A 142,343-nucleotide genomic window follows, 5' to 3' on the forward strand; every position below is an offset into this window, starting at 1 on the left:
GAGAGACTCTGGTACTATGAACCATCTTCTATGTACTTCAGGAAGTACATAGATTTAAGACCAGAAGTGGGGTGTCTGGATGCTAATTTCAGCTTGGTTTATTTCCTGCCTCTTTGAGGTCATGTAGTTATAAGTATCCTCTTCCAGTGCCTTAGTGTTTTTTTTTCCAGTCTTCACAAAAGCCAGTGCAATCTTCTTGCCAATATCTGTCACTTAGCTGTGATGACAGTGTCATGATGAACATATAACCTGTTCTCTAAGACAGTATCTGGCCTATGAAATCTATATCTTTAGTTACATTTATAGTTGTTCTTACCAAGTACTAAACAAGGAATAACTTAGGTGGGTGCTGGAGAGAAAGCTCAACCTTTAAGAGCATAGGCTGCTCTTCTAGAGGACCTCAGATCAATTCTCAGCACCAACATGTCTACAAAAACCTTGTAACTCCAGTCCTAGGGGATCTGTTGCCCTCTTCTGGCCTCCAGGAGCACTGCACATATGTATATGCAGGCAAAATGCCCATTCACATCATCATCACCTTCATCCTCCCCCCTTCTCCTCCCCCTCCTCCCCTTTCTCCTCCCCCTTTCTCTTCCTTTTCTTCTTCTTCTTCTTCTTCTTCTTCTTCTTCTTCTTCTTCTTCTTCTTCTTCTTCTTCTTTTCTTCTTCTTCTTCCTCCTCCTCCTCCCCTTCTTCTTCTTCTTCCTCCTCCTCCTCCTCCCCTTCTTCTTCTTCTTCTTCTTCTTCTTCTTCTTCTTCTTCTTCTTCTTCTTCTTCTTCTTCTTCTTCTTCTTCTTCTTCTTCTTCTTCTTTTCTTCTTCCTCCTCCTCCTCCTCCTCCTCCTCCTCCTCCTCCTCTTCTTCTTCTTCTTCTTCTTCTTCTTCTTCTTCTTCTTCAAAGAAGAAGAAATAATTTATCCAAGGGTGGTGGTATATGCTTTAATCCCAGCACTTGGGAGATAGAGACAGGCAAATCTCTGAGTTCAAGGCCGGTCTGATCTATAGAACAAATTCTAGGACAACCAGCACTGCATAAAAAAAAAAAATCCTATCTTAAAAAACCAAAGAATTTCAGGAGGGAGGATTCATGTGGCTCTCCATTTGAGAGGTTGATGTCCGTTATGGCAGTGAACCATGTTGATGGGTGGCTTCCAGGCAGTAGTACAGGCCAGTCTGCTAACATCTTACAACTATCAATAAGCAGAAAGACTGAGCCTGGGGGCCTAGGGAAATGGCTCAGTAGTTACGAGCACTGGCTGCTCTTTCAGAGGACCCAGGTTCAATTCTCAGCACCCATATGGCAGCTTGCAACTTTCTGTAACTCCATTCTAGGGGATCTCACATACACACACATACACACACAGACACACAAACACACACACACACACACACACACACACATGCTCTTAAAGGTTGAGCTTTCTCTCCAGGCAAAAGCCAATGCATATATATATACACATATATATATATATACACACATACACACACACATACATACATACATACATACAACTGGGGCTGAAGGTAGGGCTGGTAGGTAGGAAGGCCTGCCTCCCGGTGATCTGCTTCCTTCCTGGTAGGTCCTATGTCCTAAAGATTCCACAGCTGCCCCCATCTTCCAGTTGTCAAGCACATACACCTGTGGGGTACACATTACAGCGGGTGCACACTGGTGAATGAGCAAGCAGGTGACCCACTACTGTAGCCATGAGGAGTGGGACTGGGTCCTGAGTACTCCAGGTTCCATGTTCTTACATTCTAAGAGATTCTAAAGGTTGGACTGAGGCCCCGGTGTAGGAGCACAGGGGCGACAGCTTAGTTCATAAAGTGCCTTCCCCATGAGCATGAAGACCAATCTCAAGACCCTGAGCTATATAAAGAAACTGGACATGTCGTACATGTTTGTAGTCCCAGTTCTGAGCAGGTGGATCCCTGGGATTCACTGGCCAAGAAAAGACTGACTCTGTCTCAAAAACAAAAGGTGAGAGGCTGGGGAGAGAGCTCAGTCAGCAAACAGGAGGACCTGAGTGTAAATGAAACAGAACAAACAAACAAAACTAAGGATGGATGGCATGCCTTGTAATACCAGGGCTGCAGTGATGGAGACTCTTAGAGGGCTTGCCAACCAGCTTAACCTGACTGGTGAGCCCCAGGTCCCATTGGAAAATGCTGTCTCAAAAGACAAGCTCAAGGGTTGGAGAGATGGCTTAGCAGTTAAGAGCGCTGACTGCTCTCCTGAGTTCAATTCCCAGCAACCACATGGTGGCTCACAACCATCTGTATTGGTATCCGATGCCCTCTTCTGGTTTGTCTGAAGACAGCTGCAGTGTATAATAAATAAATTTAAATAACCAACTAACCAACCAACCAAACAAAAACCAAGGTAGAATTATTCTTGTGGATGAGACCCAGGGTTGACCTTCAGCATCCACCCTCATGCACATCTGTATACACACAAACACACACGAGCACATATGCACACATGCACGCATAAAAGAGGGATGTGGCATGGGATGGCTTCCAAGCCTGACGACCTGGGTTGTTCCCTATGACCTACAACAAAGAAGGAGAGCCAGCTCCTCCAAGTAGTCTCCTGAGCGCCACATGCTCACCGTGGTGCATACCTCTCCCAGACACATAAACAAATGTAATTAGAAGAAAAAGAAAGAAGAAGCAGTATAGGTGCTTGAGAGACAGAGGCTGGCAGATCTCTGTCAGCCTGGTCTACATAGCTTCAGGCTAGCCCCAGCTGCATAGTGGGACCCTGTCTCAACAAAACACAAAACACAAGAAACAAGAAACAGAAAACAATACTTGAGGGAGCTTGGGAGAATGGGAACTGTGTTGGTTTGGTTGCGAATGGTCCCCTGATGGTTCATATGTTTGAATGCTTGGTCTCCAGTGGTAAAACTGTTTGAGAAGGATTAGGAGGCGTGGCCTTGTTGGAGAAGGTGTGTCAGTGGGGGTGGGCTTTGAGGTTTTAAAAGCCTAGTGCCATGCCCAGGGAGCTCTCTTTGTCTGCCTTTCAGCTATGGCTGCTGCAACATCCCGGTCCGCCTGAGGTTATGGTGGTCATGGGTGCCAAGCCTATACAAATCCAAATTAACACTTTCAATTAGAAGCTATTTTGATCATGGCATTTTCATCATAGCAATAGAAAAAGCAAGAAAGGAAAGGTCTAAGTTATTGGCTGAAAGAGGTACTCCCAAGGGTTTTCTGGTCCCATAGCCCTCATCCACAGAGCCTTTCAGAGCTGTGAGTCCCATGGCTCTGTTCCTGTAGAAGGATCTCATTGGGACTGGCCCTGTGAGTGCTTCCCACAGACTTCCTGCAGAGCCTGGCTGAGCCAGCTACTGTGGGAGCTGGCTGGTCTTTGGGGGTTCTTGGAGTGCCTCCTTGGAGGAACAAGGGGCTCTCAGCAGGAAGCTGGAAGGGATGCTGCGTTTAGGGAGAGCGAGGGTGGAGCCCAGATTATTGACCTGTATGGAGGTGCAAATGAGGGATGCTCAAGAGAGAACCACAGAGAATGGCTTCTGCAGAGACCAGGATCTCCTAAGAGATTTCATTGTCTGCCAGAGACAGGGAGGGCAGCCCTGTTTCCTCCATTCCCTCCGCTCCTTCTCCTTTTCCTCTTCCTCCTCCTCTCCTTCCTCCTCTTCCTCCTCCTCTATCTCTTAGACCCTGAAAGCTACTAGCAAGTGGGGTGGAGGTGTTCCTATGAGAGACTGACAAAGCTTTTTATGTCCACATCCCTAGAGACCAGTGCCCCCCCTCCCCACCCAACTCCATACTTTAATAGGGGCAGGAGAGGATTCATCTCTGAAGGAAGATGAAAGCTGTCACTTGCTATCTTTGACTGATGTTTGGACTCCCTGGGGAACAGTGGATTTTAGGTCCAACTTCCCCTGCCCAGCACATGGATTGGGAGTGAGTGTGGACCAGCTAAAACAAAAGGGTTGTACTGGGTCACATCCCAGGCTGTGGGGGTGGGGGTGGGGCTGGTGTCACAGAGCCTCAGGCTTTGTCAAATGAGGCCGATGGATCTTCACATTTCCTACCTGTGGCCCCTAAAAGCGGGACCTCCTTATCCTCAAGCTGAAGAATATTTACTTTTTTTTTTTTTTTAAACTTCCTATCTGTCTGGAAATGACAGAGATCAGCGGCAACAGAAAGAGGACTCCTTGTTCCAGTGCAGAACACCCACACCCTTCGAACTCTTCACCCAGCCTTGGCCTGACTTCACCCGGGAGTGGGAGAGGGAGGGGACAGGGAGGCTGGGCCCTGGCCGGAGGACAAGAAGCTCCTCTGCCTGGGAACAAAAGCTTTTTTTTTTTTTTTTCTTTCTGGAAAGCTTGGTGCAAGTTGGGGGAGATGGGGGAGGGAAGGCAGGAGGGAACGTGGGGACAGTTCTAATGAAAATGTCCCCAGGGTGATAGAGCTGTGATCTGAGAGTCCTTTAAAAGTCTGGTTAGCTATTGAAAAACACTTGGCTGGCCCCTAGTCTTCCACTCTCCCTGTCCTTGCATCAAGCTGGGGACTGACTCTATCCTTAAAGAGGTAGGCTTTACAGCCTGGAATGTGGTCAGCTGGTTGACTGCCGCCCGCTGTGCCAGAAGCCCTTTGTTTGACTCCCAGGATTATTATGTAAACTGGATGTAATGGTACATGCTAATCCCAACATCCAGGAGGTGGTGGAGGCGACCGAGCATTCGAGGTCATCCTTGGCTACGTAGTGAATTCCAGGTTAGCCTGAGTTACATGAGCCCCTGTCTCTCAAAGACAACCAAACCAACCAAGTAAGCAAACAAAGAAGAGACCGGGCTGGGGAGAGAACTCAATGTTGTCTTGCACAGCACCTGAACCCAGTGGGAAAAACCAAAGCTGGGTGTGTGCTCAGGGATGCAGAGCGAGAGACCGGGGATCCCTAGGGTCCACTTGTCAGTCAGCTCCAGGTCCCAGTGGAAGACTTTGTCTCAAAAAACAAGGTAGATGGCTCCTGAGGAGAGATATGGTAGGTTGTCCTCTGGTCTATGCATTTGAGTACACACACAGACACACAGACATTCTCTCTGTCTGTCTGTCTCAGATACTTTTATGCGCATGATTGTTTTGCCTGGGTGTGTATCTGAGGAGCTCCTAGGACCCCTGCCTCCCAGTGCAGACAGCAGGGACTCTGAATCTCCCCCTTGTTTCAGCAGAGTATCAGTTAATCATATGGACAAGGACAGAAAGACATACATACAGGAGCTAAGCACACTCACTCTGCATAGCCTGGCAGAGAGGGCTCCTACCACCCCTCGGACCTGCCTCCTGAAGGTTTTAGGTACTTAAAATCTTTGCCATCAGAGCACTTTTTTTTTTTTTTTTTTAGTTTTCTTGGGTCCTAGCATGAAGAAGAGTTCCCCACCCCCAAGCCCCAGGAAATGGACTTCAGGTTAGCTTCTGCAAACAGCTTAACAACTACTTAATTGTGAACAAGTGGCTGTCAGTTGACTTGGCCTGAGGAGCCCAGGAGAGGAGCAGCTTGGCTTTTCCAGGGCCCTTATTTGTCTTCTGGAGCATGGTAGTCTGAGGAACATCTCAGGAGTAGAGAAGTTATGTGGAACCAGCAAGGCATTAGCCTGGAAGCTGGTGCTTCTCCCAAAGTCATATCCACATATGACTAACCCAGCAGCTAACCCATAGTCCCAAGAGGCAGGTCCTTTGAAAAGTGATTAGGGCATTGGGGTTCTGACCCAAGGAATGGCTTTAGGCCCTTAAGCCCGAGGCTTGTTGGCCTCGTCTGCATTTGAAGACCTACAGAAGGTACCATATGTGAGAAATGAAACCTTGGCATACAAAAGTCTGCTGATGCCTTGATTCTGGACTTTTCAGCCTTTAGAACGGTGAGCAATAGTTTTTGTTGTTTATTTCTTTCTTTTTTTTTTTTTTTTTTTTTGGTTTTTCAAGACAGGGTTTTTCTGTGTAGCCCTGGCTGTCCTAGAACTCACTTTGTAGACCAGGCTGGCCTCAAACTCAGAAATCCGCCTGCCTCTGCCTCTCAAGTGCTGGGATTAAAGGCATGCGCCACCACTGCCCGACTCGATTTTTTGTTTTTAAGTTAATTAATCGAGACAGGGTTTCTCTGTGTAGCCCTGGTTGTCCTGGAACTTGCTCTGTAGACAAGGCTGGCCTTGAACTTAGAGATCTGCCTGCCTCTGCCTCCTGTGTGCTGGGACTAGAGACATGTGCCATCACTTCCCCAGCAAATCTTGTTGTTTATAAGCAGCTGCCTGGTCTAAGGTATTTTGCTATGGAAGCCTAAAGACACTAAGATGCATGGTTCTAAACATTTTGGGTTAGACAATTCTTTATTGAAGGGGCTGTGCCATATGTTGTAGGATGTCGTGTGTCTCCCTGGCTTCCATTCGTAAAAGCCCAGTAGGTGCTCCTTCCCATGAACTCAAAATTTTCTCTAGACACTGCCACATCCCCCCTTTAGTAATCTGTTTGGGGACCATGGCAATGAATACTGCCTGTTCAGTGATCAAATAGCTGTGGATGGAGATCCAGAGAGCAGCTGGGTCACACATTCCCAAGTGAAGTTGAATTCCATGCAGGAGAAAGGTTCAGTCTAGCAAGCCCTGTGTCAGTGTTTGCTCTTTTAGTTGTAACAAATGGTACCCAGGAATGCTGGGGCAAACCTGAGATCTCAGCATTTGGGAACTCAAGGCCAGTTTCAGCCATGATGGGAACAAAGCCAGCTTACACTACCTAAGGCCTTATCTTAAACAAAAAGAGGAAGAAAAGAAACTTCACCTCGAAATGGCTTTAAAGTGTGTGTGTGTGTGTGTGTGTGTGTGTGTGTGTGTGTGTGTGTGTGGTCAGATGACAGGGGGGTTGGACATAGCTCTGGTTGAGGCTGAAATTGATCCAATGACTCAAAAGTCACCTCCAGAACTTGTTTTTATCTGTGGACTCTGGTCCTCTCCATCTGTCTCCTTGAATAGATGGATGATTGTGAGTGATCCAGGCCTAACTGTCCCCACTGGAAACTTGAATGGGGTAGCAGTGGCGCATACCTTTAGTCCCAGTGCTTGGAGGTAGCGGCTAGCCTGGTCTACAGAGTGAGTTCTAGGACAGCCTAGATATCATCAAGGATATTCCAAGAGGAAAATCAAGTACAACACCTAGAAGACGGTGAAGGATTTGAGATGATGGAGATAAGAGGCAGCAGCTGCTGTCTTCGTAACAAAGTTTCCTCTGAAATGGGTCGAGGTGAGAGCTGACAATGTAAGACCTCACTGCGTAGCTGTGTAAGGCATGTGCAAGAAGCAGACCAAAATTGCCCTCAGATGTTGCACAAATTCTCTCTTAGGTGTCTCTGGGATAAATTAGCAATAAAGGGCCTTTATCCAGATGTGTCTCCACAGCAGACTCTACCAGCAACTTCTCTTCCTTTTCCATAGGTGCATTTAAAAATTTTTAGAAACAAATCTGTATGGGTGTTTAGTTTTGTCTGTTTGTAGGTCTGTACATCACACACATCACTGGTTTCTGCAGAGGCCAAAAGAAGAGCAGATCACTGGGGACTACAGTTACAGATGGTTGCAATCTGCCTTGTGGTTGCTGGGAATTGAACCCAGGTTCCCTGGAAGAGCAGCCAGTGCTCTTAACCGATGAGTCATCTCTCCAGCCCCGGCAGGGACATATTTAGAATGGGATCAGTAGTTGTCCATCTCTGCCAGAGATGTGACCCTGGAACTGCATTACACGATATGAGCTGAAGAGATGGGAATTCCTGCGTCTTAAGTCAGTGGTTCGTCTAATCCAGACTGCTTTTCCTCTCCTTGAGTCAGAGCAAGCATTTGCCTGAGATCCAGCTTTGAGCATGCAAGGGAAATATATCCTAGAAAATGCAAAAACAAAACAAAACAAAACCTGGTTCTCTGAATGACCACATGGAACAGAGGCTCCTGCCAACTTGGAATGAGTTTCCCAAGTGAGAAAGGCTTCTCGAAACCACTAAATGGCTGTGCTTCACCCATTCTAAAAACCCGACTTTCTCCCCTTACGCCATTGTCATTGAAGGTACAGTGCCACTGGACAGGCAGTGGTCATCAACCAGAGGCCACTCTTAAGGTATGCCAAGTCCCAGGAGAATTTTTTTTTTTAAATGAGAGACTTGGTGAAAAGAAAATCTCCTGCTTACATAAATAAATTAATTTAGAACCAACATATGAATGCACAAATCCTTGTGAGGAACAGCACTGTAAATCAATGAAGATTTAGAATACTAGGTAGAGAAGAACTGTACATATATTTAGTCCAGTGGTCAGGCACTCTTTTTCTTCTTCTTCTTCTTCTTCTTCTTCTTCTTCTTCTTCTTCTTCTTCTTCTTCTTCTTCTTCTTCTTCTTCTTCTTCTTCTTTTTCTGTTTCAACCCAGAAACCATCTCTTGATCACTTCATAACTCCCATGGGATAATACAATAGCAACACATGCCCTCATTAGCGTAACACTACTGCGTGTGATATTCTTCCTGGAGCACCACGCCAATGTCCTATTTCTGCCCTTCCGCAACTGTGTTTCCTAATATTATTTGTTGGTTACCGAGGCTACGTGTACATCCTGGTAACTGCATTTCCCATGAAAGTGGTGTTTTGCCTTCTTTTCATACAGAGCCTATGTGTTCCTCATCTCAGAGACTTTGTTTGGCCAAAGGTAGTGCTGACAGAGAGACATTTAAACAAGGAGCCATGGTGCCAAAGCCCTTTGGCTTTGAACTAAGCCGTTTTCTAGTTTCTTTCCCTGGTTGCAGAGGGAGTTGTTGACTTGTTTTCCAGACAGTTCAGTCGAGGTCTGGTTCATGTTCATTGCTAAAGAACCCTGTGTTCTAGTCAGTTCAGACACATGTCCTTCATCTGGGGCCACAGATATTCTGTGAGACGTCCTTGCCAGTCACACACTTTATTGGCTATGTCCTGAGCATTCCCGGGGCTGGAATCTGTGGTTTGCAAGTGGAAGCTCACTCATGAGTCAAGTGGGATGTAAAGAAGATGAGAGGGGGCTGGAGTGGAGGGGTGTGGCTGAGAGTGTGTGAGCCCATGTGGCCAGCGTGGGCACTCATGGGAGATTATACTGCTTTTCCCCACCCAGCCAGGAAAACCACAGAGTCAGCAGAGAACATGGGACTTGGGGAGCAAAGGGCTTCCAGATGGCGAGGGACAAAGTATATACAGAAAACCCAAAAGAAGCCTGGGCTGGATAGCTCAGCTGGAAGAGTTGTGCACATGACGTTCTTGAGACCCTGGGTTTATCCCACAGTACAAAAACAAAGCAAAAACTATTTATTATGGTCCAGCCCTTGGGAGGTAGAGGCAGGGGAATGAAGCATTAAGGGCCACCCTCAGGTGCTTAATGGTACGTAGGACCTTTGCAATACCAATAGCAAAGGGACATAGTTCTGCATTAGAAGTGACAAATGATGGGGCCAGATGTTGTGTCATCAAAATCTTGTTCTCAAAATCAGTACTCAGAGGAAAGAAAGGCACCAATCCATCTACTACTGTTAATTGTTACTCACGTTAGAGAATGATCTAGTTTAAGGCTACCTTGGCTACTAGGTTTGGGAGCCAATTATGCCATGAAATATATTATATATATATAATACACACACACACACACACACACACACATATATATGTATATGTATATTGGTTTTTCGAGACAGGATTTCTCTGTATCGTCCTGGCTGTCCTCACTCTGTAGACCAGGCTGGCCTCGAACTCAGAGATCCGCCTGCCTCTGCCTCCAAAGTGCTGGGATTAAAGGTGTGCGCCACCACACCCGGCACCATGAAATATTTTTAATGCTGGTGTCATAAAGACTTACTACCATAGACTGAGCTCTTTGGTTACGATAGTTAGCTTTCATGCCGGTAGTGAATGGGCTTTGGGCACAGAGTGGAGCTCTCTCTGTATAGGCCTGAGCGGGTTTGGTACCTTTCACTTCCTGAACATGTTGGATCCTTCTGGTAAGGCCAAAAAGGTACCAGAACAACATTTGAAGAATGTCTGAAGGTTGAGGGGAGGACCCTTACTCTATGAGTGGAATATTTTATAAAAAATATGTTATGTCATCTAAGTTCCTAGTAGGAGGTATGATATCATTAGAGGACCCACAGCAATGATTCCAAGATGAAAAATGGTGTGGAAGAGTTGGGCTGTGTGGTGCTGAACCAAAACTGGGTTCTTTGCAAAAGCAGCAGGCACTCTTAACTGCTGAGCCATCTCTCTTGGCCCTACTGTTTTATTTAATGAATTTATTATCTGTGCGTGCGCGTGCACACGTCTCTGTGTGTGTGTGTGTGTGTGTTTGCTCACATGTATGCTCGTACCACTGTGCATATGTGGATGTCAGAGGAAAACTTTGAGGAGGTGGATCTTGCCTTCACTCTCACGGAAGCAAGACCTCTTTTGTTTTTGGCTTCTGAACCTGTGATGAACACTTTTTTTTTTTTTTTTGCCTCTGCCTCCTGAGTGTTGGGATTAAACGTGTGTGTCCTGACATCTGGCTTTGTTTGTTTATTCCGTGTGTATAAGAACTAAAACTGTACCCACCACACCTTTCCTCTTTCCTGTTAGGTGTCTTGCCAGTGGTGGAAAACTATCCCCGAAGGAATCCAGGCGGAGGTGGCAGGGCCGGCCTCCTACCGATGTGGGAAGAATGGCGGGCCACACCCTGAGTTCTCTCTGTCACCCTGGCTTTCTTGGTCTGTCACACACTGACATCTACTTTCGGGGCAAACCACATTTTTATCTTTGTCTTTTGTGTTTTCTGGATATAAATAGTCTTTTCTGTGTTGGCTTCTTTTCTGGGGGTAGGGGTGGGTATTTCTATGGGGAAAATTCTCATAACACAAGAATACAAGGCAGCATTGAGCTTGGAGCACAGCCATTGCTAGCTCTCGTCGGAGAGCATCTCAGAGTTCCCATGAGGTGGCACTCTCCCACACTAACGTCTATTAGAAAACATCTTTTGTTTTAGATTTCCACCACTATGTTAGAGTTTCATGTTAGCCTTGAAGTCAGTCCCTCTGTAGCTGAGGATAATTTTTAACTTCTGATCCCCTGGTCTCCACCTCCCAAGTGTTGGGATTATAGGAGTGAACATTATAGAAGAGCATCCAGTGCTATGCGGGTGCTGGAGATCAAACCAAGAGCTTAATGCATGTAAGGCAAGAACTCTACCAGAGTTTCATGAAGCCCAGCTCCTAAGAGGAGCCTTTAAAGAGCGGGGTGGTGTACTTCATGTAGGTTGTTGTAGTTAGACAATGTCTCATGTAGCCAAGGTTGGCCTTGAACTTCTTATCCTCCCGATTTCTGGATTGTCATCTCTTATTTTTGGTTTTTCGAGATAGGGTTTCTCTGTATAGCCTTGCTGGCTGTCTTGGAACTCACTTTGTAGACCAAGCTGGCCTCGAACTCAGAAATCTGCCTGCCTCTGCCTCCCAAGTGCTGGGATTAAAGGCGTGCACCACCACAAACTTTATTTTTATTTTCTGTGTATAGGTGTTCTGCTTGTATATATGCCTGTGCACCTTGTACATGCAGTGTGCCCTTGAAGACCAGAAGAGGTCATTGGATCCCCTTGGAAGTTATAGAAAGTTGTGAGCCACCAGATGTGCACTGGGAACTTGAATCAAGTTCTCTGGAAGAGCAACCAGAAACAGGGAGAGAGACTGGAAGAGGAAGGGGGGGGGCGTGGATGGAGTGGGAGAGGGACAGGGAGTGGGAGGGGGGCAGGGGAGGAAGAAGGAGAGGGAGAGGGAGGGAGAAGGGGGAGAGGGGATGGGGGAAAGGAGGAGGTAATTATGTAAGATTTGGAGCAATTAAAATCACAGGCAATTTTTCTTTGGGTTGTTTGTTTGTTTCTTTGTTTGTTTGTTTTTTGGGACAGGGTCTCACTATGTATCCCTGGCTGGCCTGGAACTCAAAGAGTTTGAGTGTTGGGTGGAAAGGCCTGTGTCATTAAATCCAGCCAGTTAAGAAAGTAAATACTTGCTAGGAGTAGTGTTTCATTCCTTTTATCCCAGCACTCAGGAAGCAGAGGCAGGAGAATCTCTGTGAGTTTGAGGCCAGCCTAGTCTACATAGAGAGCTCTAGGACAGCTAGGGCTACACAGAGAAATCACGTCTTAAAAAACAAAACAAAACAAACAATATATTTTTTAAAAAGATAATAAATAAATAGTTACAAGCACAAGCTCCTCTCCCAGAGGACCTGGGTGTGGTCCCAGGACCCACACGGCCACTCACCACCACCTGAAACTCCAGATCCAGGGGGTCCTATGCCTTCTTCTGACCTCCCAGGGGAACACACCACATATGCGCACACACACACACACACAGTACATAGATAGACGTGTAGGCAAGATATCCCATACATGTAAAATAAAAATACAAATTAAAGTAAATAAATAAATTTACAAGCAGTCTCCTTCTGAGTGGAATAATCCAGGACAGCCCACCCACCCACTAGCTGGTTGCCCAGCCCCCAGCTACTTGAAGGACCCCTTAGTTAAAAGGGAGGAATCTCTCAGGAATGATCCCCACAGCAGCAACTAGAGACGTCTAGCCTCGGGGTTTCTGAATGGAGAGAAAATAGGTTTTTGTTCTGTGTTAGAACAAAACAGACAATGAACCAGATATACCTCCATACAGGCTTCTGAGATAATTTTGTTGTTGTTATTTCACCTGAAAGAGAAGACGCGCTGGACAAATGATGGCATACACTGTATAGATTAAAGCAGTTAAGGGTGTGTCGGCATCAAAGGGCAATGGCATCTGCTCAGGTCCACTTAAAAAACATTTTTTTAAAAAAATTTCATTTATTTGTGTTGGGGGCGGGGTGGATAAGAACATGCCATAGCCATAGTGTGGAGGTCAGGACAAGTTTGAGGAGTTGATCTGCTTTCTCCAGTCTCAGGTTGGTTGGTTGGTTTGTTTTATGAAATGATGCTAAGCACTCGGTTCTCACGTTGGCAGTCTGTAGACTTGCTTTGCAAACCTCCCCGTCAGGGTTTCTAGGGAAACACGTGGATACAATACGGGCATTTCTTACTCCTTTGGCCCAGGCAGTCTTTTGGTTCCCCTGGGAATGCTGATGTGCACTCTTGGGTCACCACCTTGTGGTTGGTGACACAGCAGACCTCCCTCCAGCCTTCTCTGCTGTTCTGAGTCAGAAAGGAGCAGAAGACCTTCCTTAGCTACAGAGAGGCAGTCGTCACGCTGCTCCAAAGCAGACAAAGAAAGGCGAGAAGAGGACCCTTTAAACTGGACTGTGTAACACAGAGGTGTGGGCTGTGAGCACCCAGCAGCAATTGTAGAGAAAGATTGTGGCATCGGCGCGGGCTGGGCGGCGCCATCCTCTCAGACACTGGCAGTGGCACTTTCCTACAAGAGCCTTTTAAGAGCTGCTAATTATTTAGATTCCAATAGGCACTGGGTCTTAAAAGTGATTTTGAACTGATTACAGCTTTTTGAACTGATTGCATCTGTAAGCTAGAAAGGCAGGAATCTATAAAGGAAAAAAAAATCCTTTGATCAAACACAAAGGAATTATCCTAAATAAAAATACCGTCATTTCACATATACACAGTTGTTCCACACATGTAAACAAGTAATTTCTATACATATCAAAGATGTAAGCAGTTATATTCATTATTCACTCCCCCCTTGGAACCACACCCTGGATTTTGTTGTGTGTGCTAGGTAAGTGCTCCCCACCATTCCACACCAAATTTCAAGTTGACTGAATAGAGGGGCCACAGTTGTTCATCCTCATAATTCCTTACAGTGTGCAGAATGCTATCAATTCAGTAAGAGAGTATTTACTGAATTGGATTGATGCATTCGCAGTATTAATAACCGGAGCAAATAATTGTCATTTACTGTGATAATGAAGTGTAGATTGAATGCCCGGGAAGGGAAAGACAAAAGACCATTTGAATAGCTTCAGGGCTGGGGAGACATACACCTATTTTTTTCCAGAGACCCAAGAGAAATATGCAAATGTTCTTGAGAGGAGAGCCAACCACTCTACATTCCACATTGCTCTGTGGGAGTTGCTAGGCAACCACTTGGTAATTCCCCGTGTAATAGAGATGAGCCTGTCATGTGCTTTCCTGGCTGTATCTGACATGAGGGGACAACAGGTAAAGGACAGCTAAGAACACCTGCACCCAATGACACAGTCACTCCTGCTGGAGAAGATCCTCATGCCCTGTCACAAGTTGCTGCAGGGAGAATCTCATTAAACTCTTAGTGCATGACATTGCAGTGAGTTTTCCTGGATTCACCCCGTGGGCAGATCCTGCGGGTGATCCTGTTATCCCTGACCACAAAGCCTGAGACCAAAAGCATTGCAATTCTGCATGTGCGTGGCTGTCACTTCAATGAGGGCTCCAGATCCTGTCCCCTGGCTCCGGCTGGGATGAGGCTTCACTAGATAAAAGCAGCTTTTTAAATCTTAAAAGGAACACTGGAAACCACAAAGAGACCCAAGTTCCGGGTGAGCAGACTACACTTTTTACACACCCGTAGAAAAGACCTCTTAATAATTCCTTTGTTTGAGTAGGATTGCCAGGAAGTGCGACTCCAAAGACAGATGCCTTGTAAAGAATCCACTCCACCATGGGTCTTGACACCATCAACTGCCTTCGAAATGGGTTGAAAGCAAGATAAAGCATTGGAGGATGAATGCTTTATCATGTCTCAAAGCTTCTTTGATGTTAAGGAAGGAATAGTGAATTTGAATTTAAATTAAGAGGAGCGGCTTATTCATTCAAATTTTCAAAAGGTTGGCCCCTCCCACATTAAAAAGAAAAAGGTCTTCCAGCCTATCACATTTGAGTCTTTGGAGCTATTTGGTATATGGGTGCTGGGAATTGAACAGGGGTCCTCTGGAAGAGCAGCCGGTGTTTTAAACCTCTGAACCATCTCACCAGCTCTTTAAGGACATTCTTGCATAAATGATCAGGATGGTAAACAAAGAGCCTACAAATGACTCTGGTGAGAATAGCGGGACTGGGGGTTCCCTTCATTCATTCACTCCTCTCTTTCTCTCTCTCTCTCTCTCTCTCTCTCTCTCTCTCTCTCTGCAGGGTCTCACATAGCTCAGGTTGGCCCTGAATGTTCTAGGTACTAGAAGCTGAGTATTTGAGTGTGAAAGGTATGTAAAGTACCATCAAGGAGGAAGGAGGCAAGCTAGCTGTTTGGAGGAGTTCCCTGTATCTGTGTCCTCAAAGCTGTGCCTGAAGGTTAACCCCCTGACTGTATCTAAACGCAGCCCTTTTCTCAATCCTGCTCGTCCAGATTCCCACCTATGAACGCCAGTCAAGGAAAACTTGGCTGGTGTGGGGAGAGAGGCCATGAATCTTCTGCTTCCGACCCGCTCATGTCTCTGTCTGTGTGAGACCAGGGTCTCTCTTGCCTGTCCAGGCTGGAGAGCTGCCTGTTCTCTCAGTATGACTCTGGCACTCCAGTGCGCATGTGTATCCAGCACACCATCAAATACTCTTTGAAAGCTCTGTGAACTGGCCAGCGTTGGTAATGCTAGGTATTGATTCAAACTAGAGAGTATTTCAGATGGTCACGGGAAGTTCAGAAAACTTAAGTCTCTGGCTCTCAAATGCTGGTCCAAGAACTGACCCAGTCCTTATGTTTTTACAGGTCCTTGGTAAAACTGGAGAAATGAGAATGTGAAAAGTTTTGTATGACTCTGGTTTTTTGAGACAGGGTTTCTCTGCATAGCTCTGGATGTCCTGGAACTAGCTTAGTAGACCAGGCTGTCCTCGGATTCAAATCCCCCAGCCTCTGCCTCCCTAGTGCTGAGATCAAAGGTGTGTGCCACCATGACCAGCTTGAAATTATCCAATTTTTAAACTGTGAAAATATATCTCATCCTACGTAAATGGGAGGCCAAGATAAAATGATACTGAGAGAAGCTGGGCTTTCAAACTGGATATTTTGGAGGCTTCCCTTCATTCCCATTAAAACAGCTTCAGTTTAAGATTCAGGTTTATGGGCTGGAGACATGGCTCTGCAGTTAAGAGCACTGACTGCTCTTCCAGAGGTCCTGAGTTCAATTCCCAGCACCCACATGGTGGCTCACAACCATCTGGGATCGGATGCCCTCTTCTGGTGTGTTTGAAGAGAGCATAGATACATTAAATAAATAAATACATACATAAATAAAATCTTTAAAAAAAAGATTCAAGTTTGTGCCAGGTAGTGGTGGCGCACACCTTTAATCCCAGCACTCAGAGGCAGAGGCAGGGGGGACTTGAGTTCCAGGCCAGCCTGGTCTACAGAGCTAGTTCCAAGACAGCCAGGGCTAATCCCTGTTTGGAAAAACAGAAACTAAACAAATATTCAAGTTTATTTATCAATTTCCTTCCTGTCTGTCTTTTCTTTCTTTCTTTCTTTCTTTCTTTCTTTCTTTCTTTCTTTCTTTCTTTCTTTCTTTCTCTCTTTTCTTTCTTCTTTCTTTTTCTCTTTCTCTCTCTTTCCCTCCCTCCCTCCCTTCTTTCTTTCTTTCCTTCCTTCCTTTCTGTCTTAGCAGTGAGATCTAACCAAGGTCTGTTGCATGCTAGGTAAGCTCTCTACCACCAAGTCCTTTCCCAGACCCCACCTCTGTGGTAGCTTTGAACTCCTTTGCTCAAATTATCCTGGGTCTCAGTCTTTCAAGTAGCTAGTATTACAGGAATGCACCACCAAGCCTGGACAAAGTTATTGTTATTTATAAGTATTTGAAGGTATACCACTTCTAGTAGCTCATGTCTGTAATTCCAGCATTCAGGAGGCAGAGGCAGGACAATCACTAAAAGTTTGAGATGAGGTCACCTAATGTTACAGAGTGAGTAATAGGCTAGCCAGGACTACATAGAGAGACTCTACCTATAAATAGAAAAAGGGAAAACTAATTAAAAAATAAATGCACATATATACTACATACATACATGACTAACTCTTCATGTTACCTTACATGGGACTAAGAAGTCAAATGCTGCTGTGGATAGGTGATAGTTTATTGAAGTAGACTGGAAGGAGTTGCTGTTTGATTCAGCTTGGCTTACAAGGAGAATCTCTTCCCTAATCTCAATGCAGCATCTAAGGTGGCATGTCTCCCCCTGCTGGAAATGATGTTGGCAAAATAGGTCTTGAGTCTCCCGCAGTTCTGGGGAAGACTCAAATCGGTAAGACCCGAAAGCCAGAAGAATCCTGTTTCAAACTCTGTTCTTCACCACAGGGCCCTTAGCTCAAACAGGAATCCTTGAACGATGACTACAGGCCTCAGGCCACAGTAATCTATCCATACAGGTGCCAATTTACAACCCTGGAATATCAGTTTTAAAAAGGAAGAAAAAAAAAATGATTTGGCTACCTAACAATTATCTACTTTCATTGACCTCTTCATATAGAATTATAGAGTAAAATCATCATAAATTTGTCTATCCATAAACACTACTGATATATGTAAAATTCAAAGTAGTTGATACAGAATGGCTATCCCCTCCTATGCAAGGGAAATCTGATTTATTTTCCTTTTTGCAGTTCAAGACAAGCCATTCTTCATGGTTCTGCTTATTTCATTTGTTCTTTTCAGCCTATATTATCTCATCTCTGTGACTGTAAATCCAACTTTTATCTGTGCTTAAAATTTTACCTGGTTTCCTTCTTCTTCTTCCAACAATGACTAGAGCTGAATAATTTTTTTTTCTCCTTTGCTTTTATTGATCTGTTCACTTTTCTGGCACTTACATTCTCTCCTGTTGGTCATCAGACCATTCATTTCATGTGTTTGATTTTTAAGGTGTTTGAGAGCAAGGCTCATTTTAGTTCGGAGCAGCCAGTCTCCCTGTTAAGAGTTCAGGTTTAGCCGTGTGAAGGGCATAAACCTTACTTCCCTCATTTATAAACGAAAGGAAACAGCACCTATGTCCTACAATTGTTGAGATGTCCTGAGGAAAACGCATCTAAAACTACAGGCTCCTAACCACTTAATAATGGTTAGCCACTGCTTTCCTTCCCTCCATCTCCCAAACAGCAGCCTTACAATGTGTAGGCATTCATCTACTACTTGTTGGGAGGGCTTATGCTAACAAGTACATTCATTCTCACTAATGCATTAGGATTATCTGTGTTTGGATGAATAATGTGATTAGCTATGACCTTTAAGCTGCTCGGATTACCAATGCAGGGCCATTTTGCCATCTACATCGGCAAGGTGCAACGAAACTTTCTGCCGTGAGATCATCTTCGCGGTCCAATCAAGTAGTCATTAGCTGTAGGTGGCCACTGAGTTCTTGTAATGCTGCCAATACGTCTGGAAAACGTAACACCCCCATTTTACTGAATTTTAACAGCTTTTCTTGGAGTACGGGGTTGGAGAGACTTGGGCAGCTCCAGAAACAGCTCCCAAACTGTCAGCAACCTAATCTCGCTCGGTTTTCGTTGTGAAACACTTCCCTTAGAGATTACGCTCATCTTGCCATTCCCTTTCCCTTCAGCGTGCTCGAGGGGCAATTCTCCAGGGCTGGGCATGGGACATCGTCTATAAAACCTGACATTGCCCGCTGCAGGGGGCAAAGCCAACCAAACATCAAAATGCACGAAATCATCTCATTAAAATATTCAATTGCTTCTAGTCCTGGTGCACGGTCTGGGGAATCGACAGGAAATCAAACCAGGCGACAAGCGTAGCAAAAAACTGTGAGTGAGCCGCCGGGACACCGCGCCCGGCTGCCAGTCCGCGCGAGTCCTCCCATGCCGGACGCCGCAGCCGGGCGGGTCCAGGTCCGGTCCCCACCCCTAACGGCGTCAAGGGGACACACCCCGAGAGCGGCTTCCCCTCAGTGAGTCCCAACTCCTGCCGTGTGGCTACAAGCCACTACCCACGCCTCTGAAACCCAATCGTGAGACCTTGCCCTCCACACAATAACGCGAAAAACCGGACAAGATGGCGGCGAAGCCTTACGTGCCAACCATCGAGAGGAGCATCGCTGTGGGGAGAGCGTCGCCCTCTCCTCGGTGCTCCGCGGCCTTCCCGCTAGAGCGGCGAGGTGAGGCGGGCCTCCAAGTGCCCTTCTAGGAGCACAGCGTGCAGTCTCCATGGTGCTGGGGCGGCCGAGCCGGGCCACGTGACTGGCGAAAGCTGTCGTGGAGGCGGAGGGAGGAGAAATGGGCGGGAGGCCTCGGGGATAGCTCGAGACCCGGCGAATACCAGGTTGTCATGGAGTCGTGGGGACCGGCTCGCGCATGCGCCTGCTAACCCGCCGGGCTGGTCATGGAGCGGCGACCCTGGCCCTTAGGTGAGAAAGGCAGGGCTCGCTAGGCTCCGGGCACAGGGAGAGTCTGGGATGGGGGTGAGACTGAGAGGTTGGGACTGGGAGCACCAAGAAAAGCAGGTGGGAGCAGGTGGAAGGAGGAAGGAGAGCGAAGTGGGCCCAAGGGAAGAATCAGGACTTTGGGGGGTACGGGGGCGCCAAAAATTGGGAGCAGAGGGACGCGCCATTCCTGGTTTCCTTTTAGTTGGTTTGCTATGAGGGTCGGGCCTGGTGTGGGGAAGGGAATCTGGAGTGAGGCACAGACGGTGTGTAGGGACCGGGTTTGTGTGAGGGGCAAGTGCTATGAGTCCCTTCGAGCATGTGTGCCTTGGCCTGGCCCTGGATACCATTGCTCCCGCCGGAGGAGAACCTGAAGGCCTTAGGCGTCTATGAATGGGCTGGTCGGTGGGCACGAGGGTTGTTTACCGAGTGAGTGTCCCGGTCCTTCGTTTAGGAGCCAGACACAGGTGCACCGTCTATTGCAGAGGCCTGCGGTCGCCTACTTTTACTGGTCATTTCTCCTGGCTGGTTGGCTAGCCAGGCGCGGTGCCAACGATGGGGACGCGAGGAAGAAGGTGGCTTGTGCCAAGTAAGAAGTCAATGGTTAGTGGGTGGGCAGGACAGTTTTGATCTGGACCCAGGGCCACAGAGCCAAGCTCTCTGTTTATTGCCCAAGTTCTGGCAGTAGGCATTACCTGGGCATTTGCCCTGGTGACTGGTGGTATGCCAGTCACAGCATAGTCCTGGGGTCTGCCCAGTTCTGCCCTGCTGAGTTGAGTTGGCAGGCTCGTTGATGTCTGGAGGGTGCCCATGCTGCCTGTCGCAGATGTCCTGTGGGCTGGTGCGAATGGATAGGTGGGCACTGTTACTGCGAGCCCCCTTTTTGAAGTGATCTGAGAACGTTTTCTACTAATCACATGGCCCCCTTGAAAGGCGAAGAAGGAGAGAGCCGTGGGAAACTGTATGGAATAGGGCAGGGTCCGAGACATGACTTTTTTCAGCCAGTTTTGAGAACGAGAAGGAGTGTGAAGGAGAATATGAATAATAGACATGGTAGGTGAAATTTCCACCACTAAAATACACATTCTCCGGGAATGGCATTTCAGAAAATGCAGATCAAAAGAAAAAACGACTTCAGAGAAAACCTAGCAATACATTTGTGGTTCTAACTGAGGTTCTTCACGGGTTTATGGCTGATAAATTCACTTTCTATGGCTTTATTGCTTTATTATATGTAAGCCTTTGCTTGGGCTTTCACCTCACACCTCTCTGCACGCATGTCATACACGTGACACATTTAAAGGGAATGTGAGCTCTCAGGAATGTTGCCAAGTAGCTATAAAAGGAGAGTGCTAAACGCTGTGTGTCACAGCCTCTCCTCTTAACCCTTTGATCGGCCTGTTCATCCCAAACTCAAAACTCCCCAGAGATTGTGGGTCCCACCAGCTTTTAACTTGGTTGGTATGCTTGTCCCTATGGTTTCATCTTAGACTAAGGGATATATTGGACCACACCTGATAATTAGACCTTGAGGTGATCACAGTCTTTGAAAATGCAGTCTTGACCTTCAAGTTGTTCAGGTAGTTTGGTGACTACTAAACTGCTTGGGTTGCCAGAGACTCTGCTGAACTGAGGTTTGTTAAAATTTATTATTCTCTGACTATCTCACAAGTCTGTTGCAAAGTTGAAAACAAAATAAAGATAGAACCAAGGACTCTGAGATTCTAGAGCACTGATTCTCGACCTTCCTAACAGACTAGAGATATAGAATTAAGGACTCTGAGGTTCTAGAGCACTGATTCTCGACCTTCCTAACAGAATAGAGATAGAACCAAGGACTCTAGGTCCTCAACTTTCCTGACACTTTCCTTATGTTGTGGTGACCCCCAATCACAAAATAATTTTTGCTGCTACTTTATAATTAATTTTTCTACTGTTATGAATTACAGTGTAAATATCTGTGTTCTCTGACTTAACGTGGCTCCTGTGACAGTTCTGACCCACAAAGGGCTAGGGGCCCACAGATTGAGAACGGCTGCTCTAGAGAGCAATGCTGACTGTAATGTAAGACGTGAGACGTGGCAGTGATCAACCGGTGCCGTGAAGCGCACTTCCGAGATGTCATCCTCTACCAGTTTATGTGAGCATTGACTAATTTCCCACGATGAATCTTACTGTACACTGTCTTAAGGGGTGCTGGTGGGAAATAGCACCTCTCTGTTTGTCTGCCCAGGGCTTCCTCTGGTGTGCTGCATGTGAGCCCACTTCCTCCAAAAGAAGAGAGGTGTGTGTAGCTCTCTGTTCTTCTCACATGGGCCTCCTCGGCTGGAACACTAAAGCTTTTTTTCTGCTTGAGCAGAACTTTATCAAAAACAGAGACTCTCATATTTTTAATCTTTTTGCATCTAAAATAGACACTTTACCATTTCAGAGTCGGCTGTGTGGGTTTTGTTTTTCTTCTAAAATGCCACCAATTCCCCAGGATAAAAAGTTTTAGAATTTAACGGGTTTGTCAAAGTTTTAGTGTTTTGATTCTGCAGTCAATATTCTATAAATTCCCTGTGAACCAGAGTAAATCTCTAAGTGTTTTTCTGTAGCTCCACTGACTGCATTTTAATAGCTAACATCTTAATAACCCTTCATAGTCTTGTGACAGAATCATAGATACTAAATTGGGATGCTTTCTCTAAAATGCCTGTAAAGTACTCTGTTTAGTAAGATATTGTGACATTTTCTCAGATTCTTAGTCGCAACTGCCATGACCTGCCCTTCTAATCTGGATCAACGGCAGGTCAGACCCTCAGTGGTCTGAATACCATGCGGAAGCCACTTCTAGTTTCATTTTAAAGAAGACTCTATTCAGTCACAGCATTCTTTTAGGAAAATGACCCTGTGCACACTTGTCAGGTTTCGTACACAGGGATCCTGCTTTAATTAGAGATGCAGCTTTACATCTCCATCTGCTTTTTAAACGATCGTCTGGGCTATCAAACATCCTAGCTGTCAAACAAAGAGACGGTGCTTTGCATGGTGTGCTGTAGGATCTGGCAGTGTCATTGTTTATCATTGCTTGTGGAGGGTTAAGCATGTGACTGGTGGGAGAGTCCCATGATATGATCTGACAGACCGCAAATGAGTTAGATGTGGAACAAAATGACTTTTACTTGGAGTCGCATTTAGAGTTTCCTCCCCTTCAGATCAGTTTGCGTCCCTTTAGTCCACTGCAAGTGTCTATAAGCATGTGAGTAAGAGGTTGCTCAAGAGCGCATGGACTCGTGTCTCCTCATTGTACCATGAGTCTTTGCTCCAGTGTTTCTCACGAGGTCCTGAACTAGCAGAAATGTTCAGGCGTGGCGCTTGGGGATGTTCCAGGGACAGTGCCACTTAGCTGAGGTGTGTGGTTTTACTCAGGGCAGCTGCGTGGAGTCATGAGTGGATTGTAAATTCAGTAATTTCTGGGCTTTTCTTCTCCTACCCAGTTCCATCATTATTGTTTTCCTCGGTGGTACCCTCTCTTCTTACCCCTGAACTGTCCCTTGTTTTTAAGACAGGATCTCGCTAGGTAGCCCTGGCTGGCCCAAAGCTCACTATATAGACCAGGTTGGCTTCAAACTCAGAGATCTGCCTGACTCTGCCTCCTGAGTTCTGGGTGAGCGCCACCAATCCCACTGCTCCTTAGTTAACATCCAGTTGTTGAGAGCCACCATGTGTGTGCTAGGACTCAACCCTGAGTTTTCTGGAAGATTGCCAAATGCTCCTAACTGTTGAGCCATCTTTCTAGCCCAACCCCTTTTAAGTGCTTTTTACATTTAACAACTTTTTTTTTATTATTTTACTTTTTCACTTTACAGTCCGCTTACTGCCCCTTCCCAGTTACCTCCTCTCACAATTCTTCCTGAGTAAGCACTTGAAAAATATGTTGTGTGTACATAAAAGTTTTTGCTTTTATGTGGTCATGCTGGGGATCAAACTTAGGCTTTAAACATACCAAGTAAGTGCTCTACCACTGAACTATACCTCAGGCCTGTAAATGGTTTTGTTGTTGTTGGTTTTGTTTTGTTTGTTTGTTTGTTTGTTGTATTATTTAAGTCAAAAAGCATATAAAGGATAGAGCGATGGCTCAGGTTTTAAGAGCCCTCTTCCAGAAGCCCTGAAATCTGACATCCTCACACAGACATACATATAGGGGAAACACCAATGCACATAAAATAAGAATAAATCATTAAAAAAAAGTGGTGGGGGGCTGGAGAGATGGCTCAGTGGGTAAGAGCACTGACTGCTCTTCCGAAGGTCCTGAATTCAAATCCCAGCAACCACATGGTGGCTCACAACCACCCGTAATAAGATCTGATGCCCTCCTCTGGTGTGTCTGAAGACAGCTACAGTGTACTTACATATAATAATTTAAAAACAAAACAAAACAAACAAACAAAAAAAACATGGTGGATGGGGCCAGAGAGATTGTTCAACAGGTAAAGGTGCTTGCTGGCTGACAGGACCTACGAGGTGGAAGGATATAACCAACTCCTGTCAGTTGTCCTCTGACCTCTACACGTGAATCACGGCACATGTGTGCTCATATACATGTATGTGTGCACACAAAAATAAACCAATAAAATAAATGTAAAAAAGGCTTTTGAAGTAATGTCTCTGTGTGTGTGTGTATGCATCTGTGTGTGTACATGTGTATGTGTGTGTGTGTGAGTGTGTGTGTATGTATCTGTGTGTGAGTGTATGTGTATGTATCTGTTGTGTGTGTGAGTGTGTGTGAGTGTGCTATTGGTGTACTCTGCTCAGTACTTTATTCTAAGAACTGACAGGTTTATTTGAGAATCGCTGTACTGTTGAGTGGTGGCACTAGGTGACAAGCCACATATGTGTACTGGGAAAGCATGCCTTACTGGTTGATGTTACCTCTCCTCTCCTCAGGGAGGAGGGTGAGTTTATTTCGTTACCCATTTCAAAAAGCCTAATCAAATGTCCCTTTGTTAGCAGCTCACAAAGCTTCCACTGAATGTGGTTTCGTGCCTTGAATTTGCAATGGGATTAGAGGGCAGCAAGGGGACGGTGAGACGCCTTTGGGTGGGAAGCATTCTGTTTGGTAAACTTGAAGCTTGGTCAGCTGAAGTGGGTGAGGCTAGCGTTCTTTGCCCTTACTTTCCTCACCATTTGGCTCACCTCGTTCATGCTCCAGGTAATGACTTCTTATGTAATTGTTGTTTTTCACAGAGTAATCCATATGCAAAGAGTACCTGTGCTCCGTCTTCCGGCCATCTTAGACATGGAGAGGAAAATCCCATCCAGAGAGAGCCCCAGAAGACTGTCCGCCAAGCCAGGCCGAGGCACGGAGATGAAGAAGCTAGCGCGACCACTTGGCGTGGTGGCAGCTGACTCAGACAAGGACTCTGGCTTCTCAGGTTAACCATAGCTTACTCTTCCTAATGCTTTGACTGAATGGTGTGCGTGAGAACCTTCCTCCCCGAAACTCAGGTGTGTAAGAAAGACAAGAAGCTTTCACACCCAGGATAAATAACTACCCGAGCTCTTACGAATAGTAATTCTGAGAACGAGGGTGATAGTGGTGCTTATTCTGTAGTATCTTATGATCTGTCTGTCTGTCTGTCTGTCTGTCTATCTGTCTCACAGCACCATGGAGTTAATTTTGAAAAAATAATTTGATATCCTTTTTCAATTAGGTTTTCAACTTTTAATCCTACATTTCAAATTGTAGCTACTATAAAAAAATGTTATCCATGGACAGGGACTGTAATTCAGTTGTGGGGTGCTTGCCTAGTATTCAGGACCCTGGGTTGGACCCCAGCACTTTATAAAACTGGATGTGGCAGCGCACTGTGCCTATAATCCCATCACTACAAGGTCGGGACAGGAGGATCAGAAGTTCCTGTGTTTTTTGTTTTTTTTTTTTTTAATAAGATTTATTTATTATTATATGTAAGTACACTGTAGCTATCTTCAGACACACCAGAGGAGGGCGTCAGATCTCATTGTGGATGGTTGTGAGTCATCATGAGGCTGCTGGGATTAGAATTCAGGACCTTTGGAAGAGCAGTCAGTGTTTTTTTTTTTTTGTTTGTTTGTTTTTTGTTTTCGAGATAGGGTTTCTCTGTGTAGCCCTGGCTGTCCTGGAACTCACTCTGTAGACCAGGCTGGCCTCGAACTCAGAGATCCACCTGCCTCTGCCTCCCGAGTGCTGGGATTAAAGGCGTGCGCCACCATGCCCGGCTCAGTCAGTGTTCTTAACCACTGAGCCATTTCTCCAGCCTCAAATCAGAAGTCCCATGTTGTCCTTAGTTACATACGAGTTCAAGGCCTGTTTGAATTATAGGAGATCCTGTCTCAAAGACAAGTGTTTTTAAAAACATTCAGAATTCTGTTATGTTAATTTCTTTTATATGACAGGGAAAAAGTTTTCTAGTGCATCTTGTTTCCATATAACAGTGTGAAGGTCAGTTAGAAGTAAACCAGTCATGTATTATGTAATGAGAAGCTGATCCTCATAGATTTTTATCCTTATGTGAACCCTAGGGTGTGCTTTCCTAAACCTAGATGATATAGTCTGTTATATACTTAGGTTATATGGTATAGTCATTATCATATATATGGCCTGTCATTGGCTGAACCTTCTTTATGTAGTAAGTTAAGATAACACCGGCTTAGAAAGTAATTTTGCTATACTTAAAAAAAGGCCTTTCCTTCTAACTTTTTCCTAATAACTATAGTTTGTGTTTAGACTATGAGCTACCTGACCCAACTGTAAACTCTTATTAGAGATAAGAAAGTAGAACAGGGGGCTGGAGAGATTCGTCAGCAGGTAAGAATACTTGGTGTTCTGGTAGAGGACATGGGTTCAGTGTCTAACACCCACGTCAGGTAGTTCATAGCCACTTGTAACTCTAGTTCCAGGAGATCCGACACCCCTCATAGTCTCTGAGGGCTTGTGCATGGACATGGTGCATGTATATACAGACAGACTAGCAGCCAGGCACACACACACACACACACACACACACAGGAAAATAAACAAAAATCTTTGAGTTGGGTATGGTGACACACGTCTTTAATCCCAGGACTTGGAATGCAGAGACAGGTGGATCTCTTGAGTTTGAAGCCATCATGGTCTACAGAGTGAGTTCCAGGGCATCAGGGCCACATGATGAGGCCCTGTCTCAAACAAAACAACCAAAACAACCAAACCTCCCAAAACAAATTTATCATTAGTATTACCTTCTTTTTCTTTTCTTTTCTTTTCTTTTCTTTTCTTTTCTTTTCTTTTCTTTTCTTTTCTTTTTTCTTCTCTTCTCTTCTCTTTTCTTTTCTTTTTTCTCCTTCTCTTTTCTCTTCCTTTCTTTTTTCTTTTCTTTTCTTTTCTTCTTTCCTTTTTCTTTTTTTTTTAAGGTTTATTTATTTATTTTATGTATGTTAGTACACTGTCACTCTTCAGACAAACCAGAAGAGGGCATTGTATCTCATTACAGATGGTTGTGAGCTACCATGTGGTTGCTGGGAATTGAATTCAGGACCTCTGGAAGAGCAGTGAGTGCTCTTAACCACTGAGCCATCTCTCTAACCCTTCTTTCTTTCTTTAAAAATTTTTAAATTAAAAAAAATTTTTGAGACAGGGTCTCTCTATGTAGTCTGTCTATTCTGGAACTTATTATGTAGACCAGCTAGGCCTTGAACTCATAATCATCCTCCTGTCTCCACCATGACAGATAGATGGCAGAAGCACTATCTCATGTGGTCTCAAAAAACAAATGTTTGAATAAATACTAAAAAAGAAAAAAATTGATAGTAGAGCAACTTTCACTGTTAGCTGCTGTCTTAGGGTTTTACTGCTGTGAACAGACACCGTGACCAAGGCAACTCTTATAAAGACAACATTTTGTTGGTTCTGGCTTACAGAGGCTCAGTCCATTATCATCAAGGTATGAGCGTGGCAGCATCCAGGCAGGCATGGTGCAGAGTTCTACATCTTCGTCTGAAGGCTGCTAGCAGAACACTCACTTCCAGGTGGCTAGGAGTAGGGTCTTAAAGCTCATGCCCACAGTGACACACATACTCCAACAAGGCCACACACCTCCAAATAGTGCCACTCCCTGAGCCAAACATATATGAACCATCACAGCTGTCCTGAGCCTTACCCAAATGGGCTGGCTGCATCCCTCCATGAGCCTCTTAAATTTGTGCTGACACTCTTTTTTTTATTTCTAGGTCTGAAGGTAGTCAGTGGCTTGAACTACCCCTACTGGGCGACTAGTGCCAACAGTGTTATCCCAGTAGAGTCTCAGGGGGATGGAGGGACTCAGGCTCACTATCCTGAGAATGGATCTTTTTCTAGGGGAAGATTTACACCCAGGCATACACATATCTCCAGGTGCTACCCAGGTTCCACCCATGTTACTGATTTACTAATTTATAGTAGGAAATGCTGCTGTTAGGAAGTCTAGGACTCTTCCCTTCTAAGATTGCTATGCTTGTCTCATAGGCATGCTGAATGAGAGGCTAAGTTATAAATAGACGATTACTCACAGAGGGACAGCCCTGACCCAGGGATTAGAACAGAGGAATTAGTGTCCTACCCAGGGCCAGGACAGTCTAGGGAAGGGTGAGCCAGCCTGCAGCACTGTGGGTTCCTTTTCTGAGTGTATTGCTTAGCAGGCTTGCCTCCTGGAGCTCACCTGGAGCACCAGACTAGCGAAGATTTAGGCCCTCCTAGAGAGCCTGGTACTGAGGCTGGGGAAGGGCCTGGGAAGTGGGGTCTATAAAACAAGGCTGAAGGTCCGGAAAACACTGAGGGCTTTTTTTCTCTTTCAGTATCACACTTGCTTTTGCTCTGTTTCTAGATCATACAGGTAATGCAGGCTCATTGAGAAAGTTTAAACGCTTGGGGAAGTCAAAGAAGAGAACAGACTTTACCCACTGTCCTTCTGTTTGTAATTCCCAGGACCAGTGGCATTCAGCTCCCCCTTCTACAGTCTAACTGTGTCAGTCAGTTGTGTTAGTAAGTACTGTGCTGTTCAGACACAGGTGGTGACACAGTCACCTCACTCCTGTCTCAGAAGGTGGCTCCAGTGAAAGCTACTGGTCATGCTCGGGGCAGGTTCCAAGGAGGTGGTCACTACCTGAGTTAGTCCAGCTACCTTGGATATGATGAAATTTGTACTTGATCTTAGCCAAAAGGCTGAAAAGCACTTTGGTAAAATTTGCAAAACTAGGGCTAGAGAGAGGGAGCTCAGTGGTTAAGGGCACTGTCTGCTTTTCCAAAGGACCCAGGTTCAATCCCCAGCACCCATATGGCAGCTAATAACTGTCTGTAATTCCAGTTCCAATGGATCTGACAGCCTCATACCAATGCACAGAAGATAAACTAAATTTTTTAAAAAATTGCAAAACCAAGATGGAGTGTGTTTTCTATTTTAATTATTTTCCCAAATTTATTTCTAGAAATTTCAAATCTATCTAAAAGTGATTGAATCCTCCACCAGAAAGATACTTTCTTCAGATCCACAGGGAGTTACTATTTTGTCTTATTTACATCCCTCCCTGTGTACATTGCTTCACTGTAACTAAACTTCAAACAATTAGCATTTCATCAATAAATCTTTAGTCTAAACCCGAGAAGCAAAGAAATTTCTCCATGTAATTATAATGTCATCATCACACCCAAGAAAGTCAACCCTTGTAGAATACTCTAACTGTTATCCTAATGAAGTATAGCATTTGTCTTCATCTTTTGGCTTTTGGATCCAACATCCAGTTGAGTGTGCACTGCATGAAGATAGCCTGCCTTTTAATCTTATTGAATCCAGAGTAGCTGTCCATCTTTTCTTTCCTTTTCTTTATGGCATTGTCACCTTTGAACAAGACAGGACAGTAGTTTGATAGACCGTCCCACATTCTGGGTGTTCTGGTAGCTTCCCTACATTTGGAATCACTAGAGCACCGCATTGTTGGTATTGCATACTTTCCTTTGCAAAACAAAAGGAAACGGCTAAATTAGTCTTATTCTGTTTTGTTTTGTTTTGTTTTGTTTTTAACATTTTTAAAAGATTTGTTTATTTATTATATGTAAGTACACTGTAGCTGTCTTCAGACACTCCAAAGAGGGCATCAGATATTGTTACAGATGGTTGTGAGCCACCATGTGGTTGCTGGGATTTGAACTCAGGACCTTCGGAAGAGCAGTCAGTACTCTTAACCGCTGAGCCATCTCTCCAGCACCCAACACCTAGTTTCATTATGTGTAGAATGCATTTCAACTCCAAAGTCCAGGAATCACACTTGTTTCTAGTCTAGAAGTTCCTAATCAGAGGTAGCCATTTGGATCAAGGGGAGGACTCCAACAGCCATGAGTTTTATAAGTGTCACTAGACTTTGAATTACACCTCTGTTGATAAGTACTTTTCTTTCTTTCTTGCTTGCTTGCTTGCTTGCTTGCTTGCTTTCTTGCTTTCTTTTTTTTTTTTTTTTTGAGAAATATCTTTCAATCAGTTTTTGCCAAGCTGTACAAAATACATTTACCGTTTTTATCTTGCCTCATTCAGATTACTCTGACATACCGAAGCTTTGTTTGTTTGTTTGTTTGTTTGTTTGTCTTTTAAAGAAGTCATTGGATGCCCTGGAGCTGGAATTACAAGTGGTTGTGAGCCACCTATGTGGGTTCCTGGAAGAGCAGCAAGTGCTCTTAACCACTGATTCATCTGTCCAGTCCCTGTTTGTTTGTTTTTTTTTTTGAGACTGTTATTCTGTGTGTAACTGAGGCTAGCCTTGAACTTCTCAGGCTCAGCGTTCTGAGTGATGGGATTACAGGTATGTGCCACAATACCTGATCTGTTCTGACCCCACCCAGTCTCTCTCTCTTGGACTCCTGATCCTCCTGCTTCTTCCTTTTGAGTGCTGACATTACAGGTATGCTCCAGACCTAGCTTACATAGTGCTTGAGAAGGAACCCAGGGCTGTGTACTTGCCAGGAAAACTCTTTGTCCACTGAGCCACATATTTGGTGAGCATTTAGAGTAGTCCCAGATACTTCTGTAGAAGGTTTGCATTCCTTTTATATGGAATTTACGTAGGGAGGATATCTGTACTGTCTCCCATCTCGGTGGTAACCATGGTACCCGACAGGAAGGTTTATGCTGGTCATAGTTTCAGATGGTGTCAGTCCTTTGAGGTGGAAGCTACAGTGGAGCAGCTCCATCTGTGGAGGTGGAGGTGTGTAGCAGTGGGCCAGGAGCAGAGAAAGCAGGTCAAGCCAGAGCCTGCTGTAACGTGAAAAGGCCTGCTCCAGCCAACTACCAGCCAAGTCCCACTGCTGAAACCTCTGTGCCTTTAAGTCAGAGCCTCAAGCTGGGCATCAGGCATTGAAAGTGTGGGCCTGTGGGAGACATTTGAAGTGCGAACCATAACAGCATCCTTTTGTGCCCTGTTGTATAGGGTCCCCAGTAAGCTCTCATGTGTTCAGGACTTCCGCAGAGTAGGTACTTAACAGGGTGGCCGGGACAACAGAGAGGAACAGTGTAGCCTTAGCTTTGACAACTGACATAAGTTTTCTTTTCCTATCACTGTGATACAATACTTCAATAAAAGCAACTTATGGGAAAAGGATTTATTTCAGCTCACAGTTCAGAGTTAGAGTTCATCGTGGCCGGGGAGTCAAGGCAGCAGAGACTTGAAGCAGTTTCTCCCCCACACCCACAGTCAGTGAGCAGAGAGCAGTGAATGTCGGTGCTCTGTGCACTTCCTTCTTTGTATGTAGTCAGGGAAGAATCCTTGCCTATAGTCAGGCTTTCCCACATCAGTCAACCTAACTGATAATCCCTCACAGACTTTCTCAGAGGCTAAACTTGACCTAGGTAGTCCTTTACAGTATGCCTGGAGCTTTGTCTCCTAGATGACTGTAGATTCTGCTAACAGTTATCACTAACCATTCATATCAGAAAATTCAGAAGAGAGATATTTTCATTTTAACATGGATAAAAATTTTAATTGGCTTTGTTTTTGTTTATTGTTTTTTGTTTGTTTGTTTGAGACAGGGTTTCTCTGTGTAGTCCTGGCTGTCCTGGAACTCACTCTGTAGACCAGGCTGGCCTCGAACTCAGAAATCCGCCTGCCTCTGCCTCCCGAGTGCTGAGATTAAAGGCATGCGCCACCCCTGCCTGGTAGGCCTTGCTTTTTATATTTTGTATCTTCCAGTTCCAGAGCCTCTGCGGAACCTAAGAGTGTTACACTTTCTCCCCACTTCTCAAAAGCAGATTTTAAAGTAATGACCTGGCCCTGGTGAAATGGCTCAGCAGGTAAAGTCACTTGTCGCCAAGGCTGACAGCCTAGGAGCAGGGAATTGACTCCCACAGGCTGTGCTCTGTCCCCTGCATGTGCAGTGACACACATACCCCGCCCCATCCATCCATCCAAAATGTAACAAGAAAATAAAAGCAACCATTTAACTTTGTAGTCTTCGGCTAATTTCTTTTGAGATCTGGTGACTGTTGCCTTCAAACAAACCCTGATTGACACAGGGCTCTCTAAGAGTTTTGAAGAAAGTCAAGCAGAGTAGTCAAACCTGTGGAGTGGGAAAGAGTTATTGAGCAGCCAGTGAACTTGCCAGCCTTAGAACATCCACAGAAACACTTACCTACCTCAGCTGTTCCTTCCTGTTTTAAGGAGCCTGTGGCTCCTTAGGAGTTGGGTTATGAGCCATAGCTCAAGTGAACTGACTGACCGCTTTTGTGCCCACCAGATGGGAGCTCAGAATGTTTGAGCTCCGCAGAGCAGATGGAGTCAGAGGACATGCTGAGCGCCTTGGGCTGCAAGAGAGAAGACAAGCGGAGGCAGCCCTCCAAAGCTGCGGACACTGCCCTCCCCACGCTGCCCCCTATGGTCGTCATGAAGAGCGTGCTGGTCAAGCAGGTGAGGAGGCGTGGGATCCGGAGTCTGCAGATGAAAGTGTCCGAGCTCCCGTGTGCTCACGTGCAGACACCCCCTCTCAACGCGCTGAGGGACTCACACTGATGTCACTTCTGTCCTGAGAGAGACAGCGTTGCCTTTCAGCTACTGATGCTGTTTGGTCTTGTTTTCTGATTTAAAAAATTTTTTTGAGCTTTAGTTTTTTTAAGAGAGAGTGTGTGTGTGTGTGTGTGTGTGTGTGTGTTATTCTACCATGCCTTACTCTGACCTGAGGGCATCTGAGCTCACATGTACACACACTTATACTGAAATTCATACACACTCTTACACACACACACACACACACACACACACACACACACACACAGAGAGAGAGAGAGAGAGAGAGAGAGAGAACTGAAAACATGCAGCCACATTCAGAAGTGAGTGAGGTAGCTTCCCCAGCAGAGAGACAAAAGGAAGGACAGCTGGTCAGATTGCTGGCTGGCTGTCAGGAGATAGGAAGCCTAGTGACAAGCTACCTTCATGGAGTCACTTGTGGGTTTCATTTGGAGTTCTTAGTTTTTGTTTTGAGACAGGGTCTGCAGTAGCTCAGGCTGACCTTGGAATCCGTGTGTAGCTGAGCATGGATTTGAGCTCTTGGTGTTCCCGCTTCTCTCCCCTGGATGCTGAGATGATAGGCATCTACCTCTGCCAGGATCCTGTGGGGCTGGGCATCCAGTAAAGTGCTCCAAGCATGTTAGGCCAGCACTCACCAGCCTGAGCTGCAGCAGCTTTTAACCTTGCCAGGGAACGACACTCTCTGATCTTACTGCCTCAGTTGGACCTTACCTGTGCCTTTATTTCATCTGCCTCCAGTTTCTTTTTCTGAGTAATAGCTCATAAAAACAGGCATTTCAGGCTGGAGGGATGGCTCGGCAGTTAGGAGCACTTGTTCTTCCTGAGGACCCAAGATTTGTTCCATCACCCATGTTGGACTGCTCACAACCACGTGTAACTCCATCTCCAGGGGATCTACTGCACTAGTGTGCACACACTCGTTCACAGGCACATCACACATACAGAGATGGGATTTAAAAAGAATAAACTCCCCAGATTTTTCCTCAGGTTTTCCCTTAGGAAAAAGTTTTGTGTTTGTTTTTGCTTTTGCTTTCTTTTGTTTTAAAGTATGATGCAGATATAAGTGGAAATCAGGCCACCTCCCCCTGTTCTCAACAAGGGCTCCCCTGTGTATGAGGGAAACACAGCCATAGCTGAGCAGCCTCCTCCTTCGCCTTGCGTGGAAGCTGGAGGCTGCACCTACCCATTGTGGATGCAGCTGCTCTCTCCCTTTGTTTCCAGGGCAGCAGCTCCTCCCAGCTTCAGTCCTGGACTGTCCAGCCCTCCTTTGAAGTGATCTCAGCGCAGCCACAGCTCTTTGTCCTTCATCCACCTGTGCCATCTCCTGTCAGCTCATGCCAGACTGGTGAGAAAAAGTCAGAATCCAGAAACTACTTGCCCATTCTAAATTCTTATACCAAAATAGCCCCCCACCCAGGCAAGAGGGGCCTCAATTCAGAAGACAGAGGAACAAGTGGGGTATCGAAGAAACTCTGCACGGAGAGACCGGGGCCAAGCCTGTCTTCCAGTGAGCCAGCCAAGACTGGCCGAGTATTATCCAGTCCTTCCACTCCAGCCCCACCCAGCTCCAAACTCACTGAGGACTCCACTCTGCAAGGAGTTCCCTCCCTTGGGGCTGGCGGAAGTCCACAGACTCTTCAGCCTGTGTCCAGCAGCCATGTGGCTAAAGCTCCCAGTCTGACTTTGGCTTCGCCCGCCAGCCCTGTGTGTGCGTCAGACAGCACTCTGCATGGCCTAGAGAGCAGCTCCCCTCTCTCCCCACTGTCAGCCAGTTACACTTCACCTCTGTGGGCTGCGGAGCACCTCTGCCGCAGCCCAGACATCTTCTCCGAGCAGAGGCAGAACAAGCATAGGCGCTTTCAGAATACCTTAGTGGTCCTCCACAAGTCTGGTTTGCTGGAGATCACTCTGAAAACCAAGGAGTTGATTCGTCAGAACCAAGCAACTCAGGCAGAGCTGGACCAGCTGAAGGAGCAAACCCAGATGTTTATAGAGGCCACCAAGAGCAGGGCTCCTCAGGCATGGGCCAAGTTGCAGGCATCACTAACATCTGGGTCCAGTCATTCAGGCAGTGACCTAGACACGTTGTCTGATCACCCAGACGTATAGCACAGAAACATTTTCCAGTTATTTGAGTTAACTCCTTTACTATTACAACTACCCTTGTTTTCCACAGCCTATTTAAGAGCTTTTCTTTCTAAACTCACCCACAAAGCCACGTGCCAGTCCCTGGCTGTTGTCTTAGTCTGTGGTCCGTGCACAGGTTAAGTGTGTTAAGTTCCTCTGAGGAACTCCAGCTGGAAGTATCTGTGAGTCCCTTTTCCCTGACCTGCAGGCACTTAGCTGGATCTTGGGACAAGGGAGAGATGGCTGTGTGTGTCTTTCAGCTGTTCCTTCCCATCCTCCTCCTCACTGTCCAGGGTCAGGGAACAGTGACATGGATGAGTGTACACAGTGACACTTGTCCAACCAAGGAGTAGGTGACCTAAGGATCCCTTCACTGTCCTCCCTCAAGTATGTTAGTCACAGAGAAAGAGACGAGGATACGTTTGCATCTACCAGGCCTTGTGCCTGTGAGTGAAACCTAAAGTGCTTTGGGCGCAGGTGCCTGGGTGCAAGCACTTACCACCTAAGGCTTTGTTCCTTACCCGAGAAAGTTAAAGGGGAAAGGGCAACGCCATCTGGCTCACACACTGACCACACACTAGATCTCACCTATACAAGTAGGCAATACTTCAGATTTTAACATATAGAATGGATTTAATACTGTCTGGAATTGTATTTGATGAATTGCTTTTTTGATTTAAGGGTCAAAGAAGCCAGCATTTTTGGTCACTAGCTGGAAGGTTTTGTTCATTTATACTTGAAATAGCACAGACTATCTAAAAGGCTTGAGATGGGGCTGCAGGATGGCTCAGTGAGGAAAGGTGCTTGCTGCCAGTGACCTGAATTTGATCCCCTGAACCCACATGAGAGAAAGAGAATTTACTACTGCAGATTGTCCATCAAATGTGCACACACGCACACACACGATAAATAAACTAATCTAAAATTAAAATTACAAGCTATCATCAACATCAAAACAAGGTAAAACAATCAAAAGCTTGAGATGACTTCAGTGGGTCCTCAGGGTCTCGTGTAAGTCCACCCTCTGTTGTCTCTTGTCTGTGCCTCTCCCAGTTGTTTCTGTGAGGGAAAAATGATTGTGTTATACATTTAAATGAAATAAAACCCAAGGCCACAACAATCAGAAAGGATCCTTCCCTGTTCTCACATTGGGTTCTCACGCATGCCCTGTACGATGGGGCTGCCGTGGAGCGGTCTTGCATCTGGTGTTAGATGTGGGCAGCAGAGCTGAAGTGTGGTGTCCCTCTCAGAGGCGGGTCTTAGGGTGAAGAGCCTGAGGAGTCTCCATGTCTTCGGTTTCCCTGTGCCGGTAACGAAGTGTCTAAATGGTAACGATCCAAAGGCTTGTATCCTCTGTTATAATTTTCATCCTCCTGGAAATCTTTGTTCTTTATGAATTAACTTGGTTTTTTTTGACCAGTATCTTTTTCTGCAGAGAGAATAAATGTTCTTGGGGGCTTTAGTAGGTCAGGAGTTAAAGGATCCCATTTATTACAGAGTTGGTTGTGATTCTAACATAATTTAAAAAGTATAAGACTCAGGTTGGCTCTACTCTGTTCATAAAGATATATGACTTAGATATGATTGGTTTAAAAATAATCAACTTGGTAAAATCTCTATTCTTTGGTTAACATAGAACTGTTACCTGCTGTTTGCTTTCTGAAAGTTTCCAAAATCAGAGTCGGCGTTTCTGGGCAGGCTTGGCTCCTCGTGCTGTGCTCCCCCGAATCTGCATGGTATGGTGGACATTCTGCACCCCACTAGGAAGCGGCCTTTGTGGCAGAACATTTGGCAGGAAAGCTGTAGAGACAGGTGCATTCAGAGCAGCCTGGGCACCACCGTGAGGCTTACCGCGTGTCAGAAGGCTGGAAGCACTTGCTGGGAGCCAAATATATTACTCCACTGGAAAAGCCCTCTAGTGCTCTAAGCCTCTTGGTCTCCTCTTCTTAGATTTGGGTTTTTATTTCCCTTCCTGTCCCCATGAAAGATGATGAAAGCCACCATGGATCCTCGCTGCCGAGTGGTGGGAGGGTTAGCGCCCCCCACCTCTACCCCCAGTCACTGCTCCTCTGTGATCTTAGAGGCACAGCTGCAAGTCTCTAGGCTGTTAGCGTAGCGCTCTGTTCCTGGTGCAGCTGGAAGCAGGTGGACTCCAGGAGAGAAGCTAGATCTTAGAAGGAGCACTCCTTTGAGGCCAGAGGCCAGACCAGCACTTGGAGGAAGTCCTGAGTGGACTGGAGGAGTCTTCATTGGTTGCCCAAGGCTGTAAGTAGCAGAGGCCTCTGCATGGTATGAGCTCTTACGAAGCGTTATGTAGGACTGCTGCCTCCCCAAGGTGAGAAGTTGATTTTTAACTCGGATCAACCCACAGGAGTACCTTTGTATTGGCAATATTGAAACACATTTAGAAAGGTTCCTGGCTGAGATTGGCTCTAGAACTTGCTGTCGTTTGTAATTTACTGTTTTCTTATTGATTGTGGTACCTCTGACTTTTCTTCTCTAGTATGATTCCTTCAGCATACAAGTTACTCTTACACACATACGGAAGTGGCTTTTTAGCCATATCCTCCTTAGGGTAGAGACTATTTACCAAATGTGAATTCTTCTAAGTGTGAAGTTATGTAGAAATTGACTGTGAAATGTCAAAGAAAAAAATAAAAGTCACTTACTTGAAAGCAATTTGGTCTATTTGCTTTGTAACTGCTTAAAAATTTTAAGGCCTGGGCCTATAGCCATGGGTAGAGTGCTTGCCTAGGGTGTGTGATGCCCTGGGTGCCACCCCTAGAACCACTGCCCTCCATCCCACTGCCTCAGAAACCCTGGAAGTTTCAAGCATTGCCTTGTGTTGTTTGGGGTCGGCTGCTGAATATTGAAGACTGAATGCTGTGTGTAGTGGCCTGAGTAGCCTGCCAAGCTGGCAGGGTTTTAATGCAGGAGGTGGTGGAACAAGAAGGCCATGCAGTGGCTTCCTCCATCTGACACGTCAGAGAGAACTCTGAAATGGCAGAACGGCTATGGCTGTGTACTGGGATGAAATAAAGCCACGTTAGCTGAAGTTCTTAATACAGCAGAGGGGTCCTTAGCAAGTATGTCTCAGCCTTCCTCTGCTTTTTCCAGGGAGATAGATGTCTTCCCTGCTTCCCCATAACAGCTGAGAACTGCTTCCTGGCATGCTTGACACTGGAGTGTAACAAGCTTGCTCTCATTAAAAGAGCTGCAGGGTTGGCAGTGTGAAGTCCTGTAGAAGTATTTCTGGCCCACACAGTAGTCTCAGTGACTTTACAATATGGTTGTAAGGCCACTAAAATGAATTTAAAATGGATAAAGATGGCTTAAGAAGGGCCTTCTGAAATCGAGACACCATCTTCCAGAAGTGGCATTCAGGAAAGAGCTGGAAAGGTAACCCTGTGGGGCTTGGGAGAGCCCCATCCTTGATGTGCACCCACCAGGTGAGGGTGCAGCCCAGCTTCTAGGACTGCCTGTTTGTGATCATGTCTGTTTAAGCAGGGCAGGATCTTGGAGGCTTCCACAGTTCATAGCCTGGTGCAGAAGAGACGAAAGGCTGGTATCTGTGTGTTATTTCTATTTCATTTTTGATTTTTCATGATGCTGAAAATTGAACTTGGAGCCTCAGGTACTGGGTTAAGTCCCCTCCTTACCCACTATTACTGGTGGCTTTGGCTAACTCATCTTGTGAGCAGAATAATAAAGAGCTAATTACCTCTGAGTCTCTCCTCAGCATCACCTCTTGGGAGATCTGTAGCAGTGGGTCAACAAGACAGCTCAGTGGGTACAGGTATTGACTGCCAAGCCTGATGGCCTGAGGAGACCACCGAGCCTCATATGACAGAAGGAGAGAACTGGCCCCTGAAAGTTGTTTTCTGACCTCCACATGTGCACCATGGTATCTTCCCCCTGCAACCCCAAACACACAAGTAAATGAAATGTAATTTTAAAAGGTTTTGTTTTTAGAAAAGAGCTGTAGCTGTATTAGATGATGTAAATAAAATCAACAGCCGGGCGTGGTGGTGCACGCCTTTAATCCCAGCACTTGGGAGGCAGAGGCAGGTGGATCTCTGAGTTCGAGGCCAGCCTGGTCTACAAAGTGAGTTCCAGGACAGTCAGGACTATACAGAGAAACCCTGTCTCGAAAAACCAAAAAAAAAAAAAAAAAAAAAAAAAAAAAATCAACAGACTCAAAAGAACTAACTTGAGGACCTTAGAAAATGGGTTGCCTGTGTTCTAGCGAGGCAACTTTATCTATACTAGTGTCCGGTTGGATCTTACTTCTGGTATGTGACTCCAGACAAGCATGTTGGCTGCTTTTGCCTTTTTCATAAGTACCTGATTGCAACGTGCATATCCACTCATTCCCATATAAAAACTGCCCTCATCCAGATGTGGTTGCCCAGGCCTTTGATCTCAGCACCCAGGAAAGAGACAAATGGATCTTTGTGAATTTGAGACCAGCCTGGAAAATAGAGAGTTCCAGGACAGTCAAGGCTACACAGCTGTCTGAAAACGAAACATTACATTCAGATTTTTTTCTTTTTTGGTTTGGGGCAATGTCTTACTATATATAGCCCACACTGGTCTTAAACTTATGGTGCTCTTGCCTCTGCTTCCCAAGTGAGACATCTATCTGTCTTATCACTAAACATTGAACCTAGGGCCTTGGACATTAGACAAGCACTTTGCCGTATTAAGCTACATTCCTAGGCCTTCAAATAAGGAATTATTTCTGTATGTGTGGTATATACATTGTATGTATACATGTATGTTTATGCATGTTCAGGTGTCCTCCTCTGTCATACTCTGCATTATTCCCTTAACACAGGGTCATTTAGTGAACCTGGAGCTCCATGGTTTTTGGCTAGACTGGTGGCCAGCAAGTCTCAGTAACTCTGTCTTCCCCCACCCATTGGTGCTAGGGTTACAGGTGCATGTGGCCACACATAGCTCTTTACGTGGATGCTGGGGACTTGAACTCAAGTCTTCATGCTTGTGCAGAAGTACCCTTACCCGTGGAGCCATTTCTCCAGCCTCATTTCCCCTCCCCCAAGACAGGGTTTCTCTGTGTAACCCTGGCTGCCCTGGAACTCATTCTATAAAAAAGGCTGGCCTCAAACTCAGAGTTCCACCTGCCTCTGTCTTCTGAGTGCTGGGATCAAAGGTGTGCTGGCTCAAATTCTTATTAGCTAAGAGGCCATTTGGGGATTAACTCACATTGTGTTCTGTGCTGGTCAGTTATCTGCAAACAGGCCTTTCATCTGAGATGAAAGGAGTGAATTTTAGGTTTTTGGGTTTTTTTTTTTAAATCTTTTTTAGAGTGTATCATTTGGCTTTTTATTTCCTTTTAGACATCTCTTCTCCCAATCAGGGATGATGTTTCTCCATGTATTGTCAGGAGCTGCGGACCGAGTGAACATCTTCACTGTCAGTAGTCAGGGCTACACAGATGCTATTGCGCTTTGTGAGGTCTTTTATTCTGGTCCCTGCCTTCAGGTGCCGCCTTTTGTCTGCTCAGAAAGAGATGGGAGATGAGAAGAGCTTCTGTGGCCTGGCAATGGTTGAGAAAGACGCACCCGAGTGCCCTGGCTCTTGCAGCTTTTATCTCTGGTACTTTTAGTTGAGAACAGGGTGGGACTCTGTTCTCGATTGAGAACAGAGCTGAGATCGCAGCGTGGAAGAATGTCATCTTAGGTTTTAAAATTGCAGAGCAAGGCCACCTTCATGTGTGCAACCCTGGGATGGAATTCAGCCTCAGAAAGGCTGTCATTGGCTTGGGGATAATTAAGACTCTACTGCCAAAATGTATAGTTACAGTTAACTCCAAGAGAGCGAATGGCAACCCAGGATGGTTATTCTGCCTGGCTTCCTAGGTCGTGTTCTGTGGGCTCACACGTGACTACTTGGGCTTCTCTCAGAGTCCCTCCTCTTTCTCAGAACACGTGGCTTCCCTGTATTTCTGAGGGCTGGTTATGCAAGACATTAGAGAATTGCTTGAAAAAAGCCTGCACGATTCCTGCCCCACATTTCAGCAGCTGGAGATGAGCAAGAAAGTGAGAAAAGCCCGTGGCATACCAAGTGAACACAGCAAGTGGGTGGAAACTGGTAGGAGACGAGGGGGGAATTAAAGAAAAGAAAGTTGGATTCTGAGACTGTGTCTTTTGAGGGCCTCGGTCAGGATGAAAGCCTGTGTTCCCCACACAGCTTTCAGGAGTGGTTTGAGAGCCTTGGAGTAAAAATAGATGCTTTTAATTTTCCTAGAGTTTTTATCTCAGGAACTGCAGTGGCCGTGGAAGAGGCCCTTCATCCTGATAAAGGCCCTTGTAACGGCAGAGCTGCCGCCTCTGTCTCTGCAAACAGTCTAGAAGCGTTGCCCACTAGGGAAGCACACAGGAGGAGCTCCTGGCACCCTTTTATGGGGGTGATACTGAAAAACTGAGACCCCCTCTGACCTACTGATGGCAAGTCATGGCTTTATAGAGAGCTGTATTAAAGTGACCATCTCCATTCACGTCTCCAAATGAATACATTGCCCCTGGAGGGGTCAGAGGAGTGCTTCCCTGGAGACTCCTGAAGGTTCACGGGAATGAGCTGAGAGCAGACCGTGAGGAAGCAGGCCATTCAGTTTATTATTAGGGAATGTCAGAAGAGCACTGGCTCAGTAGGTAACCTAGCAAGGCGCAGGTATCTCTGCCCTTTCCTACACAGTGTGGGAGAGAGGGAAGATGCAGGCAAGTCCAGGAGTAATAGTAGCTACTATCAAAAGGTGACATTCCCCAACCTCCCTTTCCAGAAGATGACCTGGGGAGGGACCTCTGACAAGTCTGGGCTTCCAACAGATAAAGGAATAATGGAATAAAGCCCCTTTTAGTGTCTGCTGTTAGCTAAGAGCCTTTAATTTCACCAGCTTCTAAGGGTACTGTGTGTGTGTGTGTGTGTGTATGTGTGTGTGTGTGTGTGTGTGTATGTGTGTGTGTGTGTGTGTTTGTATGTGTGTGTGTGTGTGTGTGTGTGTGTGTGCGCGCGCGCACTTGCACAGGAGAATTCTGGAAGTCTTCCTCTATTGTGCTGAGCCTTACTGCCTTAATACAGGCTCTCTCACAGGATGAGAGTCTCGATGGTTTGGTTAGGCTCGCTGGTGAGCAAGCTCATAGATAGGATCTACCTGTCTCTGCTTCCCCAGGGCTGGGGTCCCGGGCACCAGCCATCATGACATGAGAGCTTAGGATTCAAACTTACTTGTAGAGCAGGCACTCTGATCCACCCATCCCCTCAGTCCCTGGATGAAATATGTTGAGGTAAAACTCCCTGGGCTTGTTTACTTCAACATCAGGAAGGAGACACACAGCAGTCTCTCAGAGCCGCCATTTTCCACACTCAGGGAAGCCTGGCTCTCAAGCCTGGGACCCCCTGGGAGAGTCTCATTCTCATGCCCTCTGGTTTTAAACAGGCCTCTGTGCCTCTCTTTTTTTTAAGGGAATGTACACAACCTAAGCAAACTGGAAGGGCAGTAGATACCACAACCAGCCAACAGCTACATACTCAGCTTGACAACACAGCAGGAGACATGACCCAAGCAATTGTCCCCTGACTTCCATAGGCAGCTAGGTCACGGTGACCCAAGGTAGAAGCCTCTTTCAAGGCTTTCCCAATAGATGGTCATCAAGCCAAGGTGTTGGTAGGGGAAAGTATTTCAACCTTGTCCTGGTCGTGACTCTTTCATGAGGTGTTTTACAGACTTCAGCTGAGCCGTGAAGTCCACATTACTAACGTTGCTGATTATCCCAGTCAGGTCAGGTCACAGTGAGGGTGCTGTTTCACCTTATAACCAGGATGGGCCTCCTTGACCTGCCAACTACAGGAGAATTCGGATGAGTGGGCCCAACTCAGGCACACTTATTTTTACTGTTGCTGTTGTTTTAATTCAAAGGAAAAAAGAAAAGGGCGCAGAGTCAGGTGAGCAGGCACTGGTCACAGGTCAGCCCCAGGTAGAGTCCACGTTGAGGAACCTTAAATATCCTCAGATGTAGTTCTTGTCCTTCAGGTGGTCATTCTCCCCTCAAAGACTTGCATTGTCCCTCGGCCCCCAAAGACTTGTATTCTCTAGGGCAGGGGATGCAGAGTGCTTGTCTCAAATTTGCAAGGCTCTGGGTTTGAGCCTCAGGTACTGAAAATAAGGTGTTCTCTGTTGGGAAGCCCATCTGGCCCTGGGAAGCTTGGCTGGGGTAAGTCACGTGTGAGGTACTAGTTCTGAGCTTAGTTCCAAGAGTGGTGCTACAAGACTCTAACCCTGGTACTTAGAGGCTTGGAGGACAAGAGAGCCAGGAGTGCAAAGTCAACCTGGGCTATATTTGACCCTGTCTCAACATCCCACAGAGACCCCCAAATACAAACAACAACAACAAACATATACACATACGCACACATGCACCCACATATAGCGTGTGTTCTCAAATCTTGATCATTTTCACTTCTGAACGTTTTCATGATCTCTCAGCCTCATGTGACCAAAGCAATGGCATTGTTATTTCTGGGCAATAGATTCCTTGAGCTGTCAATGTGGTTTGTGTTCTAGGTGCTGACCTAGCTGTGTGGTATAAAATGGTGGCTGTTTAGCTTCCTGTTGCTGTGATAACCATCATGACCAAAAGCAACTTAGGAGAGGAACAGGTTTACTCGGTTTACACTTCCAGTTAGTCTCAATCGAGACTAACTCAGGTCAAAAACGCAAGAAGGAACTGAAATAGAAGCCGTAGAGGAATGTTGCCTGCTTCACTACCTTTCTTATATAGCCCAGACCCACCTGCTTAGGGATGGTGCCACCCTCAGTGGGCTGTGCCCTCCTCCATCAGTCTCTCACATATATGACCAAGCCAATCTGATGGAGACAGTTCTGCAATTGAGGTTTCCTCTTCCCAGGTAACAACTGGTTATGCCAAGATTACAATAAAAACTAACCATGTGCCTTTAATTCTGGCACTCAGGAGGCAGAAGTTGGCAGATCTCTATAAGTTTGAGGCCAGCCTAGTCTACAAAGAGAGTTCCAGGATAGCCAGTGCTACACAGAGAAACCCTGTCTTAAAACAAAACAAAACAAAACAAAACAAAACAAAACAAAACAAAACCATCCAAACAAAAATTAACCAGGATAATGACTAACACAGAGGAGGATGCCAGTGACTGTTAACCCTTTCATGGTTTTGGTCTCAGTAGGCCGTAGACACCAACACTGGGAGAAGTAATGCCTCCTACTTGCCTCTTTTATTTCAAAGACCAGCCACTTTGCTAAGCTTGGGGTGACAACACCCTGTGATGAGGGCCAGAGTCCTCAGCTCAAGCTCGTAAGCTGAGACCAGAAGGCAGGTGCTGCCACAAGCACAAGCCATTGGTGGGTTGGGAAGTTCACCCTCACACCTTACACCGGGAGAGTTCTTGGGTGGACTATCCTGCTGGGTGACTCTAGTCTCCTGCATTTCCCAGAACCACAGCCCCATCTGGCCTCAGCATCTGCCAGCAAGGGCACCCACACATCCCGGCTTGCATCCAGTAGCACCAAACACTGGCGAGGCACTGCTGACCCACCCTGGGAGCCTGAGCCAGGAGCACATGGGGGAGACAGTGATGTGGTAGCAGTTCATTCTTGAGCTCGGGGGTCCTGCAAAGCCTGGAGAGAGGGGAGCTCAGGTGGGAATTTAAACTCAGGCATAGGGTGAAGCTCCGACAAACAGATACTAGGAATAGTGTTTGGTTTTATTGATTTTATTTTAATTTTGTTGCTTTGTTTTTCAAGACAGGCTTTCTTTTTTTAGCCCTGGTCATCTTCAAACTCTCTGTGTACAGCAGTACTCGCCTTGAACTCAGAGATCCGCCTTCCTCTGCCTTTCAAGTGCTGGGAAAGGCTATGATGCCATGCCCACCTTAATTTTGATTTTTTGTGTCTGTCTGTCTGTCTGTCTGCATGTGTGGATGCTGCGGGACTGCTTTTCTTCTTCTACCAGGTGGGTCTGGGACATCAAACGTAGCTCATTACACTCACTGGGTGTCTGTGCGTTTACCTGAAGAGCAACTCAGAGGCCCCAATCTTGAATTTTTTTTTAAAGTTATTTACTTTTATTTCATGTGCATCGGTGTTTTGCTACATGTATGTTCATGTGAGGGTGTCAGATGCCCTGGTGGTTGCTGGGATTGAACCTGGGTCCTCTGGAAGAGCAAGCAGTGCTCTTAGCCATTGCTCCAGCCCCCCCTTTTTTTTTGAGACAAGGGTTCTCTCTGTAGCCCATGCTGGCCTCAAGTTCTCTTCAATCCTCTTGCCTCAGCCTCCTGAGAGTTGGACTGCAGGTGTGTGTCCCCATGACTGCCTGGAATGGTGTTCTAGTCACAGAAAGAACATGAAGGGAGGTATGAATGGAGAGAATGTGGGGCCAGGCCTCCACCCTGTCTCTCAGGGCCTCGCTAGGTGGTTGTGGGTTGCTGCTATCAACATTCAGAGATTGTCAGGCCTTACCGTGAAGGAGTTCGGTGTGACCCTGTGCGGTGAATGGTGAATGTTCAATTCCAGTGATCTCTGCAGGTGAACTGTGCCGGCTAAGAAAATGAGGGCTGGGCAGGCTGCACTGGCCTGAGTCCAAAACCAGTCTTCTGCTTTGTACTTACAGTCAGTTAGTCAGCAAATCGGCCGGCTCCCTGCATGCCTCTGGCACCGGGCCCAGACACCCCGAATGCAGCCCTTCCCGGAGCAGATCCTAGAGAATACCTGCCAAATGGCTCTGTGCTTCCCAGCCTGTCCCAGGCCTCACCCCACTTTATAACCACCCAGGCCAGGTGGGAGCTAAGGAACAGGACCAAGGTTGTCAGCCTCACCTTAGCTAGACCTCTCTGGTGACTCCACCTCCAAGTCTCCAGTGCAGCCTGTCCTTCACACCTGTGATAACCCCCTTCTGCTCACACCTACACCTTCAGATACACCCACTGAGCTGTAGGCTTGGCTTTAGAGCAATATCCTTTGGAACATCTTTTTTTTTTTTTTTTAAATATAATAATAATAAAAAATCCATGCCAGGTCACACCCAGACCAGTTCTATCTGCCTTTCTGGGAGGGAGTGCACCCAGTTCCACACCCGTCAGTAATTTCGGAAACTCCTTGGATTAGACTGCAAATGTGCAGACCGAGTGGGAGGTGGGGACCCACGCTCCCCGGAGTAGTGTGAACAGAAGCAGCTTGTGAGGAATGCAGAGTCCTGCTGCGATTTAATAAGATCCCCAGGGATTTCCCGAACTGCCAGGAGTCAGGGACACCACCCTTTGCTGATCCAAGTGCTCTGCCAGGGATTTTACACACACACACACAGACACACACACACACACACACACACACACACACACACACACACACACGCCCCATCCCATGAAATGTGTACATCCTTCTCAAACAAACAAGAAAACAAACCTGCAATTCATCCTGGCGCTCTTATTTAATTAGCACCTATGTGAGGCTCTGTGCTAGAGCTTAGGGCTAAAAATCAGGCTAGGTAGAGGCTGGGGAAGGGCTCAGAGGCTAACGCAATGTAAATATCAACCTCTTCACACACCAACTGTGTGTTTCTGGGCAACTTCCTCAGCCTCTTAGAGCCCGGGTTTCTTCTTCAGAACAAGGCTAATAATCACAGCGCACAGGGCTGTGGCCATGAGTGGGAGGGACGTCCCTAGCCAAGTACTCCCCAGTTCTGGGACTAGGTTAAAGCACTGTAAGATCACTATTATAACAAATAAAGCCACAGGGTGGCAGTGAGGGAGGAGGCTACGGGCTGAAGAGCGAGGAGGGCTCAGCCCAGGAGCGTGCTGTACTGGGAACCTGCAGATGCACAGCCTGGGTGCTGCGGACCTCAGGCTGCTGGATCCCCGCCCCTCTTGGCAATCTGTCTGCCCCTGACCGATGCAGAGATGGGTCTTGGGTCAGCCTATTTTTGGTAGCATGGATCTGGGCCCCAGATTGTGCTTTTTCCCGGCTAAAGCCCTTTGTGGCTCGGCGAGGCAAACACCCGGTCAGCTCTCTGGCCCTGGGGTGGGTCTCGCGCGGATGGTCCCTGCAGGCTGTGGCCTCAGGCGTGGCGGGCGGCGGCGCCCCCTCCCGGCCGACGCGAGTACTGCATCTCCCCCTGCGTGGCTGGTGGCTAGGTGGAAACACCACCCCCACGCGTGGTCTCAGTGATCGGTGTAGGGAGCTCCAGGGTCCTCCAAGCGTTCTGTTGTCTCCTGTAATTTAATTGTCTCCCCCCCCCCCCGAACGCGTTGCTAATTAACTCCTTTCTCTGAGAGCCGCCACACTCTCTCCCCTGCTGTTGTGGATTAATTACGCTGGCTGTGCTGGTGAGGGATTTCTCAGTCTCGGCGGGCTCCTTGGATGGGCCTCGCAGCCTAGGACTGGCCTGCCTCTTCCATCACCATGCCTGGGCCCTGTGAGCAATCTCTACAGTCTTGGACTAAACGCAAGAACAGTTTCCTCTTGTTCGTGCGACCTCTGCAGCTTGTATCCATCCAAATCAAATTTATGTCACGTTATCTTCTGTTTTTCCAGCTCTCAAACTATATACACCCTACTGCTTCTCTTAGTTTCCATCCCTGCTATCTTATCCACTGTCTACAGCACAACACACTATGTGGAAGGTTTGCGACAGACCAGAGTGAGCTAGGTCACACAGCTCAGAACTCCGCTTTCCGGAAGCTTGGGCCATACAGGGAGGGATGTGGCGAAGCGCGTCATATGTGTCTCTTTGGGGGTCATCCCAATAACTCGGAATCACTAGCATGCAGTACTCTGTGTGGTGATCTTTTGGGGGGAGGTCAGGGGGCATCTGTGAGGCCACTGCTTCATTCATTGTCCCCTGCCCTGATGTCTTGCCGCTCTATGTCCCGGAGACATGTCCTCTATGTCCCCAGGCAGCACCCTCCCAGGACTCCTTCCCTGAGTACCCTTGCGATCCCACTCTCCTCTCCCAGTACAAACCTTCCCTAGCCTCTGGCCCGCCTCTCCTCTAGCTCTCTACCTAAGGAAGCGTCTCTTTCCAAGAACTTTAGCGGCAAATGCTGCCTGGAATTTGAAAATACTTTGCGGGGAGGTTTCTAAAGGCATTACAAGCAGGCCAGAGAGGAGGCATTCGGGTACAGGGAGAGGCGGAAGGGCTTGCATGCAGAGCTGCTTTTTATCTTGAAGGCCTAGCTCTTAGTGATGAGCCCTGCTCCTCTCTCCTTCGTTGAGGTTCTGGTTTGGGGAAGTGCCAAGCGGGGATGGGAGGGGGGCCCCTTCTGCAGAGCTTTGCTTCTTTGCTTTCCTGGAGGACTTAGCTTGTGAGCCACACCAGCAGCCAGCCAGGGTTTCGCGGGGGGTGGGGGGGTGGGCAGGGAGGGGCGCTCTTTCCGAGCAGAGTAGATGAGCTTGAGTAGAGGCTCTGGAAGCCTACTCCCCTTGACACCCGAACCCTGCACCCCAATGCTTCCTCTACCTGAATCTCTAGAAGCTGGAGTTTTGTTGGCTCTTTGACCGTGTTTTGTCTCTGTAGGGATGTAGCCAGAAGGAGACCGGGCCTTTCCTTAGAGAGGTGCCATCCCAGAATCTAGAAAGCTGCTTTTCACCAGTGTAAAGTGGTCACTATCCCCAGGCTGGGGAGGCCTGGCACATCACCAGCAGACCGGTCATGAGCCTCCAGGCAGAGGATGCGCCTAGCTCTTCCGTACCACTACTTCCTGTGACGTTCTAGCTGTTCGATGCGTACATTGAAGGAATGGACCCAAAATTACCGAGGAAAAATTTGATTCCGTGTGTTCTTTTCAGCAAAGAATTTGTTGAATGTTTACAATAACTCACTGTGCAGAGGGTGGTGGTCGGAGGCAGGGGCCACACTCGGATCAGGCTACATAGCTGTGCAGCTAGGCTCTGCCACTGTTAGTTGTGATCCTTGGACAAATTAATAACGTCCCTGTGCCCCTCCCCCTCCCCACTTTGTTAAAACTTGGAAAGTAGGGTTATAACAGAGCTGACTTCACAAGGTTGCTACAGGAAATACATAAATTAATACAGGTAAAGTTTATGAATGCCAAGGGCCAGGCAATGGGGGATGCTCAGCTAATGCCAATCATTATCAATCCTATTAATAGAAATATGTCAGCATGGAGGGCTGGAAAGGTTAAAAGCTCAGGAGGGAGTAAAGGCGTCATGAGCAGGCCAGAGAGGGGCCTGATTTCCAGAGGTCCTGAGGTCAATGCCCAGCAACCATCTATAATGGGATCTGGTGCCCTCTTCTGGCATTCAGGCATACATGCAGGGAGAACATTGTATGCATAATAAATATATCTTTAAGAAAATATATGTCGAGGGGGGAGAAAAAAAAAAGAAAAAGAAAATATATGCCATCATGGAGTTGGGGCAAAAACCACTGTCTCCATTCCCGCCCTCCAGAGATGTGTGGTTCAGGCAGGAGAAGGCAATAGGAGCAACAGAGAACCATGGGAATTTCAGAGATCGTTCCAGACCAGTCTGGGTCAGGTAAGGTGAAGCCCAGTAGAAGAGTGAGATATGGACAGGCTGGAGCTATCTAGGCTAAAGATATCTGGGCAAAAGGAAGAACTATAAGAAGGCACTAGGTCATTGGTCATAGCCACAAGGAAACGCCTCACCAGGCAGGATAAGGGTGGCGGACATAAGGAAGGCTCAGCCCCACTCTTCAGGGTTCTGGTCTTTCTATACGTCATTGTGGTAGGGAGGCTTCTTTTTATCCTGTTTTGCGAGGCTATGCAGGAAGGCAGGAGTGGTAAGACACTCTCATGAGCCCCACTTTGGGCATAAGGAGTCAAGACATTTTTTTTTTTTTAATGATCTCAGCTGAATCCCTTAGCAGCTTTGGGCAGACTCCTTCAGAAATGGTCTCCAATACGGAGGCCATCTAGACATCAATTGGCACTTGCTTCGCTCAAAGAACACCATGAGTTGAGGGGAGGAATGGCTTCATAAGAAATTGTCACGGATGAGTCATTGTCCTTGCAGTGCATAGCCCGAGGAATGGGTCCCTAACTGTAGCTGCAGGACGAAGCGCCATCGCTTCCGAACCCTGCCTTGTAATTCCCAGAAATCACAAGAGCCTCTGTCTTCGCACAGCCTTCCTTCCTCCGTGCCTGGTGTGCTTGTCTGTATCCTGCCTGAGCTACATTGTTGCCTCCTCTGGGAAGCCTTCCAGCCCACCCACGTTTGAGGAGGTGCTGCGCTGTCCTCCAGGCTTCCGTAGCAGCACCTTGTCTTCCCTTCAGCCTGCTCCTACTGCTGAATCACAGGCGGCTGCAATTTGTCTTCTTTCCCGTAAGCTCCCTGAAGGCTCATTCATCTTTGCTTTTCTGGTTCTTGGCGTCGTGCCTGGCACAGAGTCAGCCTCAGTGTGTGTTTGGGGATGAGTGGAGTAGCTCGGCCTGCACCGCGTACAGGGAAACCATGGAGGGTGGGAGGAGAGGGGCTGTTCCAGGGAACCTCCCGCACTCGCGCACCCCCCACCCCCACCCCCCCGAAGGCTCTCTGGCAGGCCGCAGAGGAGATCTAGGTTCTGCCTCTTCACCTAAGCAATTGGATCCTTAGTTCCTGCACATTCTTTCTTTAAAGTTGTTTTAAAATTACTTGTAATTGTGCGAGTGGGTCTGTATATGTGTGTCGATGTGTCTCTGTGTATGTGCGCAGCACGAGGGCAGATTCCCGAAGAGGAGCTGGAGTTACAGGTGGTTGTGAGAACCACCTGATGCGGGTACTGGAACTTGAACTCAGATCCTCTGAAAGAGTAGTACCACGGAGCCATCTCCTCAGCCCCTCCTCCCTCTCCTCCCTCCCCTCCCCCTCCTCTTCCCCTCTCCTCCTCCTCCATATGGAGGACTTATCTCAAGTGTCCCTGTGACTGTACCTGGAGGCAGAGCAGGACCACGTGGACGACATAGGGCACAAAGAGGATCGAGGACACCTGAGGAGCAGGCAAACACACAGACAATGGCCATGACCATGGAGGACCTAGGGAAGGAGGTTATTTCTTTGTTGCAGCAAAGGGGTCATGCACTCAAAGTTTCTCAGGTTTGTCCCTTTTCCAGAGTTTCGTGTGTTCCTGGACCTAAGAGTGATGCTGCTTATACCTTGCTTGTCCAGCTCTAGGACAGGAGTCAAAACTGAGCACACACTCTGCCTGAGGGGATACTTAGGTACGGGGAGGTTGGGGAGGGGAGGTGGGGGGAGGGGGAAGAGGCAGGTGCCTCTCTCCATTACTGAATGTAAAGCCAGAGGACCTGTGGCTTCTTTCTGAAACAGGAACATGGCTTTTACTCCCCTTTGGGGGTCAAGAGTTGTGCTGCAAAGTGTGCTTGTAGATGCCCTCCCCCAGATTCCTTCTCCCCTGAAGTGGCAGAGTGGCTAGTTAACTATGGCATTATCAGCTGCTTGATAGGCCAATGCTCAAGGCCCAGAGCCTCAGCATCCTGCCCTGCCTAGCCCAGTGTCCCTGTCTCCCTGTCCTTTGAAGTCACCTGATTTACTCTGTTTCAACCTGCAGGCCGCCTTGGATCTTCTCTCTGTGGCCACTCCAGTCATGTCATGTGTCTGAGAAGTGCCTCTTTCCCACCATTCCTCTTTCCCAACCCACAATGTCACCTCCACCCAGATTCTATGGTCGTTCCACCTCATCTCCCCCTCTTTCTCTATCCTCCAAGACTCTACTTTCTTCTTCTTCTTCTTCTTCTTCTTCTTCTTCTTCTTCTTCTTCTTCTTCTTCTTCTTCTTCTTCTTCTTCTTCTTCCTTCTTCTTCTTCTTCTTCCTTCTTCTTCTTCTTCTTCTTCTTCTTCTTCTTCTTCTCCTCCTCCTCCTCCTCCTCCTCCTCCTCCTCCTCCTCCTCCTCCTCCTCCTCCTCTTCTTCTTCTTCTTCTTCTTCTTCTTCTTCTTCTTCTTCTTCGTCTAGTACTGATCCCACCATGCCAAAATGTCTATGGTTCCTATTGTCCTTCAGACTCGTTATAGATCCCCTAGCTTGCTGTTCAAAGCCTTTCCTGCTCATGGAGCAGTCTTGGCTTTCCCTCCCTGTCACTGTGATGGCCTCTGTGCTCCAAGGCTCCAGGCATGGTCTCTTACCCAGAAACTCCTTCTCTATCTCAATCTCATTCATCTAACCCAGACCTGCACAGATGAAAACCCTACCCCATCCTCACAGCTGGATAGACACTCTCTGCCTCTCTGAGTCTCTCCTGGAGCAAAACCTCCTCAGCCTCAGAGGTTTCTGAGCCTGCAATGAGCAGAACACGGCACGGGGAAACAAGCACTCAGTAGTAATTGTTGAGCAGTGACTAGATGCCTCACCCCAGCTAAGCATCAGGCACAGGGCTGAGAAGGGCAGCCGTGGGGTTCCCACAATGGGCTGCCTGCTCTGTCAGGATTTGGCTTCCTGGCTGTGTGTTGGCTGGGGCTCTGATAGGTCACACAAAATAAACATTTGCCCTTTGCATCCCATCTGTCTGGGCCTGCATGTCTTCAGCATGTTTCAGGGACTATACCCTCAAGAGCCTGGTCTCTTCCTCACTGCACCCAAGGCAGGGAGCCTGAGAGGTCGGGAGGCCCTGCCTTGTTCTCAAGTTAATCTGCTAGCTGAGATGAAGAAGCAGATGGTCTCCCATCCTCTTCCCCACCTTCCCCTCTGCATCAAGGAGGAGGAGGGAGAGGAAAATCTCAGATGAGATCTTTCATTCCTGATCTCTGCGGTGCCGCAGACCTACTACCTACAAGGGCAAAGAGTCACACACTACCACACCACACAACCCGGCCCTGAGCAGACACAACAGACATGGGCACGTGGGCAGTGAGAGGAGTGTGAATCCTGGGTCAGTGCCAGACCAGACCTCTGTGAACCCGAGGTCGTAGGGAGGAGGAGCAGGGGTTCCACACGTTCATTGCTCAGGGGAGCCTGCTGTGGTTGCTTACCCACTGGAACACAAGCACTCCTAACCACTGTAAATCTGTATCCGTGCACAATGTACCTGCAGCTCCGACAACAGACAAACCAAATACAGTTGAAAACCACGTATTTTATTGATTTTCTTTATTAACAACAGAGGGCCGTGTGTTCAAATGCTACTCAAGTACCACACCTGGCAATCTCCCTACAGCCATTCGTCCCTGACCTGTTTAAAGAGCTGGCCACCGGAAGTACTCCCTTTCCCCTCTGGGATGTCGGGTTCCGTGGTCCTGAGCCTGGACAACGTAGGGCTGGCTTTCGAGTTTGAACTCTAGGGTCAAGAGAGCCCCAAGGCCTGAACTATCCAGACATCTCCCCTCTCTTGTTTCTTCATGCTGCTAAAGGGTGCCCAGAACTGTGAGCAGAGATACCTCGAATGGCTCTTCCACTGAGGAAGCCTGGGCTCCCCTTCAGCCCTGCCGCATCATTCTGTCTCCAAGAGGCCAGCTGCACTGACTGTCAAGAAAGCAGAGCGCAATGGTGGTAGGCGTCATCTGCCCCTGATGTGGGCATCTGGATTGCCAGTGACTGAGACTCAGCCCATGGGCTGTGCTGGATACAGATAGCTAGGATGAACGGATAGAGTAGGAGCGAACAGGGCCCAAAAGAATACCTGCTGAAGGGAGACTTGTGAGCAGGAACGCCATTACTACATTAGCCCTCTGGGGGGCGCCAAAGTCGGGCCTGAGTAATATCCTCCCGTGCTCTGTTCAACAATTCACGCTCTTCTTGGGCAGTGGTTGGGGTCACTGTAGCCACCCACTAGATACTGCAGAGCACAGACCAGCCTCAGTGCCTGTATAGATGTTGTATGGGCCCTGGGACCAACTCAGGAGATGGTTTTGTGTGGCTCCCACCCCTTCATATGCCCCAAGGGTCTGTCTGGTCCTCTGGGTCTCAGGATACAAGGCAGGATCCCTATCTAGAGCTAGCCAAACTGGCAGGAATGGACTGGCAACTGCACCCCAATATTCTGTCATTCCCACAAACTCCTCAGGGCTGAGCATGGCTTCCAGGCTTCTCTCTCCTTACAGCTAACTGCACCAACCTGGCCCGAACATAGTTATACCTCTCTGTCCTCCACTGCCGGCCTCCTCTCAGCTACTGCTAACATCAGGAAGTCTCCTGGATGGCTGGACTGTGTGCAGAAAGCCCGTGTTATGATTTTTAGACCCTTTCCATGGTTATCCTACCTCCCGCCCCATGAAAGCAGGTAAAGATCTTGTCTCTAAAGATCTTTCTTTCTCCCTTTTCCTAAAGATTTATTTACTTTATGTATGTCAATATACTTTACTCTCTTCAGACACACCAGAAGAGGACATCAGATCCTATTACAGATGGTTGTGAGCCACCATGTGGTTGCTGAGAATTGAACTCGGGACCTCTGGAAGAGCAAGAAGTTAATGCTCTTAACCCCTGAGCCATCTCTCCAGCCTAAGATCTAGTTTCTAAAGACCTTGTCTCTGGCACCAGCAGTATCAAAGAAGACACTGGAATCAAGGAGTGGAAAGGGATCTCTAAGTTCATCTAGAACAAAGTAGTACAAAAAAAAAATCTCTTCTTGTAGATAACTGCCTAGATCCTGTCAAAATACCTCCAGGGGCCAGCACTCACTCCAGGTAAAATTCAATCACTGGCTGGCTTTGGCTGCAAAAGAGTTAACCCATTTGCCTCTCTCTCCTTCTCCTCCAATACTCACTCTCTCTCTGTGCTCATAACAACACTCTTCACCTCCGCCCCCTCTTACACACACACACACACACACACACACACACACACTCACACATATACACACACACACACACGATTATATAAGGCTATATAAGAAGCACACTTCTCTTATTACTTACGGGTAAGTAACTCCCTCTTGTCTCTCCCTTCTTCCCTTCTCAATAGCTAGCAAAAAATCTGAAGGCTGGAGACCAAAGGGAAAGACCAGAGAAATTCCAGAGAAAAGAACTATTCAGCTAACTCCTGGGCTGGGCTGGGCTGGCTAGATGGGGCAGGTTGGACAGAGAACAGCATTGAAGAACATCAGGCCATTGATTGCTGTCTCTAGGGAAAAGGCCTTGTACTTGGGCTGAGCAGCAAGTGCCTGTGCACCCCCCTCCCCAACACAAATACTATTGACTATCCCTCACAGTGGATGAGGGTGGCTCTCCACCCCTTCCCATTCTCACTAGCAGTTGGCAAAGCTTGCTTGACTGCTTCTCATTCATGGTAGCTACCATTTACCAGCCTCTCGGTTCTGTGGAATCTCCTGCTAGCAGCAAGAATGCAGTCTCCACTATCAACACAAGAGAAGGGCTTTAGCAAAAGCAGCAATGACCTGAGACACAGGAGTGGAAAGGCCAGGTAGGGGCAGAGAAGGGCTTCCCAGAAAAACAAAAAACCAAAAAAAAAAAAAAAAAAAAAAAACTTGAAGTAGAAACACCTTAACGATTTAGTAGCTCCCTACCTGGCTGGACCTGGAGCAGCCTAGTGGTGCCCAGGTAGCCACTTCCCTTCCGTGTCGGGATGCACCTGTTAATATATCCTCTGAGGATTGAAGACCTGGGGTGGATATGAGGCTCTTCCTAGGGGAGGGTGTGGTGTGTCACAGGTGAAGACAAGGGTGCTGTGTGGTCAGGAGAAACTGAGACACAGAAACGGCAGAAGTGCCTGCCAGCTATTTGTCCTGCTGCTTCGAGCTTTCGGTGCCGACATTGAACATGGGTACCAGCAAGCCAAGCAGCCACCTCTTTCCGAAGACCTCCTGTAAGTTCTTGCGCCAGGGTCGGGCTCTTACAGCCATCCCCTTTCGAACCTGGTAGCGGGTTTGCCCCCGGAGGATCAACAGCAGTTGGTGGCAGCAGAAACCGGCGCAGGCCAGGCCGACAGCAAACCAGAGGTAGAGCATGAGGATGACGAACATGTCAGAACCGAGGACAGCTCCTGCGGGGGGAGGGGAAACACCAGATCGCTTTACACCCAGGCCACGTACCCAGGCGCTCCGGCGCGCTCTGGCGCTTTCCGCTGAGAGGCAGGGAGACAGGCTCACGAGTTGGAAGTTGCGATTTGTAGCAATCTCAGCTCTGCAGCCTGGGAAGACTGTGGCTGAGCTCCTTGGCCCAAGTTTTCCTTAGTGCTGATGGCTCCTGAGGAGAGAGGGGGAGAAACCGGGTGTCTGGGGAGATGGAGAACAAGCTAAAAGAACTCAGTGAAAAGAGCTCTCAGCACAGCCTAGACTCTGCAGATTTCCCTGCACAGTGCCCCACCCCCCGCCATTTCGCTTTCTGAATTGGAAGCGAGGTCGGGGGGGGGGGGTGGGTCACAGGAGGAAAGAGGAGCGAGTTTAGGAACCTAGAGAGGAAGCTGGCACCTGGGCAGCTGTCTAGACTGCAGCCAGTTCTCCCTGTGAGGCTGGGAGCATTGTCTGGGAAGATCTGGGAAAGTGACAGCATGATTGAGAACAGAACCTAGTCATGGGAACAAGTCACGAGCTCGGCCTCAAGGGCAGCACACAGAGCCGACTTAGAGAACAATTCAGTCATTAATGTTAATAAGAGAAGGAGACACTAGAACACTCTGCCAAAGCAGTCTGGTCAGCCAAGTCAGAGGCTAAGGCTCAAAGAAACCCTTAAGGCCATCATTTCAGCACCCTGCCGCGGGACAGCACCCATGCTACACCCTCTACACCGAGCCCTTCCCGTGGCTGTTTTTAAAGGTCCACTTTGTAAGATACCTGAAGTATCCCCAGAGTTTGAGGTGGGGGGATTGGTCCATGTTGGGTTTGATTCTCTCAGCTGTGTGGACTTTCATAGGTTCCTTAACCTCTCTGAGCTCTAGGTTGTTCATGAGCAACGTGTCTATAATGCTTCATAGGTTTTCGGTATTACAGGTGTTTGGTGTTGCCAGCGTTGTGGTTTACCCCTGGTGCTGAATGCCATGGCTTAGAGAAGGAGGCTACATCTCCAAATGGTTCAGGTTTAAATCCCAAGACCCTCAGGCCTTTCCCCACCTTTCCAGGTCTCAAAGCCCTGTCTGGGCTATAGTTTTAGTAGCTGTAGTAAACACATCTACGTTGGCATGCTTAGCAGCCAGAGCAGTGGGTTGAGAATAGAACTTGGGTCCCTTTCTTATCTCCTGGACAACCATCCCTTCTGTAGAGAGGCTTGGGTGCCTGTACAGAGATATCAATATACAAGCTACCTACAAAAATCCTCACTATCGTCTCCACCCCCCTCCCCAGCTCCCCACCGCCCAGCACCTACTTGCCCCAGCCTACCTCTTCCCAGGCTCCAGTTTCCTGATTCCTGAGAAGGAGACTTTAACACCTGTCAGTCTGATCCATGGTGGATTCAGCAGCCAAGATGAATCGATCTGCCGGCTTGCTCACTGAAAGCCCTAGGAGCTTGGATAGCAGGGTTCTCTTTGCAAAGTTAGAGACAAATAGGTCCATCTGCCTGGAGGATAGAAATCTTGTCCAGCAGGCATTTGGAGAAGCCCCTCCACCATTGTTGGACAGACTCAAGTAGAGCTGGGCCATCCCCTGACCCACTTTTTCCTTGTCAGTACAAATTAGCTTGGGCAGCTATGTGCAGGACAGAGACTCCTGGGGCCATGGTGTCTTTCCAGCTTGAGGAATACTGATGTGCAAGCTATCCCTCCAGCTAGGATGTGAGAGACTCAGAGCTGTCAAGCTTAGGCCTGCCTTGCAACTCAGCCCCAGGAACAAGTCAGGCCAACAGAAGCCATTTACCACAAGTTTCTAAATCAAGGCATGAGGCAAAGACCTTTTGGCCTTTTGCTGGCCCCATGTAGCAGCTACAAAAGGCTATTCTGGAGACCTGCTTTCTTCCTTTCAAAGTGTTTGAAGTTACCTGTCCGGGCTGCTTCAGTGCCTCTAAACTGTGTAATAATAGTTTCTCTTTCAGAAAAACCACACAAGTTTCTTAAAGGATCTGAAAGATTACATCATCTAATTTCTCTCTCCTTGCTCTCCCCCGGCAACCATCTCTAACACTGCTGCCAAACCATCCCCCAGCATACTCTGTAATACATCTGGGCATGGGCGTCCCCCTCCTCCCAAAGAGGCTCAATCAGCATGAAGCAAGACTAGACAGGCAGGGTGGCAGAGTAGAAAAGAATGAACCTGGAGTCCAAAACTAGATGGCTCATCAGCAACTTAACCTTTGGCTCCCTGGCTTTAAAAATATATAACCCAATACCTGTCTCCCAGATCTGCCCTAAGGATCTGATGTAAAGAGACACGTCTAGTGGGGCACAAAATAGGTATCCAATAAATTCTAGTCCAGTTTTTCTCCTAAGGGGACTTCTAGTGCTGTCTATCAACTGATACTAATCCAAATGCCATGCCAAGCAGTGTCACTTCCATTCTCTAGATAAGATTGAGGCTCACAGCGGCAACACAAAGCCAAAAGTAAGGAAACCCTTCCCCAAGTCTCCTCGACAGACCCCTTTCTTACCTTTGGCATTACCTGAGGGTCTGAGGCCAGTGGTCAGTAGCATTTTGGAAGAATCCCCCCAAATAAAGGGATTTTTCAAGGTCCTGTTCAGAGTCATCTCAGGTTCTGACCATAGGGACAATTTCTGGATTAAACAACTGCTTTTGTGCCGCCTCCTGCTCTCCTGAGCAGCTGAAAGGTTTGCTCTGGACCATTTGGACTGGAAACTGGGGAAGAAGAGTCTCAAAGGAGAAGGCTGAAGAGAGGGTCACATGTGTGTGGACAGGGCCAGGGAGGGGTGTGAGGGGTGAGCCTAGGAGGAAGGCAAGGAGGATCTGGCGATGAGAAGCCTTGAATCCATTTTGCCTGTGGGTGTGGTGAAAAACCGTGAGGCTCATTCTAAAGCCAGCACAGATGCTTGGGCCCTGAGGTGGGCAAGGGCTGGCTTTTTTTTTTCTTCTCCCATCAGATCAAAGCAATAGGCTCCCTCCCTCCCTTCCATATTTCCCAGACCTAGCACATATGGGCAGGCCTCACGCCCAGACTTAAATCCAACCATTTCAAGGTCCTCCTTCTGGAACCACCCATTTTTATGGTTGGAGAGACTACTTGGAAAAGGATGTGCAATCAGGTTCTCTGGCTCAACCCGTCGCTCCACCTGCCTGCTCTCACACTCCACCCCCAGCCCACCCACCCACCCTCCCCCACTCTGCTTATTTCAGTCCTGGCAGCCTTCTATGCCAGCACCAAGATCCAGAAGGCCCCCGAGCTCCAAGTTCTGGGCCCAGCTTAGCCACTATCTCTCCAGGCATTTCTTATGGCTGTTCCTCCCTGGGCTCCTGTGTTCCCACTGCCAAATGGCACGGTATTTCTATGTCTGTGAAGAGCCGAGCTAAAGCTACAACTGAAATGAGGGTTCCCCCGGGGTACAGAAAAAATGTTTTAAGTACCCAGGCCAGACCAGGCCAGGCTAGGTGTCAGGACGGTCAGGCTTTCTGTAGAAGTAGCTGCCTTTCTTTCTTTGACCAGGAAGATGTTTGGGAATATGGACCTTGAAGATGAGTATGGAATTGTGATTTAAGCACCTGGATACAAGCCAGAGACAGCCATTCTAGGGAAGTTAAGATACTAGGCAGGTCATTTAGCTCCATCTAGGACTCAGCTTATCTGAGAAATGGACCCAAGAATGCCAGACACACACCTTTGTTCCCATACTATTAATTGTAGAGATCAAATTGGTCAGAATTCAAGATCAAAGGTGAGAAAAGAGTGGAAGGCAGGGAAGAACCAGGATCAGGTAAGATAGGACCGCCACCAGAACAGAGTCTCCCAGGGCCAGGTATCTCGGGATGTTCTTAGAGACACACAATTCAAACAACAGTCCTCACCATGGTACCCATGTGATCATTGGTTTGAGGACTCATGTACTTGGCTCCAGCAGGTGTCAGAGCGTCCCAGAGGGTCAGACCCCATGTTAGCTTGGATCTGTGGTGTGTCAGCTTGTAGTCAGTGAGGTGGCTCTGAGCCACCAGGAGTCTAGTTTAGTCTAACGTAGTGGGTGGGAGGTTGGAAGTTAGCCTCCTGCTCAGCCTAGCCTGAAGTCAGGTTTAGCCTAGGTGAGGTTGTTTGCTAAGATCTCCTGAAGGAATGTGTGTGTAGGCCTGGGGTCTAGGTCTAAGGAGAACATAGCATGCTCTCTGAAGGGACGTACCTGGTCTGAGAAGAGTATAGCTTGGGTCCCATAATTTTATGAGTAATATATAGTATGAAAGAGGAGGAGGGTGGGATACGGAGCATGCCCAGTTCATCCTAATTGCTGATAGATTATAATCTGTTCTCTTAGTATGCCTCCTGGAATACTGGAACATAGTCATACCAAACAACTGTCTATCTGACTGTTTGAGTCCAGCATCCTGTGGTTTTTATTTGAAAAACTTGGGGTTGGGCTAGGAGGTCTTGTTTGCTGAACCTGCCTGCCATGGCCCACTCACCGGAGAAGAACTGGCTGATTGAAGTGGGCAGGAGCGTAAGGAAGGCCAGGGGGTGGGCGAAGGAGATGGAAAGGACAGCTGAGATGTAGGCCACTCCAGCCACCATGGAGTAAAGGCAGGCCAGAGAGGTGTAGAGGCAGAACAGGATGAAGTTGCGCATGTTTCTGCTGCCGATGCAGTTGCCGGTGAAGAAACAGTGATGGTCGTGCCTCAGCGTGACTCGGGAACACACTCGGCAGAAGTGGGTGCTGGGCGGTGGGCACTGAGGTCTCTGGGACATGGTCCCCTGGCAGGTGCCCAGGTCGTCTGGGGAGTTCTGGATGACCAGGACGTAATTGCCCAGGGCATTGGCTGAGAGGAACAGGAAGAGCGCCCCGTGAAGCACAGCAGGCGAGAAGAGCGGGGTGGCTGTGGGGTCCTCACGCATGCTGGGCAGGAAGAGGAAGAGCTGCAGTACGAAGGTCACCAGGGAAATGCAAAGAAAGTAGGCGGGGGCTACCACGTTGAGCAGCCGCAAGGCCAGCATCCTGGATCACATTCCTAAGGGGCACAAGGAGAGAGGAAGCCTTACAGCATTGTCCAAGGTTCGAAGGGCTGGACACAAATCTCCCAAACCCTGCCCCTTGGATCACCCTTTCCAGTTTCCCTAGTTTGGAACCAAGCAGGTTAGAGACCCAGAGACCACAGTTGGTCAGCATCTGGCTAGACCTACTGCATTTGGCTAAGTCCTTGTTGTCTTGGAGTCTGGAGAGGTACAGGGAGGAAAGGACCTGTTTGCAGTCTGGAATGATTGTGTGTGGGAGAGGGGAGGGGAGGGGGCTAGGAGCTGAGGGGTGAATCTGCTGTTGTATCACAGTAGTGGATGCAACCCACCTTTGGGATCTCTGGCTGAGGCTTCCCTGGCAGGAGGAGGATGGGAATTGGGGGTGGGGTGGGGTGGAGAGAACAGTTTGATTCTTGGAGATCCTGATTCACACCCCTCCCCCTACTCCCACCTTGAGCAATATTCTGTGACCTCAGGGGTTACCCAAGGCTCTCTGGAAGTAGCTATGCTGTGGACCATGATGTGTGTTTTCTTGTGTGCAACTGTATGTGTTATCTGTGTGCGTCTGGGTATGTGCGTGTATACTCTCTGCCACCTGGCAAACACTGGATACAGTCACACGTGTTCAGGTGCTTGGGTAGGGTGGAGATGTAGCCAGAGTACCTGTGTCACTGGGTCCTGGTCAGTTCATTTTCCAGCCTCTGGTTGCCCTGACTATTGCTATAAAATCTTTGCAAAGAGTGTTTTTCCTTTGAGGCAATGAAATTGAAATTCCCCATTCGCACCCGCCTTTCACTTTCCTGGCGGGAGAAACCCAAACAATCCCCAAGGCGCCTAAACCCTTTCGATGCCAAGAAGCCCGTTCTGGGTGGACTAGTGGATGCTTGACAGCTTTTCCTAGAATGAACCCCCACACAGAGCCGAACGCAGCCCCACCTCCTACAGCCCAGGGCCCCTCCCCGACTTCGGATAGCACGGGGAAATAGATTCCGTGTGTGTCGAGAAGAACTTTCCAGTGATCTAAGTAATCGGCCAGAAGGAGGCACGAAAAAAAGTTCTGGAAAGGTGGTTGAACCCAAGATGGATGGATACCACGGGGCCTGGGGTTCAGGCTGTCCCGTCTGGGCTGAGACATTGGTCACCTTGAAATCTTTGCAGGTGACAGTGCCTGACGATCTGGGGACCTGCGGCTTCTCTGCACTGTTGGGGTGCAGCACAGGGCAAGCCTGGGGGAGATCGCTGGGGGCTCATCCCCCAACTCCCCGTAGCCATGCATCCCCGGAGGCCACGGGGGCGCTGCCCACTCTACAGAACCCTAGGTACCGGGCTCCAGCGAGGGAAGCAAGTGTCTTCCCCGCGCCAGTCGCCAGGGGGGTGCGGGAGCAGCCTCCAGATGCGCCGCGGCTCTGGGAAGGCAAAGGACAGGGGCCGGGGGAGTACGGGGCGCCGGGTGGGCGGCTGCAGCCGGGGCCCTGTGTCCCGCAACGATCTGCAGAGAGTGGCGGGCGGCAGCGAGCGTGGGGAGCTGTCCGCTCAGCACCGGCGTCCGCCTCACCGGCCTCCGAGGGCGGCACCGGAGCCCTGCGGACCCAGACAGCGCGGGCACCCACCGGTTCCTCAGCCACTGCCTCCTGGACGCCCGGGCAGCCGCCCCCCGGAGCAGCCGCAGCGCCGCAGAGGGCTGGGGAAAGAACTCACCGAGCTCTAGTCGCGACAGGAGGAGCCCCGGACGCCAACCCTGGTCTTCCCCGAGGCTGCAAAGTTGTGGGCTCGCCCGACTGGCTCGCAGCCTCCTCACGCTTCGCTTCGGGGACTGGGCAGGTAGCGGGGGTGTGGGAGGAGGGAGCGGGCAGCTGCCGCCCTCCTACTTGGGTGCCAGAGAGTGGGGGCCAGGAGACGGCGGGGATGGCAGCTGGGCACCCCCCCAGCTCCGCCACCCCTCCCTCCGCTCCTGGGGGCGGTGCTCTGGCCACTGGCTCAGCACTGAGGACTTGCCCCCCACACCCCGCCCTTCTTTCACCCCCCCCCCCAACCCACCCAGGGCGGATTGTGGCGCCCTGCCTTACTGCAACCCTGGTTCCAACTGGGAGATGGGGACTCAGCCTTGATGCAGAAGCTCCAGCCATATCCTGACCTCCCTTCCTCCCCTCTTCCTGTTTGTGACCCCTCCCTGCTGGCGGCTAGGACCAAGGGAAATCTTGTGTGTGGGTGGGGAGTGGGGTGGGGGTGATGTTAAGAGCTCAGTTTACCAGGGTAACACCCATGAAGATCAGCATTATCTCAGAAGGGCTGTGAGCTGAGGGGTGAGAGCCAGTCTACCTGGGTGTAGGTACCCACCGTTTACCATTTACTGGGAAAGCCTACACTCTAGTGTGTTCTGTAGGACAGACTGACTGACAGGAGCTAGAAAGCCTGCTAGGGATGGGGATCATTCCTGTCCCAGATCATCATCAACACTACAGATTGGCCCTTTCCTCAGTCACAGGGACAGTGCTGAATCCATGACACAACAGCTGCATTCATCCTCCAGTATGATTCCTGAATCTAGCTAAGCCTCATTCTAGAGGCAAGAAGGTGACACTAAGTCACATGTTCCAAGGTCATGCAGCAGGTGAGTGCTGGGGCCTGGGTTTGAACCTGGTTCTAGCACAATGCTCCTGTTCTCAGCCTCTGCCCACGTCAACATCACTTGAGACCTAGGAGTAGCGATGGTTTAGGAGAGGGGAGGACAACGGGGTTTAAACACAGAACTGGGACTCAAAGCTTCTCCGGCACCCGTCTTCTTTTCATGCTCTCTCATGTGTGTGCCATGAGACACCAAGAGGGTGGTAACATCAGTGTATGGCAAACTTCTGTGTGTATGTGTGTGTGCGCGCGCACCTGCACACGCACACGTACCCAGCCACGTAGGGGGAGTCTAAGACCATGAAACATAGCAAGAGTATCCATGCCTTTACCAGCCTCAGTTTCCCAAGCTGCCATGACTCTCATGCCTTCTCCACTCCCCTCTCTCTGTGTGTGAGCAAACATAATAAATGCTCATTGCTATCTCGACTGGTTGATTAAAACGAGCAATCCTTTGAAGTGAAGGCCATATGCCGATCGGCTTAGCCTCTATTTTTGAATCATCAGACACTGTTTTCTCTGTATTTTATCAGCATACATAAAAATAAAAAAGGGGCCAGGAAACCTTTCCATGTTCTAAAAGAATCTTATATTTGAAAGGAAGAGCAGCACACTGGGAGGCAGCATCTGAGACTCCTGTGGCCCCAGGACAGACATGAGGAAGCACAAGAGGTCTTTCTCCTTCTACTGAAGCTTTGAGTCACAAGTTGCTTGGCCCCTTACACAAGCTCTGCCTGCCTCTCACACAGGCCTGGGATGGAGGGGGCCTAAGGGCTCAGCCAGGGACCGTACTGATTGAAATATCTCTACTCCTTAAATACCTTGGGAGTTGGGCGTATTTCTAATTTTATTTTGCATAGTGGTGTGTGCGTGTGGGGGGGAAGGTGAGTGTGTGTGTGTGTGTGTGTCTGAATTCATGTGTGAGGGTTGAAAAGAAGGAGCTAGGCGATGTGGGAAGATGTCAGTGGGGGAAGGGAGTAATCACCTAAGAGGGAGGAGACGGGCGGTTCAGACAGGAGTGGACAGGATAATTATTTATTTAGAAACCAAACTCACCAACAGGAAAGGACATGAGAGCTGAAGTCTAAGCCTAGATTCCTTGGCCCCTTAAAGAGCAGAGGGAGAGAAAGAATAGTCAAGGCTTCGCCCTTGACAGAGCCCCGTAGGGAGGTCAACTTGAAACTTCACTTTGGTGCTGGCCCTGAGTTAAGCAGCGAAAACATCATTGTCCCTGACCAGCCATCTGAACCCAGACAGGCGCTTTAGCGTCTCTATACTCTGCATCCTCATCCTTAACAGGAGAACAATGACCAGGCTTGCAAGGGCAGCCATGCTGTGCTGGAGGCCGGGCCCAGGGAGAGGCTGTAACAGTCTTCTGCACCTGCCTTCTCTCTTCTAGGCTCCCATCTTTATCCTGTCTTCTCCTTCCTAAAGTGGAGGGTGTCTCTGATTTGCCCTGAGTAGACCAGAGTAAATATTCTGGCTGATGAATCCATACTGGTCTCTCTGGAAAGAAAAACAACAACAACAACAACAACTGTATTTTGAGGTTTTGAAATGTCTGGGGAAGACACATTTGGCCTTGATCTTCCATCCGGCCCCCCACCCCCACCCTGGCGATAGTCTTGCTCTCCACAAACGGTGTCTAAAGTCGTTGCTGGACCACATTCCTCATTCCTTTCTCATCTGCTCTCATACCTGAGCTGTGATGGTATCTGCAGGGGTCCCCCAGGGGGGCAGAGACTCGGGCAGACATCTGATTGCTGCTAAGCACTCTCCTGGAGATGTGTGCTGTAAATCTTTCAATTTAGCGATATTATTTGAATGAAATAAAATCCCTTCCAAGTGGCAATCATTCCATTTTACTGAAAAATAAATGTAGTATCCAGAGGAAGAGACTCCATGAAATGAGCAGTCGCTTCTCCCTAGGATGACAGACCCCCCCTCCCATCTATGTCAGGCTCCCCACATGTTTAGATGGAGGCTGTCCCTTGATGCAAGGAGCTGATGGGTAATGCTTCATTTCTGTGCACTGAGCACGAGTAGATTGTGGAGAATGGAACTGGGGTCTCGAGGTTAACCAATGGCCTGAAATGAAGATGGTAATAGATATCCCTAGACAGGATGCTCTCTACAGCCGACAACTAACCACAACCACGAGCAACCACAAAGTGCTTCCAAGCCTCAGGAAGCTTAATAAGACAACAAACATCCCTGCCCGCCTGGATTTGGAAGCCATCTTAATGTGATCTTCATCTCAGCCAGCGGAACACATCGGAATTGGATTATTACAGAATATCTGCCTAGAGGTGCTACTTCACTTTGCCAGCACTGCCTTCATTTTAGCAGCAGCTGCATTACTTTGATGTAATAGGGCGGTAGCTTCACAAAATTAAAATCTCACTCCACAAGTCTCTCCATAGCCCCATAGCTGGGAGGGAAAGCAATATTAAACCCATTTTTCTTCGGAGTAAACTGAGGTTCAGAGATTTGCCGCAGGCTAACCCATAAGCCTCTCCTGTGTCAGATTTAAAATGCCATTTGAAAAGCTGGGCTTGTTGATGCGTTCCTATGATCTTGGGAGTGGGGAAGTATTAGTAGGAGAATCAGGACTTCAAGGCCATCTGTCCTCCGCCCTGTCTGGCCCATCTCAAAAAACCAAAATCAAAGCAACAAGCCAATCAATAAATGAACCTCCCTCAATGTGATTCACCAATGCTTGCCTTTTCTGGAACATGACATTTGCATAAAGAAAGCAGGCAGGTCAAACGCTCTTCAGAACACGTGCACCCCCCATCCCCTTTATCTAAAGCTGCACTGTTCTTCACCCATGTCCCACCTGCTCTGAAACACACGTCTCACATCACTTGATCTTACCTGTCTACTGTTTGTCCCTCTTTATTAGAATGCCAACTCCCTGAGAGCACTATGTGGACTATTTATCACTCTGTGTCCCCGGTGCCTAGTGCAATGTCATGTGTGTAGTGAGTGTTCAATATGCATTAGCTGCCCAATCAAGTGGACCCAAGGCAGGACACAGACACACTCGCCTGATGCCCGCAAATGCTCTGCTGTCCATGGTGCTAGAGAAGGTGGCTGTGACACAGACATAGCTGTCCAGCAGCCAGGCCCAAATGTCAAGGTAGAAACAACAGGTTTGGAGGACAGGTAAGCCCACAGCCCTCTATGATGATAGGATGTTCAGGGGGAAAATCTTTGTTTAGATTGGAAGATTCCCTCTTTGCCGTGCTCAGGCCTCAGAAGGATGCATGAAATCGGTTCCCATTAGCCATGCTTTTCGGGACCACTTAAGCAGCCCCGGTAGGGATGTTGATAGCTGGGGACCAGCAAGCAGCTCAGCTCATGGGTTGGGGGTGGTAGCAGGATTAATTGGCCCTTTCATCTCGGAGCATGCAGGAGGTGGGAGAGTAACCGGGTGGAAGAGGAGGAGGAGGAGGAGGAGGAGGAGGAGGCAGAGGGCAGGGCAGAGAAAAGGGGCAAGGAGAGGGAAGGAGTAGAGATGGGGGTGGCGAGACTGTGTTTGTCTGGCACCCCACAGTTTATGTCTTCATGATGAAGGAGGTTCTGGAGGCACAGGAGGGAACCGTTGGCCTCCACTGAGAGCCCTCCCATGCCAGGTGTCCAGAATGGGAAGGAATGAGGCAGAAGCTGACATCTCAATTAGAAGGGGAGGGAGGGGAGACATGAGCAATGAGGTCACCACAGTGCCCTTAGCAGTCCAGAGACCACTTGGCTGTGTCCTTGTGGCCCTAGAGCAGCAGGCTGCACATACCTCACATCCATGATCCCTCCCACACCTCATTCATCTGTCCCAGCAGAGAGGGCAGGGCTCACGAGAGAGGCAGTGTGGTCTGCCGATGGTGTTCACTGGCCCGGACTGAACGGTTTTATTCTTACTCACTGTCTAACCTTGGCGAGCAAGTTCCCCTGCCTCCCTGAGCCTCCACTACCATCTCCAGGACGTGTGAACCAACCCAGAGTTATTTGTTTATTAGTTCTGAGATAAATGTAGCCTCAAACTCAGTGTAGCTGAAGATGACTTCGTACCCACAACATCCCTGCCCATACCTTCTGAGTGCTGAGGTCACAGGTGCCACACCGTGCCTGGTGTACATGATGCAGGGGGTCAGAGGCAGGGTCTCTTGCACACCAGGCAAGCACTCTATCAATTACACCTTATCTCTAGCCACCATTCTGAGTTTAAACAGCAAAGAAGTCATGTCAGGAATAGCTTCCTTTCTACCCAACATGGCCTCTACCTCACTGTTCCATATAATCCTGTCTGCTTTGGGGCACTTACTGTGGGTATCTTTCATATGCCATGTATTCCCTACTTCTCTTTCTCTCCCTTTCTTTTTGAGACAGTCTCACCATGTGAAACTTTGACCAGATTGGAATGCACTATGTAGACCAGGCTATCCTCCAACCCCCGGTCTCTGCATTCTCAGTGCTGGGATTAAAGGCGTGCACCTCTTCACTGGCTGCTTTACCTTTGCATATCGCTTCTTTCAGTCAAAAGCCTCACTGTCAGGGCCTTACCCGGCAGCAGTTTTGTAGCCTATATCCAAACACAGAGTTTGAGGGTAGTGAGGAGCTCACTAAATCTTTGAATGAATTACAAATAAGTACAGTTATAAATAAATAATAAACTGTACCTCAATATCCGAGGTACTTTTAAAAAATCGGGCTTGAGGGGCTAGCGAGATGGCTCAGTGGTTGAGAGCAATGGCTGCTCTTACAAGGACTCAGATTCTCAGTGCCCACATGGTGGCTCACATCATCCTTAACTGCAGTTCCATGAGATCTAGTGCCCTCTTCTGGCTTCCACGAACATTAGGCACACACTGCATGGGCACATACATGCAAGCAAAACACTCATACACATGAAATGAAAATAAATTTATTTATTTATTTAAATGCAGGCTTGAGAGAGCAACGAGTCAACAGAACCCAAGCATAGGTGTATATTTCCTGCTTTCTATTTCGTGCCTGGCCAGTGGGGTTGGAGCCTAGCCCTCCTTATTGCACTTAGCCCTTGCCACAGCCCTGCCTAAAGCAAGCCAGCCTCCAGCAGCTTCACAGAGGAGATCACAGAAGCTCAGAGCAGCCCAGAGACTTGCTAAGGTTGTGTCGCTTACTGGCAGCAGGCATGAAATCCAGGTCACTTGATTCCAAAGCTCAAGCTTAATGGCACATGGCCCCGTGCGTCTCACACACCAGTGTCACAGGATGCAGAAACAAACCATGTCTTTTCTTATGGAGAGGTTATATGCTGTGCTGACGATGGCCTCCCTCATATACTGTAGTGTGGGTCAGCCTTTCCCAGGGAAACAGGGTGGGAGAGAGTAAGTGTCTTCTTGGAGAGGAGAAGTAGGTTGGATGGGTGACCAGAGCTTAGGGAGCAGAAGTGTATTTGGGACCAGAGGACAGTAGGAAGGCAAGAGAGGAGAGGGAACAAAGAAAATTCTAGGATTAAATGTTGACATTCAAGTTTAGCTCTGTGCATCGCTCCTTATACAGTCTGGAGCAAAAATCAGTTGTCTTAGCCCATTTTTTTTGTTGTTGCTATAACAACATACCTGTGCCTGAATGATTTGCAAAGAATAGAGGCTTGTTTAGCTCATGGTGGAGGCAGAAAAATTCAAGAGCATGATGCTGGTGTCTGGGTGTAGCTTCTGGCTGCACTGGGGTACACTGAAGTGTGTCTCATGGTGAGACAGAGCGGTGGGTCAGGCAAAACTCTCCTTTGTCGTAAGGCCACTTTCCTATTAACCCACCAATCTATCAATCTACAAGTATATTAAGCCGCCTCAGTCTTAGATACCTCTTGACCCCATGAATGGGAGGAGTGAACTTGCAGCACACAAAATCTGAGAGCCGTGTTTAAACCATGTATCGGTTAAGCTCTCTGCACCTCAGCTTCCAGATCCAAAAGACAGATCTTTGTAACAACCCTGGCTTCATGGGATTGTCACGTAGATTAAGCATAGTTTAAATCCGTGCAGAATATATGGAAGAGGGGCTACATAATGTGCTAGCTGGTTATTGCTGTAATTATCATTGGGTTCCAATAGCAGGAAAACAGTGATTAAATTAAGGGGGAGGTTTAATGGAGCCGGTCTAGGATTGGAGCTGACTCTATGGTATAAAGCCAGTCTAGGATGATGTGCTGACTCTATGGTATGGGGGCAGTCTAGGATGGGTGCTGACTCTATGAGGAGGTGAGACCCGGACTCTCTCCATCTTGTTGCTCCACCCTTTCTGTTGCCTCATGATCTAGAATAGTTAAGCGTGCCTTATTCTTATTCATCGTGCTCATATTCTTTTCTGGAGTGGCAGATAGGTGTATAGTTGCTTTTCTCATCACTGTGGCAGAATACCTAACAAGGAGCAAATTAAAGGAAGAAGGGTTCATTTTGACTCCCAGTTTGATGGTACAGTTCATCTTAGAGGGAAGGGCATGGTGATCGGAACAGACTCCAGGTATGGTGGCAAGGCTGTGAGGTGCTTGATGATGATGCTCAGGTAGGAGGGAGGAAGGGGGATTAAGAGAGTGAGCAAGGGGAGAAAAGAGAGAGAGAGAGAGAGACAGACAGACAGACACTATCAGGCTGGAATCAGGCAGAGGTATAGCCCCCTAAGATCTATGTCTCAGTGACCCACTTTCTCTAGCTAGGCCTGGTCCCCTAAAGATTCTAAAGATTTTATTTCCCTGGACTTGGCAAGCCAACAATCCTGTGACCCTGTGACTGTGCCCCGTGCCTTCACATGCAATGCCTGTTGACAACCACCATACAAGTTGAGCATGGCCTTCTTGCTTACTGTTAAAAATGTTCAAGGGGCTGGGGAGGTGGATTCGCAGTTAAGAGTACTTACAGCGTTTGCAGAGGAGTGTTCAGTTCCTCGCATCCGCAAACACATGTACCTCCAACTCCATGGAGATCCAGTGTCTCTTGTCCCTGCACAGCCTCACACACACACATGCACATACCACCCATAAATAAAAATAAGAATCAAAAATAACTTTCAAACGTAGGTAATCTGGATCAGCTTGCAACAAACGTCTCCTTCCAGTCTGTTGCAATTTCATCAGTCACAGAAGGTGTGAATCTATATCTTCTATTGTTAGACTGTCACAGTGTGGATCTGGCCTCTCGTGGGTTCCTCTTACATGCAGAAATAATTAAAAGCTATGAGCACTTAAAGAAGGAAAGCTATTGACAGTGAACACGAAAATTGAAGGAACAGGCTGGCTGGACACTTCCAAAAGAAGTGTTGTGAGGCAATGATGTAAAATTACCAATAGAAAGCAGAAGGGGTAGACATTAAATGTTATCAACGTTCCATCCATGTAGAATTGTTTCACCACACAGCTTTCAGAAACAATTCAAATTTTAATCATTTTATTCTATTTATGTCATAAAGTTTTTTTAAAACTTCATTTATAATTCTTTATTTAAAGTTTAATTTTTTAAAATTATTTTTATTTAATGTGTATGGGTATTTGGGTGCGTGCGCGCTACATGCTTGCAGTTCCTGTAGAGGCCAGAAGAGGGCATCAGATCCCACTGGAGCTGGAGTTAACATATGGATGTGTTGCTATGTGGTTGCTGGGAATCAAACCCAGGTCTTCTGGAAGAGCAGCCAGTGCTCTTAACCACTGAGCCATTGCTCCAGAACCTCGTTTATAATTCTTGACATCTTGTAAACATAAAGAGAAAACAGAATGTAGGTCAAGTCAGCTTCATGATTTCAGAAGGGCTGGAAAATCCCTAAGCTCACCAATGATGGCAAATCACATTTAACCCAATGTGGGGCTATTTATATAGAATATAGAATGTGAAGAAAAGTGATCAGAAAGTGAGGTGACACCAGTGGCAGTCACTGTAAGCATCAATGCTATAACACAAATGTGAACGGCCCACAGCACTAGGCCTGCGCGGCCGCTGCTCAGGAGGGGAAGGCTGCACTCCTGCACCCCTGCACTGTAACGTTAAACTGTGAAGCATACGTGGCCACACCAGGAACGATATCGCCTGGGCTTCTGCTGAACACGGGTCCTAGCACTTGACCATCTGGCCTTCACTCAGAATGTGAAGTGCGTGTCTAACTTTAGATTTTTCCTAATGTCTCACTATTATTAGTAACGTTGGGATGACTGTCCCAGTACAAACAACACCATGAGGCTTATGACTGTTTATTTGGCTGAATTCCTAGAAATGAAATGGCTGGGTCAGAAGGAACTCTGTTGTCCAAGCAGCCTCCAGAAAGTGTGTCCTAGCTCCTCCAGCCTCCATAGAGGAGTGAGACAGGGGAGGGGCTTGGCTCTAAGGACCTGTGTGTTCACCCACCTTGGTGCTTGGTAGGCGATCTGATCATGAAGTGAATCTTTCAGCCAGCTGCTGGCGCCTCCCAGGGCCCAATATCTGGTACTGCAGCTGTGCACATTTTGTGCTTACCATTATTTTCAGTGTTTGTATGCAGTGTGCAGATCATTTTGCTCCCTCTTGCATCTTAATCCATGGGCAATGGTGCAAAGTAAATATGATGGCCTCATGTCACAAATGAACAGAATCTCAGAGGGTTGGATGGTCCTGTCTGAGCCCTAATAGAAATTTCCAGGGACCATGGTCAAGTGCTGTCAGCAAGCTTTCTTTCCCTTGCTGACAAATGAAAGTGGCCATGCTTGGTTTCCATGACACCAACTATGCAGCCATCCTGGAGACACGAGGACCCTCAGCCCCTCCCAGTCAGCATCAGGTTCCAGCCAGGGATAAAAGGGAAAGAGAAGACCAGAGCTTACTTAGCCCGCAAGAAAGCCTGCACCACACCCTCACTTTGTGCTCACACAGTATCCAGAGTTTGCTGGTTGCTTGTGAAGGGGAATTACATTGTATCTGGTCTCCCATAGGGGAACCTCCTAGGGTGTACCCCTGTGACTCAGGTCTAACAGTTCCAGGAGCAGGCCAAATGTTGGCTGTGTAATCTCACAGCCCTGTTAACAGTCCACCCTTGGGGGCAAGGGAAGGCACTGGCTATGTGCCAGGAATTTTGTGTTTCCACTTGCGTCTTAAGCTGCCAACTAAGATACCCAACAGAGGAGGAACCAAAGGGTTAAGAAAACCGCAAGAGTGCACCAATAGCCCACAGTGAAGGACCTGGGCCAGTGCCTGCTGGTGTTGGGAGAGTGGTCTCTACAGGTAGAGAAACGGGTGTGTGTGTGGCGGGGGTGGGGTGTAGGACAGACTGCCGTGGACTCTCAGCCAAGGACACAGGAAAGAAGGGAGCAGACACTCTAGTAGCAGTTACTTTTTCCCAGTCTCTCAGGCAAGAAAAGGTGTCTTTAGGGCCTAGAGCTGTCCAGGTACTGCACTCTTGTGACTCCAGGAGGCAATTTTTTTTTTTTGTTCCCCTCACACTTAACATTAGATTGAATGATTGCAATGATGACAAACTCCCAGTAGATGGCAGTAAAGTCTCTCTCTCTCTCTCTCTCTCTCTCTCTCTCTCTCTCTCTCTCTCTCTCTCTCTCTCAGTGTGTGTGTGTGTGTGTGTGTGTGTGTGTGTGTGTGTGTGTACGTGCGTGCAAATATACTGTTCAGGGTTGTGGGCTGAGCTGGGCAATTTGTCTACCAGTCTTCCACACGGTTGAGAGGTTGTCTGACACTCTTTCCATCCCTTGCCCAACATCCACTTCTTCGCAGCCTCCTCACTCCCACCCTGAGAGCCTCAGTGCTTGGCTGTGAGCCTCAGGAGAAGAGGGATGCTCTGAAAGCCAGACTATCCCCATCGCACCTGCTGATCCCAAGAACGACAGATGCCTTGGTTCAAGGCTGGGCTCCTGCACTCTCTAGTGACTGACCCTCAGCAAGTGACTTCTGTGCTCTGGATCCTGGCATTCTCTCCTCGGCAGGATGTAGCATACTCCCTGAGTTTGGGATGTGAGGAGCAAAGGCTAGCCCAGCTATCACTAGCTATGAAGACCCCTCCTTCTCACCCCACCCCATCTACCTCTAGCTCTAGAGAGGGGGGACATGCAAAGTCACTCTGCTGGCCCTGGGAGGACATGCTGTGTGTCTAGGAGGCACCAGCTTTGTCCGTGTAGCCCATCAGGTGCTTCTCTTGGGCCTCTGCCAGTGTTCTAGACCTAGGGCTAACCTCAGCCTGTCCCGTCCCCAGTCCAAGCTTCCCAGCTCCTTGCATCAGAAGGCAGCCTGCACATATTTATGCAGCGAATGGCATTCTTTTGTCATAGCTTCCAACACACTGTCCTCAAGGCTGCTCTCAAGGAGGAGGGGCAAGGGTTGTCTCTCCTCTGGTAGGGCCACCCCTTTCTGGTTCATGTCATTCCCATGTGGCTGCCACTGGCTGGAATTTAATCAAATAACCAAACCTAGACATAGCAGTGGTTGAGATGAATGGGTCTTCACTCTTAAACCTAGCTGAAATCTCCAAGTCTGCTCCTGGGAAAGCAGGACAGTGGTTACGGATGGGCCACATTTTGCCGATGAGGTGGCACCTCCTGCTTACAGAAGCCCTGTGTTTCTACGCCCAGACCCCTTGGTGTAAATTAACAAAGCAAGAACCTGATAATTAAAACATTACAGAGGAAGAATTACTCACATAGAACCCTGGGCCATTTCCGCTCTGCATTTAAATGATATGTCACCATTGTCACCATGGCCAGTGTCTCATAGCCTGAACCCTGGCCTAAGCAGCCTGCAGTCTTGTCCCTACCAGGCCCTGAGTGGCATCTCTGTATCAGCAGGGACACCTCTCTCATTACTGCCTCTCTCTCTTTCTCCTCTCCTCTTCTCTCTCTCTCTCCTCTCTCTCTCTCTCCCTCTCTCCCTCTCCCTCTTTCTCTCTCCTCTCTCTCTCCCTCCTCTCTCTCTCCCTCTTTCTCTCTCTCCTCTCTCTCTCTCCTCTCTCTCTCCCTCTCTCTCTCTCACTAGTTCCTGTCACTGCCAGGGCTGGGGGTGCTGTGCCGGCAACAGCAGGGACAGGCGACTATGGTTGCCTTGGTGAGCTGAACAGGTGGTTTCCATGCTGCTCTTAGTCACAACGTCCTGACCTGCCACACGCCTTCTCCTTGCTTATGATAGCTCGTGGTGAAGAGACTCCATCCCCACCAGGTCCTTTGTTCTTTTTTTTCCAGAATACTTGGGTCCCTGCTGGTGGCTCCTTCCTGCTACATCGTGGACTTTAGCCCTGTAGGGTGTAAAGGGATGACCCTAGTAGTGGCTGATTCTCACAGATGGGTTTCCGTGTTCCGTAAGGCCAGCCCCACACCTCTGGTGCCTAGGGCCTGTTTGACAGGAGGAGCCTGGAAGCTGAAGGCGTATACTGTTCTGTCTCCCAGCTCCTGGCTGGCATCTCTGGGAACCAGACTTTTGACTCTAAGGCCCATAATGCCTTCATGTTTTATCCATGATGGTGGGATACACACACACACACACACACACACACACACACACACACACACACGCATGCGCACATATACATACACGCACAATCCCACTCACATCCACAGACACACATCTCTACACATATATGCACACCTTAGTTCAAACTCTGTAAAAAGCCAGGCCTAGTGATGCAAGCCTGAAATCCCACAGCTACTCAAGAGGCTAAAGCAGGAAGACTGAGAGTTCGAGACCTGTGGGGGAGGAGGGTAGAGGGAGTTGGGGGAGGGGACTGAGGATAGCTCAAGGACAGAACACTTGTCTAACCTGTGTGAAGCTCTGGGTAGGATCCCAGCACAGGAGAGCTCAGAACTCAGCATCGAGGCAGTGCCCTTGTATGGCTAAGTGAGGAGTCTGAGCTCTCCGGTCTGAATGTGATTTTTAACAATACGATGGCTTCTCTCTTTCAGAGCCTGCATGCAGTCCAGTGCATGGAAAGGTCCCAGGAGCACAGGTTCCCCCCCCCCCCCGCCCCAATCCCTCGTCTCTTACTCCCCTCACTAGGGGCAACTATGACCGTCAGTTTCTTCTCCCTCCCTGAGGGCTGGCTATAAGCAAGCCCGTGCACGCCCTGACCCCCCCCCCCCAAGCCTCAGCTCTCTGCTTTCTGGCAAGCTGCTCTCCTCTGTGACTGCCCCCCCTCTTGGCATGCACTGGAGTCCTGTGTATTGGATATCTGCACCATGCCCCACCATATAGCTGCACCGTCGTTTATATAATGTACTATGTTCTCCCAGATGAGCGTAGGTTGTTTCCAGCTGCAGCTTGCTCCTCTTCATCCCTGCTTCCTGTCGTCCTTTAGACAGTGTCCCAGCTCTGACCCTTGAGACCATGTGGGCGTGCACATCTGTCACAGCTGGGTGAATGAGTGCTGGGCCAGCACCCCCCCTTTACTAAATTTGTAGGTGAGAGTCATGAGCACAGCACCCACAAAGGTTATAGTGAAGAGATCCAGTGTGAGCAGGTAACTTGGGAATCCTCTTAACAGGCAACTGGAAGGAGCCAGGGGAAGCTTTGAGCTGTCTAGGAGGACCAGCCCCTCCTCAAGGCTGGTGGTAAGAGGCACAGCCTCTAAGTTCTTGGTGAGCGATCCAGGTCCTTATGCCAGCCAGTGTGGGTGCACCTGGGAGGAGGTGAGGGGGCCTCAGGTTCGTGGGCAGCAGGCTGGCTTTCTTGCTGAATCATTCCTACTAAGTATCCAAGGGAGGGAGCCAGGCTGACTTTGAAAGGGAGAGTGAATGAGTGTGTCACACACACACAGACACACACACAGAGACAGAGAGACAGAAACATTCACACAGACACAGATAGTCAGACATAGACACATACATACATACATACATACATACATACAAGCATGTGCACACACACATGCATGTACACACAGACACACCTGCAAATACAGACATAGCAAATAGACACATACAGATATACACTCACAGGCACAAAGGCACAGAGAGAGAGAGAGAGAGAGAGAGAGAGACAGAGACAGAGACAGAGACAGAGACAGAGAGACAGAGAGATAGAGAGACAGACAGAGAGATACACACAGACACAAATAGTCAGACATAAACATACATACATACAAGCATGCACACACATGCACGCACACACAGACACATCTGCAGATACAGACACAACAAATAGACACATGCATACACTCACAGCACACAGACACACACACAGACACACACACACACACACACACACACACACACACACACACGCTTCACTTCTAGCTTAAGGCAATGAAGCCCCTCTCAGCAGAGAGCAGTTTTTCCCCCCACCGATACAAAGGCAAGCCACTGCTGGCCACTCTCCTTCTGCTGTTTCTCCATCCCCCGCCCCCAGTCCCATTCCCAGGATCCATTCTCTCTCTCCTATCCTGCCCCTGTGGTTACCTCAGGATGACACTGCACCAGCAGGTTCCCAGGACAGTGGGCAGATCTAAGCATAAGGGCATCTTCTCCCATGTGCCCGCAGTCCTGATTCTGAAGTGGGCTCCGATAGGGAGGTGTACACAAGACTGGCTTTGTCCTGCGGGTATGGGGAAGGGGGGCATGGAAGGTGGGAACAGGTTGAGCCAGACTGGTCCTGAGACTGGCCTTGTGCTGGGGGTATGGGGTTGGGGGAGATTGAGCCAGGCTGGTCTACAGACAGGAGCTGCCTGTGTGTGTATGACCCAGTGAGCAGGACTCCAGGAGCAGCTGCATGGTGGATGTCATGACTACTCTCATCAAAGCTGCTTTTTGTCAGTACAAAATCTCCACGTCCAGTTGCTGTTCGATAGATACCGGAACACACCTTCTTAGGAGTATTTCCATCCACAGGCCCTGATTATAGAAAAGCCCCACAGCAAATGCCAGCAAGAACCCTTGTCCCTCTGTCTGTAATCACAGCCTTCAACTATATTTTCTTAAATCTCCTCTTCTGCCCCTGAGCAATATTCCTGAGAGATTTACCAGCTTTCTGGGCACCTTCGGTTATTAAAAATCCAGATTAGCCTAGTCCAATTAGAACACCAAATATCACAAGCAATTATAGGCTCCCTCCCTGACGTGTTAGAATCAGGCGAGACTAGGAAGGGAGTCAGGGCTGCTGTTTCCCCCTCTATCCTTATCCTTCTGCTTTTTAGCATTGGAGGTTGGGGTAGGATGAGGGTGGGTGAGAGCTGCAGAGGTCTGGCTCCCTGGGCCTGGACTGCACAGTCCCGGCAGCTCTTTGGGAAGCCCCTGGGTGGGGGGTGTGGTTGAGTTTTCATGGGAACATGGAGAGGGGGAGGCTCTGGCTGTACTTTTCCCAATACTCTCTCAGCTCCACTGACATTCCTCCACAGTGACCTTTACTGGACCCACAAGAGAAGCCTGCGCCCTAGCCTGGCAGAGGTCAGCACAGGACCCCATCTATTGACCCTGGCTAGCTTAATTACCTCTCTTCATTTTCATCTTTCCCGTTTCCCGGGGCCATGAGGATGTTGCTCTTCTCCGCTAGGCCGCCTCTCTCTTTGAGCAGCCGACTCCTCCAAAAAGGTTCAGAGAAGCTTGAAAGAAAGGTGGTCCCATAGGGCTCCAGACCCAGAATGGTCTTCTGTTTGCTGTATTAATCTGCTGTCTTAAAATCCATAATTTTTGAACAATGTGACATTCATTCATCTTTACAGCAGGGCCTTACTTCATAGCACGTGCATGGCTTTGTCTGCATTGTGAGCGCTGGCTCTGTGGGTTCTGATCTGCTGTGGGCAGGAGTGGAGGGATTCTGATGACCTGCAGAGTAGTGGGAGTAGGTCCTGGTTCTGGTCCTGGTTCTGGTCCTGGTGCACTGATGTCCCATGAGGTGATGTGGTCTATAGAGATTCCCACCTCTCTCTCTAGAGAGAGCCATGTTTGATACTCTGCCATCGTGTGGACTCCAGTTAATAGCATCCACCACCCAAAGGGTATCAAATCCCCTGGAGCTGGAATCACAAGTGGTTCCAACCTTCTGGCCTCAACCTTTGGCAAGGCATTTCCAAATGACAACAGCAGCAGTAATAGTTACCTCTATTAGGTAACCGAACCTGGTCCCCCACGAGAGCCGCGCATGCTCTCAACGGTCTCGTGTGCTTTCTTCAAGAGCAAAGGAATCCTAGGGCAATACTGTTTTGGAGCCTTTATTTTTCATTTAATACACTGAAGATTTTCATGTCAAAATATTCATCTGCAATCTAATTTTCCAACATACGTTTCAGGCGCACACGAATGCGTGGCAAACTCCCCCAAACCCAGATGTTTAAAGCTACAGTAATTCATTGTTCCTTGCTGTGTCGTGGCTACCTTTCAGTTACTCATCCCTCTTTCATATACAGAGAGGAATGTGGGGTGCAGGCTTAGCTGGGTTACTGCCTGGTGGTGTGACCTCCAGCCCAACTAACCGCACTTCAGTCTCCTCCTCTGTGAGGACAGCAGCCGCGTGTCCCTCGCTGGAGACGACATACAGAAGGTCAAAGGAGAACTTTAACAAGTTATTTCCTAAGCTCTGCATGGTGCCTCGCACCTAGGATCCCAGAGCATGGCAAACTAAGTCAAGAGCTAGAGGTCACTGTGGGCTAACAGAGTAAAACCCTGTCTTGAAAACAGTTCAATAAAATAATGATGTCGCCCTATTACAGAGGCTCACAACCGGTGGGTCACATCCACTTCGGAGACTGAACAACCCTTTCATAGGAGTCGCCTAAGACCACCGGCAATCAGATATTTACATTATGGTTCATGACAGTAGCAAAATTACAGTTATAAAGTAGCAATGAAAGTAATTTTATGGTTTGGGGGTCACCACCACATGAGGAGCTGTATTGAAGGGTTAGGAAGGTTGAGAATCACTGCCCTATTGGATGGGAAGGATCAATGTATATTAAGAGCTCCATAGTAGAGATAACTATTACTGCTGCTGTTGTCATTTGGAAATGCTTTGCCAAAGGTTGAGTCTGTAAGCTCCCCTGCTCCGAGGCCCTGGAGGCAAGGAGGGGTTTCTTTGGGGAGTGGAAAGATCCTGATGGACAGGGGTTGCAAAGCTGAGCATACTAAGCATTGCTCTGCCAAAGGGAGAAAATAAAGCAAGACAAATCTCACCGCAGCCCAAAGGCTCCCAACCATCACCCAGCCTTTCCCGCACACTGATAACATCCTGGAAACAAGGGCAGGGTTGAGTGTGATGAGCAGGTCATGCCAGCCTAGGTCAGAAGTGCTGGACCAAGCACAGGCCTGTGGGTATGGGCAGCCAACAACCTGTGTCTGCTCGTTCTAGCACTGGGGCCCTTCAGCTGTGCCTGTGGAACACAAGAGCATCTCTGGAAAACAGGGCTAGTGTCAGGGTTCACACCTACACCCCAAGCGTTCCTGAGCCCAAATAGCTTACGTCAGTTCTTCTCTGTTTGCTTTTAGAGACTCTAATGTCTCTAAAATAACAGGGCCTTATGTGTTTTTAAAATATGTGATAATTAAAACCAAAGCCTTATAAAATATCTTGCCTGTTATCTTGCCACCAGTTTAAGAAATAAAATATTCACAGTAAAGTTAAATTATTGGTAGGCTTCTCATTGCCTTCTTCATCTGTCCACAAGTAACACCCCCTAACCCTGTTGTCTCTCTGTCTGTCTGTCTTTCTCTCTGTCTGTCTCTGTCTCTCCTCTGTGTCTGTCTCTGTCTTTGTCTCTGTCTCTCTGTCTCTCTCTGTCTGTCTGTCTGTCTGTCTGTCTCTCTCTGTGTTTTGGACCCAAGCTTCAAAGGTACTAGGCATGTATCTATAGCTCCCACCGCATTCATATCTCCATACTGTTCATGTTTCTCAAAGGTACAGATAAATCCCAAAGTAAAAAAAAATAGTGTGTGTGTGTGTGGGGGGGGGTGGGAGTGTTTTACAGAGATTGTACTCTTCAGGGAAGGGCTTTGGGGTTCCCCAGGAGGTGTAGATGACTTCCAAAGAGACAGAAAGGCTGAAAAGATGTGAGTTACTGCAGCCAGTGTCACCTGGAGTAACCCACATGTCATGAAACTCTTGGAGAAATAGGGATGTATTGCGACAATAATGGTTGATATTGTTTTCCCAATTTGATGAAAGAACATAAATCCACAGACCCCAAAATACGAATGAACACAGAGCCCGGTGCAAAGCACACAAAGCAAATAGTCTTTAAACGACAAAAAACCCAGAGATACAAAGAAGAAGATTGGTGTGACTCGGGGAGAAAGACACACGAGGGGAAAAGCTAGTTGAATTTCTTAGAAATGTTTCGTAACTTATTATTTTATGTATATACGCGCTTTGCCTGCATGGATATATGTGTGCCATGTGCAGCACGGTGCTCACCCAGGTCAGTCTCCTGGGACTGGAATTATGATGGTTGAAAGCTGCCATGTGGGGGCTGGGAGCAGAAGCCAGGTCCTCTGCAAAGCCATGGAGGGAGCCATCTCTTCAGCCCTGATAATCGCACTTCTGACCTCACTAATGACAACAGAAGCCGAAAGACAACAGCATCACATCGTTGACACAGCAAAGGGGGAAACTCTAGAATGAGGCTCTAGTTCAGAGACTTGATTGGCAGCAGACATGGGAATATAAAATTGTTCAGGGCTTCAGGGAAACATTAGACATACACAGAATACATTTTAAAAAGTAGCCTGAGCCCTTTTAAAGTAAAGCCAATGTCCAGACTACCTCTATTCATTACCATCCTATTTATGGGCCAGTTTTCTTATTTCTCTTCATATCTCACTTGCTATTGTTACTGTTGTTGTTGTTGTTGTAAGGTAGACATCTAACTATTGTACTGTAGCAACTCTCCCCACCCCAGAATCTGTTAGTTCACTTGTCATAGTTGTTGTAGCTTTGCGCAATGCCTTCCCTGGAATAATTTTTAAACTACACATTGTATTGTTGTGTATGTCCCCTGAAGTCTCTGTTCTGTTGGCTGAATGGATCAGCTAGTGACTAAACAGGTTTCCTTAAACATTTGCGACATTGTATAAAAGCCCAATGAAGAGGAGAAAAAAATGTTTTCATGGCATTGCTTCCAAACTGCATGTTTCCTGTGGGGCGGGTGTGCCCAGAGAGACACATCAAAACCATCTGCCGCAGCCCGGCCCAGGAACTCTGCCCGAAGCACAGATCCACAGGCAGTAGCCATGATGGGGTGGGGAGTGGGGGTGACTTGTAAACGGTGAGTTGTTTTTTATGTATGCAAGATGATTATTGCATGTTGTATTCTGTGTTCTGTAAGCTTCAAACAGGGTGATGCAGACATGGGGTCTGGAGAGATGGCGCAGCAGTTAAGAGCTTTTACTGCTTTGGCAGGGACCTGAGTTTGGTTCCCAGTATGCATGCCTGGTGGCTCACAACTGCCTATAGCTCTAGCCCAGGAAGATCTGAAGCTCTCTTCGGGACTCGCTGGGTACCTGAACTTATAACACACCCATACACACACATATACACACACATACACACATACACACACATATATACACACACATACACACACAAACATATACACACATACACACACATACACACACATATACACACATACACACACATACACACACATACACACACATATACACACATATACACACACACATACACACACATACACACACATATACACACATACACAAACATATACACACACATACACACATACACACACATACACAAACATATACACACATACACACTTATACACACACACATACCCACACATATACACACATACACACACATACACACACACCACACACATACACACACATACATACACACACATACATACATACACATACACACACACACACACACACACACACACACACATGTTTACAGAAAGCACACAGACATTTTGTTCCTCTCTCTATTCTCCAGATCAGTTTAGGTAGCAAATGGTGCAACCTAAAATTCTTCTCTAATGAGTGTTCATTTTACCATATTTTAAAAATTAATCAGCCTTCTACTAGTCCCAATGGCCTCAGATTTAAAGGTTTTTATGATTTCTGAACTAAAAAAAATAGACACATTATCATGATAGTCATAAGGTTATTAAAATATCATTTTAGAAGAATAAGAGAAAATGTTAATATGGAAGAAGTTTCAATATTGCATTTTTTATAATAGAAACGAAGAAAGGAAGAAACAGGGCTGGTTTAATATTATGACATATCTATACAATAACATATTATGAAACTGTTGAAATGCTGTCTGTACTGGGGCAAGGAGAATTTTCATTTACAATGTAGCATTGAATGGTCTGAAGATTTCACACAAGGAAACAGTTACTTTCATACTATGCTAAATAACATAAAATTTTAAACCCACCTTTTCTCAAAGCACCTCATTTGCTAGCCTTGAGATAGGTACTTGTTATGTAGCCCAGGTTAAATTCAAAATATACATCTTCCTGTTCCAGTCTCCCGAGAGTCTCGGTCCTGAGACAGTTCCCAGGCAGGTGAGATGAAGCAGCAAGCCCACCCAGGCGGGCGGGCGGCAGGCACGTGGCAGGCCGAGACAGAGGATGAGACCGCTCACAACCAGCCTGGCTGCAAAGTGAGGGAATGTGAGAAGAATGGGGAGGAAGAGTCTGGGAAGCCGGCTGGCTTCGGCTTCAGGAGGAAAATAGCTGAGTGGCTGCCACCGAGCAGGACAGTCTTCAGCGTCCATATAAAGTAACAACAAACAGCAGGGTGCGGGAGGGACAAAGACAGGCAGACCCACAGCTCTGTCGGCCAGGCTAGCAAACCGTTCCTGTGTCCTGAGGGCTCCAGGCAGGTCCCTTTTGGGCCAGGTATTTGAACAGAAGTGGTGCTCTTACCTGTGCTCAGGTGTGTCAGCACTCCTGGGAGACCAGCTCTCTCCCAGCGGGATTTGGGTATGGAGAGCTGTACGGCACAGGGTCAGGTCCGGGGCGCAGACAGAAACCGGAAGGACCTCTCCCGGGCATACTTGTTTTTTTAATTAGCAAAGAAATATTTTTCTTTTCTGAGGGTCTCCTAAAAGCTGTGCTTTTTTTTATTGCGGTTATTGTTGAGTTTTGTAGGATTTTTCTTGGTGGTAACTGTGGTGGTTGTTTGGAGGTTTTGGTTTGATTATTTGATTGCTTTTATTAAGTCAAAATACACCATATGATACATCTTGAGAACGGTGCAAGAGGTTCCCCAAAGGTCTATTCCCAGCTGGTTGTGCTAACAAACGCCAGAAGGATGTGCTGAAGAGGCAGAGGCAGGAGACTCTTCTTCTACAAACGTGCCAAGTACACTGGTAGAGCAGACCTTTGTGGAACCACAACACTGGCATCAGCCAGGGAAACGCTTAAGCAAAGAAAGCAAGCAGTAGAGACAGCAGCTGAGTATCAGCCTTTGTTGTTGTGAGTTCCCCAGTCCCACCCCTGCCTGACAACGGTTTTAGTGGCTGCATCCCTCACGTCTTGAATCAGCCCTGAACAGAGCAGTAATAGCCGCATATTGTTTGTTTGTTTGTTTGTTTGTTTGTTTAAAATGTGATTGTTTAATCTCTTTGGTCCAGGAAGACAATTTTCCTTGTTGTTGTTGGCTGGGGGTGGGGAGAGTAAAAACATGTGTGTCAGTGAGGGTGGGGTGGGCAGAGATGAACTTGGAGTGTCTTCTTTGATCACTCTCAACCTCATTTTTGAAATGGAGTCTTTCACACATCTCATGATGGTGATACAGGATTTTAAGGAGGACATAAATAACTCCCTTAAAGAAATACAGGGAGAACACAGGTAAATAGCTAGAAGCCCTTAAAGATGAAACATAAAAATTCCTTAAAGAATTACAGGAAAACACAACCAAACAGGTGAAGAAATTAAATAAAAACATCCAGGATCTAAAAATGGAAATAGAAATAATGAAGACATCACAAAGGGAGACAACTCTGGAAATAGAAAACCTAGGAAAGAGATCAGGAGTCACAGGTGCAAGCATCACTAACAGAATAGAAGAGATAGAAGAGAGAATCTCAGGGACAGAAGAAACCAAAGAAAACATTGACACAACAGTCAAAAAAATTCAAAATGCAAAAAGCTCCTAACCCAAAACAGCCAGGAAATCCAGGACACAATGAAAAGACCAAACCTAAGGATAATAGGTATAGAAGAGAGTGAAGATTCCCAACTTAAAGGGCCAGTAAATATCTTCAACAAAATTATAGGAAAAAATTCCCTAACATAAAGAAAGAGATGCCCATAAACATACAAGAAGCCTACAGAACTCCAAACAGACTAGACCAGAAAAGAAATTCCTCCTGTCACATAATAGTCAAAACACCAAATGCACAAAGAATATTAAAAGCAGTAAGGGGAAAAGGTCAACTAACGTATAAAGGCAGACCTATCAGAATTACACCAGACTTCTCACAGACACTATGAAAGCTAGAAGATCCTGGACAGATGTCATACAGACCCTAAGAGAACACAAATGCCAGTCTAGGCTACTATACCCAGCAAAACTCTCAATTACCATAGACGGAGAAAACAAGATATTCCATGACAAAACCAAATTTACACAATATCTTTCCACAAATTCAGCCCTATAAAGGATAATAGATGGAAAACTCCAACACAGGGAGGGAAACTGCACCCTAGAAAAAGCTAGAAAATAATCTTCTTTCGACAAACCCAAAAGAAGAAAACCACACAAACATAATTCCACCTCTAACAACAAAAATAACAGAGAGTAACAATCACTATTCTTTAATAACCACCCAAAGAAAGGTTCAACATCCTTAGTCATCAGGGAAATGCAAATTCCACCTCACACCAGTCAGAATGGCTAAGATCAAAAACTCATGTGACAGCAGATGCTGGCGAGGATGTGGAGAAAGAGGAACACTCCTTCATTGCTGGTGGGATTGCGAGCTGGTATAACCACACTGGAAATCAGTTTGGCAGTTCCTCAGAAAATTGGACATATTACTACCTGAGGACCCAGCTATACCATTCCTGGGCATATATCCAAGAAGATGATCCAACTTGTAATAAGGACACATGCTCTGCTATGTTCATAGCAGCCTTATTTATAATAGCCAGAAGCTGAAAAGAACCCAGATGTCCCTCAACTGAGAAATGGATACAGAAAATGTGGTACATTTACACAGTGGAGTGTTACTCAGCCATTAAAAACAATGACTTCATGGAATTTGCAGGCAAATGGATGAATCTAGAAAATATCATGCTGAGTGAGGTAACTCAGTCACAAAAGAACACACATTGTATGTACTCACTGATAAGTGGATATTAGGCAAAGAGCGTGGAATACCCACGATACAACTCATGGACCACATGAAGCTCAAGAGGAAGGAAGACCAAGGAATGAATGTTTCAGTCCTACTTAGAAGGGGGAACAAAATCATCAAGGGAAGTAGAGGGTGGGAGGGACTTGGGAGGATGAGAAGAGGGGGAGGGGAAAAAGAGGGGAAGAATCAGGTATGGGAGGGGATGGAGGAGATGTATAGAGAGAGGGTCAGAAAAGTGAACAGAGGTGTGTAGCAATGGGGCATGGGGAACAGGAGGTTGCAACCAGAAAGTTCCAGATGCCAGGAAAGCAAGAGCCTCCCAGGACCCCACAGGATGGCATTAGCTGAAATACCCCACAAAGGGAAGGGAGAACTTGTTGAGACCATATCCAGAGGTTAGGTATGGCCCTCTAGTTGAGGGATGGAGCCACCCACCCATCCCCAAAATTTTAACCTAGAATTGCTCTTGTCTAAAGGAAATACAGGGACAAAGAGTGGAGCAGAGACTGAAGGAAAGGTCATCCAGAGACTGCCCCACCTGGGGATCCATCCCACATGTAGACACCAAACCCAGAGACACTATTACGGATGCCAAGAAGTGCTTGCTGGCAGGAACCTGATACAGCTGTCTCCTGAGAGGTTCTGCCAGATCCTGACCAATATAGATGCAGATATAAACAGTCAAACATTAGATTGAGTGTGGGGACCCCAATGGGGAAGTTAGAGCAAGGACTGTAGGAGCTGAAGGGGTTTGCAACCTCAAAGGAAAACAACAATATCAACCAACCAGACTCCCCAGAGCTCCCAGGGACTAAACCACCAACCAAGGAGTACACATGGGGGGGACCCATGGCTCCAGCTGGATATGTAGCAGAGGATTGCCTTATCTGGCATCACTGGGAGAAGAGCCCCTTGATGATCCAGGAGAGAGAACCGCTAGGCTGCTGAGACAGGAGTGGGTGGAAGGGTGGGGGAGCACCCTCATAGAGGCAGGGGGAGGGGAGGAGGGGATAGGCGGCTTGTGGAGGGAAAACTGGGAAGGGGGAAAACATTTGAAATGTAAATAAATAAAATAACCAATAAAAACTAAAAACAAACAAACAGAAACAAGTATATTGTGTGTGTATGTGCATACATGCTATGGCACACAAATGGAGGTCAGAGAGCAACGTATGGGAGTCAGTTGTCTTCCCCTGTGGGTTCCAGAGACCCAAAATCAGGACATCAGCTTTGCTGGCCTAGCATGGAGTTACTTCCCAAGGCCAGGGACTTTTTTCCTTTTAGGACAGTGTCTTAAGACAGGTCTTATAATGTAAGTCTGGCTTCCTAGAACTCACTCTGAAGACCAGGCTAACCTTCAACTCACAGAGATTCACCCGGCTCTGCCTCCCAAATTCTGGAATTGAAAGAATATGTTACTATGCCTGGTTTGGAAACATTCCTTAATCATGATGCAAAGAATACCTTCAAAAAAGGACGAAACGTATCTTAGCATATCTTACCACATTTAACATTCAATTACTGGTTCATCCAGGACGTCTGTAAAGACAATAAGGAGGCACATCACAGAGCAGGGGCAGGTCATCGCAGCATCTAAAACTGATGAAATACGAGGCTTCAAATCAACGGGGAGAAGGCAGACAACAGAAAAATGGACGGGAGACCTCAATGAATACATTCCCCAAGGAAACCAAGACGTCCAGTTCCTGGGCAGGCAAGTGTGGAGCCTGGAATTGGGCAGGCTGTCCTAATGAGTAAAAACCAAGTACCCTGCAAAAGCAGTGACCCGCCTTAGCTCTGAAAGAGGAGGGAGGTCACCAGGCAAGCCGCAGCCTCTCTGCCGCAGACAGAGAGACGGGGAGGGCAAAAAACAAAACAAAACAAAACAAAACAACAACAACAACAACAACCACGGCAGAAACTCCTGTGGGAACCCAGCTGGAGCAGTGTGTTTAGGTCATTATGTTAAATGTAATAAGTCAGTCACAATAGTAAAAGACACCGTCTGAGTCTACTGAGATGAAGAAGTCAGTCTGGGGGCAAAAGAGATGACTCAGTGGTTAAGAGCATTGGTTGCTCTTGCAGAGAACCCAGGTTTAATTCCGAGCACCCACATGGCTGCCCACAGTATCTGTAACTCGAGTCCCAAGGAATCTGACACCTTCTGACCTTCACAGGTACTGCGACCATGTGGTAAACATCCATGCAAGCCCGACACTATAAAAGAAGATAAAATAAATAAAGAAGGGCACTGGAGAGATGGTTCAGAGGTTAAGGGCCCTTAACGCTTCCAGAGAACCTGGGTTCAATTCCCAGAACCCACATGGCAGCTCACAACTGCCTGTAACTCCAATTCTAGGGCACCCAACACCCTCAAACATGCAGGCAGAACACCAATGCACGTGAAAAAAAATTAAAAGCAATTTAAAAGAAGTTAGTCAGAATCAGAGACAGGAAGTATAATCCTTGTTTTCAGAGGTGAAAGGGAGGGGAGGGTAGGGTAAGAAACTACTGCCTAGTGGGCTTAGAGTCTCAGGTTTACAAGATGAAAAGAGACACAGAGGCGAATGGCTCTGATGGCTGTGGAATATTGTGAACTTAGAAACTATGCAACTTAAAAAAGGTTAAGACTTGGGTATGGTGACTCAATTTTGTAATTTTAGCCCATGGGAGTCGGAGGCCAACCTGGGCTAGCTAGTGAGTTCTAAGCTAGCCTGAGTTACATTCCTTGTCTCATGTCTCAACTTCCCCTTTCCCTCCAAAATACTATCAGAACTGGGGGAGGGGGGGGCATTGAGATGGCTCGGTGGGTAAAGGTACTTGCTGCCAAGCCTGACCGAGTTTGGTTCCAGAGACCCACGTGGTGGAAGAAGAGAAAACCAAGTCATCCTCTGCCCTCTACACGTGTGACGTGGCCTCCACGTGTGTGATGTGGCCTCTATGTGTGTGACGTGGCACATGTGCCCACCTCCATGTAAACAAAGGTAATGCGTTAAAAAAAAAGGACATTGTTTCATTTTGCTTTGTTTGGATACTTTTTGTCTTATTGGTCTTTTTGCTTGTTTGTTTTGTTTTTTCCTCTTTTGGTAGAGTTTTTGGTGTGTTTGTGGGCATAAAGTTGAGTGGGTAGGAAAGTGGGAGACCTTGTGGGGGTAACTGGAGAGAAAAACATCAAAATATATATTGAATGAAAACCTTTAAGAAGTGTGTGTGGGAGGTGGTGGAGGTTGGATAGATGGCTCAGCAGTTAAAAACACCAGCTGCCGGGCAGGGTATAGGGGACTTTCCGTATAGCATTTGAAATGTAAATGAAGAAAATATCTAATAAAAATTGAAAAAAAAAAGCATATGTAGCAGAAGATGGCCTAGTCGGCCATCATTGGGAAGAGAGGCCCCTTGGTCTTGCAAACTTTATATGCCCCAGTACAGGGGAACACCAGGGCCAAGAAGTGGGAGTGGGTGGGTAGGGGAATAGGGTGGGGGGGTATAGGGGACTTTTGGGATAGCATTTGAAATGTAAATGAAGAAAATACCTAATAAAAAAATTGAAAAAGAAAACAAAACAAAACCATCATCTGCTGTTCCAAAGGTCCTGGGTTCTAGTCCTAGCACCCATGATGGTTCACGGCTATCTGTAACTCTAATTCCACAGGATCTACTGCCCTCTTGTGGCCCCCGTAGGCACTGCACATGCACAGCACAGACGTGTAGGCAAAACATTCATACCCATGAAATACAAAATAAAGGAGGCTAAGAAGGGTGTGGTACAAATGTCTAAGGTTCCAAACCAAGTCACATTCAGAGTACAGTGTCAAAAATACAAGTTGGTTATTAAAAAAAAAAAGACTGGAACTACAGGAACACAGACTAGTAGTGGTAGAACATTTGCCTGGCTTCTCAGAGGTCCTGGGTTCATTTCCCAACACCACTATGCAACACATAAATAAATAAATAAAAATTACTAAGATAGTAAATTCTATATTATATGTGTTTTACCCCAACTCTATCTATCTATTATATCTATATCTTAAATTGACAAGAATCTGGCTGAGGGAGGGAAGGAGAGAAAACAAAATTAAAAGATAAAATATCTACCTGGAGTCTACGTTGCACATTCTTCAGAGAGTGAGAAGATAGTAAGCGATTATGGATATTACAGACAACTTTATGCCCACCAACCTGAGAGCCTCCATGGAACAAGCCAATGCCACCATAGACACAACTTGCCAACGTTCTCACCAGAAGAAATAGACCATCTGGAAAGTCCTATATCTGCTAGATATTTCAAAGCAATAATCAATTTCCTTCCAAAAGAGAAACACCAGGACCAGATGGATTCACTAGCAAACTCATCAAACACTAAAGGAAGAAATAGGCAATTTCTTCATTATCTATTCCAGAATATAGAAGCATAAGAAAACGTCCTTATTCTATGACTACCATTTTATTGATACTAAGCACAAAGATATTAATAAAACTTAAAATCATAGACAAAAACATCAGTAAAATGTAGCAATTCAAATACAGCTTTACAAAAAGAATTATACACATATCAAAGGAAACCTTTCTCGGGTTTGCAAGAGTGCTTCAACATTAAAAAAACAAAACAGCCGGGCGTGGTGGCACACGCCTTTGATCCCAGCACTTGGGAGGCAGAGGCATGCGGATTTCTGAGTTCGAGGCCAGCCTGGTCTACAAAGTGAATTCCAGGCCAGCCAGGGCTATACAGAGAAACCCTGTCTCGAAAAACCAAAAAATAAACAAAACAAAACAAAACAACAAAGCAAAAACAGGTAAGGGGCTGGAGAGATGGCTCAGTGCTTAAGAGCACTGACTGCTCTTCCAAAGATCCTGAGTTCAATTCCCAGCAACCACATTGTGGCTCACAACTATCTGTAATGGGATCTGATGCCCTCTTCTGGTGTGTTTGAAAACAGCAACCACATCTGTACATGTATACATATACATAAAATAAATCTTTTTGTAAAATGGGGTAATTTCAGCCTAGAGTTTTAGAGCTTTCAGTCCATGGTCAATTCCATTGCTCTCCAGCCTGTGGTGAGGCAGTACACGGGGGTGCACACTGTGGAATGAGGAGCTTATCTCATGGCAGTGGTGAAGCATAAACTGAGGGAAGAGGAAGGGCTAGGCTTCCAACATCCCCTTTAGGGAAGGACCTGACTTCTTTCTGCTAGGCCTCACCCACCAAAGGTCCTACCACTTTCCCATAGCACCGTCCTGAGAGCCACACTGATACGTGGACATTTAGGGGCTTTCAAGACCCAAACTACAGTGGTACTAACAAAGCAGTTAGCAAAATCCAGTGTTCACTCATGATGAAAAACTCTTGGCATGTGCCTGTGAGATGGCTCAGCAGGTGTGGTGGCCTGGTGCCAAGCTCCATGACCTAGATTTGATCCCCAGATCAAATGATGGAAGAAGAAGACTGACTTCCAGAAGTTGTCTACACACACACACACACACACACACACACACACACACCTTTAAAATCTTTCACAGACACACACTTAAAACCTTTTAAAATTAAAAAATGAAGACTCCTGGCAAACTAGAAACAGAGGGGACATCCTTAATTTGTAAAAAACATCTCTGATAAATGTGCATCTAATATCAAACTTAATGGTAAGATACTTGAAGCTTTCCCACAAGATCAAGAAAAATAATTAAACCCACAGCTTTTTGACACCGCGCTGGAAATCCCAGTTAGTGCAGCACAGGAGAAGGGAATAATTTAACGCGGACTGGGCACTATTTCTGTTCCTAGATGATATAATTGTCTATGTAGAAACTTCATGTTTACATAAATTAAATGGTGAATTCAGATACACTTCTATATGTGTATTACTTTTTTATTTCTGTGACAAGACCAAGACGACCAAAGTTTAAGTGGGCTTACGGTTCCAGAGAGCGAGAGTCTTGGATGGTGACGAAAAGGCGTGGCAACAGGTACTTGGAACAGCAGCTGAGAGCTCATATCTTGATACACAAATAGGAAACAGAGAGAAAACACTTTGGGGATTGTGGGAGTCTTTTGAAGCCTCAGAGCCTATCCCCGTGACACACCTCCTTTAGCCAGGCCACACCCACTAATCCTTCCTAAACGTTCTTCCAACGGAAGGTCAAGTCTTCACAGATCTGAGCCTACAGAGATCATTCTCGTCCAAGTCACGACACACATGACCAAAGAAACACAAGCAACCCAGGAGAACGAAGATGGTCATCAGCACACTGTGCTGGAAAAAAAGGAATCAAAGCAGAGCTTACACTTTTCACAAAAACAACTCAAGACACATCTTAAACCTAAGTGTAAAATACAAAACTCTAAAACTCCCAGAAGGCAACTCAGGGGAGCCTAAGATGGTCTTAGGTATGGTGATGACATTTTAGGGACAACACCAAAGACATAATCTATGGAAGAAATAATTGACTGGCTAGCTGGACTTCATTAAAATTTAAAACGTCTCTTCTATAAGACAATGTCAAAAGGATAAGACAAGCCACAGAATGAGAGAAATAGTTGTAAAAGCCACATTTAATAAAGCACTGTTATCCAAAATATATAGAGAATCTTTAAAACTCAGCAATAAAAAAAATCAAGAAACCAATTAAAACAAACAATAGACACATTTTCAAAGTACAAATAATAGGCACATCAACACAATAAAATGCCAAATAAGAACAGGGAAAGTCCTCCAACATTAGGTGGTTATACACTAAAGCAGCAATGAGTTGCTACTTACCTAGAGGACACACCTATTGCCATCTCCCAAACCTACAGCACTGACAACATCAAATGCTGGTGGTGGTGTGAAGCAATGGGAACCTTCTTCTATAGCTGGTGAATATGCAAATGGGTCAGCCAAAGACTAATATACCAATAAAAAGAAATCGGAAATAACTAAACAGACATCACGGTCAAATAATTTATAGCAAAATTAGAGCACCACAGACCAGTTGACAATTGGATAAACTCCAAGCATGTACCATACCATGGTTCTTTCTCTCTGTCTCTCTCTAGTGTGTGTGTATTTTCTGACTGCATTAATATATACTTTAAAATTAGACCACAAAACAAGCCATACTAACTAGAGATGAATAATCAGCTGGTCCAACAATAAAGCAAAGCAAGGAGGGACCATTAGGAAAGTTGGTCTCTAGCTGTGACTGGGAGGAGAAGGGCTGGAGAGGAAGAAATGAATGAGGCTGAGAGACCCCACAGGGAGACTCATGGTGGTAAGTGCTCTATTCCTTGACTTGGCTGCTGGTTATCAATTTTTGCTTTGGAAGTATTCAGGCTAGTATTCATCTGGGTTTCAGATATTTTTTCTTTCTGTACTCTATTTCCACAAGGTTATAAAACAAAGGAAATGTTCACTACTAAACAGGTATCCATCCTTCAGAGAAACAAACATGACAGAGCTGGTCTCAAGAGTTTGAGTCACGGAAAGGGAACCCTCACTTGGTGGCCCAAGGAAAAAGCCATATTTCTGCTCCATGGAGGACTGGCTTGTGGACAAGGGGGGTTTCTTTATCTACAATTAAATATCAGCATCCACACCCACATTTAGTGGCACGATCCCATGACTGACTGGGAGTCAAAGTGGAGTTTGTAGGACGCGGAACACTCACCCCCAGACCTGCTTAATGGTAAGTGGGCTGGCTTCATTCCAGGTGGAGAGCCCTCTCTGAATTCTGAGGAAACTGTGTACGCCCTTTGTGATGTCACTAGCACTTGCCTCCGACCTCAGCCACCAGGACTTTCTAATATTGATCATTGGTAGTGGCTGTCCCTTCTTCCTGGACAGAAGAACAGGTCAAAGAGACAGCTGCTGGCTAAGAGCACCTATTAGGTGTGGCCTTGGTGAGTGGTGGTCATGGAAAATTAGCTAGGGATGGAGTTCAAGGTTGCCTTAGGAAGAGAGAGGCTGGAGTTCTCCACTGAGAAAGAACCAAGTGATTCTCAGTGTCTTCCACTTTGGTCCCCAGCCCAGGACATGCAGTTCCCAAGGGGCATATAGCCATTTGTGTAAACCTAATCCCCAGACTTTCAGTTCACTACAGATCTAAAACCCCATGTCCGATTAGACAGGAGACAGTGCACTGCTCTCTTACCTTCTTAGGAAATCAAATTCCCTTCCCCTGTCAAGATGGGTTAGAATATGAGACAAAACCTAATCCATTGATAGGAAACCACTCTTTTACTGGATTGACATTTGGCTGTTGGGGACAGGGTACCCTGCATAACAGGACTGTCCCTTGGGATATAAATGTTGTCTTGGCTCCAACCTGGAAATATTGTTCCTGTCAGCACCATAAATTCATATTCTGGGTCCTCTAGGATCTGTGTCCTGACCCCTGCGACCTCCAGACCCCTGCTTAGCAATTTTGCCCTGCCCCAGGCCATGAGGCATTAATGACACCCTTGTATGCCTCCCCCACCTCTAAACCTAAAACCATTGGTGTGACGCTATGAAAAGCATGCAGTTAGTGTGCCTAGCCTACTTCTGTGGGTCTCTCCATTCTTCTCTGAGCATTACCAAGCAGTCACTTTGGCCCTGTATGGTCCTGCCTCATTATGGCAACCACAAACATCTCTACAATGAAGGTCTTTGGATATGTGGATCTTGCATGTTGCAGGTACAATGGCTTCTAGACATCAGAGGTCAGTTGCCAGGTCTGACAAGGGTCACAGGACACTCTGGCGGTGAAGCCCAGCTCCTGAAGTTCTTCCTTGGCTGGGCTGGGAACTTCACTTTCACTGGTTAGTGTCCCAGATCAATTGGGAGATCTTAAGAAGAGGGTGTGGGCTTCATCTTCACAGCCAGAGAAAAGATTTAGTCACCAAGGTACTGTTTTGGACGCTAGACATAAAAAGTCCTCATCCTGTGAAGGTTGGTGTGAATGAATGGTCATGAGCCAAAACCTCTGTTTTGTGACCCACCAAGGAAAGGTGTGGCTTTGGGTGAGTGAGGTTTTCTGGACGCCGAATTTGAATTTTTCTCTTTTTAACATACAAACTTTATTTAAAGTTCTCTTCATTGAGATTACTTCTTATTTATTTATTCACTTTATATCCCAATATCAGCCCCCACTCTCTTCCTAGTCTCCCCCCAAGATTACTTCTTAAATATATTGTTGCTCCCCTCTTAAAAGAAAATACTCCGGCAATTGATTTAGCCTGGTCTCAGTGAGAAAGATAATGTTACTCTGAGCCCATTTCCAGTAGGATCCTACAATACCGTTCTGCCCTCCCAGACCCTGGAATGAGACTGTGAATAAGGCCACATCTCTGAGGCTCCTTCTCAGTTCCAGCTCCTCTCTTGCTGTTGGCGACTTTCTCTCTCTCTCTCTCTCTCTCTCTCTCTCTCTCTCTCTCTCTCTCTCTCTCTCCCTCCCTCCCTCTCTCTCTCTCCCCTTCCCTCTCTTATAAAACCTACTTATACTGAGAGAGGTGCACTAGGCATGTATAGAGTCAGAGGACAACTCTGTTAAAACATCCTATCTTTACATGGGCTTCCATAGCGATTGCTTTCACCCACTGAGCCATCTTGCTCAGCTCTATTCTTACTTTGCATTAGGCTTTTCTCTGCCTGCTCTCTACCTGCTTATCCACCCTGGGTGTGAAGACCAGGCCTACTTACTTGTTAGGTTGCCTGGTCAGACGAGAGACCCAGTGATAATGCCTTTTCCAGGTTTTCTCCCTATTTCATAGACAAGAGAAAACAAACAAAAACAGCCCAGCATTCCAGGCCTAGACTCTACTCCAGGTCATCACTCGAGTCAGGCTCTTACAGGGAACTGGCCCTAGCCAGCAGCATCAAAGATGTCCCAGTATCACCTCTCTGTCTCTTTCAGTCTTCACAAAGGGTAAAAGGAAGAGGGAGCAGGCAGCTCCATTTAAAGACTTATTTTCACCTTCACCCCACTGGCTAAAGATTTTTGGTCTAGAGCTGCACCTGGCTGGGGTGAGAGTGAGTGTGGGGCGCAGCTGTGGTGTGTAGTCTCTGGCACACTTGCTACAGGTTGCAAACTTCAGAGCTCTTCTGTCACAAGGGAGAGGGAAGGGAAGGGCTCGCTCTGGTTCTTAGCATCCATTCCTCCTGCATCTGCTGAAACAATGTGGCCATGTGTTTGATTACTGTTACCATTGCTGCAAGCGAATATCTGACAAAAAGGAAGGATTAGTTTTGGCTCAGGATTGCAGAGACTAGCCAGTCTGTCTTGGTAGGGAAAGACTCTATCTGTGGCCAGGGTGGGTTGGGATAGAGAGAGGGGGAGGGAGGCTTGCCACATAGTTTGTTCACACCTTGGTGGAAACCATGGAGGAGAGAACTCAGGGCAAAACAAAGATGGTAAGTGCTTTCCAGGCCCACCCTCAGCCAGCCGCTCTGCTCATTAGGCAGTCTTCCAAAAATTTCACAATATCTCCAAACAGTGCCATGGGTTGCAGACCAAGTATCCAAGCACATCAGCTGGATAAATGATGGTGGGCTCCATTCGAAGATACTAGGTGCTCTTGTGCAGGAAAAGCAGCTGACTTAGCCAGGCTGTTTCATTTATGCTACTGAGAATCCTTTTGCTTCTTAATATCGTTCTTGCTCACCCTAGATTAACACTGGAATTTAGCAACACAATTATAAAGACAATTGCATTTGTAGTGGTTCAGAGACAACAGTGCAGGTCAAAAGCACACCCTGACCCACAAGAGTGACAGCATCTGCATCTTCAGTATACAGGCATTAAATGCCAAATCCCCCACCAGTCATTGCCACACATCTTCACTAAGAACCTTCTACACACTCGACCCTCACCTGGTCGGCTGGTATTTGCATGGCTGGGATACCCAGTTATCTCTTCTTCCGCTGTGTCTGCCTGGTGTCTTTGTGGATCTCATTTCATTCCCCTGTCATATGATTGATTCACATTTAGCTGGTCTCTCAGCTATAGGCTTTGGGTTTTTTGTTCGTTTTGTTTTTGTATGACCTAGCAATAGCAAGTTCAATGATGGGGGAGCAATGATGACAGTCACTGTTCACAAAACATATAATTAATCCTCATGACGGACCCTGTAAATAATAAGGTCATTATTATTTACTCCATTCTACATGTGTAATTAGGAATTGCAGAGAGGTCCCTGTGCTTAGGTGGTCTAGCTGGTACCTAAGTTCAGACACTGAGGACTGTTTTTTTTCCTTTAGACCGGTGTGTGTGTGTGTGTGTGTGTGTGTGTGATACTCACAGTAATCCCCCTTTCTCTGGCAACCAAGTGCTAGGAGCAAAGGTGTAATCTATCCTGGGGGTTCTTTTTTATTTTTTAATATTTATCTTTAAAACTAACTATTTATTTTTATCTTATGTGCATTTTTATTTTGCCTTCTTGCATGTCTTGTGTTGGATCCCGTCTGAACTGGCATTACAGATGGTTATGAGTTGCCATTTACGTGTATGGGAGTTGAACCCAGGTCCTCTGGAAGAACAGCTAGAGTTCTTAACCACTGAGCAATCCCTCCAGCCCCAGCTCAAGAATCCTTAAACAAGATTCTTATACTTACCTGTTTTGTCTCCATACCCATTACCCCTTATTGAGAAGCCCGATGAGACTGTTAGAGAGACTTAGACCTCAACTAGCCATGTCTTCTTGCAGAGGCAAAACAAAGATGGGATTGAGTTACTGACCACAGTCCAGCAGGACGGCAGCAGAGGCAGGGTTAGAACTCAGATCCCAGCAGCGGTAGAATTAGTGATGGTCAAAGCTTTCCTGCGCCCTCGAGGGGATAAGCAAATGAATGGGCGGAAACACACCAGGTTACACCTCGACAGAGCCTGTCTAGATCGTCTCAGCCTTGAGCTCTCAGGGAGTGGCTGATGGTGGGGAGACAGGAACATGGCATGGGGAGACCTAGCACGGGCTGGCAAGGGTATAAGTGCTACAGGCTATGAAAACGCAGGAAGACATAGATATCTTCTTCCCCCTCCAGTGTCTCCTGGTCCTGTCTCACACGCTTCCTCCATGGTCTTTCATATTGTTAACAGCTCTGACAATATCCCACCATTATAAAACATTATTCAGTAGTGGCTCCATAATAAAATGTTTACTAAATAAGTGTGCCGGAGCCCTGGAGGGAGTTGGGGGCTGTTGCTGCCGAAGCTCTTACTTTGCATTGTGGTCTTGGGGTAAACACATGGCATTCGCCCCCAATTAAAAGCCTGTCTCGAGCCTGGCGTGGTGGTGCACGCCTTTAATCCCAGCACTTGGGAGGCAGAGGCAGGCAGATTTCTGAGTTCGAGGCCAGCCTGGTCTACAAAGTGAATTCCAGGACAGCCAGGGCTATACAGAGAAACCCTGTCTCGAAACCCCCCCCCCCCAAAAAAAAAGCATGGTTGGCAGGTCTTTGGTGAAGCCTGAGACCCACTTGAGGAGTGTGGTCCTGACAGAATGGACCGGACTTATCGCGTTCCTGTGGGCCTCCTGGGTGGGGTTCTGGTCAATTTATAAACCTTTCTTTTGTTGAAGAAGGAGTCAGCACTGAGCCATGCCCGGATATGGTCCTAGGGTGTGGCACAGTGCTACCTTGGTGAGGTTGAATGTGTTTCCTTGCTTCTGACTAGCTGGGCTAGGAGGCCTCAGAGGAGAGTTTGAAGCGTGGGAGAAGGTGGGTGGACAAGGCAGCTGCCAAGGCCCAGAGAACCTCAGTTGTTGCAAACCGCAGCCAGGGAGCGGCAGCCTTGTGCATTCGCGATGGTCATGGTTTCTGATAACTACAGGATTTCCAGGGCAGAGCCTTGGTCCCTGCTTATCTAGCCCGGGTTCCCCCACAGGTCAGAGCAGCGTTGGGCGGGGCCAAGGTTGACTCCTACTGGGAGGAGCCGGGATGCCGCTCCCGCGGTGATGCAGAGGGGAATTTGCTGACAGTCCCTTGCCAGGTGGAGCTGGCTTTACCAGGCCGCTAAAAAGAAGGAGGAGGAGGACCCACCCGCAGTCTCCTCTCAGGTAGAGTGTTGTCTGTCACTGATCCTGGTAGCCCGAGCTCCTCGCCTGGGGTTGGCAGTGGCCGTGAGGGCGCAGATGCGGTGAGCTGCCGGTAGAAGGGATGAGAGAATCCGGGTCTTGGACCAGGGAGGGGGCGGGGAGGGATAGCTTGCTTGAGAGCTTTCGGCGACCTGGGACTGGACTGGAGAGATGGTAGTAAGGGAGACTGCGCCACATGCGGAGCACATTGGCTGTCTCTCGGCATGTACCTAAGGAAGGGTGGGCTAAGACGCCCGCCCACTAGGAAGGGCCTTGGCTTAGGAGACCTGTCTTTACGGGATGCCGGAATGGAGGTGGGCGGGAGGCTTGCCTGGGGTGGGGGTGTCCCTGCCTCTTGTCTGAGTAGGTGGGAGTTCCTCTCAGGGCAGTGCCACCCCCACCCATCTAGGGACTCCCCAGGGCTCTGCTGCCCACGCAATGGGCAGGGCTGGGAGGAGGCGATCTACTTCACCGGTTCCGTGACCACAGCATCAGTGATGGATTGTGTGTGGGTCTGATTCTAAGATGGACAGTCTGAGTTTCAAGGCGGCAGGTTCCTGGGAGCAAAGGACACCACCTTTCTCTCTATATTTTTAAAGTCAGGATCTGCTTCCAATCTCAACTTGAAAGAAACTTTGGGTTTGGTTGAAGATACTGGGGAAACTGAGGTCCAGGGGTGCATTTGACTTGCCAGAAGTCACTTGGTCATTACACAAGCTGGCCTCCCAGGCATAATCTCACCACCAGCCCCCCCCCCCCACACCCTCACCCCCACCCCCGGCTGTGCGAACAGGGGCTAGTCTTGCTCTGTAGCTCCCTGATCCTCTCTGGTGTGGATTCCCACCCAGCATGCCTTTCTCCTCATCCCTGAGGACACAGGGAGTTAACAATTTCAGCAGGCTTGGGGAGCCAGAGTGGTAGACACCTGCAGGGTTCTGGCATCGGTCAGGAGGAAACTGCTAAGAACTGCTGGGTAGAAGGGGTGATGGGTCAGTTCTGTGGGTTCAGGAAAATAATGAGAGGTGGCTTTTAGTAGCGGAGGAAGTTTCTCGGTGTCTGTGCCATGTGGCAGCCTTGCTGGAGGCCCAGGGAAAGTCCCTAGGGGACCGGATGGTGTTGAAGGATGAACTTCAAGAGGCTGTGGCACTTGTTCCCAGATGGGTGATGGGGTCATCTGTGGGGATACAGTCTCAGCTTTCCTTCCTATTCTTGTCCTCTCTGATCAGTGTGCCCCCCCCTCCCCCAAGAAGACTCCATTTAATCTGCTGCCCTCCTAGTTGATTGTCTCAAGCCATCTTGTCCTCCCTTTCCCTGGGGCAAAATGTCTTTTTCTTGTGGTTAACTGAGGCAGGGAGCAAGCATTGGTATGTTAGAGCCAGAATTAGCTATTAGGCTTGTGCGCAGAGACACAGTGGGAGCAATGGGCTGTCCCGTTTCTCCCACCTGCACCCCTCAGGACAGGCTGAAGAGCGTTTATTCTCTGCTTTTCCTTCTCCCCTACTGCCCTGGCCCTGGGAGGTGAGGGTGTGAATGTCCCCTGACAGGTAGGGCTGATATGAGCAGATCCTACAGGTTCACTCCTCTTTCAAGGGATCTCTGCTAGTTACTTGGTAAGGAAGTAGCTTGAGGGAGGAGGTGGAGATCACATGATCACCTTGCCACCATGTCCCCACAGAGGTACACTGTCTTGGACAGTCAGATGTCTGTCCTGCCAATGGAACTGTAAGAGTAGCTATGAACATGAACATAGCTGTGAACTGTACCCAAGGGGACCTGCTGTCTCTCTGGGAGCCCAACAGGACAAGAGGTTCTGACTCTGCAAATGTGGAGTAAAAGGCGTTACTGTGTGCCTGGCTGCTTTCTGGAGATGCCCTCTGGTACCGAGTCCTTGAAGCTGGGCTGCAGAGAGGGGAACATGCTTTGGACTGCTAGATGGTCACTGGGGGTGATCTGTGGGAAAGGATGGACTCTCTAGAAAACCCTACTGGAGGCAGGTGCTTGTGGGGTGGCAATATGATGCCAGAAGGACCCACCCACCTCCCCTGGCACCTCCGCTGGGGCCTTTCTTCAGGAGAAAGGCAGTTGTTCACAGTCTAGGAAGCTCTCTCTCAGCCTAGCCATGAAAGGCTAGGCTTCAAAAGGTCCCATCTTGTCCCTAGGTCATGGAAGAAGAATCAGGCCTATAGAACTGAGGTTTGTTCTGCACCAAGAACCCCTATTTTCTGGCACTCTGTCCCAAGTTACCTTACAGCTGGGCACCAAGTTATCTTCTCCAAATGGGTAGGAGGGCTTTGAAAAGTCCTTATTACAGAAAGAAAGTATTATTCTGGGACACTCTGGCCTACATGGAAGCCATCTGTTTCCTGTCTTGATGGAGGAACTATAGCCATTCCCTTTATGTAGGCTGTCCCCTTTCTCCGTGCTCCGTGCCCAGTCTAGGGTCTCTTCCAGTCTTAGACTGCCCCGCCCCGCCCCGCCCCCCCCCCCCAGCCCACTTCCAATTATATTCTGGCCTTTGAGGGCTTTTCTTCCCTCCTCCTTAGGTAACTACTATTAACATATTTAGCAGGGTTGCTACCCAGAGTTGCTGATGTCTAGGGACACACTGGGCTTCCCTGCAGACCTTTACCCCCCTGCTGACCCTTTCTGGGAGTCAGCTGGCCGAAGAACCATAGAGACAATGCATGGGAAGGGTCTGAATATCTTTGCAATATCCAGGCCGTGGGCAGGCTCTCAGTGAGAAGGGCTGTAATGAAAGTGCTTAGGGGAAGTGCTGAGCAATTGGGTGAGATCAGCTTTTAAGTGCCCTATCTTGCCTGATCTGGGGCCCCACATGCTCTCCTTCCCCTCTCTAGGGAGAACTAGGGTTTGAACAGCTTACTTGCCCAACAGCAGGAGTGTACACCCAGAACTCTGCTTTCCCACCCATGAGTTGACAGGGCCATGGGAGAAGCTACGATGAGCCACTGAGATGAACATGTGGGTATAGTGTGGAAGATGAGTTCTTGTTTTAGAGCTATCTGGATTTCCCAGAGCCAACTGAGGGTAGCTCTTAGGAACATCCTGAGGCTAGAAGTCCATGAGCTGTGTCTCTAGAGCAGGTTATGCATCCAAGCTTCCATGTTCCTTGCCAGCATCCCTAAGGCTAGGGCTGAGACATGCCAAGCCAGGCAAGGGGGAGGGGCACCCCATCACCACCTCCTGCTTCCGTCTGGTCATTGGTGATTCCCTCCAGGAAACAGAATAAGTAGTGCAGACCCACTTAGACAATGAGGACCTGGCTCCAGGTTTCCCAGGACCCTGGCTTACACTTTTCCTACCCATCTGTCCGCTATCTTATACCAGTCCCTTCAAGAGGTTAGCTATTGAACGAAGTGCATGAGGGCTGGCGTGCCTCTGTGCCTTCGTTCCTGCTGAGTCAGGACCTCTGGTGTCCTTAGAGGGTCAGAGACAGAAAGAACCATGCCAGCTTCCAGTGGAAAGCCAAGCCATCCCCTTCTCATCCATGGCCACTGGCTACTATAGTAGAATGGCCAAGAGAAGAGGCCTTGAAGCTTGATCCACCTTCACACTGTAGCTGGATCTTCTCGGAACTGTGCCCAGCCAGATGAACAGTGGGTTCAGGCCATGCCCTGGTTCAAGAGCAAGGGACTCTAAGGTCTTTGGAGATTCAGGGGAGCAGCACAGTCCTGTGGCCAATCAAGGATGTGCTTGGGTTATTGATCATGGGCCGTTGTCGCCTCAGATGTCCAAGTGACAGTTGGCCATAGCACCAAAATGCTGCAAAGAACAGCTGGGTATGTGCTCAAAGCCCTGTGGGCTATGTGTGGTAGGACCTAGGCATGGAGGGATTATCACATGTGACACAGTGTCCAGAGGTTGTTTGGGGCTAGGTTTCCACCCACATCATTACCTGCTCATTCATTCCTATGAGGTTAGTCTTCATGTGCAGTTCTGGGAAACCTTGTACAGAGGTCTCAGGATGATGGAGAGGAAGGTAGGGGGAGGTGACTGTGTGGTGGTGCTTGGTGGCTAAGTCCCCTTTCCATCAACTCTCTAGGGAGCTTTGGGATGGCAGGCCATGCTTTGTTGGCAACACAAAGTGTCCAGTGATAATTAGCTATGTAAATTCCTCAAGGCACCATTAGAATTGAACTATTCCCTTCAGAAGAATATCAGGTCTGGGAAGGGCCAAGAGAAGGGGGTCATTCAGGAACCGAAAGGCATGTGGGTGGCATGGTAGATGGAGATACTACACAGTGTTACTAAGTCAGGGACCCCTCCTGGCCAGGGTCATATGGGTCCAGGTATGAACCAGGCCAGGCCTGGGACAAGAGCAGACCTGAGACCAGGGATCAGCACCCAAGGTCCGGCTGCTCTGCGGTTTTGTGTGCCTGGTTATTACTTCTGAAACTTCCCCTAGGCTCCAGAGAAGTGGATCAAATGAACATTCACTTGAGGAGAAAACAGAGGCTGTGGGAGGCAGTGTGAACCACAGTCTCACATATGTGGCCACAGGGGTCTGAGTCCAGTGCACAGAGGTTTGACTCTAGCATACAAGGGTCTGTCTCCTACACACAGGCATCTGACTCCAGCGGGCAGACTCGTCCAGCGCTTACCTCTGTTGTGTTGTTGGCTTTGCTGAAGCTGCTTATGAGCCAAGGACTTGGAAGGGAAGGCTGCTGGTTTGTCCCCTTCCCCTCCACTCTGGGCAGGGTGCCCAGAGTTGGGGCAGCTGAAGGACAGTTCCTGTCACAAGAGCAAAGGAAAGGAAGGATAGGATTCCTGCCTCACCCCCTACCCCCCACCCCACGTGTGCAGGAGGTGGGCACCTAGACTTTGCTCTTACCCACACCAGTTCCTACAGGCCCTGTAGACAGTAGCCTTGGTCTGAGAGGGGCAGGACAGGAGGAGGAGCCCTGTCCTAGAGCCCTCCAGTGGGTCTAGGAAAAGGCCAGAGAATCCCTGGTCTGCCCATGTTGGGGAAAGCAGGCTTTCAGAGTAGACCTGATAAGGTTAGGCACCCAGTGGCTCCGCCTCCTTACTGGATGAGTCATTTTTTTGAACTCAACCTCTGTCCTAAGCCTTCCTCACTGGCCCCAGAGCCTTCCAGTGAGCAGTTATCCAATGTTGGAGTCACTCCTCACACACCATGCCTTCCCTCAGCCTCAGAGGCCCCCCTCCACATATGATCACATTGAAGTTTCCACAAAATAACCCCAGCTTTTCTTCCCCATCTCTTCCTCTCCCTTCCTATTTTTTGAGACAAGGACTTGCTGTGTAGAACTGGCTGTCCTGGAACTCATAGTGATCTTACGACATGTCTCTGCCTCCCAAATACTGTGACTGAGGTTGTGTGTCCTCATGGCCAATACCCCACTCATAGTTCAGCTAAGAAGTATGACTTAGGCAAAATAGAGTCTAGAAAAAAGAGACTGCTTCCTGACCCATGTCCCAGACTGCCCCAGACTACCCCAGACTGGTCTCCATTCTCATCTGTTTATTTTTCCTGCCCCTTTACAACACAATGAACCTGCCACCTCCTTCATGAAGCCCTCCATGGGTCTCTGCTAGAAGAGGTCTTGAAAGCCTGACCCATCGAACCCCTTTTGCTAGACAGTGAGCTTGTTGCTTTACTCACCCAGTGTTCTCTGAGTGCTACACACACACACACACACACACACACACACACACACACACACACACGCACGCACGCGCGCCCTCACGTTCCCCGTAACTCATGGGGAAGGAAGGAAATGACAATAATTACGTTCCGTAATAGCAGCAATGTGGAATGCCAGGGATGGGAGGTTCTGACGAGGGCATGTGGCTGTGCAGTTGCAGTACTTTATGACTGGCAGTTTCACATCAGGGTGTGCGATGACCTAGAGACACTCGTGCCTGTGCAGAAGCTGACAGTCTCTGGGATATCTAGGGCAGCAATACCCAAAATGCAAAAACTAGGTCTTGGCCCCGTAGCTTTGACACTGACAATATTGGAAGGGACAACCAAAGCTGTGACACCTGCTAGTTCATACAAGCAGAATAGGGGGGTGTTTATCTTATTATTTATTGTTTTATTGTGTTTTGATTTTTTTTGAGACAAGGTCTTGTTATGTAGCTCTGGCTGGTCTGTAGCTATCCTCCTGCCTCAGCCTCTTGAGGCTATAACCACCCCAGTTCCTGAATAATGACTCGGAGGCTTATTATTTAGCGATACATGCCTAGGCGTTATGCTAGGCTTGCTCCATGACTAGCTTATAATTCCATTAACCCATTTATACTACTGTGTATGCCACATGGCTGGTTACCTCTCTTCAGTTTCATACATCCAACTTTCTCCGAGTTTGAGTGGCAAATCTTCCAGCCTATTTCCCAGAGTTCCCCTCTCTCAGGATGTCCCATCTTCTAATCCTGCCTCAGCTTATTGGCCATCAGACTTTTATTGACAGCGATGCATTTACATAGTGCACAAGAGATTATCCCTACAGAGTGCACTATCACTCACTCCTGTCTGAAGATTTTACTTTGATAGATTTTTTGAGACAGGGTCCCACAAAGCCCAAGGTGGTCTCAAACTCACAAGGCATAAGATGCCTTTGAATTCCTGATCCTTCTGCCTCCATCCCCCAAATGCCAAAATTTATAGGCATATACTATATTACACAGCTAACTGGAAATTTTAGTTTCTTTAAATTATATCTCGATAAGACATAAGATAAGAATAAATCTTATAAGATTGATAAGAATAAATCTTAAAAACTTGTAAAAGGAGACTGCAGAACAATACTATTAGTGACAATATAAGGTCAATAAATATATGAAAATAAGATTTTTTTTCATTTTTTATTAGATATTTTCTTTATTTACATTTCAAATGCTATCCTGAAAGTTCCCTATACCCTCCCCCGGCCCTGATCCCTACCCACCCACTCCCACTTCTTGGCCCTGGCATTCCTCTGTACTGGGGCATATAAAGTTTGCAAGACCAAGGGGCCTCTCTTCCCAATGATGGCCAACTAGGCCGTATTCTGCTATATATGCAGCTAGAGACACAAGCTCTGGGGGTACTGGTTAGTTCATATTGTTGTTCCACCTATAGGGTTGCAGACCCCTTCAGCTCTTTGGGTACTTTCTCTAGCTCCTCCATTGGGGGCCCTGTGATCCATCTTATAGATGACTGTGAGCATCCACTTCTGAATTTGCCAGGCACTGGCATAGCCTCACTCGGGACAGCTATATCAGATCCTTTCAGCAAAATCTTGCTGGCATATGCAATAGTGTCTGCATTTAGTGGCTGATTATGGGATGGGTCCCGGGTGGGGTAGTCTCTGGATGGCCCATCCTTTCATCTTATGAAAACAAGATCTTATGATTAACAGAGATGAGCAAGCTACACCTGTGGAGCTCAGCCTGTGGTGGTCTGTGGGGAATGGAGCTGAGACTTCAGGGGAAAGATTTCCGGTTTATCAGGAACACTTTGTTACACACACACACACACACACACACACACACACACACACACACACACAAGTGATCCAAAGGGAAAATTATAGGATGTTAATATCTATTAATTAGGTTGATTCTATTCTTTTATCTTTTTAGTGTTTAAATTTGTTTTTTTCCCCCCATAGGAAAACCACCAACTCTTCCCTGAGAGGCAGGGTAGGGTCCTGAGGAGGTGACCACTGGGGACTGAAGGAAGAGTGAGTGGCAGGTGTAACCAGTGTAGGGAGCTAGGGAGAGGAAGTGTGGGGGGTCCCGGGCTGGGTGATGAAGAAGTGCAGCTGCCAGTGAAATGCTTGCTTGAATGACTCGTGTTCCTCTCCCTCAGCACCTCCCCACCTCCCCTGTGATAGCAGCACTTCTGTATTTGGGCTGTGTGCACAGAAAACAGGGCACTGGGAGAACTGTCTTCTGTTATGTGGGGGACTTTTATTCATTTATTTTAAAGATTTATTTATATTTATTGTTGTTGTTGTTGTTGTTGTTGTTATGAGACAGGGTTTCTCCCTGTAGCCCTGGTTGTCCTGCAATTCACTCTATAGGTCAAGCTGGCCTTGAACCCACACACAGAGCTCCGACCGTCTCTGCCTCCTGGGCGCTGGGGTTAAAGGCGTGAGCCACCACTGTCTGTTTATTTTTACTATTTTTAATCATGGGTGTGTGTGTGGTGTTTGTAAGGGGATATATATATATGTACATATATATGTACACACACACACATACACACACACACACACACACACACACACACACATATGCATGCATACTGTGAAGTCTAAAAATATCAGCTTCCTCTGGAACTAGATATATAGGCAGTTATGAGCCACTTGATATGGGTGCTGGGAACCCAACTCAGGTCCCATGGGACAGCAGTACATACCCTCAGTCACTGAGCAATCTCTTCATCCCTAATTTGATTCCTTTTAAAGTCTAGCTAACCTAACGAGGGCTGACGAAGCAGTGAGGCAAACAGATGAAGTTCCACACTAAGATAAGGAAATAGTCACTGGTAGAGAGAAAATAGAGTTCTCAGAGAACACTGAGTTCAGCCATGTGCAAATCCAATCGAAAGCTAGCTGAAACAATAGTTTTCTGAAAAGTGTAAACAATCAGATTGACTCAGAAGAGCTGCAAACCCAAACGAACCAATAATTATAGAAGGAACCAAGTCCTCAAAAACAAACAAACAAATAAACAAACAAACAAAAAAAAACCCAAAACAGCCAAGTTTAGACAGTGTCTGTCAAACCTTCAAGTAGTTAAACACCACCAACCATTCCAGATCTCAGAGAAGGAAAGATTCCAGGCCATTTCGTGAGGCTAGTGCCACACTGATAACAAAGGCAGGACAGCTGGTGTGTGGCACACATTCATAATTCATAAATTAAATACCAGAATGAAGGCTCATCTGTGAATCTTGGTATAAAATGTATACGCTAAATAATAGATTTAAAGTATTTTTATTTACTTATTGATTACAGTTGTAATAACATTTTTATTTATATGTTACGTTTGAGTGCCCTGCATGTATGCCTGCAGGCCAGAAGAGGGCATCAGATCCCATTACAGATGTTTGTGAGCCACCATGTGGGTGCTGGGAGTTGAGCTCAGGACCTTTGGAAGAGCAGCCAGTTCTCTTAACCACTGAGCCATCCCTCCAGCCCCCTCTTGATTAACTTTTAAAGATTTGTCTTATTTTCTGTATCTGAGTGTTTTGCCTGCTTGTCTGAGTATACACCATCTGCTTACCTGGTCCATGGAGGGCGTGCCTGGAGCTTGAGTAAAAGATGGTTGGGAACTACCAGGTGGGTGCTGGAAACCAAACCCTGGCCCTCTGCAAGAGCAACGAGTACACTTAATTGCAGAGCCGTCACTCTAGCCCCTCTTCTTGACCTTTGAAGACAAGATTTCACGTAGCCCAGGCTAACTCACTATATAGCCCATGATGATCTTGAACCTCAGATCCTCAGATTCACCATCTTCTGCATGAATGCTGGAATTATCAAAGTACAACACCACACCTGGCAAGGGCATAAAGGGTATTTGATGAAAATTGATATGCGTTTGATTTTAATGTGTGTGTGTGTCCATGGGTGTTTGTGCATATGTGTGGGAGTGTACATCCCCAACATTGTTCTACACAGTTTACCCAAAACATGATGTATTCTGGCTGGAGAATGTTCCACAAGTGCTTGGAAAGTGTGTATTCAGGAGCTGCTGGGTGGAACGAGAAGAGAGAGTCAGGTGTGTGTGTGGTGGGGGGAGTGGAGAGAGAGTAGAGAGGAGATAGAGAGACGGGGCAGAGGGGATTGGAGAGAGAGAGGAGATAGGGAGAAAGAGAGAGGAGAGAGTGGGCATCGGAGAGAGGGGAGAGAGAAAGAAATATCTGTCCTGTGGCAATGAAGAGTTCTGAACTGAGAAGCGATAGCTTTTCAACCCAAATTGCCAAAGCCAAAGAGATTAACAGGTGATAGGAGTGAGCTAGATACAAATGGTGTGCCTAAAAGCATTGCCGTATTAACTAGGATATTCAAATATCCTAGTTAAAATAATTGATAGATGGTATGTTGAAAAAATGTTCTTTAAAAGGTGACTATGTGCCTGGTGTAGTGCTGCACACCTTTAATCCCAGTGCCTGGGAGCAGAGGCAGGCCGATCTCTGCGAGTTCGAGGCCAACCTGGTCTACAAAGTTAGCCATGCTGTTAAAGGTGCAGAGACACCAGCAACTGCATGTGTTGCTGGGATACACAAGCTGCTTCATTATCGCATGACAGCTTGGCTATGTATATTAGAATTTAAGAGACGCATAACCTTCAACCTAGACGCATAACCTACAGTTAACTCCAGAAATGCTTATTGCAGCTTCCTGCATGAAAAACAGGGAAACAAACTAGGCTTGGATGAACGCAGCATCTATAATCTTAGTACTGGAGGGGTTGAAGTAGGAAGATGGCCAGTTTCAGGACAGCCTGAGTTCAAGGTCAGGCACAGTTACAGAAAGGGGTGAAAGCCTAAGCATCCAGCAGAGGTTGGAATCATGGCGTGAAGGGTAGGGCTTGGTTCGGTGGAGCACTACTGAAATCTGAGGATGTTGGATGCAGAGATGGGTGACGTGTATTAATGAACAGAGCAGAGAGCAGCAGGATCGTGAAGACACTGGAATGAGCACACATTCGTCCATGTTTGGGGAAGCCCAGAGAAAGCCACAGCAGGAACATTAACTATCTCTATGTCCAGAAGTGCAACAGAGTGCTGGGAAGAAGGCAAGGGCATCATGCCCAATTCCATGCCCATTGGGTAATTACCTTGAGTGGGCCTTTTCCATAGCATGTTGCTTTCAGAATCTAAAAAGAGCATTTTAGAAGAAAACTTGCCCAGGGAGAAAACTATTTCAAATGCCTCACCCCAGGCTTCCTTCTTTTCCTTTGTTGCCAGTGATGGGGATCAGAACCAAGACCTTGTGCACGCTGGGCAAGTGCTCTGTCACCAAAGGACATCGGCCCCGAATTTTCATTTAAGTTCCCTTTTTGTGGGTTCTTCTCTTCTTTTATTGGCAATGTCAAATCTTTAAGGGTCCATTAGAGATTCACCCTCCTTTCATTTTTGTCTAAGAGGAAAAATCAAATCTAGAGATGTGTCACCCAAGCTACCCAGGGTTGCTGTTGGTTTCTGCAGGCTTTGGGCTCCCCTGAAGTTGCTTTTAAGAAAGGAGCTGAGGATGCTGTGTGAGCCACACAAGTCTCATCCGTGGACTTGTCTGGTTTCTCCCAGAATATGCATTGAGTATTACTTCCCATGCCTCTATTATAAAGATGCAGATGTGCAGATCCCTGCATACCTTCCTGGACATTTGTTCTTAGTGGGCCAGGCGAGGGTCCTTCAGCAGGCATTTCAGTAAGGTCTTCTCAGATGACTCTGAAGGAAGATGACTGTGGCCCTATGTGACCTCCCCTCTTCTCAGCACTGCCGGCTTTAACTATATCCAGGCTAAAGTTTCCATCACAATGAGGGAAAGCAAGGTGCTTTAACTTCACTAGGGGACAAGTGTCAAAACCACAGTGGCCTGAAACCCCAGTGTACTGTCCCATCGCTGTCCTCCTCCTTGTCCCGGGACTCTGCTCAGCTGAGATAGCTCACTCAGGCCATGCCTCCAAGATGCCCTTCACCCTACCAGAGCTCCCTAGGCGGGCCCAGTGGGAAGATGCTGACAAGCACCTTGGATCTAGGAGGGGCCTGGCCAGCTTGGACTTGGGGAGGAGCTGTTTACAGAGGACTGGGATCCCTGCCTGCCTATCCTGAGAGTGTTCTATTGTCCCTATGCCACAGAGCTCTGGAGGAACCACTTTAGTCGTCAAGAACTAGTGGAAGACTATAGGGTCACTTGGAAGCGTCTCTCCCCCAGAGACTGGTCGACAACTGGAAGGCCCGGGGGCAAGCCTTTCAACCTGAGCTCTCACCAACACCTGCTACCCCGGGTAGGTGCCCCTGTCACCCTCTCTCAGCCCCAGCACTGCAACCTTGGGAAATGTGGCCATGTGGTTATCCCATAGCCTGGGGTGTGTCAGTCAGCAGCTGAGAAAAGGCCCCTAACCACAGCCTGATTGGAGGGACCAGCAGGGACCTGAGCCCTCTGCACAGGACAGAGGGTGGCTCAGGCTCCTGAGGTTTGAGGGAAACTTGAGAGCTGTGGGTAGCTTGTCTTCCATTCACTGGCAATGCTGCAGGCTGAGCTCCTAGCTGGGACCTTTGCGTTGAGGGTCTTGCCCAGCTGCTCTGGTATGGGGAGCAGGCTCAGGGCAGGGCCAAGCAATGTTCTGAGCACTCCCTAACTCTGGGAACCCTGTCATCTGGAAGGATTAAGACAGCATCTTCAGACTTCAGGGACTGGAAGGAATCTTATTGAGCTAAGCTAATCCGCCCCAATCCTCCTTCACTTCTTGAGCTTTGGTTAGTATCAACAGAGAATCCAGATATTGGTATTGAGTATCTCAGAGGAATTGATTATAATCTCATCAACTCCGCTTAGGAAGCTTTCGGTTTCAGCCGCCTCCTCCCTGCTGGCCTCAGCCCAGCCTCTTCTGGGTACCTCTCCTCTCCTCTACCGGACTTGGCCACCCCAACCAACTCGCACTCCTTTGTCCAACATCTGAAGGCAGAATGTGTTAAAGAGTCAGGTGAGCATCTAGAAGACTGCTCTTCCTCATTTCAGAAATGGAAACGCTACTGGTTGAACCTTGGAGAGGGGATGATGCAGCCCTGGAGGCTAAGCAGGGAAGCTGTAATTTGGTAAGAGCTCTCCCTCTGAGAGCGTCTAAGGCCTCTCTCTTTCATGGAGAAAACGCTGTCCTGTATGTGCTGTTGGCCAAGAGTGTTACGACTTCTGTCATTATCCACTAAAGTCATCTTAGATCTAGTTCTTTCTCTGTGCAAAGTGCTCAGGGACTTTCTTGTAGCCCTTGTGACTTTCTTTTCCCAGGAGAGCTCTCCAGGGCAGGCAGCCTTGGCTGCAGGCAGCACTTACTTCTGTCCCCTTTAGGTCTCACTGTCCAACCCTGCTTCCTCCCATCTAGGTGGTTGTGGAGAGCAGCTGTGGACATTGTTAACATTGTTGAAAGCTGCCAGCCTCACCATCTTTGGGTACTTCCATTTCTACCCATAAACTGGGGGAAATAGTAGAACACCAAGGCCACTTAGGATTAAATAGACTCGTATCTGTAAAATGCTCGAAACAGCACCTAGCATTCATTAAGCTCTGCTCATCTCAAAAGCCTGTTTTCTCCCAGCCATACTTTGCTGGTGGATTATTTCTCCAAAGTGCTGAGCTAGCCATCTTACCCATGGCTCCCCATGGCCTGCTTAATAATGATACCATCACTTGGCTTTTAAGGGTCCTGAAAATGGAAACTGGATATATCTTGTTTATGTTATACACGTATAAGGAAACAGTATCTATTGAGACAGGATTTTCATCCTCACGGCGGTGTACTGAATTCTCAAGGAGTGGGGTGTAGCCACCTGCAGCTACCCACCCCAGCTTGAAGGTTTAGTTCAAGTTCTGCCTCTTGACCGTAGCCCAGATATGAGCAAGTCTGGATGGATATGGACTGCAGGGTCCACTGGATAAGTGTGGTTCTGGTTTCGCCTGGGTCCATGAGGCTGCAAGTACACTAGTCCTTTCTAGACGTCAGCTCTGTCCACATCAGAGTGAGGAGAGGTCAGATGGCCACTGCCCAAGGCAGATAGGGACTGCAACACTCTTTCAAGTTCAGGCCAGGCAGCAGACATGAAGTCATTGTCCTTGGCTCCCTTAGCTTTGGGCTGCTGGAGGTTGGCAGAAAGTACCCAGAATCAGCACCTTGGACAGAGAATGCTACGCTGCTGCAGCTTCTTCTTCTTCTTCTTCTTCTTCTTCTTCTTCTTCTTCTTCTTCTTCTTCTTCTTCTTCTTCTTCTTCTTCTTCTTCTTCTTCTTCTTCTCCTCCTCCTCCTCCTCCTCCTCCTCCTCCTCCTCCTCCTCCACCCCCCCTCCCCCTCCCCCTTCTCCTTCTTCTCTTTTTTCTCCTTCTGTTTTTCCTTGTGTCTCCATGAAAGAGAGGCTGCACACCAGGAAGGGACTGGAGCTTGGTGGAATAGCATTTAAAACCAAGTTCTTTTTCAAGTGCAGAGGTGTTGGTTGGCCACAACCATGAGCTTCTCTAAGTCTATTTGTCAATCTGTAAAATGGAGAGAGTATTTTTCCCTACAGAGGGTAGAGGCCCCTACAGTGGGGTAGCCAGCCAGCACCTTTGCACAGGGCCAGCTTCATCTCAAAGCTGTTCTTCTCAGCACGGTGTCCTACAGCCTGCTCACTTTCCCTAGGTGCACTGTGCCTTGCAGGCTATGGGCTCCCCTCCAAGTTGACAGACGACGATGGTGATCAGACGGGGGCGAAGGAGGATCAGTCCAAAGCTTCCAAGATTCCTGGCAGGGTGAGAGGCAAGGAGGGAAATGACACAGTTCTGTCTGATTTTCTCTGAGATTTTTCCACCAGGAGGCTCAGGCACTGCCAAGCCCTAGGAAGTGAGGGTGTGGTGCCAGAAACGGAGCAGACCACGCTGTGCTGGTCCCCACAGGGCAGGCTTTCCTTTCACCAGCTCAACAACAGGACGCTTGTGCTTGGGTTGTGGCTGTAGGCTGGGCACTGAGATCAGACACATGTGAACTAGACACAATCCTGTCCTCCTAGGTCTCGGTTCTACTGCTGGGGAATAGCAGGGCATTCATAAACACCTTAAGTTCTTGATTTTTTTTCCTATTATTTAGTCTTACCCTTTGAAAGACAGAGCCTCACTTGATGGCCTAGGCTAGCCTCAAAATTGTGTCAATGCTTCTGCCTCAGCTTCTCAAGTGCTGAGATTATGGGAGTATACCATGAGGCCTGGTAAAGCAATATAAAGTCTATATATGATGTACGTTAGGAAGAGAGAAAATGTAATATGGAAACAAACAAAAACCCAGAGAAAGAAAGGGGTCTCAAGAATGCTTCAGAGCTGTGTCATTAAATAGGGCCTTCAGGGGGCTGGAGAGATCCTTAGCAGTCAAGAGCACTAGCTGCTCTTCCAGAGGACCTGAGTTTGGTTCCCAGGATTCATGAGAGGTGCTTACAAACTATGTATAACCCCAGCTCCAGGAGATCTGATGCCTCTGGCGTCCACAGACACCTGTACACATGTGCATACAGTCACATGTGGGCAGACACCTGTGAATTACTGTCTGATGTAATTTTTAAAATATCCAAATTAAAAATTTTTAAATATAATAAATATTTTAGGCCTGGAGAGATGGCTTAGCAGTTAAGAATCATCTGACTGCTCTTCCAGAGGTCCTGAGTTCAATTCCCAGCAACCACACAGTGGCTCACAACCGTCTGTGATGGGATCTGATGCTCTCTTTTGGTGTGTCTGAAGACAGCTACAGTGTACTCGCATACATAAAATAAATAAATCAATCTTAAAATTTTTTTAATTTACAAAATAGGGCCACCAGGGCAGATCTTAACAAAACTGTGGTCGCTGAGACCCACACTGCTTCCCTTGGGAGTCCCTGGTGGGTCTCAGGACTCAAAATTAAGGCCTTAGGACAGGAGCAAGGTCTAGAAACTTTTCTAATCCCAGTCCCAGACAACATCAGGCCTTTTCTCCACTATTTCTGTGGCTCCCCACTACCTACACTATAAAGGTCAACCAGACTGTCTTAGGACCCTGTGCTCTGTCTAGTCTGCCTTTATTTCAGCAGACCCTTTTCTCTGGGCCTCCACAGCCAAGACTCATTTTTTAATATCTTCCTCTCCACCCCCCTCTACTGGTTTCTATCACGGTAGACTCTCTACTTACAAATGAGGCCCTCAGAAGTCTTCCCTACCTGTCCCTATGGCCTGGGCATCTCTATGATCCCCAAGGCCATAGCTTCAGCCTATACCTTGCTTTGTCCTGCCTTTGGCCTGGAATTACTGTCTGATCTGCCACCTGGGTACATGCTGGGACCTTGGCCTGGCCTCTTCCACCTCCAGCAGGTGTTGGCTCAGTAAACACTGGGCTGAACTGTGTCCATGCCTACAAGCCCCCTTCACAGTAGGACAAACAGGGTGAGCCTTTGATCTACTTGGACACCAAAAGGCAGAAGAGAAATGTGAACAGACAAAAAAAAAGGGGGGGGGGGAAGGGAATCACTCTCTTCTCAGATCGTCACAGGCAGAAGGATGGGTCTCTCTTCTCCAGAAATAGCTACTACTTCCTTCAACAATCCAGGCTAGTATTTCTTTGAGTCTAACTAGAATGCCTCTAGCTTTAGGCAGAGTGTATTTTCTCTGGCTCCATCTTTGGGTCCCAGTACTTTTTCTGAACCTCACACTGAGGAAGGGCAAAGCTGGGTGGGCGCGTCTAGCTCTGGCTGATGTCAGTGACCCCTCCCCTCCCTGCAGAGTCATACAGGAACAGGAGGACTGCGATGTGGGGTGTAACCACAATTCCTGTAGTCCCTTAACCACTTGGCTCTGCTTCCCTCCAGGACTGGGCTTTATCACTAGGTCTGTAGACCAGAGTCTCAGGACCCTCATGAGTTCCTGACTCTGCTGCTCCTCGGGCCCTGTGAGGTGGCTGTGCAAACTAGACCAGCATCGTCAACCATCTGGCTTCCACCCCCCATCACTGAAGCAGCTTGCTTTGAGCAGGCAGCTGCTCTCAGAGCACCCCCCCTCCCAGGCAGTCAGCATGGCTTCCGGCCTATTTAGACAGATGGAGCCCGAGCCCAGGAATGGGCTTCACCCTGGCCTTCCTCTCATCTGAGGGTGGCACATTTCCATCTAAGGGACCTAAGCTCCCCAGGGAGCCTGAACACAATCTGGACCCACAACTGCCTTCCTCCCCTGCCTCCCTCTCGGCTTTTAGGCATTCAGTGGTCTGCTCTTGGAATGTCATACCGACGTTGGAGGCCTTTCTGCCCTTAAGGACATGTGGCTGTCCTATTGACTCAGAGCTCATGTGGTGGCAGGGATCCTGTCTTGAATTGTTGGGGGTGGTTTAAAATGCCTGTGCTTGTAGAATCTGAGCAGAGTGCCTGGCAGCTAGCAAGCTGTCAGCTCGTAGGAGATAAACTGTCTAGATTTCAGGGCCACCTTTGGCCAACCTAGACTGTGTATCCTTTCTGGGAGAATCAGATGTTACCCTTTGTGATCCCCACACCTTGGATCTCCTTTATTTCACTCACACCCTTGGGACCTGAGAGCCTGAACTATAGTTTCCTTAAGTTCAGGAGCCAGGTCTGGCCTGAATAGCAGGCGATTCTGTGATTGGCAGCTGTGCGGTTGAGAGATGTGCCATGCCTGAGAACCAGCTGTGCCAGGCTATCTACTCCACTGTCTAGGCTCAGCTTCAGGGCTGCAGGGGGACCTCCCAAACCTCTTTCTATGGACTTTGCCTCCACAGGTCAAATTTTAAAGCATGGTCCAGTGGTATTGACACCATTCAGGGACTTGTTAGAGACACTGACTCCCAAACCTGCCATTCCAGAACCTGTAGTGATTCAATGACAACTGAATAATGATTCATTAAAACCTCATACTATATTCAAACAGTGACAAGGACAAAACTGACCAGGAGTCCCTTGTGCTGCGCCTGTGGCCACCTACCTCTCTTCCCTCAAGGCAAATTCTGCCAGCAGTTTCTTATGCATGCTTCAAGGGAAAACTGGGCCCCGCCCAGGTAGGCACATACAGGACACAGCATTCTCTGTGTGCTATCTGTACTGTGCTTTGCCCTCTAGACTGTACAGCTGCTACCTTCAAACCTGAAAGCCTACTTATGGGGTTCGGGCTCCCTTCACCCGACTAGTATGCTTACTAATGGTCCTACCATATGTGGCTGGTCCTTGCACCTCAATTCCTAGCTCAGTGTGGCACAGACCAGATGATTGATAAGGCAAGATCTCTATGGATATGAGTGAGTTGTAAACAACTGGTTGAGTCTCAGTGAGATGAGGGTTCAGCCTCTGACTGTAGAGCCTTGAATGATCAGAGCTCATCTTGGCTGCAGAAGGAGGTGGAGTTGGGGTATCACCAACAGCATCTACCTGACTGCTTAGCTGATTGCTGCAGGTTACCTCTGTGCTGGCAACCTTTATCCTTCTGCAGCAAGGGTTGAGTCGAGGGTAGGGCCCTATCTCACTGCATGTTTGTAATCCCCTCCCATTTTCACCCTCCCTCCCCACTGCCCACTCTGGACTCATGCTGGAGAATTAATGAGGTAGAGGCTGAGAAGAGAACCACACCCTGGAGTCTTTACCCCTCCCTGTGGATGAGGAATTGAGCAGCTGCCCAGTCTTGCTGGCTGAAAGTATAGTCCAGACTTGTTGCCATGGAGATGGGAATTACAGGGATAACTCAGGGTCGTGCTGGAGGCTCAGCTTCGCCCAGTTGTGACTGCATTTGTTCTACCGCCCTCAGACGGGAGGTGTGCTGGATTTCTCTTTCTTTAAATCAAGACAGAAGCCTCCAAGAAACCCGCAGGGGACAGGGATAGGTGGACGCTACCTAGCCTGAGATAGGAAACCTATGGCACACAGTCCAGCAGATGTGAGAGAAGGATCTTAGATGACAGAGGCTTTTTGTTTTGTTTTGTTTTGTTTTGTTTTGTTTTGTTTTTTGTTTTGTTTTTTAAGGCCCCTTCCAGGCCATATGTTCTGGGTTTGACATCACAAGGCCAAATAAGTCCCTCTGCCCTGTTTCGTGACTACCTCATCTCCAACAAATATTAGCAAAGCACCCAGCCTTACTCAGGCAGCAGAGGAGGTAATAATGGCTCAGACTGTGTCGTTAGGGATTGGCTGTTCCTTGGAGTAGCCAGTCATGTGCAAGGTCAGCTTCTAAGTGGCCATACTAGCTCCCCACACGGTAAATCTACACATTCCTGAATGGACTGGACAATGTGTGAGTCGTTCACGTGGTTCCCTTAGTCCTCACAGGTGGCAGGGGAGGTGAACATTAATACATCCATTTTATAAATAAGGAAACTGAGGTACACTTAAGACCCCTACTCAAGGTCATGAGGCTAATACATAGCAGAAGCTAGGGCCAGACCTAAAGAAGCCAGCTCTAGGGACCTACAATGACATGCTGCACTGTGTCTGCCTCCCAAGGTGCCGTGAGGTAGGGGACATAGGCATGGGCATGAACATAGGGTGTCGTATTGAACTGAGGTTAGTGGCAAAATGAGTTAGTGCTGGTATGGGGAACATTTGGGCAGAGATATTAGGATATGCCAAGGCCCTGGGGCTGGGAGAGAGGAACTGAGAGACAATGGATGAAAACAAGTGAAGCCAGTAAATCAGGCAGAGCCATCTTTAGCAGCCAGAGGAACAAAAGCAACTGAACCCCTTCGACAGGATTCCCTCGCTGCCTTCTTCAGGAAAAACACTCCAGATTGGACTCAGTGGCCCTTGTCTGTGAGCTATGCACACACAGCAGACAGCTAGCTCCTTTTAGCAAGATCTGTCTCAAGCGTCTCCAGGAATGAGCTTGGTGAGAGAAAGAACATGACATCTTCTTAGCACTACATGGGGGAGAACTCAGGATAGAGTGCTGTAGGAATAGAGGAGACATGGAACCTCCAGGAGGAGGGCAGCCTGGGAGTGCAGAGTTGGTATGACTTCCCACTGGGCATTCTTAATGGGGCTGGAGAGCCCGACCAAGGGCCAGAGAACAGGAGGCCTTTGAGAGCAGAGGGTCCACCAGTTAAGAGGGAATCCTGGTGGAAAGAAGAGATGGTGGCTTGACCAGACTTGACCTTCCTGAGTGGACAGCTTCATAAAGCCACCAGGGGCCTGCACAGAGACCCCTTCCCCATTGACAAGTTACAGTTAGATCTGTCAGAGTTAGAGGGCCTGAGGGTCAGCAAGGGGTTTGATGAAGGGAAGCCAACAATGCTTGTGCCTAGAAAAACCAAGGCTTCTCTTCAAAATACTGTATACCACAGGGCATGCTCATTTAGCTTGGTTTTTTGTTTTTGTTCTTTGCTTTTTTTTTTTTTAATCAGAAAAGATCTAGAGACCACTGAGAGAGCGTGCTGTAATGTTAAGGGTTTGCTGTTGTTGTTCCCTTTTCCTTAAATTAAAAAAAACAAAAATCGGGACCCTCTGTTTCAGAACATCAGTACACCCTGCTATTCTTTTGTTTTGTTTTGGGTTTTGGTTGGTTATTTATTTATTTATTTATTTATTTATTTATTTAGTCTTTTTGAGACAGGGGTTCTTTGTGTAGTTCTGCCTGTCCTAGAACATGCTCTGTAGACCAGGCTGGCCTTGAACTCAAAGATCCACCTGCTTCTGTCTCCCAAGTGCTGAGATTAAAGGCATGCGCCACCATGACCAACATTCTGCTTCTCTTTCTCTCTCTCTCTCTCCCTCCTCACCCTCTACACACACACACTCTCTCTCTCTCACACACACACACACACACACACACACACACACACACACACACACACACAAGTCGACATTATATGAACACAAGCAGACCCAAGCAAGCGTCACCCAAGCTGCTGTCCAGCCTCTGGAGATCTGGTGTCTGTGATAACCCCAACTTGGACATGATCACAATGGCTCACTGTGATGGAAAGTCTTTGGCCCTCTAGGTTGGACTGACAAGAGTCTGAGGACAAGAGAGAGAACCTTTCCATCAGGGAGAGGCACCCCTGTAGGGCCCCAGAGTGAGGTGGATGGAAAGTCAGTTCCCATAACTTCCAGCCTTGACTTGAGTGGCCACTGCATCCCTTTCTCTGCCTTGTTTTCCCTCCAGCTTTGTAACTGTAGGCTAGTACTTAGCCTCAGTTTATCTACCTGTAGAATGGAGCACTGACTCTTGCTGCTTAGGCTGTGGTAGACTACTTGCGAAGAGTGAATGGTAGTTAGAAGAAAGCTCACACCTGGGCTGTCAAGTCCCTGCCCTCTCCTTCCCTCTCCATCTGAAGCCACACCCACTCAAACCTGGAATTGGATTCCAGCATAGCTTTCCCTTTCCCCACTAACTTCTTGAGCCTGCGGTTTTTTTTCAAGGCTGTTTTGACTCTGAGTGTGGTTCATAGCAGCATGATTCAGAGGGGCTGACAGGTCCTTCCCCGAGGGCTCATTTCCCATCCCTTGCCAGTAGCTCCCTGACCTAGCTAGTCCCTTGGGCTCTTCAGTTCAAAATTCCTCCTTTCAAGATGACAGAACAGAATCTAGCTGGCCTTGATGCAGGACATAAAAACACTCTTAAGAATTTTCAGAAAAAAATACGTATGCATATTAAATCCAAACAAGGATTTAATACTAGACACCCCATGCTTCCCAAATGACTGGGATGGAAGACTGTGGGTGCTCAGAAGACCCAACAGACAACAGACAAAGCAAGTCTGTCAGGAGGGCTGTTCCTGGAGCCCCTGGGCTCCCCATGTGTTCCCTGGCAACCTAGGAAGCTTCTTTGTGATGCTTGCCTTTCTCCGTACCCCACTCTCCCCAGGAGGCAAGGCCTGGCATTGAATCTATTGCAAAGGGTCCCTTCCCTCTTCACCAAGGAACACAACCCAGCCTAAGGGAATCTTTGGGGGTGTCCCTACATATGTGCTGCACACAAAAACTGGCTCATTGGTAAGGTCAGGGGTCTCTGTGTTCTTCAACACGTCCCCAGCTGATTCAGAGCCCTTAGCCAGCTCCACAAGACTGAAAGGCCACCGAAGACCCTGAATGGGGTGTCAGAGGGCCCAGGTTCTCACCTCAAATCTTCCTGCCAGCAGGTTTGAGTAAGTGTCTGAGCGAGCCTTCAGGAGATTCAGCCCCACCACATTGTACACCGAACACACCGTGGATGGGGGGAAGGCAGGAGGTACAAATTTGTGCACCTGGTGGTGGTAGTGCTGGTGTGTGTGTGTGTGTGTGTGTGTGTGTGTGTGTGTCTCCTGATTTGTTACTATGGCGATTCTCATCAAAACCTAAGGGATGGCCTTATAGGCTGGATCCTGCTGATTCACTGGGTGTGGGAAGGGCGATAGTGACTGAGCCCTGGGCAGTGCTGGGAGACTCAGCTGGATGGCTACAGGGCCCAGCTTAGACCCTTGGTCATGTTCACCATGCTTATACTGCAGCATCCTGAAAGTCAGGGAAGGCTTTGCATCCTTAGACGGGGATCGGGCAAGCTCATCCCCTTTTTGCCATCTTTGTCGATACAGCCATCCCAGTGGGCAGTAATGAAACAGTCAGGCTTGAGGGTCAGCTCTGCCTCTTAGTAGGCCCATGACCTTGGTTGACTTGTTTAAGCTCACTGGGTTTTGCTGTTTCTGTTCCTGGATGGCTGGTCCTGGTGCCCTAAGGTCTCAATGAGGGTGAAGTGAAGTGTTCCTTAAATGGAATTGGTTGACCCAGAGCTAATGCTGGGGAAATGTTAGCAAGCAATAAGTTGACCCCTCCACAGAACTCCTTAGGCCATCTTTTTTTTTTAAATAGATTTTATTCCTAATTATATGTACTTGTGTGTACCTGTGTATGGGAATGTGAACATGAGTCTGAGGTCCTGTGGAGGCCGGAAGAGAGAGATGGATCCTGTAGAGTTACAAACAGTTGTGAGATACTCAACGTGGAGGTTTGGATCTGAACTCTAGTCCTCTGGAAGGGCAGTGAGTGCTCTTAACCCCTGAGCCTTCCCCCAGCCTTCCCTTCTCCCCCCCCCACCCCAGACCACCTTAATTCTCAAATCACTCCTGAGGCTTGGCCTTCCGATGTCCAGATCATCTGGAAGTGGAGAGCAGAGAGCTGGCCTGGCTCGAGAGGCAGCAGTGGGCCTGGACGCCTGGGAGGGAGAGAGGGATGGAAGGCGGGGTTGAAGGTGAAACTAGCTCCTTTGGACACTGTTGCTGAGTTGCTGAGGATGGCTCAGAGTTAGGAGACTCATGAAAACAGCATGTTCTGCTTTTGACAGTGGAAGGCAAGAGAGGGGAGCATGGGCAGGAGAGAGCTAGTCCCTCTCCCACCAGACGAGGTGTGCGACCACGGAGGAGGCCCTCCTCACAGACCAGCTTTCTCACCGCCCCTCCTGTCCCTCCTTGACCCAAATCAAAGGTGTAATTTGGTTTTTTTGTTCATGGAAAGGATAGAGACAATGGCTGCCAATGACTGCAGTTTAAGGGATAATGGACCCTCTCTTCCCTGAACACCTCCTCATTCCTGTCCCCAAGTTGAATGGGTGGCAAGAACGGCCCAGTAGAGATTCCTCAGTACCATCTCAGATAGGGAATGGTTTGACGATGACACTGGGTAATCCTGAGGGCTGATGTGGCTCTCAGTGTCGCACAAGGAAATGTATGAACCATAGGTCTTCATTGTCACGATAACCCTGTGAAGCTCTGCTGGCGTTACGACCACCTTCCAGGTGCTGAGCCTGAGGCTCAGAGAGTTAAGGGTGCCATTGGTGGTCACTATGACAGACCCAGTTTAAATTAGATATTCTGGCTTCAGATAGCCAAGTTCTCTCTATTCCCTTGAACAGTTCTTTGTTCTGTGTTGTGAAATTAGTGTCCAAAGAGTCATGGTCCTCGATACCCGCTACTCTAAGTCCATATGCTCCATATGTCCCAGCCGTATGTTCCATATGCTCCATATGTCCCAGCCGAATGTTCCTCTAGCATCTTCTGACAGTTTCCTCTACTACTACTTCTTCCTCTTCTTTCTTTCTTTCTTTCTTTTTAAAGATTTATTTTTTATTTGTATGACTACACTCCAGCTGTCTTCAGACACACACTAGAAGAGTGCATTGGATCCCATTACAGATGGTTGTGAGCTAACAAGTGGTTGCTGGGAATTGAACTCAGGACCTCTGGAAGAGCAGTCAGTGCTCTTAACTGCTGAGCCGTCTCTCCAGCCCTCCCTCCCTCTTTCTTTCTTTCTTTCTTTCTTTCTTTCTTTCTTTCTTTCTTTCTTTCTTTCTTTCTTTCTTTCCTTCCTTCCTTCCTTCCTTCCTTCCTTCCTTCCCTCCTCCCTCCCTCCTTCCCTCCTTCCTCTCTCTCTTTCTCTCTCTCTCTCTCTTCTTTCCTTCTTTCCTTCTTTCCTTCCTTCCTTCCCTCCTTCCTTCCTGTCTCTCTCTCTCTCTTTCTTTCTTTCTTTCTTTCTTTCTTTCTTTCTTTCTTTCTTCCTTCCTTCCTTCCTTCCTTCCTTCCTTTCTTTCTTTCTTTCTTTCTTTCTTTCTTTCCTTCCTTCCCTCCTTCCCTCCTCCCTCCTTCCCTCCTTCCTCTCTTTCTTTCTTTCTTTCTCTCTCTCTTCCTTCCTTCTTTCCTTCCTTCCTTCCTTCCCTCCTTCCTTCCTGTCTCTCTCTCTCTCTCTTTCCTCTCTCTCTCTCTCTCTTTCTTTCTTTCTTTCTTTCTTTCTTTCTTTCTTTCTCTCTCTCTTTCTCTCTTTCTTTCTCTCTTTCTTTTCTTTCACCTTTTAAGATTCTCTATGTAGCCTTGGCTGTCTTGGAACTCACTCTGTTGACCAGGCAGGCCTCAAACTCACAGAGATTCACCTGCCTCTGCCTCCCAAGTGCGGGGATTAAAGGTATGAGTCACCACCGCCTGGCTCAAGTTTCATTTGTTTTTTTGTTTTTGTTTTTAAGTCTTGGCTATATACATACATAGTACAGCCTTTAAAACTCTTTTAAAGATTTATTTATGTATATGTATATTTATCTTATGTATATGACTATATATATGATTACATACAAACACACACACACACACACACACACACACACACACACGCACGCACGCACGCACGCACGCACGCGCGCGCGCATCTATGCTGTCTTCATGCATTCCAGAAGAGGGTGTTGGATCCCATTACAGATGGTTGTGAGCCACCATGTGGTTGCTGGAAATTGAACTCAGGTCCTTTGGAAAAGCAGCCAGTGCTCTTAACTGCTGAGCCATCTCTCCAGGCCCTCAAGCTTTCATTCTTAACAGGGCCCATGCATGGATATCCAAAAAGCTAACCCTTCAGTTTTCTGCACCTCTCCCATGCACTCCAGAGCTAGCTTAGAGCCACATCTGGGTGGGGTTTTGCCTTTGGGTTATAAATGAAATGAAGTAAGAATGCAGGTCTAGGGTGGAGCAGTATATGGAGAAAGGCTGGGTGCGACTTTAGGTTTCCGTGACAACAGCCTCCTCGCTGCCTCTGCCTGCTGCCTGAGAGCTCAGGTGGCAAGGTGGGAGAGGTAAATTATTCTCTCCTCCCCTCCTACACCTGCCCTGCAGGCCAGAGCCAGATGGAGCTGAAACCCTGAACTGACCAGATTGCTGGGTGGAACCCCCACTACCCCCTAGGCTTATGTTGAACCCTCAAAGCTGAGGGTCTTCCCATCGCTAGGCCAACAACAATCCTCTCTCCAAATCCTAAAGGCTACAAATTCCCTGAGGAGGATGCCATGTTTGAACCTCCAGGGTCTGCCTGGGGCCAGGCAAGAGTAGCTGTTTGACAAGATAGATTCATCTTGTATGTGTTTTTAATATTCTGTGTATGAGTGTTTTGCCTGCATATATATCCGTGTACCACGTGTGTGCCTGGTGCTGATGGATGCCAGAAGAGGCTGTCCAACCCCCTGAACTGGAATTACAGATGCTTGTGGGCTTCTGTGCAGGTCCTCTGGGAGAACAGCAAGTGCTCTTAACCTCGAAATCATCTCTCTAGCCCCAGAGCTATCTTGTTGGATGGGTTGATGGGCAAACCAGTGACCCATCCCATTCTCTAGCCAGAGTTTATTTTAACTTCTTGAAAATGCTATATTCAGTGTCCCCCACGGGTCTTTGTCAATGTGGTCCCCTCTGCCCACCCCTCCTCGCTGCTAACTCCTGCACCTACACCTCTCGGCTTGGAGGTCATCTTGTCAAAAATAAAAAATGTTCTCCATTTAAAAGAAACCAGCAAGGATCTCAAGAGATGTCACACTGCCAGTAACGCCCGCTTTAAGGGATCTGACGCTTGCTCCTGGCCTACGGGCACTTGAACTCCTGTGCACAAATATGTCCCCTGTAATTTATAAAAATATTTTAAAACGAATAAGTAAAAGACACCAAGAGATGGAAAGACAGGCAATAGAATGAATGGTACAAGACATCCCGAATATAGGGGTTTGAGCAAAAGACCTCAGGTGATCTCTCCACCACATCTGTTCTTTCACAGCAAAGCTGTTGCTGAGTGGATGCCTCAGATCTGACGTGGACCTTCCCTGGAGAGCTGCCTCAGGTGGGAAATGTCGCCTAGGACTTGTGTGTGTGTGTGTGTGTGTGTGTGCGTGTGTGTGTGCGTGTGTGTGTGCGTGCGTGTGTGTGCGTGCGTGTGTGTGTGTGTGTGTGTGTGTGTGTGTGTGTGTGTGTGTGTATGTGTGTAGTCGGGTGGGGGGTGGATGGGTGTCAACTTCCAGTACCTTCTGCTTTGACGTGGGCTCCCCCAAGTGGCCATTGTCAGAACTACAGCTTCCTGCCGGAGCAGACCTGGAGCTAGGGATGGTTCACATGGCTGCTCCTCTTACCCTGGGGATGCTATGCTGTCAGGCTGCTGTTCAGCCTTATGATGGACATGCTTCGTGTTCAGTGTCAACTACGATAGATTAGCGGCTGAGCTTGAGTAGACATTAAAACCCAAGACACCTCATTAGAATGAGAAGGAAGCAGAAGATACGAAGGGCACTGGGCTTTTGCTAGGCACTAACTCGGAGGGTAGGAATGTGAAATTTTTATGTTTTCCTTCTTTTCTCAAGGTGCACCTCATTGTGTCATCAACCCTTGCTGTTTAAAAGAATATTTTTACTTATTCTTTGACAAATTTTCATATGTATACACTGTGTCTTGATCCTGTTCATCCCAAATCCCCTTCAGCTCACTCTGGGACCCTTTAAAGCCTCCCTTCTTTGCCTTCATAGCCTCTTTTAAAAGCTGAGACCTGGGGCTAGAGAAATAGCTCAGTAGCTAAGAGCACTGACTGCTCTTCCAAAGGCCACGAGTTCAAATCCCAGCAACCACATGGTGGCTCACAACCATCTGTAATGAGATCTGATGCCCTCTTCTGGGGTGTCTGAAGACAGCTACAGTGTACTTAGATATAATAATAAATAAATCTTTTTAAAAACAAAAAAAACAAAAACCTGAGCCCTATCCCTGCTTCCTGCATATGCATGGGCATGGGGCTGCTCACCAGAGCATGGGCAGCCTATGAGAAAAGGTACTCCCCTGAGAAAAAAATGATTCCCCTCTTCCAGGAGCCTTAGCTAGAGGCCAGCCCTACGTGCCAGAATGTTGATTGTCTTGATTTTGTGCAGCTATTATGGAGTAATATTGTGTGTTGATGGGTACACTGGCCATCTTGCATCCAGAGGACCACACTTTACAGTCCCCTTCCCATCCTCTGGCTCTTATTTTTTCCATCCCATCTTCTACAATGCTTCCTGAACCTTGAGGGGTGGGTTAGTTGATATAAATGTCCCATTTAGGGCTCAGTGGTCAGCAGCCACTTTGTCTTAGCACTCTGGCAGCGCTGCCTGCTGCCCACTGCAAAAGGAAGCTCCCCCCCCCAAAGTTCAGAGTAGCATTGATTTATGGTCTGCAGCTACTTTTGCTAGTCAACTCAGTTCCCAGACCACCTCATCTTCTGCTCTCTTTTCTCCTTCATCCCCACCTACCATCCTTCCCGGCTCCTGAGATGACAGCCCTGGACCTCCAGGGACTTCACATCCACAGCTCCTGTTACAGACTTTACAAACCGCTTCCCACGTTCCGGTCATTGCTCTGTAGGGACCACGAATCTCATCTCTCTAGACTCCCAACAGCGCCGCGGAGCATGGCAGTTGCTGTCACCATCCTCATGTGACAGACAGGGAAACCAAGGCATGGAGACCTCTGGTGCCTTACTGAAGATCACTGGGCGTGGAGTAATTGTCAGAGCTGAGCTCCGGTGTCACAGAACCTGCAGAGTGCAACGGCGCCCCAGTCCCTCAGCCTCCTCACCTCCTGGAGTTCCTGGAGCAGCCCCTCGGAGCAGCTGTTTCTCCCCAGCAGTGGCCTGTGATGGACAGCAATCCTTTGCACTCTTCCTTGGTCCCACTGAAGCCCTGTCTTGGGTTGTGGTACCTTTCCTCGGGACAGTTACCTACTGTTGCCCAGTCACTGGCTTCTGCCCTGACCCCTCTCTTGTCTCTTCTCTCCTTCAGTGATCTGGTCCTTTGCCTCTGAGAGCTGCTCATGCTGACAGCCTTTGTCTCATGCTGATGCCTCCAGGTTGTCTTCTGGATCTGCACCCACTGTCTTAACTCATCCAGCCAAACTATTGCTGCCAGCCCTCTTCCCCATCTTTCCAGCCAATGACCGACACTCCATTTTATTTTTTTCCAGTTTCTTGAGCTAGAACCCCTCAGGATCATCCTGGCTTCTCGCCACCTTTCATCTTCACCATCCAGTCGGCTAGGAACTCGTACTGGCTCGGTGTTCAAAGTGTCCAGCTGCCCCTCACCACCCTCCCGAAGCCAGCCCTGCCCAGATTCCCTCCGTCTGGATCCCAAGGGTCCTCTCTTTGCTTATTTGTCCCTATTTTATCTCTGTATCCTCAATTAAAAGGATTCTTTAAAACTTAGGTGACCTCCTGCCTCTAGGACCTCTCCTCTTCATCCCTTGCCCGGCCACAGAGTCTGTCCCTCAACACACTGGGAGACCTTTGCCTCTGTTTAGGAGAGCGCCTTCCAACACACGCGAAAGGTGGCTTGTGCCTGCAGTGGTTACTGATCCTCCCTTGTCTGTGTCTCCCCACTAGGCTACAAGGAAGGAGTGCTCTTATTCTCCACAGTCACCGAGGTACAGCCAGCGCGAGTGTGGCACATGGCAGTTGATCACAAAGTATTTGAGTTAACTAATTAATTAATTAAGCCTTCTCTTGAACGAGAGCCAAAAGACTCTGGGTAGGGTAAGGTCTGCCTGTAACTGGCTTTGTATCTAGGGCTTACCAGGATGCCCAGCTTCACTGAATGAGTGTGGCGTGGACCCCAGCAGGTGCTGGTCTTCTTGGTTCCAAGACAAGGTAGGACAGGGAGCTTACCAGCTAGGGAGATGGCTCAGTCAGCAAAGTGTTTGCCTAGAAAGTGTGAGGACACAAGTTTAACCTTCAGGACCCACATAAGGGTGTCAGGTGTGGTGACCTGTGGCTGCAATCCCCACGCTGGAGAGGCAGAAACGGGAAACCCGTGGGATGTGCCGGATAGCCTGTTTAGCCTAATTTGATGGGCTCTAAGCCAGTGAGAGACCCTGTCTCAAAAGATACAAAGCATTCCTGAGAATGACACTTAATGGTTGTCCACTGGCATGTGCTTGTGTGTTCACGTGCACGCATGCACTCAAACGTGCACACATACACACCAACCAATATACACACACATAATAAATTACATTAGACAGGGAGTTATTGAGTCATCCTCTGCACTAGGCATTCTGCATCCCCAGGGTCCTCTTTTTCCTAGGTCAAGCACTACAAAATAAGGAATCAGTCGGGGAGTTGGAACTACTCTGTTTGCACAGCCATGAAGTTTAGACTGTTGTAACCTCATGGTAGAAGGCTGGTGCCACTGAATGGGCCAGCTCTTCTCCCTTGATAGTTCTAAACCTAGCATTGGCCCCTGAGTTTCTGCATGTCCCCCAGTCTGATTGGCTGGCGTCCTTGGTGCATGTCCCCATACTCCCCAGCAGCTTTGTGTGTTTTGCAGAGTGGGGAGTAGTCCCAGTGTCTGACTGAGACCTTCTGCCTGGCTGGGAGCCTCCGTGTGCCCAGGATGTCTGCCTTTCCAGACAGCATGGACCAGAAGTTTCATAACATGACGGTGAATGAGTGCTTCCAGTCGCGGAGCACTGTCCTCCAGGGGCAGCCCTTTGGGGGGATCCCCACCGTGCTCGTACTCAACATCATCTTATGGGTGGTAAGTCTTGGGTGCCACGGGAGAGACACGGGGAGGTCTAAGCCAGGATCCACGCTGTGCAGCTCTGACAAGGGATACAGTGGGGATTCCCAGTTCAAAGCACACCAGCCACAGTAATGGTGCAGCCTAGGTGGCCCAGGTGGGAGGGCTTTGGGGTTGGAAGGCAGGCAGAATTTCTGAGGCTCCCTCTACACCATCGGAGAAAAGTCTATTGCCTTTGGGCCTTCCTTCTCTGTCCCCTGGCTGGTTCTCTCACGGGGGGGGGGGTATTCTCGTTTTAATTACGCCAGACACACCCTCAGCTCCTCCATTCAACAAGCTGACCATCTATCTACTCTGTGTCAGGAGATGCCCAGTTCAAAGGGACAGCTCCTCCCAAGACAACTTATCATCTGATATGGGGGGGAGCTCTGTAGATTTAAGGGATAGGGTGTTTCTCCCCCTGCCATGGGAATGAAGGCGGGGTGCAGAAGAAGGCGTATGTGAGCGAAGTCTCCTGCTCCGCTTGCTTTTCCGGGTCTGCAGTTCGTTGTCCTGCTTTATTCCTTCCTCCGGAAAGCTGCGTGGGACTACGGGAGGCTGGCACTGCTGATACACAACGACAGGTAAAGCGGGGCAGGATGGTGGGAGCCCCACTCCCCTGGGAGACACTGCCTGGTCTCCTGACGAAGCTGCAGGAAGTGTCTCATCAGCGAGTGGCATCCTGTCCCTTGCCTTTGCCCCTGCACTGACCTCGAGGAAAGCGCAGGACTGCGAAGGGCAGCCATCACTGGGCACAAAGCCATGTTTGTGTCTGGTCTTTGACTTTCTGGAACCCATGGCTCGACTCCCAAAGTTCATTATACACCTGACAGCAGGGATTCCGTCTATACCCATTATCTGCTCATTCAGCTTAAAGCTAAGGCCTGCGGCTCACAGCTATGGGAAAGAGCAGCCACTGTTCCTCACCTAGAGAACCTATAGGGAGCTGGGCAGGTGCCTGAGAACCTAGTCTCTCTCTTTCTATCTCCCTGCCTCCCTTCCTGGCGGCCAGCCTGACCTCACTGATCTACGGGGAGCAAAGTGAGAAGTCATCTCCGTCAGAGGTTTCCTTGGAGGCGGAACGCAGGGACAGGGTGAGTGCTGAGAGTGGGCTGGGGTCCCTTGGGTCAGGCAGTCATGGTGCACAGAGTAGTAACTGCTTCTTCAGCCTCCCAGATTCAGTTTTCCCACCAGAAATATGGAAATATTAACCATCCCTAGATCCTAGAATGCCTTCCGTTCATCATGCGGGGATTCTCAATCTTGTCCAGCCCTGCCCAACATAGCCTGTGTCCTGTTTTCTCTTTTCTGTGGACTTCTGACGTTGCCATTCATTTGACCAGTTTCTGTGGGTACCTGTGGTATGTGGGACCAGGAGATGGACAATAGACATCATGGACAAAGTTGTGCCTCATGGTATTTTCTTCCAGGGCTGGGAGACAAGCAGGCAGTTAGTATACAGGACATGGACGAATGCATGGTGGGAAAGGGGGACAGGAGAGGCTTACAATAGTGCAGGGTGAGAGCAGCATTGTGGTTGGTGGTCAGGGATGGTGCTGGACAGAACATGACATCCGAGCAGAAACCTGATAGAGAAGAGAAGAAGCAAAGAACAACTCTATTCTTCATGGCCGCCACACTACAGTCTGTGTGATCAGCATCGTCATCTGACTAGACAGCAATTTTTCCCTCACCTCTTGGCCCTCCCCAACTCCTCAAATACGTCATCACCCCCTGACGCTACCAGTGCCCCTAGGCCAACCATGGCCCTCGGCCACTGCCTCTAAGTCCTTTGGTCTCTCTTCAGTCCTCATCCTAGCCTGTCTCTCAGAAAGAGAGGCGTGTCCAAACTGTGGACTGAGGGTTGCACGTGTCCCCGGATAGCTATGAATATGACCCGGCTGATTTGTAGATGGCAGTGCTCTATCACAGTGTCAAAAGAGGTTGTCACACGTGCTGGATCTTTCTGCCTTCAGCAGGATGATCCAGTTGGGTCTATGGCATGCTGTTTTATTTTTCTCCTACCTCTGATTTGCAGAGTCCTCCACTGTTGTAGTCCCCTGTCTATCCCAAGTCCCCTCCATGTTCTCTGTCTCTGAGACCTGGCTTCCATTCTCCCAACCTTGGCTGTCATCACCACACTGCTACCTCTAAATGTTTTCTTCCCACTAGTCCTGAAGGCCTCTTTTGCCTATCCTCTTCAGTGACCTTCAAGGTAGCATGAATACGCTCAAAGCATCCCAGGACACCCTTCACCCCGTTCTAATCCCTGAGCTCAGCCCTACCTTGCCCCACCTCGCTCTTACCCAGGCACCTGAGCATGACCAGTTCCTTTCCTGAGTTACGTTGCTTTGATCATCTCAACCCAACCAGCCCTGCCCAACTCCCCCAGCCTCTTGCCTGGGTGGCTTCAGCGGCTCTAAGTGATCCCTTGAGATCCTCCCTTGTTCCCATCTCATCCATCTCCCATCTGCATCCAGAGCCGCGCCTGTGAACTGAGACACAGGTTCTCCTATGCCTGCTTTCAGTTTTTCCTAATGCTTTTGCAATCCATTGCAGATGTCTCTTTTCCACGGCCTGGCGGTTTGCTCCCTTGCCCTGTATCCCATCTGTGTCTCCACAGTGGTGGATGTTGCTTCTTTCCCATCTCAGAACCTTCTGTGTATTTCCTCCCTCTCCTTCTCCAGTGGCTCTTTTCTGAGTCTCCTCACCCCAGCATCCTGACCAACCTGTGTAGGTCCAGAACTTGTGTTTTCTGCTCAAGGAGAAAGCGTTCCTTTAACATCCCTAACCCTGTCTGTAATGACCCCTCACCTGCATAACCAGCTCTCTGTGTCTGCTTCCCCTAGTGACCCCTGCATCCCTGTCAAGCCCATGTTGTAAAGACCAACCTGTTGTACGTGGTAGATGGAAGCACATTTCTTCTGTGACCCACCCCTTCAAGAGACCAGGTCTTCCTCTTGTCAGGCTGTGCCCCATTCAATGTGTGAATCCTCAGGGGAGGCTCAGGGTCAAAGGGGACAGTGGCACTGGCCTTGCATTGTACACAGGCTATTTCCTGACATGCTGCCCTGTGCCTATGTGTGTATGCTTTGCAATGCTAAAAAGATTATTTGTCTTTCTTAAAAACTAAGAAGCATGCCACTAAGTTCTAAGCAACCCAGGACTATAGTAAGACTTTAACTTAAACAAACAAGAAAAAAAGAAAAAGTAAGAAGGCAAATCATTACGCAGGAGGGGAGCAGGCGTGGGGAGGTGGTCATTACAGCAGTGAAGGTTCTCAGCCAAGTGGGTCCCCCTGGAGTGCTCGGGCAAACCAGGCATTTGTTATTACCCCTATGTCGTGGGATGTGGAGGATAGGGACAGAGTCATATCCACTGTGCTAAGCTGTCACTCAGTCTCATCAGCTGAGTGGGCTCCTGGCAGCTGGTGGCCCTTCCCTGTAGGGTGGGCTAAGAAGAGAGGGAGCGTCTTCTTCACTGGCTCCATTTCAGTTACTGACGTTTCTGCGGGGTGTTGGATTCAAGGACATCGTGTTAGTCACAGCTTGACAACCCACAGGGGGAGAGGTTTGTTCAGGCTCAGAGTCAGAGGGCTCAAATGTGTGCTCAGCTGACTGCCCTACTGAGGAGCAGGAGACGGAGAGGTGAGGAACAAGATGCACTCTTCAAAAGTGTGCCCCACTGACCTACTTTCTCTGTACCTGGTAACAGCCCATTCACCTATGACCACCAATGGACTGAGCCATGAATGATGTTATCACGCTCACATCTTTGTAGTGTCACCAGTTGGGACCAAGCCTTCAACACGGGAGCCTTTAAAAGGGAGGGGAATGTCACTTTATACTCAAACTTAGAAGTTGGGCCTTGTGCCAAGGGAACAATGGACTTTCTTTTGGCCTGTCCTTCTGCTCCCTTTTAGGGAAGACCTTTCTCCACTCCCTTGGTTCTAGAGGGCTGCCTGTCAAGCGGGCCTGCCACAGAAGAGATACACAACCAAAACAGGGCCAGTCCAGAGATGCAACCGTGTCCAAGCTTTTGTTAACCTTCTGTGACCCTGTGGACATGAAGGCACTTACTTGACTATCACCTCTGCCAACTGAGAGCCATAGACCCCAGACCACCCTCACAGACAGCCTTCCCAAGCTGACTCTCCTCTTGGGGCTCCCCACAACCTCCCTGCAGCTAAGGCTGTTTTCCCCTGATACTTAGAAACTCCAGGCAGCAAGATCCAGGAGAAAGGCCTCCTCAACGAAACAAGACACTGAGGTGCAAGAGCCCAGGCTCACTCAAACTGTTTTTACAATGAAGGGCTCATTTAAGGCCCAATTTTAGGGAAATTCAAGAGAAACAGCTGCTTCAGGTACACCTAGATACCAGAAGTCCAGCATTGCCAATAGGGCCCCTCTGGAGTCCACTCTCATCTAAGCTGGCCTTGTTCTCATCCTGTCTGCATGTGGCACCAGAGATGGCATTAAGACACTGCAGAGTTCTCTGCCAACACCCATATCCATCGTCTTAAGAGAATTTTCAGTAGCTCCTTTTGCATCATGTTCCCATTGGCCAGTTGATCATTGAAGGTAAACTCAATGATGAACAGCACCTGGACCTCGTGTGTAGGGGAATGGGGACTTCTCAGGAGGAAGCCACAGTGACAGAAAGGAGCAGCACCCATCCATCCAGGGGTCTGTCCAGCCCTCCTTCCAGGCTCCATTCCCTGTATCAGAATGGCAAAGATGTCTGCTCACTTCTAGGGAGACATGTCCCTCAGTATTTACCCCATTCCAGAAAGTCCCCTCTATGGGAGGAGACCTCTGACATAACCCTTTGCTCTCTGGGTCCCCATAACTGGGCAAAGTAGTCCAAGCTGGCATTTTCTCAGTTTCTCTCCTTTTCCCCCAGGGCTTCTCTTCCTGGTTCTTCAACAGCCTAACCATGAGGTAAGTGCCACTCTTGGAGATTCGGAAAGCGTTGTCCAGGGTTTGAGGTGAGATAGGAAGGGGCTGCAGAGATCAGCAGACCCTCCTTGGAAGACAGCCTCTCCTAGTGTAGGCAGAGAGTCCTTTCCCAGGTTGTAGCTGGTACATGAGTACTGAGCACAGCACTTTGCCCCTGACTCCTATCTTGACCCTTGGGGAAGGACCCCATGTTAAAGCAGAACCATTATACCCATGAATACAAAAGCAAGTCTGTGGACTCCAGGAAAAGCTATTGTTGCACACCCGCTTGGTCTCTGTGGTCACCATACACCATATTTGTCGAGAAGGATCAAATACCTGGAGCAGAAGGTCAAATGTCCCTTCCCTGAGCCTGGGTGGCAAAGGCAGGACCTTGAACACCTCACCTTCTGGATTTCTGTACAGCCAGACCACAAGACACATGTTCTTTCTCACTTCTCCAATGTCAAACATTTATTAGAGTGAGCCTTGGCCAGACCCTTTAGTGCAAAGACATGCAGACACACGTATGTGTTCTCATGTGTACAGGCATGTACGATCATGCATAGAGGCAGTGCACTCATTAAGACTCATTCATATACACACACACAGATACACACACATATGCACTGGCATGTATGCTTATTCATACTTACATACATGCATGCATGTACTCAGCCTTTCCTTGCCTGTGTGTTGAGTCATATATAATTCCAGGCTCTCTCTAAATATTGCCCATCTCCTGATCCTCCTCCAGTATGTTTTCTTGCCAGGTGACACCTGCTGTACATGGTGCAGCCTCACCTCCTTAGAGACTGCATTAGCCAGGATTCTTTAAAGTAACAGGACTTATAGAGTGAATCTCTCTATATAAAGGGGCTTTATTGGACTGACTGACAGACTGTGGTCCAGCTAATCCAAAAATGGATCCCTATGAATGGAAAGTCCAAGAACCCAGTAGTTGTTCAGTCCATGAGGCTAGATCTCTCAGTTGGACTTTAGTATGTGCTGGAATCCTGAAGAAGTAGGCTCTAACACCAATGAAGGAATGGGCTGGCTAGCAAGCACTAAACCATACAGACAGAAAGCTTCCTTCTTCCATGACCTAACAGCCATCTCTCCAGCCCCCACGGCCTGCTTTTAAAGGAAGATGTGGAGGTCTCGCTTGTGTGGAGAGGATGGGAGAAGGAAAACAAGGGCCTGTGGCCCAGGCAAGCATGTGAGGTGACCAGTCAGCTGTTGAAACAACAGTAAAGCTTAGGAAAGCTGTCAGAATGGAGGCTTTAGCCTTGACAGATGGAGCCTTAGAGATTGAAGTTGAAGTGACAGAAACAGCTGGATCACCTAAGGGACAGGATCAGCAAAGGTCCCTCGAGGCCTCAGTGAGAGAGGAAGGGGAAGGGTATGAGCTCACACAAGTCCACGCAGGCATGGCTGACAACCGTCAGAGGAGGATGTTGACCTTCATGATCTGGGTCAGTCTTGAGGAGGCATTTCTAGGGTAAGCAGATGTTTGAAGTGTGGAAATGGAGATCAGAGCCTACTTCCCAAGAGGCGTGTGGGAGGAGGGAAATAAGATAGTAGAGAGACGGGGGAGGGGGGGACGACAAGATGGGGTGCTTAGGGAGTTGCTTGGTTTATTTTACAGTAACGTACACAGGCTTGAACCTGGTGGAAGTGTAAGGAGCAAGGTGTGGGTGGGTGTAGAGAGAGGAGAATGTCAGAAGAGGTGACAGTAGAGGCAGCAAGTCTTCAAGATCAATGGAAAGGAGGAAAGATATTAAAGCAGACAGAATTAACTGCATGGGAGAAAGGCATGGGAGCTCGTACTGGGGAGTAATAGAAAGAATGATGCAAGGAAGCCCCTGAGCTGGAGGCAGGATGTCTGACCCAGGAAGGAGAATCTCATTAGTCCTGTCCAGTCCAGCCCTCCACTCTGTCCACCTTTGCGGGGGTGGGGGAAAGTCCTGGATACTCCCCCTTCCCTTCCCTTCCCCTCCCCCACTGTATCCACAGTTCAGATACGATTTTCTTTCACAAGATCAGATCTGGCCATCCCAAGCCTGAAGCAGGGCAGGTCCCAGTTCTCCCATGGCTTCTCATCAATTCTCAAAGACCCCATTCTTAGGACTTAATTCTCAAGTCTAGGGCAAGGAGTCACAGATAGAGAGTCAGACACTCCGAGGAAGTCTCTAAATTGAGATACTGAAAACCTCAAAGAGGTGCTCGTACATTTTTTTGTCATAATGTTTGAAAAAAAATCTGCATCCTGCGCTAGATATTCTAGAATGTTCTTCAAACTAGAATGTTTGAAATTGAAAGGAACCAAAGAGCCTGCCTAGAAGGTAGGTGTGGGGAACCCATGAACGAGGCGATCACATGGTTTGGAGTATGTTTGCATGTGTGTGTGTGGGGGGGTTCATGCCCACACCTACCCACATGAGTGTATCTTGTGACCACTTTACCATGGTTTTATACCCTGAGCCCCTCACCTGCTCTAAAGGCCCTGACTATAACAGTATTATCAAGTCTCCACTCTTCATATTCATGGTGGTCACCAAACTCCATAGCAACTTTTGAGGGGACAAACCGTCTTCAAACCATAACTGTCACTAAGAAAACCTTGCACAAGAAACAAAGGGAAATCATCAAAAATGCTTAATTAAAATCATAGCACCTGCTGTTTTTTGTAGAGGACACAGGTTTGGTACCCAGTACTCCCCCATCAAACTCTAGTTTTAGGTGACCCAACTCCTCCCGATTCCAAGGACACCCACACACCCACAAACTCATGTAGGCATGCATACATACACACAATGAATAAATCTTTATAAATCATTTTAGGTTTAATAAGATTGTAGAAGCTTCTTTCTCCTTTATATTTTCCAACTTAAGCATTTGTTGCTTTTATCCTTCTGCTTTAAAAAAATGATTTATTTATTTTTATGTGGTATTTTGCCTCCATGTACATCTGTATGAGGGCATCATATTCCCTGGAACAGGAGTTACAGACAATTATGAGCTGCCACTTGGATGCTGGGAATTGAGCCCTGGCTCCCTAGGAGAACAGCCAGTGAGTGCTCTTAACTTCAGAGCCATCTCTCTAGTCCTTACTATTTCTTTCTGAGACAGGGTCTCTTGTAGCCCAGGTTGGCCTTGAACTCACTACGTAGTTTAGGATAACCATGAACCCCTAATCCTCTTGCCTCTACCTCCTAATTGCAGAGATGACAAGAAAACATCTACAGTGCTCTGACATCACATCCAGGCAGGCAGGGCAGTTATAAATCATGACTCTATAGATTCTTACCCATAGCTCTTGATAAGTGTGCTGTATCTTTGCTGGATGCCTCCTGGGAGTAAAATTGCTAGGTCCTAGAGTGCACGTGCATTCTCTTTCAGTAGCTAAGGCCAGCTGCTCTCTGACTCGTGTATATACTCAGTTTCCATAGAGGAACTTCCCCAACACCCTTGCCCTCACCTACATTTGGTCACTGTCTACTTTCTTCTTTTGGCCAGCCTGGCAGTGTCATTTTTAGGTATTGCCTTTGAGGTGAAGGAATTGAGAAACACAGAACTTTTTTTTGAAGGGACACATCTGCGTCATCGGTAGTGCTGTGTCCATTGCCAGCAGCACAAGCCCGGAGTGTTTGCAGAAGGATTTGAGGGCTGTCTGCCTCTTGAGTTCACAAGGCTCTGGGTTCCCGCCTGTGCCTATAGCACAGCCTCTCTGATGCACCCGTGATCTGACATGCCCTCTAGGCACTCTTGAGGCATTGAGAAGAAGGGCAATATCTTCCCCAAGATTAAAACTTGGAAATAAGATGGTCTTCTTCCCACTGTTTCCTCTGCCTAGCCCCACACAAGCAGTGATCTCCCTGGTACCTGAGGAATGCTCTTGTTTCTGTCTCTCGCAGGGACCGGGACCTGATCAACAAATGCGGGGATGATGCGCGAATTTACATCACGTTCCAGTATCACCTCATCATCTTTGTGCTCATCCTCTGCATCCCCTCCCTGGGCATCATTTTGCCTGTTAACTACATTGGAACTGTTCTGGGTAGGCAGAGCTCGGCAGGATGTTGGCCCTAAGCCACTCGCGGCTTAGTAGGCTGGTGGATAAAGCTTGGGCCCCACGGGCCTAGAAGTCTGGCTTTTAGTTCTTTCCCTGGAAGGCAGTTGTCATGTGTCCTTAGGCAAACCATACATCAGTTCTCCCATGTGCAGACTGGAGCCTTGTCTGATCCAAGGCCCGGGAGAGCAGAGGCTCACAGTTCAGCCTAGAGCTGTCTATAAATGCCCCTGTGCCTTTGGAGGATGCGTGGCTCACTGGAGAAGCTTTTGAGACCCTGCTTCTCCTCACGTGTACCCTGGTGGACACACACAGCCCTGTACATGTAGAATTTGTCTGGTAGGACCTCTGCCCACACTCATTGTAACAGGGCAGCGTTGTGAGTGAGGGCTTGGGTCCTAAGTTAGAAAGACCCTGCCTGATTCCACACCTTTCCCCATATCTACTGCCCACAAAAATACCTTCTCCCAAGCTAACCAAGTATCTCACCTTTGGAATCGGTTCCTTCCACTATTTTAGATATGGAGAGAGAGGTATGCTGAGTACCTAGTACTCTGTGGAAGCTCAAAGAACACAACTGGGCCTTCCTTAGAGCTGTGGGAGGGATGAAGCTGTGGGAAGGCCGGTGTCCGCTGGTTCCTTTGATGTCCAGATGGAAGCCAATTTAACCTCATTCCTCGAGTTTGCCCTGTTTCTCTTCAACCAGAGGTAGACCTGAATGAGTCCACAGTAGCGTTTTGCAACACCAGAGTAGGTGTCCCTGACACAAGAGACTCTCATCCCAAGCATGAACGTGGTGGTGACAGTGTAATGCAGGATTCCTATATTGTCTATGAAGCCTGGGTCTGTCTGGACAGACAGAGTAATACATGTAGCCAAAAGGATCTACTTTGTTCGAATGTGACAACGTCCCATTTTCTGGAATGTAGGCCTCTTGTTGGGACTGTGGCCAGCCATTGCTAATGTCATCAGCCAGCTGGTTCCCTCAAAGCTAATTTGCAGGGTGTCTGTTACATGCCAGCTGTGCTGTGGGGATTCCCCGAAGACACTTGGTCCCACAGATGAGAGCCCAAGTCAACACCCCCTGGGAGGACAATGTTTTTGCTGGAAGTTGGAGACAAGTCTGGGGACCAGAAGGAAAAGCAGATGTAGGCTTTACGTCTCTCTGCGTCTTTGGCACTTGTTCAAAACCTTGAGTTCTGTCCCCACCATACCTGCCGGCAGTGTAGAGGCCAGGATTAAGGTTGTCCCTTTCTTCTCTCTTTCAGACTGGAACAGTCACTTTGGCCGGACCACCATTGTCAATGTCTCTACAGAGTAGGTACCTGATTTTCACTCCCATTCTACTGGCTGGGTGCTAGCAGGGAAAGAAGGGCCAGGGTGTGGTGCCCGGCTTGAGTAGCTCTGTGCTGACGAGGCAAGCTTGGTGTCTGTGGAATCCAGGGCCTGAGTGGGATGCCAGAAGTTACATTCTCCTGGTGGGGCAGGGCACGTAATGCCTCAGTTTCCCCATCTGTCATGAGTGGAACTACCCATACTGACCATTCCTGAAGACTATAGAAATGGTCCTATTTCCATAGTGTCCTAGTTAGGGTTTCTATTGCTGGGACCAAAGACCACAACCAAAGAAGCAAATTGGAGAGGAAAGGGTTCATTTGGCTTATGCTTCCTCTATCATTGAAGGAAGTCAGGGCAGGAACTCAAACAGGCAAGGAACCTGGAGGCAAGACCAGATGCAGAGGCCATGGAGGAGGGCTGCTTACTGACTTGGTGCTCATCATGGCATGCTCAGAATCACTTGCTTAGGGATGGTACCGCCCATAATGGGCTGGGCCCTCCCCCATTCCTCCCTGGAGGGGCTGAAAATGGTGGAAAAGGACCAAGATGGGGGCCGCAAGTTAACACCTCAGGGACAGAGAGATCTGGACAGGATCGCTGGACAGGTGGCAGCTGCCAACAAGAAGCATTAAAACAAAGGATGCTGGGTTAATAAATTGCCTCATTCATAAAAAAAAAAAAAGAAAATGCCCTATAGCTGAATCTTATGGAGGCATTTCCTCCCTTGAAGTTCCCTCATCTCAGATGACTCTAGCTTGTGTCAAGTTGACGTAAAATCAGCCACACTTAGTGAATCTGCGTCTGGGAAGACCCTGGAGCAGGGTGGGAGTGGAATATTCAAGATGCAGTATCCTTGACAAGACATCCCTCAAATAATGGAGTGACTCACCCACCCACCAGTCTGCACTTCTGGTGTCCACAGCAGGACAGAAGAACCAGAGGATAGGTTTGCCACCTACTGCTTCTGCATCTCAGGAAAGCCTCACCCCAGATTCAGTCCTTAAGCATAGGTAATATCCATTCTCAAGCCAGGACCCCGCCCGCCCAGCTGGTAGCTACACCAACCTGAACTGAGCCAGATATGGCCCTGCCTGTGTGTGCTAAGGTTCACTAAGTGGCTTGGCCAAATTCCTGACCAAACTTCAGAAGCCATTCCCGGAGGTGTCAGTGGAATCCACCCCACCCCATCCCCACCTGTCTCCCATCTCCACCCCATCCTGCCTTTAGCCTCAGAACAGACTAGCCTTGCTAGAGCTCTCTGGTCAGCAGAAGGTAACTGTGGAAGCCTTTCCCCTCCTCCACCAGCCAACTCTACCCGCCTCAGTGTTATGGGTAGGACCAGAGCTACCAGCACCTCCCTGAGCCATTCTGAAGTGTCCAATGCCTCTTCCCGAGAACTGGAATCCTATAGAGCAGTATAGAGCCTTCGGCGTGCACAGTTCCACACTTCACAGTGCTGAAATACTCTTTGAAGAATCTGCCCTTGTCTCAGTGCAGGATTTGAGTGGCTAGACATCTATTTAGATAGGTGGACGCCTGTGGCTGGTCAGGCACTGAGACAGAAGGAGTAGACCTGGTTTGGTCTCCTTAAGTCTTGACACTCAAGCTTCCAAATGATAATTCTGCTCAGATACCTTGAGACAGCATCCTGTGAGGTGCTTGCAAGGGTAGAAACAGAGCCCAGTGGTCACCAGCCCTCTACTCTGAGGCAGTGAGATTGCCTGGCCCTTGTCTCTCTACATATGACCCAGTACTTCCTCACTTAGCCTACTGGTCATCCATGGGTGACAGATGGCTGTCTATGTATATGGGCAACTATGGCTCCTCTCCCTGTGACCTTAGGCAGGTTAGCCACTCTTCTGGCCCTCCTTTCCCTATGGATAAAATGAGACTGGGTGGTCAGAGAACCACCCTGAGGGTCTGGTGAGAAGATGCAAAAAACAAAAAACATACAAACAAAAAAAGAGCTTAGTGCCCACCCCACCCCACCCCCACCCCTAACCCCTGGATCTGGTTCCCTGGGAGTCCTATTGTGGGGGAGTGAGTCTAGAGACACCGTCTCAGTGGGAGGGATGGCTAGGAATACTGATGGCATGATGGGGGTAGAGCTCCGGAGGCCTGCAGCAATATGAGTCTTGTGCTCCATTCTCTCTGCAGGAGCAAGTTCCTGTGGCTGCATAGCCTCTTCGCGTTCTTGTACTTCCTCATCAACCTTGCCTTCATGGGTCATCACTGCTTGGGATTTGTGCCAAAGAAGAGCCTCCACGTAAGTGTGTGGAGGACCCTCTCCCCAGCGTCACAGAAGGACCATCTTGGTTCATCCTGCATGCAGGAAGGGGGTGTCTGCCTGCAGCAGGAGCCAGCCCCTGGCTGCCTTGCCCGTGGGTGCTTTCCGCTTCACTTCCCCCTGCTCTAGTATCCCACTTGCTAAGGTGAGAGCTCCTCACACTGGCTGGTAAGTAGCTGCTCATACCTGCCTCTCATCCTTCGCCTTTGCTACCCTAGAAACTCTGGCCTAGGGGCTGTGTTAGAATGTGTACCCTAAAGTTTTCCCAGCGTAGGGGTGTGAGCAACTGGGGATAATTTCTACCCTTGTCCAACTCCCTGGCTCAGGGGTACACTTGGGAACTTCACCTCTCCTTTTTTAATATTTCTTTGCTTTTAAGTGTGTGTGTGTGTGTGTGTGTGTGTGTGTGTGTGTGTGATGTGTGCCATGTATGCTCACATGTATGTATACGTATATGTATACTTGCCCACACAGAGTCCATAACAGAACATAAGGTATCCTGATTTTTCCATCTCCGCCTTACTCCCTTGAGACAAGGTCTCTCATTGACCAGGGAGCCAAGCTGGCTACCAGCAAGCCCCCATGATCCTCCTGTCTCTGACTCCTATTGCACTGAGGTTCCAGGCAGACTTGGCCACAACTGCCTTTTTGACGCAGATACTAGGAAGTTGAACTCACATCTTCATTCTTGGGCAGCAAGTGTTCTTAACCCATTGAGCCCCTCTTCCCACAGCCCGAGTCTTCATCTCTTGACCTACTCATACCTTCAAGGCCAGGGAAGAATTTTTGGCAATCTTAGTGTTGAGGTCGTCCACAGCCTCTGGTACGCAGAGTTCATGGCTGAGGAGCCGTGAGTGGGCAGCTGTGTTGAGTTATCTGTGATCTGTGGGGAAAGAGCACCCATGAGGATAACCATCCGTGGCTTCATCCCTAGCCTGCCATTGCTTAGTGGGGCAGCAGGATCTACTCCTTTGAGCCTATCCTATCCAAGACAGACTCGCTTTAACCTACCTCAGGATGTAGATCCCATACCCTGAAGCCACCGCAAGCACAGAGACCGGAACACCCATTCGCTTCTGCTTTCCTTGATACCAGATGCTGATTCTGATGTCACTCGTCTCTTGTAGTTTATTAGACCGTCATCTTGAAATTGATGGATCAGAAAAACATCATCCACCCAAAGAGTCTAACAGGGAGTTTGGGCAAGGACCCCCACCCCCACCCCCACCCCCACCCCC

General features: G+C 48.0%; 3 protein-coding genes and 1 long non-coding RNA gene across 35 annotated transcripts in view; 2 read left to right on the plus strand and 2 right to left on the minus strand.

Annotated features, from left to right (window-relative positions):
* Positions 1-12,845: 12,845 nt before the first annotated feature.
* Positions 12,846-19,191, minus strand: Gm32934. The gene is made up of 2 exons (XR_003950103.1): positions 19,019-19,191; positions 12,846-13,558 (listed from the first exon to the last, which is right to left on the minus strand). It is a non-coding gene; the product is annotated as a predicted gene, 32934 (long non-coding RNA).
* Cipc (CLOCK interacting protein, circadian) lies at positions 16,594-37,217 on the plus strand. Of its 13 annotated transcripts, none has more exons than NM_001289431.1 (5): positions 18,894-19,103; positions 24,597-24,857; positions 31,581-31,681; positions 32,125-32,294; positions 33,633-37,217. In NM_001289431.1, exons 4-5 carry the CDS (start codon positions 32,160-32,162, stop codon positions 34,518-34,520), a joined length of 1,023 nt encoding a protein of 340 aa, NP_001276360.1. In that variant the 5' UTR covers positions 18,894-19,103; positions 24,597-24,857; positions 31,581-31,681; positions 32,125-32,159; the 3' UTR covers positions 34,521-37,217. The 13 variants fall into 13 exon arrangements, 12 of the variants coding, with proteins under 12 accessions (XP_030102521.1, NP_001276360.1, NP_001276358.1 ...); NM_001289429.1 differs by having other exon boundaries at positions 24,597-24,784; NM_001289432.1 differs by lacking the exon at positions 18,894-19,103 and adding an exon at positions 19,196-19,352 and having other exon boundaries at positions 24,597-24,784.
* A 15,398-nt stretch (positions 37,218-52,615) lies between these two features.
* On the minus strand, positions 52,616-62,683 carry Zdhhc22 (zinc finger, DHHC-type containing 22). Of its 3 annotated transcripts, none has more exons than NM_001377025.1 (3): positions 62,614-62,683; positions 60,004-60,543; positions 52,616-55,499 (listed from the first exon to the last, which is right to left on the minus strand). In NM_001377025.1, the coding sequence occupies exons 2-3, from the start codon at positions 60,527-60,529 to the stop codon at positions 55,234-55,236; spliced, it is 792 nt and encodes a 263-aa protein (NP_001363954.1). In that variant the 5' UTR covers positions 60,530-60,543; positions 62,614-62,683; the 3' UTR covers positions 52,616-55,233. The 3 variants fall into 3 exon arrangements, with proteins under 3 accessions (NP_001363954.1, NP_001074412.1, XP_006515916.1); NM_001080943.3 differs by lacking the exon at positions 62,614-62,683 and adding an exon at positions 62,246-62,431; XM_006515853.4 differs by lacking the exons at positions 52,616-55,499; positions 62,614-62,683 and adding exons at positions 55,513-55,702; positions 62,246-62,562.
* A 30,509-nt stretch (positions 62,684-93,192) lies between these two features.
* The window catches only part of Tmem63c (transmembrane protein 63c), a 70,485-nt gene continuing 21,334 nt past the window's right edge, over positions 93,193-142,343 (plus strand). For 2 of the 18 annotated variants that reach the window (NM_001361704.1, NM_001361705.1), the window contains exons 1-9: positions 98,145-98,443; positions 124,679-124,741; positions 128,241-128,450; positions 128,976-129,055; positions 129,484-129,565; positions 133,374-133,411; positions 137,326-137,468; positions 138,749-138,797; positions 140,976-141,084. In NM_001361704.1, coding sequence (NP_001348633.1) covers positions 128,307-128,450; positions 128,976-129,055; positions 129,484-129,565; positions 133,374-133,411; positions 137,326-137,468; positions 138,749-138,797; positions 140,976-141,084 — 645 coding nt within the window. In that variant the 5' untranslated portion in view covers positions 98,145-98,443; positions 124,679-124,741; positions 128,241-128,306. The other 16 variants (NR_155207.1, XM_006515720.3, XM_017315036.1 and 13 more) reach the window with 16 other exon arrangements.

Source organism: Mus musculus, chromosome 12, assembly GCF_000001635.26.
Source record: "Mus musculus strain C57BL/6J chromosome 12, GRCm38.p6 C57BL/6J".
Classification (NCBI taxonomy): Eukaryota; Metazoa; Chordata; class Mammalia; order Rodentia; family Muridae; genus Mus; species Mus musculus.

Coding starts and splice junctions, on each gene's coding strand:
- Cipc (XM_006515710.3), top strand. CDS start 19,757: ATGAATGGGCTGGTCGGTGGGCACGAGGGTTGTTTACCGAGTGAGTGT. Junction 19,957..24,596: donor AAGAAGGTGGCTTGTGCCAA/GTAAGAAGTCAA, acceptor TGTTTTTCACAG/AGTAATCCATATGCAAAGAG. Junction 24,785..32,124: donor CAAGGACTCTGGCTTCTCAG/GTTAACCATAGC, acceptor TGTGCCCACCAG/ATGGGAGCTCAGAATGTTTG.
- Zdhhc22 (NM_001377025.1), bottom strand. CDS start 60,529: ATGCTGGCCTTGCGGCTGCTCAACGTGGTAGCCCCCGCCTACTTTCTT. Junction 55,500..60,003: donor AATCAGCCAGTTCTTCTCCG/GTGAGTGGGCCA, acceptor CTCCCCCCGCAG/GAGCTGTCCTCGGTTCTGAC.